This window comes from Chrysemys picta, chromosome 12, assembly GCF_011386835.1.
Source record: "Chrysemys picta bellii isolate R12L10 chromosome 12, ASM1138683v2, whole genome shotgun sequence".
Classification (NCBI taxonomy): Eukaryota; Metazoa; Chordata; order Testudines; family Emydidae; genus Chrysemys; species Chrysemys picta.
In genome coordinates this window covers 34,739,419-34,856,323 of record NC_088802.1, presented here as the reverse complement: position 1 = coordinate 34,856,323, position 116,905 = coordinate 34,739,419, and the positions used below count along the sequence as shown (strand labels likewise).

The following is a 116,905-nucleotide window of genomic DNA, read 5'->3' as shown; positions in this document are numbered from 1 at the left end:
GGGGCCCCACTGTGCTAGGCGCTGTATAAACTCACAGTAGCGACAGACCCAGGGCAGGGCAAGGGGTCGAACACACCAGCAGAGAGAACAATGTGATGGCAGCAAACAGCATGTTGGTGCCAGTTATTTTTTTGTTTTGGGTGGTTTAGTTCAGAGGGGATCAGCTATAGAATAAAAGGGCATGGGAGGAGAGGGTAAGAGTGCAGTAATGCTAAGGTGACGAGATGGGGGAAGGGAGGCACTACTTGGATGCAATTTCCCCAGAGTTGGGGGGGGCCTCCCCTGCAGTTCTGGATCCGAAGGTGCTGGAGGCAGGAGCGGATCCCATTTCACCCTCTCCCCACCAGTGCAGCACTCCTGGTGCACTTCTGCAGCTGCTCCCATAATAAGAGCCATGATTATATTCCCTGATCCTTAGTGCTCCCTGGATAATGTACAACAACCTGCCTCAGCAGCCTGCGTTACTGGCTACATCTGGCCTCTGCTATCTATAGTCTCTAGTGTGAGCTCTGTACTGCAGGGTACAGTACCACCCTCTGCCACGTGGGGGACACCTGGTCTCTGGAGAAGGCAGTTGCAGTAGGAGCAGGCTCAGTGCAAGGATTCCAGGCTAATCCAGATTAACTCCTCCAAGGCAGGCATGTAACCCCTCCCCCTCTCCCCCCCCACACTGTGGTCCTGCTTCTTTAGGCCCATCAGCAAGCAGGGGCAGTTCTGAGCTCTATGTAACCTGGCAGGGCCCTTGAGTGGAAGGGGAGATATTTCTCAGCCTTAGGGAGATGTCAACATGTGGTGTGGGTGTGGGTGTGGGTTTGAGCTGGGGGTGGGGTTCAGAGCCAGGGGTGTGACCCTAAGGTGTGGAGGTTGGGTGTGGAGGTTGAGGAGGGAAGGGAAGGGAAGTTCACAGCCTGGGCAGGGGCTGTTTTTGGAGGGGCTTCTGCTGGCTGCCTGATTTAGGTGCTGCCTAGGAAAAAGGAACCTTTCCCTTGTGTTCCTGGGAAGAACAAACAAGTATCAAAATGAAAGCTCAGCTTTGTGTAAAAATCCCCCATAGACGATAAACCCAGCACATCCCAGCTCCGCTGCGGGCCCCATCTGGCCAGCCCTGGCACCCCGCACACACACTCAGCTGCAATGATCGCCAGGGAGCAGGCTGATGCAATAACTAGACAGCAGGTTTGAGAGCACTCGTGGGGTGGTCTGCAAGCCTAGTCCTGGTCTGACCTGGATGGTGCTTGAGAATATCAGCTCCGTGCCTGCAGCTCCTCATACTCTGCCAGCAGCTTCTCCACATGGGTCCGGAGTCAGTCCTTAATATGCTGTTTTCTGCTATACTTGCTTTTATAACAGTGAAATAACAGTGCCGGTCTCCCAGGACCATGTGTTTCCCTCCAGGAGAATAATAATACGGACACCATAGCACTTCCATTAATAGCCCCAGAGCGCTTTACAAAGGAGAGGCAGGTGTCTCCATTTTACAAATGGGGAAAGTGAAGCACAGAGCAGTGAAATGACTCGCCCAAGACCTCCGCCACAGAATAGGATGCAGGTTTCCTGTCGTCTGGTTCACTATGCAGAAGACTGGGTCCATTGCTTGGTCCATTTTACTGCCCATTGGGAGTGGGCCAAGGTAGTGGATTAGACCATGTATAAAAAGCTGTGGGAGGGACACACACCAATTATTGTAGTTGTTCCCAGCTCCTGGTGTACACACCAGTGCAGGCTCAGGCTTGTGGCACTTGCTACCTTGAAGTTGAGTCTCTGGGCAGGGTACCATGCCGCATGTTGCCCACTTCCCATTTGGCTGTGCACACTATTTTCCTGATTGCAAGATGGGTGAGCTCACTCTTCATTATAGTGCAGAAGGTGCATAGCTGAATTGGAGCTTAGCTGGTACAGTGAAGTTCTCAATCTGGTGAACAGCTGCATTTACATATAAGATCAGGAACCCACTGGATAACAGAGCTATAACTTGGCTTGGCAACTCTGCTGTATAGCTTTCTCCCCGCGATGATTGGCATCATATACACACAGCATGTAAAAGGTCCTAGTACTGCAACAACAGGCTCTTATGCAAATCCTCAGAGAGGGTGGTGGTTGTGAAATGAGCTTCCTCCTTTACAGTTTGTAACATCGTCCAAAGCGAGTAGTGGAGGGACACACTGGTAGTTGTGTTTATACCCCCCCTTCGCTTCTCCCGCACCTACTCTGTCACAACCCAGCTGATCCCGTAGGAGAGGACCTGCCAACTCTGCCATTGTAAATCCAGAGATACAGGAACGGGGCGTGTGCCCTTTTTGACTCCATCAGAGTGTATAAAGAAAGCCTGAAAGGGATTTCTATAAAGAGTTTTTCTGTCTGCTTGTTTTTTAATCCCAGGAAAATCAAGTCTTTCCTTCCCTGATTTTGCAGCAAGTGTCCCTTGGAGGACACGGAGACATGGATCGGGAGCCTCGCAGCTCTTCGTGGACCAGGCCGGGGTGAGAGTCTTTTAGTTAAATGGATGTTCAAAAAACCTCAGACCAAAGAACTCCAAGCAGTCTGAGTACAAACCACTCCCCTTCACAGTTAATCCAGTCTCACTCACCTTGTGTCTATGATACCACCATCTTGCCACTTCTCCAGTTGTCCATAGAGTGCTCTAGGGAAAATGATGTTGACAAGACCTGAATTCTAATGTTAATAAAACAACTAAACAAAATCCCTTTCAGGCCCTTTTTATCCACCATAAAGAAAAAAAAAAGTTTCTTTTCATTTTGAAGGACTGAGGGCCTGATCCAATGCCTATTGAAATCAATGGTAGTCAGTCCATTGACATCAATGGGCTGTGGATTGGTCACTTATACCTTGATTGTAAACACTATGCTCTCAGCTGAAATTTAGGTTACAAAAGCTGCGGCACAGAACCAAATTTCATTTATTGTGCAAAAGTGCAAACACTCCACTAAGTCATTCAGGCCCTGATTCAGGAGTCCATCCCTGTTCAGCAAAGTACTTAAGCATGGGCTTTAAGTGATTTGCGGAATAGGGAGGGATGTAAGCCTGCAGAATAACATCTTCAGAAGCAACTGTGAGATTTAGGTGCTTAAATCCCATTTACAAAAGTCACGTTATCAATTTTACTGGTGCTGAATGGGGCCTGCTTAATTTGGAGGATGAGAAACTACAAATAGCAGGTGGGTCAAATGGAGTAGATGGATTTTTGTTAATGTTCCTTTAACTGAAAAAGAACTTTTATGTGAGCTAAAATGACTGACACTTGAAGGGAAATGTTTTCCCTTTAAGGGAAATGTTTACAGCCTGCTTGTCTTTCATGCAGCTCGGTCCCTTTGCATATTCCAGAATTATTTGTTTAGATAAGGGAAATGTTGTTTATGCAAATCACTTTCTGCAACTAAAGGTTGATTAGGGTCTTTGAGGTCTTTGTGTGGGTGGTAACTGTATTGAAGCAAGTGATCTGTCCCAGCTCATTCTGTATTGCAGAATCCTTACGAACGTATGTTATATAGAGGAGAGGCAACATTTTCAAAAGGTCCTAAGTGACATAGGAGCCTAAGTACCATTTTCAAAAGTGACTTAGGAACCTGAGTCCAATGAGACTTAGTCCAATGAGATTTAGGCTCCCAAGTGTCTAAATCACTTCTGAAAATTGGATCTAGGCTCCCGAGTCACTTAGGACCTTACCCTAGGCCTTGGCTACACTTACCAGCTAGTTCGACGGCTGGAAATCGAAGTTCTGGGTTCGACTTATCGCGTCTAGTCTGGACGCGATAAGTCGAACCCGGAAGTGCTTGCCGTCGACTGCGGTACTCCAGCTCGGCGAGAGGAGTACCGCGGAGTCGACGGGGGAGCCTGCCTGCCGAGTGTGGACCAAGGTAAGTTCGAACTAAGGTACTTCGACTTCAGCTACGTTATTCACGTAGCTGAAGTTGCGTACCTTAGTTCGAATTAGGGGGGTAGTGTAGACCAAGCCCTAGTCTTAATTACTTTCTGCCAAGCCTCAGATCTTTTACTTCCACGTCCCTCACTGTAGGGGAGCTGTTACCCTCTATGGCTGACAGTTCTGCAAATACCCACTTGTATGGGGAACAGTGCAATCCTATGGCTGTAGCCCCAGACTGGGAGATGGTGAGACTTCGAACAAGTCTCTGCATCTTAGCTTTCCTCTCAGGAAAAGTGGGCTAATGCTGTTTACTCTCCACTGTCAGGTTCTTTGCTGTCCGTGGAGCAGAAGCCTTCTACAGGTGTTTGGTATGAGCAGGATAGCTCCTGGTGGCTGGGATGGGTCACATAAAACCAGCCAAAGTTGGACATGATATGCTCACCAGGCTCAGCCTAGTTTTCCATCTTACTCAATGTCCATTCAAAGCTCACAGTGCATTTCCCCGAGTGGGGGAGTTTGAAAAAGGAAGCAGAGAGCAGCCTGCAGTGTGATTCTGGCTGTCCCCTCCCCTCACAGTCCTGTTGTTTCCAAAGGCTGCATTTGTGTCACCGGTAGAGCTGGGCAGGAAACAGCTTTCACGTCCCAAGAACATTTTTGAGATTTTAAGAAAACCCCCTTCCACGGTGAGACCTTTTGCTATTTTCACGGGGCCCTCACCTAACTGTGGGGGGAATCCCTGCTCCAATGACTTCTTCATTATATGTACAAAGCTCCAACCGAGAGATTGAGAGTTTTGAGACCCAGCCCACAATAGCCCCGTGGTTAGGGGACTCACCTGGGAGAGCGAGACCTGGCTTCAAGGTGCTGCTGCAGATCAGGCAGAGCAGGGATGTGAGCCTAGGTCTGCCATAGCCCAAGTGACTGCCCTAACCACGGGGTTATTGGCTATCAAAACGGGTCCGTTCCTGTGAAAAGTTTCAGTTTTACCATATCAGCTTTTTCTGATGAAAAAATGTTTCATAGAAAAATTCCTGAGCAGCTCTAATCATTCCCCTGTGATTCAGCTTTCTCTGGAAGACAAGGAGCTAGCCACCAGCAGCCTCCTCCTCTGAGATCTCTGCTACAGTCAAGCCGGATGGAAGATGCCACCTGGTGTGTGTCTTGTTTATAATTCTTGTCAGTGCACACTGCAGCAGACTCCCCAGCAGTGCATGTGTTATGGTATTACCTCCCTGCTCTTTCTCCACATCCTTCCTTCAGACTGAGCCCCTTGAACCAATACCCATGTTTGGTAATTTCCTCAAGCTCACATACACACAAGGAAGCAAAACACACAGGTTACAATACATATAGTATGTCGGGTTGGGAAGTTGGAGTGTATTCAGAGATCATTTTGCAATGCATACAAATGGTGTGTGATCACAATTCTTTGCAGATTCAGAACTGTTCCCTAGACATTGCCTGATTTTGATTAGAGATGGGCCTGAACTGAAACCTCAGATCCAGACCGCTCTGAATTCAGGAGTATGGGGAGGTCAGATTTGAATCCCTAGATCTGAACCTGGCCTCATGTTTTTGGTCACAGACCACACCCCAAACCAGAAAGACCCTGGGTAACAGTTTCAGTTTGGATGTGGCTTAAGATGGCAGAAATCTTCTGAGAATGAATGATGAGATTTCAGCATCACTGAATCTGTCCCCAAGTCCTGGCCTGACCCACATCTATACCTGGACAAGCCCCCCCCCTCCCCCCCACCTCCAGCCTCTAGCTAGTTTTCCTGATCTGTTTCTAAAGAGCCAAGTCAAAAAGGCAGTTACACTCTCAGGGTATGTCTACACGGCTATTAAAAACCTGCAGCTGGCCCGTGCCAGCTGACTCAGGCTTGTGGGGCTCAGCTTAAGGGGCTATTTAACTGTGGTGTAGACATGCAGGCTTGGGCTGGAGCCTGGGCTCTAGGACCCTGTGAGGTGGGAGGGTCCCAGAGTTCAGGCTGCAGTCCGAGCCAGAACAAATGTCTACAGTGCAATTAAACAGCCCCTTAGCATGAGTCCCGCGAACCTGAGTCAGTTGGCATGGGCCAGCCATGGGTGTCTAATTACAATATAGACATACGGCTGCAATGATCTCAGTGCAAGCACACCTCTGCACCCATTCCATGCAGCACTGACATCAACAAAGCTCTGCTCAGTCACAGGGATTTGCCCCCTTGGAGCACATTGCATGACCGGGGCCTTAGCTTTTGAAAACAGCCTGGTAGATGCAGGGACCTTTGTCACCAAGGTTTCAAATAAGTTTATTTGTATGCATTGTTGTTCATGCAGAATCATCACAGGATATCGCCTGTCTCTGCAGGGTTGCATGGGGCGAGATTTTTAAATCACTCCATGCTGGCCCAATCTGCTCTCATTGCAGTTTTGCCAGTGAGCACAAAGTTAGGCCAATGCTGAGCACTGGTGAAAATCTCACTCCGTGGTGGTAAACACACCAGCACCCTGTATACTCTAGAGTTTCCACTGTTATTTTCACTGGTGGAGATTTCTTGCAAATTGCCAGTGTAGACTCAGCCTTGGGGCTAGAGCGCCCCTACCGACACATCACTCCTTCAATGTTCTATGGGGTAAAGTTTTTCCCTACATGAATTGTAGCAATCATTTGCCATTGTACTGTTCTGGTGACTGTATGAACCAGAGGTGGCAGAACCCAAGGGCTCCAGAATCCCATTACATTGGCATGTCACTGGCTGGAAGTTGAAGCTAGGCAAATTCAGACTGGAAGGTACCAATTTTTAATAACAAGGGTAGTAAACCATTGGAACAATTTACCAATGGCTGAGGTGGAGTCTCCATCATTTTAAAACCAGATTGGATGTTTCTCTGAAAGATCTGCTCTAGTTCAAACAGGAATTAACTCAGGGAAGTCTTATGGCCTGTGTTATGCAGGAGGTCAGACTAGATGACCACAATGGTCTCTTCTGGCCTTAGAATCTATGACTATGAGTCACATGTGCCAGTGTAATCAATGAAGGGGGTATTTTTTTCTCTGTCCCTTTCAGCTTCTTTTGAAATTCACTGGAATCTCACACTGAAACCTGCGTCTATTTCAGCCTTCGAGTTTCTTTCGGATCTTGCCACACGAACGACCTGCGGTCGCTTTCTTAAGAAAAACCAAAACCGCAAGGAAACCCAATGCAAAATCCCTAGATACTACCCACCTTGCTAGCTGTGGTCTCCTATGACCCAGTCCCAGTGCAGAGCAACAGGAACATATTTCTTGCATGATGGCAGGGAGTGGGGCAAGTAGGACGTATGCTCCTTTCCCCCACTCCTAACGCCCCTGTTTGTAGTTGAGAGGATGGCAGCGATCTCTGAAGATTGAAGATCATAGAATCATACAATCGTAGGACTAGAAGGGACCTCAAGAGGTCATCTAGTCCAGTCCTCTGCACTCATGGCAGGACTATGTAATAACTAGACCATCCCTGAGAGGTGTTTGTCTAACCTGTTCTTAAAAACCTCCAATGACGGACATAGGGGAGGTGGCCAATTGGCTGCTCTCTGAAGACACTGGAGAGGAGATAAGAAGAAGGTCCCTGGCCCGCCACTCCAGAGAAAGGGCTTAAAGCAACCTGGGTTTGGGAAGGATTGGAACTGGGGAGCAAGAGAGGTCTGCAGAGTAGGCCTAGGCTGATACCTGATGATATTTTGAATGTGGGGGTCTGAAAGTTAAGCCTCCTGAATGTGAATATTGTCTGACTCAGAATAGTGTGGCATCTGCCTATCTCTGATCCCACAGAAATGATAACTCAGTCATGCAGAGTCTCTGTATCAGTGACATAGACAGTGGCATTGTACAATGTGGCACAGCTGGCCTCTCCAGCATGGATGTCAGCAGGTGATGGTGCATCTGCTCAGCCCTCCAGTGTGAAAATCCCTCGCCACTGAAACCCACCAAACTTCATCTCTGCACACTTTGAGGAGTGCCTGTAAAGCTCTTCAGTGTTTCTTCAATAACCTGGACTGGCCATTTATCCCCCTTCTCTTTCAATCCCTCTCCTGGACTGGGCCCATCCTGTGTTTGTACATTCAGAGCTTAGCATTTCAAGGTGGGCTAATTCTAGTGCACGTGTTTCTGTTAGGTTGTATGGCATCCAGACACTTTGACTAGGGGCAAGATTGGCAGTATGCCTACAATTAATGATGAATTGAAATATAAATTAATTATTATTATTATATGTGTCTGTAGTGGGTGAGAGGTATGAAATATGGCCACTGCAAGAACCAGACATTTGCATTTTTGGGGATTTGTGATGCTTTTATATTAATAGCCAAAGAGTTGCAGAGTCCTAAAGAAACGATTAGCCAGAGAGACCAGCGTTCTAGGATCTAGGGAGGAGAAAAAGAGATTATATAAAATGCTGAACAAGGCAGGGGATAGACAAACAGAGGGTATGTATGAGGATAGATAGATGTGTATGGGGACAGATGGATGTGTATACGAACAATTAGATAAATAGATGAGTATGAGGACAGACAGAGTGGTGTGTATGGGGATAGACAGATCTGTGTGTGGACAGACAGAGCAGTGTGTATGAGGATAGATGTGTATGAGGACGGACAGACAGAGCGGTATTTATGAGGATAGATGTGTATGGGGACAGTGAGACGGAGCAGCATGAATGGGGATAGATGTGTATGGGGACAGATAGAGCAGTGTATATGAGGATAGACAGACAGAGGGGTGTGTGTGAGGATAGATGTGTATGGGGGCAGACAGACAGACCAGTGTGTATGAGGACAGACAGCTAGAGGTGTCTGGGGACAGACAGACAGCAGTGTGTATGAGGATAGATGTATCTGGGGACAGACAGACAGACAGACAGACAGAGCAGTGTATGAGGATAGATGTGTATGGGGACAGACACACAGACCAGTGTGTATGAGGACAGACAGCTAGAGGTGTCTGGGGACAGACAGATGGAGAGGTATATATGAGGATAGAGGTGTCTGGGGACAGACAGATGGAGAGGTATATATGAGGATAGAGGTGTCTGGGGACAGATAGACAGACCAGTGTGTATGCAGATAGACAGACAGAGTGGTGTATGAGGATAGATGTGTCGGGGGACAGACAGACAGACCAGTGTGTATGATCACAGACAGCTAGCGGTGTCTGGGGACAGATAGACAGCGGTGTGGAGGACAGATGTGTCTGGGGACAGACAGACAGACCAGTGTATATGAGGACAGACAGAGCGGTGTGTATGAGGACAGACAGAGCGGTGTATGAGAATAGATGTGTCTGGGGACAGACAGATGGAGAGGTATGTATGAGGATAGATGTGTCTGGGGAAAGACAGACAGACCAGTGTGTATGAGCACAGACAGCTACGGTGTCTGGGGACAGACAGACCAGTGTGTATGAACACAGACAGCTACGGTGCCTGGGGACAGACAGACACGAGTGGTCTCTCTCCCCAGCGCTGGCTCCTTGGCGCCCCGTGCCGTGCAGTGCCGGTCCGGGCTCGGCTGCGCTCCAGGGCAGAGGCAGCCGCTCAGCCCCGCCCCTCCCGCCAGCCCGCAGCCCGCCCCCGCCCAGCCAGTCCCGGTCCCTCTCTGGTGCAGCCCAGCGGCGGCTGCGTTGCCTCGGCTCCATCCCGGCCATGGAAGCGGCTCGCTGCGGAGACCCAGCCCGGCGCCGCGGGCTGTAGCGCTGCCGCGGGACCCAGGATGGGCAGTGAGCCCCGGCGGGAGCTGCCCTGCAGGTGGGTGAGCGGCGCCTCGGAGTCCGGCTGGGGCTGGATGCCGGGGAGCGATCGGAGGCCGGCTGGTCGAGCCGGGCTGCAGGGGGGCGGCTGGGGCATTGGTGGGGCTGGCGTCCCGGCAGGACCCGGGGGAGGAGGGCCCCGAGCGGGGAGGCACCAGCTGCCCCTGCCCGGACATTTCCCCTCAGCCCGGGTGCGGATGGGTGCTGCCCACCCCACGACCCTGTTAGCACCCTGCAGCCGGGCCAAGGGCGCCCTGCGTGGGGTGGGGTCGGGTCTGACTTCCAGGCTGGGTGAGGTCCCGCCTGTTGACAGGACCGATGGGGAAAGGCCCCGGGTGGTGAGATACAGAGGTGAGTCATTTCTGAAGCTTGTTTTTCTACCCGAGCCTGGGTGGGTGTGAAAAGTTCCTGGGCTGTTTATGGGCCATCCCAGGTGTGGGACCCGCTTTGGTGGGGATGTCCCAGCTCAGCCCTGCTGGCGGGCGGGGAAATTCCAGGGGCTCTCCAGCCTGTCATTGCAGTGGCTGGATTTTTGAGCCTCTGTCTCTGCTGCCCCAGGTGGGAGAGCAAGCAGTGACCTGCTCCCCCGCTGCAGGAGGATGTTAAACAGTAGCCTGTTATGGCAGGATTGAATGCATTGGCTCTCCGAGGCACTAAACCCTGGAAATACCTGGATAGCATTTGGGACCACATGCTTTTGATCAGTCCTAATCCATGTGTGATTTGTGAGAGGGGAGCTGCCTTCCCCTCCGAAGCAGCAGGGATCAGGAGGACATGGGAGTATGCACTAACAAGGAGACAGAATGCATTAAAAACGGCGCATAGAGAATGGAAAGTGGTTCTGGACTCTGCCCAGATGGACACAGGAATAAATCATACTCCTAGGAATGTAGAGTCTAGAAGCAGACAAGACCCACCAGGTCTTTTACATCCACGTTCCTATCAGCATGGGATTGTTCCCTGTGGAGCTTCATCCAATCTAGTGTAAATCTGGACACTGTCCCTTCACCTTTCTCTGTGGCAGGAATTTAGTGCGTCTATCTCCCATCCCTAGTTAAACTTCACCACAAGGATCACTTCGCTATACAGCTGCAACTGGCTGGAGTCTGGATCCAGGCTGGTGCCTGTTTTGCTCTTGCTTGTCCTGACCACCTCCTAGAAAGGCTTAATGCAGATGTTATAGGAGGGAAAAGACTCAGTTGCTTGAACTAGCTGCAGCGTAAGAGATATACAGTCACAACCTCTCAGGCCTTACCTCCACTAGCATGTTTGTTAAAATTGCACACTATTACTAGCACTAGCTCAGCTTCACTGGCTGATTGTAGCAGTGTGCCCCACTGTCACTACCAGCAGTCATGGTGCAACAGTGTGAGATGAAAGTTGGAGTTGCCTGTGTTGCTGTGTCATGGGATCTCTCGTAGTGCTAAGCAGTGACAGTGTTATTATTCAGTAGTGAGATTTTAAATAATATGTTTGATGTATATTCTGAAAGCTTCCATTTAGGAAAATGAAAAATGCCATTTAAAAAAAATTACATTTTGGGGGGAAAAAACACTATTCCAGTCTTTCACTTTTTTATAGTAATACTGAGGTGGCTCTGAAAACTGGTGCAGAAATTTGAATACAAACAATTCCAGAGCACGAAGCAGATGTGTGAATTTCAGATCAGAGTTTGTAATGAGAAATTTGGAAGGGAGGAGAATAAAAATATAAAGGAGATTTATATTTGGCACCTTCCAAGCCACATATGATGATCTTCAGAAGTTTGAGAGTTGGGCACCCCGCCAGGGCTCAGAGCTTCTGAAGCCCCAAGCCCTGGCAGGTGCCTCCCGTGGGGCTGAAGCCCCTAGATTTCCCTCCCCACTGAGCAGAAGCCCCTAGCCCTACCATCCCCTGACGCTCCCCTCCCCTCCACCCAGGAGTGCTCAAATTACAGCCAGCTGGACAAGTATAGCTCCTGGATCTGTGCTTTACAATCCATAGGTGCCCTGCTCTTTATGACGGAGGAGAAGTGGTGTGGAAACACAACAGATCCAAGCATGCAATGCTCCATCTTGGTCCAGGTGTTCAGGCCCCTTTGTATGCCTGGCTACGCAGCCTCCATGGATTGTGCCTGTGAATTAAAGATGAAGGCAGCTGCTATCTGCGTCACTTCATGTAAACTTGATGCAGCCTTTGGGCTCCTGTTGAGATGCCAACACAGCCTGTCAGTTGGGCAAAGTTTGGACATCCCTGATGTGATGGGAGGGACAGCAAACATGTTGGAGCAGGGTCCTGAGGTTCTTAGCAGGAAACCAAAGAGAGAGGCTACATGGGAGGCAGGGAGAGAAGCAAAACGAAACTATGTTGTAGCTTCTTCTACTTATAAATAAAAATTCACGTTGTGATAAAAAGAAGAACTGAATCTAGATGAAAGCGTCAGAGGAAAATTACCACACTCTGCTCTCAGAAGATCCTGGCTTTAACAACAGCAGACGAGTGCTTGCGGCTTTGAATAAACTAGCAAACTCTGTAGCTGTAATTACACCACTGGTGTAGCTCTGCTAGTGGAAGAAACACTGTGGACACTAGCATAGACAAGACTGGGGCATCTTTGTCTTTGTGTCAGCTCAATGACAGGAGTGCTTGCAGCTTTTGTATGCTACAGCCACAGATCAAGTGGGGCTAGGTTTCAACGTCTATATTTATTTAATAAAGTGGACATTTACCTGCCCCTAATGTGTGGGGTGAATAATTTATGTCTTGGGGTTTTCCTTGTAAACTTTCAAGTGGATGCCCAGACGTGGGACGATGTGCAAGGCATATGGGGCGAGGAGACCATGGGCTGAGCCCTGCAAGAGCGTTTTCAAATGTGTGCCTGGAACAGTGTAGATTCTGTTGACTTTTAAGCTCCGCGCCTCTTTAAATGCTTCAGAGCTCTGTAGTTCCATTATCTGGAATAGGTGAGAGGATTGGATCAGGTTCCTATGGAAACAGGGGCTCCCCCACTGGCTTCGCTCCACGGGTCCGACGTTTGTTTTTCATCACTAGCTGAAACTTTGATGCACAGTTGTGTGGTTCACAGAGCTGTTTAGCTGGGGAGATTTTAGGGTTGGAAATTTCATCCTGATGGTTCTGGGAAATATTACTGCTCATTGATACACTCGCTGATCTCATGCTTTTTTTTTTCTCGCTCAAAGAAGATTCCCTCTCCCCTTCCTCAGAAGGGCCTGGAGGGTGGTGATCTTCCATTGCCAAACAGATTCCGCCAATGCCACTCTTAGCTTGATGTGTGGCTCTCCTCCCCCATCCAGGATCTGAGCAAACTCTCTTTGCAGCACTGCCATCCTTTACCAGCCCAGTGACTGAGGGGCTGGGGCTCTTAAATGTATGAAAGTGTGATGAGTTAGCTCTAGAATCACCAGGCTGCTCTACCGGCTACTTCCTGAAACCACACAGAATGACATGCACTTCACGGGTGCTGCAGGGCTGTGTGTTTTTGGTCAGCATGCTTCCGCATTGCCCGCTGAGCTGCTGCTCAGGTGAATGGGCAGTAGTTAGCAGTAGCATTCTTGCCTTGTGTACTGTGAATGCCATGCAGTAGTGAAATGCTTAAAGATACACAAGGGCTGTTGCACAGGCAACTTGGTGCCGTCATTGTGCTGTGCTGTTGCCCCCTCTGTGAGGTGTCCCAGTAGGGTGGACACGACCTTCCCTGTCCTGGTCATGGGCCTAGTTGTTAGGGAAAAATCCATTTTTTATTGTCCTTCTGGGGAGGAGGGAGGAGAGCAAATGCAGTTTCCAAACTCACTTCCCGTTATAGACACCAAAAGGGGGCTTTTGTGTTTTGATGATCTTGTCTTTGCCTGCCAATTAACCCAGCATGAGAACTTGTCTCCCTAATGATGCTTCCATGGCACTCCTCGGGTGTTTTAATTGCAAAGGTTTGAGCAGTTAGCAAGCGATGAACATGGAACGTGCGCTGTGCAGTAGCTAAAAGACACAGCTCTTTGGCAAGCCTTCATTGGGAAATAAGGACACTGGCAGGAATGCTTTGGAGATGCAATTTTCTTAATGAAAGCTACTGAATAGGCTGCCTCATGGGGAAGAACAGGCTCTTGCAGGGCGCTGCCAATTGCACCTCTGTAGTGTTAATTTTGTATTTCCTCTTCATTGTTTCTAATACCCTCTTGGAAGCTTGCAGATAAACACTTTGTTTTCCTACTAATTGTGTCCTGTTTGGCAAGCAGTGGTTATAACACATGTTTTTTTGGACTACATGAACTCCTCCTAGGTTGTTAGTCTTTGATTTCAGGCTTTGCCCTTTAAAAGGCAGCTTACATTTGCAGTAAGATGATCCCTATCATCAATATCACTGGTTTCAGGGTAGCAGCCGTGTTAGTCTGTATCCTCAAAAAGAACAGGAGTACTTGTGGCACCTTAGAGACTAACAAATTGATTAGAGCATAAGCTTTCGTGGGCTACAAGAAGTGGGTTGTAGCCCACAAAAGCTTATGCTCTAATAAATTTGTTAGTCTCTAAGGTGCCACAAGTACTCCTGTTCTTTTTGATCAATATCACCATCTCTCAATGATCTCCCCATAGAGAGTCTATAGGCAAAAGCATAGCTGAGTTTTAAAATATATTTATGAGAACTGGAGCTGGAGCTTTCCTGTTGAAATTGATGCAGTTCCCCTGTGAAAAGTGGTTTTGTAAAAAATGGGTTATCATGTTTGTGTCTTGATTGTTTCTGTGCCCAGTGTGCTCTATTTTCAAGAAAGGTGTTATCTAAATGACAGCCCTGAAATCTCTCCCAGAATCGGAAAGTTAAGCTGGGTTCTGCCTTTCATGCCTCATGACCTGTAATAAAGATTCAAATTCTTCTCTGGGACAGTTGTGCAACCTCACTGTTTGCATTGCACGCACACCTGTAACTAATTGGTTAGCTAAGCTCCAGTTACAGAGATGATCAATTTATGCACAAGAAGGAATACACTCCAGAATGGTCTTTCTCTCCCAGTTGTGCTGGTCCTGCAGGGGAACAAGGGGTAAAAGCAGAACACGTGTATTTTTGCCACTAATGTAAGCATATGTCAGTTTTTGAGTTAAATAGGGAAAATGCCAAATGTTATTTGGCCAGCTACTTATAGGTCATCCTCACTGTAGATCCACAGAGGGAAAGCTCTGTTGAAATGCTGCTGTCTGTGTAACACAGTTCTCAGCTGTCCTTGTATTAGGAAGGATGTAACTTTCTTCCAGTTTTGTGTCTTTTTTTATTTTTATTTTTTGATCAAACATGCTTCTCCCAAAGTTCTTTCTGTCTAACTGGTATCTTGATGACATTGTATGTCCCTTAACCTATTCCTTCAGTCACTGATGGTGTGTCTATTTAAACCATATCCTTGAATCAGAGGCTATGCCACAAACAAGTTCTCATCCTTTCAGGTGGCATTTCCTTTTTCTCATTGTTTCTGGCAATCTGTATAAGTGAAGCTGCACATGTGTTTCTTCACTAGCAGTGCTTTTGTGTTGCTAAACTTGGCAAATAATGGCTCAGTGTGAACTGAGGAAGACTGAGCTCCTTCATATAAGAGGCAGCATGATCCATTTGGGTAATGAAGTTGCAGTTCTTGGATTAAGATAGGACTGCAATTCTGATAGAACATATTATAGCACTATAAATCATGCCTTTTTAATACAATGAGACGGCCATCCTGCATTGGATCTGTGCAAATGGACCCCCCACAGAATGCTCTAGACATATGTGGGGCTGTCCTTGGGTCTGGCCATATAGATCCAGTTGAAAGATCAGGGCTTAAATTGCTGCTGAGACACTTGAGAGTCCATAGGAGATTCTCCACCAGGTTAGAATCATTTTAAGGTGGATCCAGTCTGGGTCGCTGTTGTGGCTGGGTGAAGGGCAAAAGACACAGTAGTCTGAAGAAACCACAGGGGCACAGTGGGGCTCCAAATAACTCATTGAACACAACATGCGGGGCCCAATTACTCAGACATACTGCAGCTCTGGCTGAGTTTTTTAAAGTAGAACATAGTGGGCTCACTAACTATTTAAAGGGTTACCGCCCTACTCCAAACTGATATCAATAAAGTACCTTTATAAAAGTTTTGTGAGTGCTGGTGGTGGTGACCTCAGGTTCTAGGCGTTTGCAAAATTAGGTAACATCTCAGTCCCTAAAATTCCTCCCCTGCAATGAACTATTGAAGGCACTGTGGCTCTCAGCAGCGTAGTATGAGCACCTTCCAATCTTTGTCTTCCCCCTCCTGCCGGATATTTAGCCTCACATCACCCCTGTGAGACAGGGAAATGCTGTTATCCCCACTGTACAGATGAGGCACTTTGGCAAAAGAGAGACTAAGGGTATCTCTATGCTGCAATCAGAGGTGTGACTGAAGCACGCGGGCATGTACCTGAGACAGCTTTGCTCTAGCTAGCTCTAATGACAATAGCAGTGAAGCTGCGGCAGCATGGGCTGTATAAGCCCATCCAGGACTCTGGGTGTGTACTCAAGCAGCTAGCTCATATTGCTGCAGCTTCGCTGCTGTTGTTGTTACTTGAGCTAGCTAGATCAAAGATAGCATGGGTATTTCTACATGTGCTGCAGTCACACCTCTGACTGCAGTGGAGACAGAACCAAAGTGACTTGGCCAGGTGACACAGGAAGTCTGTAATAGAGGAGTAGGGTTACCATATTTAGTGCCTCCAAAAGGAGGACACTTTAAAGGGGCCCCAGCCCCGCCCCCAGCCCCGCCCCAACCCCGCCCCCTCCCCAAAGTGTCCGCCCCCTCCCCTGCTTCCCGCGAACATTTGAGTCGCGGGAAGCCTGAAGCAGGTAAGGGGGTGTGTGTGTGTGTGAGGGGGTGGGGGGGGAGGAGGCGCGGCCCACCCCCGGCACCGCAGGTCCCCAGCCCATCCCCCGAGCCCCCGGCCCGGCACCCGGCCCCCCCGAGCACCGCCGGCACCCGGCCCGGCACCCGGCACACGAGCCGCCGGCCGAGCCCCCCGGCCCGGCCCGGCACCGGCCCCCCCCGAGCACCGCCGGCACCCGGCCCGGCACCCGAGCCGCCGGCCGAGCCCCCCGGCCCGGTCCGGCACCGGGCCCCCCCAGCACCGCCGGCCGAGCCCCCGGCCCGGCACCCGGCACCCGAGCCGCCGGCTGAGCCGCCCGGCCCCGGCCCCCCCCCCGGCACCGCAGGCCGAGCCGCCCGGCCCCGGGCCCCCCCGAGCACCGCCGGCCGAGCCCCCGGCCCGGCACCGCCGGCCAGGCCCCTGAGCCCCCGGCCAGATGTCCGATTTTCCCGGACATGTCCGGCTTTTTGGGATTTCCCCCTGGACGGGGATTTGGAGTCCAAAAAGCCGGACATGTCCGGGAAAATCCGGACGTATGGTAACCCTATAGAGGAGGGACTTGAACCCAGGTCTGTTAAGTCCTAGCACCCTAACCCCTGGGACATCCTTCCTCTCTTCAGGTGTGTGCTGGGATCTGCTCATCTAGATGACATTGCAGGACTGGAGCTTTGGTATATAAATAGGTTTCATTCCCTAGCTGCTCCTCGTATTATGTATTTCATTCCCTAGCTGCTTCTTGTATTATCCAAAAAAGCAGACCTGGGCTTGTATAGACTCCTTCTATTCTTGTACTCTTTTGTTCCAGAGAATGCTGAAGGTGACACACGCAGAATTCCTTGATTCTTTTGGTATTGTGGAGCCCTGGTTGATGCTGGCTTGACTGGGTGGGTAATTAGATGGATGTTGGATATTAAAACCCACCCCACCTTTAGAAATTAGGAAGACTATGCTAACCCTAGCCCATCTTCAGGTCAGAAGGTGGAGTGGCTTCATCTTCAGCTGTAGACTGTACAGATGTTGCTGTCAGATCCATAGTTGCAGTTGCATGCAATTTTGCAGGAGAAATTGGGTTTAAACCCCTTTGTCAGTCATGAAAACAAATGTGGATCAGAACCAGAATTTACTCTCAGGGTCTGTCTGTACTAGGGGAACTTTTGAAAAAATTCTCACTGTTGCTAACAGTGGCTTAGCCAAAGGTCAGTAGTGATAGGAACCCTAGCATAGATGAGGTGTCGGCTTTTGACATGGCTTTCAGTACCACTCAGTTTAACCTTGCTAGGAGCAGATCTAAATGATTGATAACAATGACAGCAGCAGTTGAAAGAGTGTCTGTGTTACCACTTAGGGCTCCCTCTCAGTGGGAAATGTTTACACAAAGGGAGTTTTAGAAACAGGGCCTTAAGGTAAAGCTTTAATTTGTTTTTTTTTTGTTTTGTTTTTTGTTTTTCCATTAAATTTCAAGCAAATCTGTTTTGTACCTTAGGAGTTTAAAAAAAACACTCAGGAACATTAGGGCTGTTTTTTTCCCCTGACCATTCTGTCCTGCAGTGTCTTTGTTTCACCACTAGAGAACTTAAGCCAACACAAACTGCATATGTAAGCTAGTTTTTAAAAATAACTAAATTGGGCAAAGTCATCACTCTATATTCATACCATGGAATTCACCAAAGAGAGGCAATGTAGAGTTGTGGGTAGAGCACTGGATTGGCACATGGGAGATATGGGTTCTATTCCCCACCCCACTATGTGGTGTTGGGCAATTCATTTAACCGTCCTCTGTTTTTTCCCCTCTGACCTCCTTATCTGTCTTGCCTTTTAGACTGTAGTCTCTTTGGGAAGGGAATGTCTCTTATTATACATATGTACAGCACCCAACACAAAGGGGCCCTGATCTCAACTGGGTCTCGATGTGCTACCATAATGCAAACAGTACAGCCAATTGGCAGGAAGGGAAATGACGTACCATGTTATCTTTTACGTGCAAAGTCTCTGGGGCTTTTAATTGTAGACAGGAGCACTTTGGAGAGAGAAATGAAGCCGGATGGCCAGTGGAGCAGTGAAATAATGGGAGGGGGATGATTACATGGTATTGCAGTATCGCTGTTTTCAGTGGTACAAACCTACATGATGGGACCACCCACATGTACCTCTCACATGTTAAAACTCTGGTTTTCCCTTAATGCTCTGTTCTGGTGGAGCTGTTGCCATGTGTCCTCTCTTCTGCCCTCTCCTTTTATCTTTCCTTTGTTGCTGCTGTGGGTATCCATGGATGACCCTTTGAAGCTGGGCAGAACTTGGGCAAGTGGCTGGGCATAGTGCCACAAGTGCAGGGAAGCAAAACTTGATCCAGGGGAGCTTGCTTTCTGAGCCTGTACCCCAGGGTAGCTGCTTCTGTGGCTGGATGTGTTGAGGCCATCATGAGAAGTAGCTTCATGGGCGGTGGGTTATAAAAGGCCAGGGAAGGCTAAGCCTTCCCTGGTGCAATCGCTGCCAGACACCTGGGCCATGGTGGCCACACCTCTTCCCCTCCCTGCTCTGCCCCTTCCCTGAGTCCCCCACTGCCTGCTTTTGCTGCCTGTCTGGTAAGTCTTCCTCTACTACACCACCCCTCCCTCCCAGAGATCACCACCGCATTTCTCCTCACCCACTTTCCCCCGTTGGGGCAGGAGGTGTGAAGAGGGATGCAGCGAGCCAATGGCAGGGGAGGGGGGTGGGCAGGTGGGAAGAGGGGTCTCATAGCAGCCAGGGGTGTGTGAGGAGGGATGAGGCAGGCGAGGAGGGACCAGGCAGGTTGGGGGTCTTGTGGCGGGACACGGCAAGTGGGGAGGGTCTGGGGTAGGGCCAAGGGCAGAAGAGGTGGGGCAGGGAGCTAGCCTTCCCCAGGGGAAGCTTCACCTGCCACCTATGAGTAGCTTGTTGGTATAGGCATATAATTCTTACCTTGCATGTGGGAGTGGTCCTGGGTTCAAATCCCCAACAAGCCTTTTCAAATGCCAGTAATTGTCCTGTGCCTTCAGGATAGGTTCTAGTTCAAACAAGAGTTATTTCAGAGAACTTCTGTTGCCTGTGTTTAAACTGGAGCTCAGGCTCGATGATTGCAGTGGTCCCTTAGCCTCTAGGGGTAGTGCTTTTGGATTTAGACTCTATGAATGGATTTGGGTCACTTTTAAACATTTTCCCAGTAGGTCTGGGGCAGGCTCAGGGTCCTGCAGTGTTCCCCATCCCCGCTGCTCTATGCTCCCCAGGTTAGGGAGTGTTGCTTTAGCAGGATAAGAAGCTAGGTATTATAAAAGTGTCCAGGTGCTTTATAACTTCCTTAACAGTTCCCTTTCCTATGCCTTGTGAATAGCAATGGAGGAGTTTCCATTGCGTGCCAGTGACGGAATGCTCAATCCCAGAAGTGGAAATGTCAAACCCCACCGCTATCTCAAGTTAAATCTTCTTCAGGCTTGATACTGAAGTTGTAGTTGAGAGTATCATACCAAGTGAAACTAAGCTTCACTGCTATGATAAAGACTGATATGTGCTAAAATAAACTCTTCCATCCTGTAGCCAAGGTGGGTTTCTTTTTTTGTAATTGATGCCAGGAATAAGTGCATTTTCTCTCTGAAAAGTGACTATGTACTGACCTTTACTTAATCGTCAAATCAGATATGTGTCTGTGTTTGGAGTCATTGCTGCTGTGAGGAAAACAAGCTGCCACCCACCACAGTTAGCCTGACATATCACACACAGCGATAGAGGAGTGAACTGGATTGTGTTCAACAGGATGGTTACCGAGTTCAGTTATACCTGTGCAACTCCGTAAAAGGCAGTGGGACTGCTCAGGTATTACTGAGAGCAATCTTTGTGAGGACAGCTGTTGCCAAGGACATATCTTATACTATGTGACTTTTTATTACCGGTGAAGATGCTTGAGAAAGGAAGAAATCAGCTTGAGACTCAGATCCTAGGCTTAACCTGGAGGACTGACAGTTAAAACATCTTTTGATTTGTAAATTGAGCACAATTGATCTAGAATTACTGTGCAATGAGAAACAAGGAGCACCATGGTGTTGTTTTTACAAAGTTACTTTTCAGAGTAGAGCTGCACTTCAGAAAGAAGAAATCCCAGCATATAGTGAGTGGTAGCTTTTAAGTAACCATAGATGAGACCTATTAGGTCTTTTCTATCTCCCACATCTAGCCCATTTTCTATCAGTGCATATTTGTTCCCTATACCACAGCAGTCTTTTCCAGTCTAGTTTTTAAATTTCTTAAGCAATAGGGCTTCCATAGTTTCCCTTAGGAGCTTATTTCAGAGACCAATAGATCTCCTCATTAAGATATTAGAAGGTTACCTGTATGCTATGAATCAATCTAAAGAGCTGAGATGTCTTTTTCTGACTGCCCTAAATTTTTGACACTTGTAACAGTTGGAAGGAATCCTCTAGTAAAGTAACGTGGGAGGGAATACCTTCTTCCTAGAAATGATATCTAGAATACAGAGCTGGTGAGAAGAATATAGGTCCATTCTGCATTTAGCTGCTTTCTGGCAAGATGCATGTTTGTTTATAAAAACAAAAACAAAAAGTGAGTGCGTCTCCCATTTGAAGACTACTCTGTGTTGCCTGTCTGGGAGATTAGCATGTGATATATCTTGATTTTTAGTAAGCTTTTGACACAGTCCCACATAACATTCTCATAAGGAAACAAGGGAATGTGGTCTAGGTAAAATTACTGTAATGTGGGAGCAAAACTAGTTGACAAAAAATTACTCAAGGAGTAGTTATCAATAGCTTGCTGTCAAACTGGGAGGGTGTATCTTGTGAGGTCCAACAGGGGTCAGTCCTGGGCTCAATATTTTCATTTCCACTTATAAAATGTATGGATGACACCAAGCTGGGAGGGGTTGCAAGCTCGTTGGAGGACAAGATTAGAATTCAAAACAGGCTGGATACATTAGAGTGTTGGTTTGAAATGAACAAGAAGAAATTCAATAAAGACAAATGCAAAGTACTACATTTAGGAAGTGCAAAGTACTACATATAGGAAGGAAAAATCAAGTCCCCATATACAAAATGGGGAATAACTGGCTTGACGGAGTAGTACTGCTGAAGAGGATCTGGAGGTTATAGTGAATCATAAATGTATTATGGTATGATGCAGTTGTGAAAAAAGCTAATGTTCTGGGGTATATTAACAGGTGTGTCATATGTAAGACATGGGAGGTAATTGTCCCTCTCTACTTGGCACTAGTGAGGGCTTAACTGGAGTACTGTGTCCAGTATTGGGCACTGTAGTGAGTTGGTGTGGCTCCCCTCCGTTGCCCTAACTGGCCGGAGCTGCCCCGAGCCCACTACGAGGAGGAGCCACCGGAGCCTGCCCGTTCCCATCATTGGGAGGAGCCATTGGAACTCACCCACACCAACCCCGAAGGCGAGACGCCACTAGGGCCCCTCTGCCCCTGCTGTTACCCGGAGGAGCTGCCCGAGTCCAATTGGCCGGACTTCCCCGAGGAGCTGCCGGACCTGCCACCCAGCCCCGGCCGAGAGGAGCCCATGCTGGTGGATTGGACTGGGCCCGGTGCCACGGACGAGGTAGGCCCTGAGGGGGAACCGACCCCGGTCAGGCTGTAGCCACGTACAAGCCGATGTCAAGTGTGTTTCGGTCAGGACACCCCACTGACCCGCAGTGGCCGCTGCTAGGGCCCTGGGCTGGGACGCAGTGGAGTGGGAGGGCCTGCGTCCCCCCCCTGCCACCCCACTCACGGGTGGCAGGCTTCCCCCTCACCCAACGCTCAGCCCCTGCACCAAAGGGCCTGAGTTCCCTAACTGTTGTACTGTTGCTCAGCCCCTGCACCAGAGGGCTTGAGCTCCCTAAACTGTGTGTCCCTCAGCCCTGTGCCAAAGGGCCGGAGCACTGACCCAGCGACCTATACCGCTGCCCCACTGGTCGTGAGTCGGTGTGGCTCCCCTCCTGCCCAGGAGGGTCGAGCCCCGGCATGAACCCTCCACAGGTACACACTTTAGGAAAGATGAGGACAAATTGAAGAGAGCCCAGAGGAGAGCAACAAAAATGATAAAAGGTTTAGAAACGCTGACCTATGAGGAAAAGTTAAAAAAACTGGGCATGTTTAGTCTTGAGAAAAGAAGACTGAGGGGGATACCTGATAACAGTCTTCAAATATGTTATGGGCTGTTATAAAGAGGATGGTGATCAATTATTCTCCATGTCCACAAAAGGTAGGAGAAGTAGTAATGGGCTTAATCTGCAGCAAAGAAGATTTTGGTTAAATATTAGGAAAAACTTTCTATCTCTAAGAGTAGTTAAGCTCTGGAATAGGCTCCGAGGGAGGCTGTGGAATCCCCGTCATTGGAGGTTTTTAAGAACAGGCTGGACAAACACCTATCAGGGATGCTCTAGGTATGCATGTTCTTTCCTCAGTGCAGGTGGATGGACTAGAGCAGGGGTTCTCAACCTTTTTTTTTCTGAGGCCCCCCCAACATGTTTTAAAAGCCCCAGGGCCTGGCAGAGGATGCTCAGGGCTTCTGCTTTGGGGTGCTGGGGTTCAGTGCTCTGATTTTTCTGCCTGAAAGCGGCTGGGGGCTGCGGACCCCCAGTTGAGAACCGCTCGACTAGATGGCCCCTCAAGGTTCCTTCCAGCCCAACATTTCTGTGCTTCTATGTGGAATAGCTTACGCGGAGGAGAGTCTCTTGGAGGAGGATTTGGTCTGGTGGGCAAGGTACGGATTTGTTGCAGTCTGTGCTGGAGATGACTTGATGGGGCAAAATTAGCAACATTATTTCTCAGCGTGATCAGAATCCTCCTTCATCGCTTTAGAGGGTCGGGAGTGGAATTCCCCCCTATCTTTCTGTACATCAAAAACAAAAATAGAGCTTGTCCTGTGACAGCGCTAATACCAAGAAAGATGTTTTAAAAATAAGCCTGGAGGAAGTGATAGTTTGCACATCTCCTTTGTAACCATTCTGCAAACAGTTCTGTCCTGGTCAGTATCACATTGTGCTGATTCCCCATAGTCCGCGTGCAGATGTGGTCACCCCATCTATAAAATTATGACTGGTGTGAAGAAAGTATAAGGAAGTGTTATTTACTCCTTCTCATAACACAAGAACTAGGGGTCAGCAAATGAAATTAATAGGCAGCAGGTTTAAAACAAACAAAAGGAAGTATTTCTTCATATAATGCAGTCAGCCTGTGGAATTCTTTGCCAGAGGATGTTGTGAAGGCCAAGACTATAACAGGGTTCAAAAGGAACTAGGTAAATTCATGAAGGATAGGTGCATCAATGGCTATTAGCCAGGATGGGCAGGGATGGTATCTCTAACCTATGTTTGCCAGAAGCTGGGAATAGGAGATAGGGAATGGATCACCTGATGATTGCGTTTTCTGTTCATCCCCTCTGGGGCACCTGGCATTGGCCACTGTTGGAAGACAGTATACTGGGCTAGATGGACCTTTGGTATGACCCAGTATGGCCATTCTTATGTTCTTGCTGCTGGCATCTAAAGCTAGACCTGCTTTCTGTGAAATCTCATCATTCATGTTGCTTAGTTAATTGTGGGGAGGTTGTCTGCTGGGAAGAAGGTGTCCCCTGATTAGTGTCTTTTAACTTCTGAAAGCCTGCAAAGTACCTCATGGTGCTTCCAGACTTCACTAGTCCCGTGGACAAGATGTTATGCATTTATGTCTGAACTCAGGTCTCTAACACGGAAGCATATAGTTATAATAGCCAAAGCACTAGTTTGAAGTCACCCAAACTCCTAGATGACACTGAAGTCTTGTTTTCCCCAGTTGCCTTATATAATTGATCCTATCAATACATATTTTTGAGGGTTCAAAAAGTAGAGTCTGAGGATGGAATATGCTTTAGTCAAACACAAATTCTTGGGGTCAGTAGAGGGGTAAGTAGGTGAAATTGAATGGTCTGTGATATACAGGAGGTCAGACTAGATGATCTAACGGTCCCTTCTGGACTTAAACTCTATGAAATCTGCCCTATTTGACATCAACACTGGACTCAGGGAGGGAGATGCACAATCCCTCATACTCTTTAATGTGGCTGTGGAAAGCAGTACAATCATTGCAGAATTCTTAGGATGGGGTGACTTTAAATGGGCTGTACCTCCTTTTTGGATATACTGGTGGCCTGGCTATTGTAAGAGAGAGAGAGAGAGAGAGATGATGTGGTACAAAGGATGACTAGAGATGTGAAGGAAGCAGCAAGAAAAATGCAACTTAGGTCAATGAAGATAAAATGTAATATATGGTTGTGAGCTGGTGAGAAAATCTTGGACAAGCTTACCTAGCTGTCAGTACTCCTCGATATCAACAAGTTAAACCATTTTAAATACCTAGGAGCATTAATTACCAATAACAATGCAGAGAATTTTCAGCTACCCACTTCTGAGAAAGACCAAGCTTCAGATAGACAAGAGACCATGATAAGGTCTGTTGTTTTTTAAGGATGGGATACCTGAGCACTTACTAAGAAGGAAGAAAAACCGCTAAATACCTTCAGAAATAAAGCGTTGAGATGAATTTTTGGTCCAGTAAGGGAGAATGATGTGTGGACAAGATCTAATAGGGAACGGTGAGAGTATAGTGGAGAACCAAGTATAGTAAATGTAGCGAAACAGCTTTAGGGGATAGGGTTAGGATGATGAAAGACCAATCAGCTAAGTTTCTCTTAGAAGGACATTCTTATGGTGTCCGACCTCATGGCCAACCAAGGAGAAAATGGAGGGATAACAGGGCCAGCCTTAGGGGTGGGCCACCCGGGCAACCCACCAGGGGCACCATGGTCAAGAGGGCGCCATGTGGCAGCACAGAAGTGCATGCTGCTGGGGTAAAATCAGAAACTGCTCCCAGCTGGCAGGGGAGCGCTGGGTGGGGTGGGGGTGGAGGGGCTCCAGATTTCTCCCTGCTTCCTCACAGCAGAGGAACATGGGGTGGCAGGGCGAGCAGTGGTGCAGATACTGCTCCCCCCAGTGTTCCTATGTGCCCCCCCTAGGGAGTTGTGAGGTGGGGATCGAGGAGCAAGACCAAGCGCTCCATGCATCAAGGTCACTTTCCCCACCTGGGCTATGCTGTGAGGCGAGCATCAGGAGCTGCTGCTCTCTGCCCTCCCCTCCTGCAACCGAGGTGGGGAAAGTGACTGGGACGCAGGGATCCCTGATGTCGCTCCTCACTCCCCGCTCCCTCACAGCCCTTAGGCGGGCGCGGAGGAGCAGCACTGGAGAGGGTGAACGAGCAACAATGCCAGCTGCTCCGTGCATCCAGGTTAGTTTCCCCAAGTGGGCACAGGGGGGTCAAGGGCAAAGGGGGCACAGTGCACGGGTTGGAGCACAGGAGGGGGTAGAGGTTAGGGGTGCAGGGGCACAGTGTAGGGGTTAGGGGTTTGGGGGGGCAGGGATTGGGGTGAATGGGGACAGTGCGCGGATTAGGGGCACAGGTGGGAGGGGGTTGGGGTGCAGGTGGGGAGTGCAGGAATTAGGGGTGAAGGGGCAGAGTGCAGTGGTTAGGGGCACAGGAAGGGAGTGTAGGGAGCATAGTGTAGAGGTTAGGGTGAAGGAGGGGGCAGGGATTAGGGGCAAAGGGGGCACAGTGCCGGGGTTAGGAATGCAGGAGGGGTGACCAGAGTTAGGAGTGCAGTAGGGGGGCACAGGGGTTGGAGAGCCTGGGAAGTCCACGGGGGCCAGGGACAATGGGGGGGCATCACACCAATGGGGGCACCAAAATACAAGTTCACCCAGGACACCATTTTCCCTAAGGCCGGGCCTGAGGGTTAATACTGAGCAAGTCCTAATAGCTGTAATGTAAATTATTATCACTGGGGAAAACATGCCTTGACAGAGAGAGGTGGGGACAAATTGTGAGAGCAGCAAAGACCTCCTTGGCCTACAGTGCCAGGGGGCAAGTGATGCATATTGCTAGATTTCTGAAAATGATTTTTTAAAAAGATCTGTGTGAATTTAACTCTTTGTATTCCCATAAAACTGCTCTCATTTTATCTGCAGCGAATTCGAACGTATCTGTGCAATAATTAGAGAGATTTATGCCACACTCTGTAGATGGTTGTGATAACATCACGTAAGTTCCTGTGTTTCACAACCTGCTCTATCAATTGACTCTGTTGGTAAGCTCCACCCATCAGTGTGATCTCTGCATCTGTAGTAACTTGCCAAGTTGGAGTAGGGGGAGGAGATCAAAGGAAGGCAAAGCTGAATTGACCGGTGTAAACATGTGATTGGGGTGGGTGGGCAGGGGGCTGGGGAGGTTGGGCCCAGTAAAACTGTAACTGCCCTGCGTTTGGGTGTTAGTTATGAATGGTGGAAAGGGCTGTAAGAGCTGTTGTGCTGTTCTAAGGGGTGTGAGTGAGCGTGCCTGAAACCAAAAGCAGAAGTCTAGAGTGGGAAACTGTCTCAGGGGGGCCAAAGGGGGGAAGTCACAGACCATACACAGCTCCCCACCCCTGCTCATGTTAAATGCCTTCCTGGTGAGTTCACTGCTTGATTTTCCCCTTCTCCTCCCACCATTGGCACACACCATGAGAGGGAAAACCTGTCCCTGGTGACTAGCGCCCTGCCAGGACCCATGCCTACACATTGCTGGCCTAGCATGTTACAAGTACAAGGATCTTCTAGACAGCACCAGTTATCCCTTCATCCGCTGCTCCCACCGTGTGGTTCTGTCACGCACCAATTCCCCATCAATTTAATATTGGGTACCCCGATGGTACCTGGCAACTGGGCATCTGGTGCCAGGCAACCAGTGAGAAGCACTGAGCCCACAAAGGGCTGGGCTTTTTTAGCATCCCCCTTTCCCCAGGGACATTCTCACGCATCCTTCCCTTGAGAGGAGAGATCCTCAACCTCTTGTGGCATTTCCTCTCCTCTCTCCTGTTTGTCCCCATGTGGGTGTGTTGGAGGGAGACGTTGTTTTGAGGGAGGGGGGAATGTCTCTATCAGACAGTTGTGGCTGGCTGGCATTTGGGTCTCAGGACAGTGAGGGTTGGGCTCAGTTTAATCTGTAGCTAGGAGCCCTCTGCTGAGAATAAAGATCCTGCAGCTCCAGCTCCCCTCCTCCAAAATGTGGGGTTCTAGCCCCATTCCCTCCTTAACACATGTAGGGTTCCAGCCCCACTTCCCCTGCCCTCCAGCCCCTCTTGGCCCCTTCCAATTTCTTCCTCCAAAATGAAAAATATACCCTGGTAGCCCAAAGGCTCTGTCTGCAAGGAGGGCACCAGGACCCCCGGAGCAGTTCTGCAGGTAAGAAACCGCATAGTGAGGTGCCAGCACCACTACCCAGCTCTGCTACACAGACTGTTCACTTTGGAAAGGCTTGTGCTACTGTGATAGCACCTCTTGCATCAGCTGTGCCATGCAGCTATGCAAGGCACCAGGGGCCAGTCTCTGCTCTTTGGTATCTGGGGCGAACCCAGAGCTATTCCATGGAAGTAAAATCCCTTTGTTTTTAAAGCCAGGGGGTTACCCCAGAATTACCTGGTGTAACTGAGAACAGAGTCTGGCCCCAGAACTGGAGTAGGATGCACTTTTCTTCTGACCCCTCCAGTTCAGTAGCTCCATTGCAAACAGAAATCTTTCTCTCTGACTTTCAGTTCAGTCCTTAGTGAGGTCATCCTGTCCCATTTCTGAAGGGACTAAAAGCCCTAGAGCAAACCTCAGTGGCTACTGAGTCTAATCAACAGAATTATAATGCGAATGTTTCTGTTCATTTTATACTAGTGGTTTTACTCTGAAATAACTAAAATGGTGCTGTGGTCACATTTTGCTAACTTTTGGTGCAACCTCACCTGCCTGTCTCTAAACTTTCCCACCAAGAAGCGATGTAAGCTGTTCTGTGAGGTCAGGGTTATAGTCTTAATAGCTCGGAGAGCTACTTAAAACAAGAGCAAAGAAGAACCCTGTTGCCTGTACAACTCTTGGGGAACTGAGTGAATTAGAGGGTTGGGGTATATTGAGCCTCTCTTTTTGATTCAGACCTTACTTGTCATTGGCAATCTTACTGGTAGCCTCAATAGAGGTGTTAAGGATCGAATTAAAGATTGGACTATCTTTCTTTTCTTGAGGGGCTGGGCTGGGGGCTCAGTAGCAACAGAGTGGTGTAACTCCATTGAGTTATACTGATTTACATCCATTGAAGATATGGGGCGAAATTCTGGTCTCATTGAAGTCTACAGGAGTTTTGCCATTGAGTTCAGTGGAGCTAGGATTTCACCTATGGCCTGGTGTCTCAAGGGCATACATCTATGATGGGGTCCATGGGGAGATGAAGTCTGTGCTGCCTGTTGTGTATCTGTTGGACTTTGTCAACCAGGATTGTCAATCCAGAACCTTTCATCAGCCCTAAAGTCATATTTAATTTGGAATTTACTCACTCTTTGGTTTTGGCTACACTGTCAATCATCTAATATAAGTTGTCCATGAAATGTCTGTTAAAAAAAAATTGACTCTGGGTGATTATGAAGTACACATTCTTTATGATGAAAGTGGGAACAAGCTTGGTTTTTTTTATGGTAGGAATCTGCATGTTGTACGCGTCTTACTACCTGCCCGGTTCTTCGATTTATAGACTGCTCTTCATTACAGTAGCTGGATGCGTCTTTACAAAGTTTACACCTCATTTGCCCAAAAGTGAAGGTACAGTGGATACCCTTGGAGAACTCTAGCTGCTGTGGCCACCTACAGAAAGGTTGACTTCTGTTGTCATTTTTCCAAATCAAACTTTGCAGACACACCAAGTTAAAGCAAAACCAGATGAATCTATCTTGCACACTTGTATCATAATGTCTGAGCTCCTCCCAATCTTTAATGTGTTTTATCCTCACAACACCTCTCTGAAGTAGAGAAGTGCTGTTATTTCCATTTTGCAGATCCAGAATTGAAGCACTGAGAGACTAAGGGCAGAATCCATGAAGGGACTTAGGTGATACAATCCTGGGCATTGCAGCACCTAACTTTTAGGTACCTAGAAAATCATAGGAACAACACTGCGATCCACCAAGCTGAGTTAGGTGCCTAGGCTCCCTATAGGATGAACAGGGAGAGATAGGAGCCTAAGCAATCCACAAGATCCAGCATGCTGGGCAGGGAGCTGCCTAAGCTAGCCAATAAGACATGCTGACAAGAGGAGCCCCACCTAGGCCCTGCTCCTCTCTTGGAAATAGGTGCCTAAGTCTGGGCTACCGGAAAATGCCTATCTCTGCTTGTGATTCATATTGGATCACTGTTGGAGAAGTGGAGGAAGAGGGATGTCCGGTGGCCTAAATTGTGGTCAGGGCCTAAACCAAATGGGGCTGCAGGAGGAGAAGGAAGATTTCTCTTATAACCTTTAGCCGAGTGGATAGGGCACTCACCCAGGATGTGGGAGACCCCCCCCCCATTCAAGTCCCCCCGACTGAAGGAGGGAGAAGGGATTTGAACAGGGACCTCTCAATTGAGTGCTCCAGACACTAGGCTATAATCATTCCAACTCTTTTTCTGGCCTCAGTAATATTTAAGTATGCCATTGTTAATTAAAATGGAACAACTTCAATAGGAGTGCTTGAGGGAGCCTCACATCAGAATTATCCTGTGGCCTCGTGGCTGGGGCACTCACCTGAGAGGTGGCAGATCCCTGATTAAATCCCTTCTCCCCTTCAGGTGCCGGGGAGACTTGAACCTGGGGTCTCCCCCAGCCTGGTTAGTACCCTGTCCACTAGGCTAAAGGCTATAAGGGAGGGCCTCCCCAGCTATTTTGCGTGTACTCGCCTGAGGGGCTCGATCTGGTAGGCATACTCACAGGCTACCTGCTGGACGGGGCCTCCACATGCAACTTAGGCAGCCGAATGCCTATCTATCTGAGTTTGTGAACTGCTGTGGGGCTTAGTTGGGAGACAGATGCTCAGGTGCCTAGAGGCAGGCTGCAGGGTTAGGCGGCAGCTGAGAGGAGTTTTGTGCTTTGCAGTGTTGCCTAAAAATGGGACTTAAGTACCTTCATGGATCCCACCCTAAGTGATTTGCCAGAGGTCCCAGAGAAAGCATGTAACAGAGCAGGAAATTGAACCTGGGTCTCTCAAGACCTAGGGTGACTCCCTGAGCATTGGACCATCTTTGACCTTTACCCCCTAAATATCTTGCATAAGAGCCTTACACTTGGCTATGCTCTGGCTGTGATGGAATGGCAGGTGCCCTTATGTAGCTGTACCACCAGTCCTGGAGTATTCGGAACAGATGTTAACAGCTTCCCAGCCAATCTTAACTGCACTCGTGGGGCATTGGGTGACAGAATACAGTGCATAGTGTATATTAGATAACTGGCTCCCAGAACATTCAAGGCTTTAAAGATTTTTCACCAGCACCTTGAATGGTGCCCGGAAATGAACAGGAAGCCTTTGCAGAGACTTTAGCATAGATGGTGAGACTCCAGGGGCATTCATGAGTCCAAAAGGAGATGAAAGCTGTAAACCACTGTGGTAAAAGGTGTATGTAATGCCCACAATAGATGATGTAGATGCAGCCGTGACCCTTTAAACTGACCTCCTACCAACAAGCAGTACTCCTTAAACTATCTGGGTTGAGCTGTAAAGAGTTCACTTTCGTCTGGATCCTTATCTTGGTCAGACACTGAGTGTGTAGTGACACCAGAGTCTGGGTAGCTGAAAAAGATGCATAAAGCTGGTCGTCAGCATATGGGTGACCATGCAGTCTACAGTTATTTATCGTCTCCCGTAATGGCTTCATGTACACATTGAACAGAGGGGAGGCCACAAAATGGAACCCTGCAGAACCTCAAGTTGGGGACTGCTTGGGGAGGAAAGAGCCCACTGGGGAGTCTCTCAGTCCATCTTGGAAGATCCATCTTGTCTAGTGGGAACAAATGTTTCAAAACAGGCTCCTCAGAATATCAGACAAAGGTGTAACAGGATCCAATGGCTGGAAGTTAAGGCTAGACCATTTCAGACTGGAACTAAGGCGTAAATTTTTAACGTTGAGTGGAATTAACCACTGGAATAATTTACCAAGGGCTGGGGTGGATTCTCCACAGGGCCAGCTCTAGGCACCAGCGCTCCAAGCATGTGCTTGGGGTGGCACTTTCCAAGGGGCAGCACTCCGGCTCCTTTTTTGTTGTTGTTGTTGCTTGGGGCACAAAAAGCTGGGAGCCGGCCCTGAGCAGAGGTGAACTGCGGCGGTGGGGGGTGCGGGGAGGGCCGCAGGAAGTAACCCTGGGGAGGGCAGAGGAACTGCTCCCCCCAACTCACCTCCGCTCCACTGCCGCCTGCTCCCCCGAGCGCGCCACTGCTCCCCCGAGCGCGCCACTGCTCCCCCGAGCGCGCCACTGCTCCGCTTCTCCCCCCTCCCTCCCAGGCTTGCCGCGTGAATCAGCTGTTTTGCGGGAAGCCTGGGAGGGAGGGGGGAGAAGCGGAGCGGTGGCGGCGTGCTCAGAGGAGCAGGTGGAGCGGAGGTGAGCTGCGGCAGTGGGGGGCACGGGGAGGGCCACAGGAAGTAATCCTGGGGGGGGACAGAGGAACCGTTCCACCCCCCCAGCTCACCTCCACCTCCTCCCCCGAGCGCGCCGCTGCTCCGCTTCTCTCCCCTCCCTCCCAGGCAAGCCTGGGAGGGAGGGAGGGATAGGAGGGGAAAAGCAGGAACACGCACAGGGGAGGAGGCGGGGACGGGGATTTGGGGAAGGGGTTGGAATGAGGCAGAGAAGGGGCAGGGGGGAGGGCGGCACCGGAAATTTTTTTTGCTTGGGGCGGCAAAAAACTTGGAGCTGGCCCTGATTCTCCACCACCGGCAATTTTAAAATCCAGATGGGATTTTTTCTAAAAGAGCTGCTCTAGAATGATTATGGGGGAGTTCTATGGCCTGTGTCATACAGGAGGTCAGACTAGACGATCACTTGGCCTTGGAATCTCTGAATCTGTTTATGAATCAAAAGCTAATAAAAGCTGCGCGTATCATTACCTTTGTCTAGGGTTACCATACGTCCGGATTTACCCGGACATGTCCGGCTTTTTGGGCTCCAAATCCCCGTCCGGGGGGAAATCCCCAAAAGCCGGACATGTCCGGGAAGATCAGGACATGCGGGCGGCGGTGCTGGGCCGGAGGCGCCCAGCGCCGGCGGGGCCGAGCGCCGGCGCTGCCGGGGGCTGGCGGGGCAGAGTGCCGGCGCTGCCGGGGAGCCGGGGGCACCGAGCGCCGGCCGGCGCTGCCGGGGGACCGGGGGCCGGCGGGGCAGAGTGCCGGCGCTTTTGGGGAGCCGGGGGCACCGAGCGCCGGCCAGCGCTGCCGGGAGACCGGGGGCCGGCGGGGCAGAGTGCCGGCGCTGCCGGGGGCGCCCAGCGCCGGCGGGGCCGAGCGCCGGCGCTGCCGGGGGCTGGCGGGGCAGAGTGCCGGCGCTGCCGGGGAGCCGGGGGCACCGAGCGCCGGCGCTGCCGGGGGCCGGCGGGGCAGAGCGCCGGCCAGCGCTGCCGGGGGACCGGGGGCCGGCGGGGCAGAGTGCCGGCGCTTTTGGGGAGCCGGGGGCACCGAGCGCCGGCCAGCGCTGCCGGGAGACCGGGGGCCGGCGGGGCAGAGTGCCGGCGCTGCCGGGGGCGCCCAGCGCCGGCGGGGCCGAGCGCCGGCGCTGCCGGGGGCTGGCGGGGCAGAGTGCCGGCGCTGCCGGGGAGCCGGGGGCACCGAGCGCCGGCGCTGCCGGGGGCCGGCGGGGCAGAGCGCCGGCCAGCGCTGCCGGGGGACCGGGGCCGGCGGGGCAGAGTGCCGGCGCTGCCGGGGACCGGGAGCACCGAGCGCCGGCGCTGCTGGGGGGCCGGCGGGGCCGAGCGCCGGCCGGTGCTGCCGGGGCCAGGGGGTGCTCGGCTGGGGGTCCGGGGGGTGCTGAACGGGCCGGGGGGGCCAGCGGGGCTGGGGGGTGCTGAGCGGGCCGGGGGGGCCAGGGGGTGCTCGGCCGGGGTCCGGGCCAGGGGGTGCTGAGCGGGCTGGGGGGCCGGGGTGCTGAGCGGGCCGGGGGGCCGGCGGGGCTGGGGGATGCTCGGCCGGGGGTCCGGGGGCCGGCGGGGCCAGGGGGTGCTCGGCCGGGGGCCGGCCCAGGCTGGAAACGCGGGGGGGGCAGCCTGGGCCGCTCCTCCTCCCCCCACACCCCCCCTTACCTGCTTCAGGCTTCCCGCGAATCAAATGTTCGCGGGAAACAGGGGAGGGGGCGTAGTAGGGGTGGGGACTTTGGGGAAGGGGCGGAGTTGGGGCGTGGGCGGGGCTGGGGGTGGGGCCGGGGTCCGGTGGAGTGTCCTCCTTTTGGAGGCTCGAAATATGGTAACCCTACCTTTGTCTGCTGTTGGTAGCTCATAAGCAGTTATTGATATCACTGCTATCTACCCTCCATACCCATAACCGATACTGATATGGGTCAAGAAAATGACTCATAAACTTTACCCAAAGGAGGGAGTTTAAAGACAGGGCATTGGCATCATGACAAGGTCATTAAAGATGGCTTCTTGAGCAAGGGTCTTATTGTAGCTTATGTAAGTGTGACTGGCCTTCACAGGGACACACTTATCAGTCATAGACACCTAATATCTCCACTGTCCTTAATCAGCCATGAAGAACTGGCGGGGCTGGGGGTGGGGCCCCAGGGGGTCAGATGCACACTTTCAATCCTGAGAGACTACATGTATCAGTCGTCAGAGTATGTGGAGCATTGCAACTGAAATACAGATTAATACTTATACATAACACTAGCAATTTCGTGTACAGGCACAGAAGCCTTTGGATGTTAACAAGACCATTTTGGCCTTTTCCTTTAACAGCCCTCAGATCCGCAATTAGATTTGTTTCAGAAGTGCCAGATGATTGTTCTGAAAAGCTGGAAGTGTATTTCCAGTGATAATGGAGGTGAAGCGGACTGTGTTCTTACCATGTTCCTTGAATTTGCCCTCCATGAGGAATCTGGACATCCCAAACTCAGCAATAAAACCTTTGTTCCACACCATGTATTCTGTGCAGGTGGCAGGGACAGAAAATAAGTGTGCTGCGGGGAGGTGAGAGGTCTGCCTGACTTAAGGAATTTTTTATGACAAAACACACCTGCCTTTCTAGCATCTTCAGTCCAAGGGCAGATTCTCACACTTCCCAATTATGCAGTAGACTAAACAGGGTGTGAATTACAGGCATAGGTCTTTGGCCTTTGCTTGCTAATTAATACACTGTAGTTCCCACACTGAAGAGTCATAGGGTGATTAGGAAATATTACCTCTAAAAATATTTAGACATGTTAATCTGGTGATGAGGTTACAACAGTAAATTCGAAGCAGGGAATATTTTATGAATCAAACCTGACACACAGCTCTGCTATAAAAAGGTTTCTACTGATGGTTTCTTCTTGACGAATCCCCTTGGCAGGTTGGAGAGCAAGAAATTTTCCCTAGTAGGTACAGGGAATCTACCCATCTGACTCTTTTGGACCTAAGCAACTATGGTTGTGACAAAAGCCTTCTCAGTGTAACTGAGGCAGTGATACCTGCCTGAGTCTGCAGACAGCCTGAAACAGCAGTGAGACCTGAACTCTCTGAGGCACTGCAAATCCTGGCCTCAGTGCATAGGCTGAGCAGAAGGGCTGCGCCCTAGGGAATTCCTCTGGGTATGGAGATGGAAGGAGTCTTTTCTTTAGGACACTTTATGGCAGCCAATCTGCAACTGCTACTCTGATGTCAAGGTTGGAATAGCCTCTGCCGGGAAGGTGGTGGATCCCTTGTCCCCAATCCCCACTGCATTGCAACATGCAGGGAGCCGAGGGGAATCTGGATTTCTCTTAGTGCAAGGAGGGGGCATCTTTTTACTTCTTGGCTGTCCAAATCGTGCCCTCTCTCTGTACGGTGCAACCACACTGGTTCTACAAGGGTGGGGAGTATCAATGGCTGTGGAGGAGGGATGGCATTTGTGGACATGGGGTGTTGGCTGTGAATCCTCCCACCCCCTGTGTCTGTATCAGTTTCATTCTCCAAGCTTCTGCCAACCTTTGACAGGCTCCCCTGCCCCCCCCCTTAAATCCTGCAGACCCTTTGGTAGTGAGTTGGATAATTCTCTTGGTGAGTAACTGCTGGGTGATTTGCCTTTTGATAATGTGGTTATTTCTTGGCTCTGAATAACTTGTGTGTGGTTTATTTTTCTCTCGAATACTCACACACGCACTCTCTCTACGTTTCCTGGTACTGTACAGACTAGACCAAAGTCCTTCGCTGTTAGTGACCACACAGATCAGCTGCATAGTGCGAAGGGATAACATGCGTGCATCTCAGCAGTGGGAGGGTGGTGAAGTCATAGCCCAGAATAGGAAGCTGCATCAGAACTTCCTTCTGAATCCAGAGTGCTTCCCCTTTGGGGTGATCATACGAGAAGGTGAAGTAAGAGGATCCCTTCAGAAAATGCAGAAGTGTAGGATGCTGGTGGAAACCATCTTTAGCTAATGGAAGCTTCCTCTTCAGGCTCCAAAGCATTTGGGCCTTGGTACATGTATTCATGAGGATGGATTCAGCCACACAGCTTGTGGCTTCCTCTTCAGACAGGAAATCTATTGGTATAAAATGAAAGAGGCTGACAGGAACTGGCTGTTTTCTCTGAAGAGTCTCTTTCCATAGTGCTGTTGGGAATTATTGGGGAAAGCTCACCTGCCACTTAACTGTGTCCTGAATTGAAGTCTAGTCTGCTGTAGAGTGTAAACTCTTCAAGTTTATTCTGGACCCAAAATGGCAGCTCAGGTTGTGTTCACTGTTTCTCTTCTCCCTCGTCAAAGGGGAAGGAGCGAATTGGCAGACTGCTATTGCGCTATTTAGGATGTCAACAATTTGTTCATCATTGTTGCAACTGGGGAAAAGGCTGACATGTCGGGTTTTTTTTGTTGGAGTTTTCTTTGATGTAATTTGATTACTCAACTCTACATTTTCTGAGCAGCAGATTAAAAACAACACAGGGAAGTCGCATATGCAAATACATCTCTGAGGCCAGCACATTCCAGATATGTGAGTGACATACCCAAAGTCACACAACTGGTCGTTGTCAAAACCAAGATTAGAACTTGGGTTTACTGATTCTGTAAGGTTTTTGTATGTTTTCCCACCCCAGCGCAAATGGGGCTGATGTGGTGCATAAGGTTCATAGAAATGTAGAGCTGGAAGGGACCTCAAGAAGTCATCAATTCCAGCCTCTTGCACTGAGGCAGGACCAAGTAAGCCTAGACCATCACTCACAAGTGTTTGGCCAACCTGTCCTTAAAACCTCCAGTGACAGGGATTCCACAACCTCCCTTGGAAGCCTGGTCCAGAGTTAAATTACTCTTATTGTTAGAAAGTTTTTCCTACTATCTCATCTAAGGCTTTGTCTACAATAGCATTTTTGTCGGTCGGGGTGTGAAACCCACTCTCCCGCTCCCCCTGCTGGAAACAAATTTCACTGACAAAAGCGCCGATGTGGACAGTGCTATGTCGGTGGGAGAGTGTCATGTAGTATCATGCTTTGCCCTTATCTTTATTGAATTTCATCTTGTTGAATTCAGACCAGTTCTCCAATTTGTCAAAGTCACTTTGTATCCTGTCCTCCAAAGTGCTTGCAACCCCTGCCAGCTTTGTGTCATCATCAAATTTTATAAGCATGCTCTCCACCCCATTATCCCAGTCATTAATGAAAATATTGTCTAGAACCAGACCCAGAAAAGACCCTTGTGGGACCCCACTAGACATACCCTCCCAGTTTGGTAGTGAACAATAGATAACTAGTCATTAAGTACAGTCTTTCAACAGTTGTGCACCCACCTTATAGTAATTTCATCTAGACCACATTTCCCTAGTTTCATTATGAGAATGTCATGTGGGACTGTGTCAAAAGCCTTACTAAAATCAAGATATCACATCATTTGCTTCCCCCTATCTGCTAGGCTGCTAAGCCTGTCAAAGAAACAAATTAGGTTGGTCTGGCATGATTTGTTCTTGATAAATCCATGCAGGTTATTCCTGATAACCCTATTATCCTCTAGGTGCTTACAAATTGATAATTAATAATTTGGTCCAGTATCTTTCCAGGTATTGAAGGTAGGCTGACTGGACTATAATTCCCTGGGTCCTCTTTGTTCCCCTTTTTAAAGACAGGTACTATGTTTGCCCTTCTCCAGTCATCTGGAACCTCACCCATCCTCCATGAGTTCTCAAAGATAATTGCTAATAATTCCGAGATTGCTTCAGCTAGTTCCTTATGTACCCTATGATGAATTTCATCAGGCCCTGACGACTTGAATACATCTAACTTATCTAAATATTCTTTAACCTGTTCTTTCCCTATTTTGGCTTCATTCCTTTCCCCTTGTTGTTTTTAATTGTGTTTAGTATCAGTCACCACTAACCTTTTTAATGAAGACTGACGCAAAATAGGTATTAAACACCTCAGCCTTCTTATGCCATCAGTCATTAGCTCTCCTTCCCTGCAAAGGAGGGACCTCCACTTTCCTTCATCTTTCTCTTGCTCCTAATGTATTTAAAGAGCCTTGTCTTATTGCCTTTTATGTCCCTTGCTAGGTGTAACTCATTTTGTACCTTACGTTTTCTGCCTTTGTCCCTACATGCTTGGGCTACTAGTTTGTACTTCTCCTTAGCAATGTGGCCATGTTTCCTCCTGTTGTAGGATTCCTTTTTATTTTCAGGTCATTAAAGAGCTCCTGATGGAGCCATATTGGCCTCTCACTAGTCTTCCTGTATTTCCTTTCCATCAGGATAGTTGGTAGTTCTGCATTTAATATTGTCTCCTTGAGAAACTGCCAGCTCTCCTGAACATCTTTATCTCTTTGATTTCCTTCCCATGGGACCTTACCTGCCAGCTCTCTGAGGCCGTTGAAGCCTGCTTTATTTGAAGTCCATTATCCTTATTCTGCGTCTCACTCCTTCCTTTCCTTAGAATCATGAAATGTATCTTCATCCAAACTGCCTTCCATCTTCAGATTCACAACCAATTCCTGACCGTTGGCCAGAATCAAGTCTAAAATGGCTGTTCCCCTGGTTACTTCCTCCACCTTCAGAACCCAAGGGTTGGCCCCAACTTTTTGTTATGGGAAAATTGAGACACAGATGCAGTAAATACTTTCCCTCAGGGTGAGACTGAGGATTGGATTTGGCCTTGGAGTCCGGAGATCCAGGTTTGATAGTGACTTGTTGTGTGACCCTGGATAAGCCCTTTAAACCTCTCTCAGCTTCCATGTCCCCATGGTACAGGTGGGGACGATGATGCTTACCTGCCCGGCAGCACCCTGTGTGCAAACATCGTCTTTAGAGTACCAAGGATTAAATTTAAGAGCCTTCTCTTTTGTTATATTAAGTACCTCTTGCAGCTTGGAGGAAGAGAGCATGTTCCTGCCTAATCATCAGTCACCCCTTTTTGTGTCCTGGTTCTGTCACCATCCACAGAGCCGGGAGGGGTGTGACATGTTATGGGTGTGTACAAAGGGGAAGAGAGACCTGGAGGGCCTGGGGAGGAGGAAGGGTTTCCTAGAATTAGCAGGTGCAGTCACAAAGGAGCTTTTAGCTAGGCAGGGTGGTGTGGGAAACAGGAGATCCTGGTTCTATTCGCAGCTCTGCCACTGTCCTGTTTTGAGGCCTTGGGCAAGTCACTTCCCCACTCTGTGTGTCTGTTTCCTCTTTCAACCTTCATCTTGCTCTATTGTGACTGTAAGCACTTTGGGGTAGGGAGTCTCTCGCTGTGACCAGGTTTATACTGAAAATTTTTGCTGGCCCATCTATGCTGGTTGGGGATGTGATGAGCAGCAGCTCCATTGCAGTTCCAGACTCCTGTGTTATACTGGCAAAATTGCACTTTTGCTGGTATAGTTTATTTCACTTGAGGGAGCTGAAATAAGCGATACCACTATCAACTGTGTCCCCAGTAGCAGCGGTTGGCCAGTATAGTGTACTGGCATAGTTATACCAGCAAAGTCTTCCAAGCAAGTCTTCCAAGTACTGGCCCTGCCTCTATGTCTGTACACTGCCTCGCACAATGGGGCCCTGATCTTGGCTGGAACCTCCAGAGGCTGCTGTAATCCATATAATAGTAATAGATTTCAAGGTATCGAATCTCTCACTGCTGAAGAGTCTCAGCTCAGTCGATGTTAAAACACTCTCGATTGGAGCTGATCCAGAAGAATTTTCAACTTGATTTTTCCAAGTTCCTAACTTCAAAGCCATTTGTTTACTTTTCTTTAGTCACTTGTCTTGTAGATTTCACTGAGGTTTAAATACCAAGCCAAGATCTCAGGCTACAGCTCCTGAAGCTCACTGTCTGTGATACACTCCAATGTGGTACTGTTGTATGAACTAACAAACTATCTTTTGTGACAAAGTTCCTCCTCTATCTTGGTGGGTCCTGCGCTTATTGGCAGATTTTCTTGCCTCAGAGATTCACCATGTGGGTTGGGGAACAGCCCAGAGACCTTCCCCTCTGGAAGAACCCACAGTCCAGGTCAATTGGGAGGTTTGGGGGGAACCCGGGCCCACCCTCTATTCCGGGTTCCAGCCCAGGGCCCTGTGGACTGCAGCTGTCTATAATGCCTCCTGTAACAGCTGCATGACAGCCACAACTCCCTGGGCTACTTCCCCATGGCCTCCTCCAAACACCTTCCTTATTCTCACCACAGGACCTTCCTCCTGGTGTCTGATAACGCTTGTGCTCCTTAGTCCTCCAGCAGCACACCCTCTCACTCTCAGCTCCTTGCACCTCTTGCTCCCAGTTCCTCACACTCGCACCACAAACTGAAATGAGTTCCTTTTTAAACCCAGGTGCCCTGATTAGCCTGCCTTAATTGATTCTAGAAGCTTCTTCTTAATTGGCTCCAGGTGTCCTAATTAGCCTGCCTGCCTTAACTGGTTCTAGCAGGTTCCTGATTACTCTAGTGCAGCCCCTGCTCTGGTCACTCAGGGAACAGAAAACTACTCATCCAGTGACCAGTATATTTGCCCTCTACCAGAATCCTGTACCCCACTGGTCTGGGTCTGTCACATATCCCTTCCCCCTGCTCAACACCAAGGGGTTGGGCAGCTTGGGACGCCAGACAGTGCACACGTGACAAGCCATCGGCATTGCCATGACGGCTCCCTGCTCTGTGTTGCACACGGAACTGGAAAGGTTGGAGGGATAAGAACCATCTGGTCACCCTTGTGTTCTTCTCCTTGTTCCGCTGCATCCATTGAAGAGGGGCATGGTCGGTCGCAAGGACAAATCTGCGCCCGAGCAGGTAGTAGCGCAATGTTTCCATGGCCCATTTTACAGCAAGGCATTCTCCCTCCACCACTGCATATTTTTGTTCCCTTGGAAGGAGTTTCCTACTGAGGTATAGAATTGGGTGTTCCTCCTCCCCGATCATCTGTGATAGAACGGCCCCCAACCCTACTTCCGATGCATCCGTCTGCAGGATAAACTCCTTGGTGAAATCAGGGGCTATCAGTACGGGGTTACTGCAGAGGGCAGTCCGTAGGTCTGTGAATGCTTCCTCTGCTGCGTCAGACCATCTCACCAGATCAGGTCCACGGGCTTTCACTAGGTCTGTTAGGGGGCTTGCCCTTGTGGCAAAGTGGGGGATAAATCGTCGGTAATACCCCACCACACCTAGGAATGCCCGGACTTGTTTCTTGCGACTTGGTCGGGACCAATTTTGGATGGCCTCTAACTTGTTCACTTGGGGTTTTACCAGACCTTTTCCCACAATGTAGCCAAGATATTTGGCCTCTGTAAACCCTACAGCGCACTTGGCAGGGTTTGCTGTAAGGCCAGCTCGCCTGAAGGTATCGAGGACTGCCTCCACCTTCTCCAGGTGGGTTTCCCAGTCTGGGGTATGAATGACCACATCGTCCAAGTAGGCAGCAGCATAACTGTTATGCGGGAGTAATAGCTTGTCCATGAGGCGCTGGAAGGTAGCTGGGGCCCCATGTAGTCCAAAAGGGAGGACAGTATATTGAAAAAGACCCTCTGGTGTAGAGAACGCAGTCTTTTCCTTTGCGTCTTCTGCAAGGGAAATCTGCCAGTACCCCTTTATCAAGTCTAGGGTAGTCAAGTATCGGTCATTACCCAGACGGTCCACTAGCTCATCTATGCGAGGTATGGGATACAATGCGTCGAACTGGGATACTTCGTTTAGTCGCCGGAAGTCGTTGCAAAATCTTGTGGTGCCATCAGGTTTGGGCACCAGCACGATTGGGCTGGACCACTGACTGTGGGATTCTTTGATGATCCCCAACTCCAGCATTTTTTTTACTTTTGCTTTTATTTCCTCCCTTTTTGCCGCTGGCACCCGATAGGGCCTCATTGTTACTCTGGCCCCAGAGTTCGTGACGATGTGGTGATATGTCTCGGTTGTTCGACCCGGTTTTGTCGAGAACACATCTTGATTTCCGGAAGATCATCTCAGACACCTCGTTCTTCTGGTCTGGTGTTAAATCAGGAGACACTCTCACCTGTTTGGAAGGCTTGTTTTCCTGGGTTAGGTCTTTTTGGACCGTTGTGCATGCCTCTTGTGCATGCCAGGGTTTCAGAAGGTTAACGTGATAAATCTGTTCTTGTTTTCTGCGTCCTGGCTGCTGCACCTTGTAGGTTACTTCCCCCACGGGTTCAACCACCTCATAGGGCCCCTGCCATTGGGCCAGAAGCTTGCTTTCTGCCGTGGGTACCAACACCATAACCCGATCCCCTGGTTGGAACTGTCGCACTTTTGCCTGGCGATTGTAATGGGTTCGCTGGGCCTCCTGTGCCTTCTCCAAATGTTCCCGTACAATAGGGGTAACCCGGGCTATCTGGTCTCGCATCTGCATTACATGCTCTATTATATTTCTCCCCTCATTGGGTTCCTCTTCCCAGATCTCTTTGGCGATATCTAGTATGCCACGGGGGTGACGCCCGTATAATAACTCGAAGGTGACACCCGTATAATAACTGTTGAGGCCTGTGGTACCTCCCAGATAGCGAACATAAAGTAGGGTAGTAGGGTGTCCCAATCCTTCCCGTCCCAACTTACCACCTTCCTTATCATAGCCTTGAGGGTTCGGTTAAACCTTTCTACCAACCCATCAGTCTGCGGATGGTAGACCGAAGTTCTCAGGGTATGTATATGGAGCAGCATACAGAGGTCCTTCATTAGCTTCGACATAAATGGGGTTCCTTGGTCGGTTAATATCTCCTTCGGTAGCCCCATTTGGGCAAAGATCACCACCAGCTCTTTGCCTATAGTTTTAGAGGCCGTGTTCCGCAGGGGGACAGCTTCTGGGTAGCGAGTAGCATAGTCCAAAACAACAAGTATATATTGGTGGCCCCAAGCTGTCTTCTCCAAGGGTCCCACTAGGTCCATGGCTATTCGCTCGAAGGGGACCTCTATGATGGGAAGGGGTACTAAAGGTGCCCTCAAGTGGGGACTGGGACTGTGCAGCTGACACTCCGGGCAGGAGGCACAGTACCTCCACACTTCTTCAAGTACTCCGGGCCAGAAGAACCGTCGTAGGACGTGTGCCAGGTCTTCTTTACCCCCAAATGCCCCCCAAAAAGATGACTATGAGCCAGACTTAATACAGCGTTCTGGTGTTTTTGAGGTACTAGGATCTGCTGTACCTTCTGCCCCTGTACTGGTGCAACACGGTATAAGAGATCCTTCTTCATTATGAAGTAGGGTCCTGGTCCCTGGGTTTTTCCTTCCACGGGGACCCCATCTATTTCAGTCACTTCCTTCCTAATGTTGTCATACCTTGGGTCTTCTGCCTGGTCCCGTCCAAAATTTCCTTTCCTGGGGCTAATCTGCCCAAGATCTAGGGGCCCAGTCTCTGTTGCCTTTACTGGTTCAGAAGCATTAGGGTGGGGGTCAGACTCAGGTGCTTCTCCCTCCTGCGTGGCCTCCTTTTCAGCTGCGTGGGCCCGCCTACCTACAAGAGCGACCCTCTGGCTTTGGGTCAGTATTTGGGTTCCCAAGGCCTTAGCTGCCCTTCTTTCCCTTTTTGTCTTTCTACCCTGTCTGGGAGTGGAGAACAAATCTGGGGATATTTCAGAGAAGATTGGGGGTTGACAGTCTGCTGTGGATGCCTCACCAATTTTAGGGTCCCCATCTTTCTCCAATCCCCCTACTGGGAGTAAGTTTCCAAACCCTGGGAAGTCCCTCCCTATGAGCACCGGGTATGGGAGTTTAGGGACTACACCTGCTGCTACCTCAGTAGTGTTCCCTTGGATCTTGATTTTTACTGGGATGGTGGGGTAGTAACTAACTGTCCCATGAACACATGTTATCCCTGTACGTTTAGCCTGCAGCAGCTGACTACGCTTCACGAGCTTCCCTGAGATAAGCGTGATAGTACTCCCCGAATCAAACAGTGCTGTGGTCCCTACCCCATTTAGTTTCACTGGTCTGGTATACATATGTGGGGTTAATGAGACCCCCCCCCCGCAAGGTGGATTAGGGAGCATGGATCTGCCCAGTTCCCCAGGTTACACTGCATAGGCTCCTCAGCATTAGGACACTGTGCAGCTATGTGATCCCACTCCCCGCAGGCATAACATCTGTATGGAGCCCTAGGCATTCCCCGGTCTCTTGGTTTGGGCAGTCTAACATCACAATCCTCTTCTCCCTCAGTGCTCCGACTCTTTGTGGCCTCTGATGGGCCTTCAGCCTCTCTCTTTTTCCACCTGGGCCCTCCTGGTGGCCCAGTCAGCACCAAGCCCTAAAGTTTGTGTGCTAGTTTAACCCGGGGTGCCTCTTCCTTAACTGGTCGGGTCAGCTCCTCGCTGTCCTTCGCCTCTCTACCAGGGCGACAACCTCATCGTAGGTGGAGGGTTCGTTCTGGCTTACCCAGGCATGAATGTCTGGTGGTAGTCCCCTCATGTATCGGTCGATGACCAGAACCGCTAGTATCTCTTCCGGACTCCGGGACTCTGTTTGCAACCACTTTCGTGCGAGATGGATGAGGTCATACAATTGGGACCGCGGGGTTTTGTCTTCCTGATATCTCCAACCGTGATACTGGTGGGCCCGCACTGCTGTCGTTTCCCCAGATCTGGCCAGGATCTCTGCTTTCAGCTGGGGGTAGTCTGCCGCAGCCTCTTCAGGCAGATCATGGTAGGCCTTCTGGGCCTCCCCACACAGGAATGGGGCAAGGATGCCAGACCACTGATCTCGAGGCCAGACCTCCTGTAGGGCTGTCCTCTCAAAGGCCAGAAGGTATGCCTCTACATCATCCTCCCATGTCATTTTCTGCAGCCAATGGCTGGCCCGAATGAGCTGCGTCCCATTATGGCCGTGATTCAGCTCTGTAAGGGACTTTACCTGGCTTACCAGTTCCCGCAACGTAGCTCGGTCTTGAGCAGCCTGGTCCATCAGCAGGCGATTAGTCTTGTGCTGCAGCCGCTCTGCCTCCTGTTGGGCGGCTGCCTGGACACGGCCCACCCTCTACTCTGGGTTCTAGCCCAGGGCCCTGTGGACTGCAGCTGTCTATAGTGCCTCCTGTAACAGCTGCATGAGAGCCACAACTCCCTGGGCTACTTCCCCATGGCCTCCTCCAAACACCTTCCTTATTCTCACCACAGAACCTTCCTCCTGGTGTCTGATAACGCTTGTGCTCCTTAGTCCTCCAGCAGCACACCCTCTCACTCTCAGCTCCTTGCACCTCTTGCTCCCAGTTCCTCACACTCGCACCACAAACTGAAATGAGCTCCTTTTTAAACCCAGGTGCCCTGATTAGCCTGCCTTAATTGATTCTAGAAGCTTCTTCTTAATTGGCTCCAGATGTCCTAATTAGCCTGCCTGCCTTAACTGGTTCTAGCAGGTTCCTGATTACTCTAGTGCAGCCCCTGCTCTGGTCACTCAGGGAACAGAAAACTACTCATCCAGTGACCAGTATATTTGCCCTCTACCAGACTCCTGTACCCCACTGGTCTGGGTCTGTCACACTTTTCACTTGAATTAGGGACTTCATTCCGCTGTGTTTGTAAAGTTCAGCCTAATATTACCATGTCCCGTCTCTTGAGGGCTTGACTTCCCAGCCTTATTGTTGTGTTAATGATAATGTTTTGTGTGGCTCACAGACTGAGTTCCTGTGGAGGATGATGAGGGGTTGCAATGTGGCAGAGTAAAGATCGGTCTCTGTCTATCTAGGTACTTATATGGGCCCTATCACTATAGTATCTGAGCATCTAACAAACACTGAATTTAGTCTCATATGCTCCCAAGGGAAGTATCTTTGACATTAATGTTCAGAGGAGGAGTCGGGGCCAAGGGAAGTAAGTAACTCACCCAAGGTCATACAGGTAGTCAGTGGCAGAGCTAGACTTAAACCCAGATCTTCTGAGTCCTAGCCCAGAGCCATAACCACCCCACCATCTTTTCCCTTGAAGGAGGTATTGTAACCATAATGCTGCATTCCAGTATTTTCAAACTTTAAGAGCATTTGTGAATTTCCTGCCTTTGGTATGTTCCACTCCATGCATCTGACGAAGTGGGTTTTAGCCTATGAAAGCTTATGCCCAAATAAATGTGTTAGCCTCTAAGGTGCCACAAGGATCCTCGTTGTTTTTGCTGCTACAGACTAACATGGCTACCACTCTGAAACCTGCCTTTGGCAGGCTTTCTTTAACCAACAACTTTCTGTACAAAATTAGGATCTTAATGCTACTTTTAAAACAAGTCCTTTTTTCCCATCACAGTTCGCATTTTGTTAGATCCCCAACCACAAGCAAAATGCAGCTGAACTGGGGTGCTGTGTACAGCATTATTGGGGTGCTGTCTATGATCTTACCACTTCTGCCCACTTTAGCACAGCTTTATGTAAGAGATAAGCAGATTTATGTGCTTGTGTTTTGAAAACACTAATCTGTTTTGTTTTTTCTAATTTTTTTGCTGTTCCTGCATGCTCTGTGCCAGGTTCCTAGCTCCCTTGTCTGGAGTAGAGACCAGCCCATTGCCACAGCTAAATCTTTTATTTATCTATTTGGCAATAGTGGGCAAAATAACTAGCAAACTAATTAAACTTTTCATTGCTCGTGAATTAGATTTAGCAAGTGGAAATGCGAAATCTCCAGGGGCCAAATCCTCAGCTGTTCTAAATTGGGATAGCTCTGTGGACTTCAGGGGACCTGCTCTGTTTTACACCAGCTCAGGATCTGACCTTAGATAGCTTTGCATAGCATAGCTTTGCTTTCTTGGTTGATCTGAGCTCTTTTGTGTATTTGAGTGTTTAACCTAATTACGCTACTTTAAAGCTTCAGTCATTGGTGTGTACTGCTTCTGAGGTACCCCTGACAGGATGTCTTGGTTAAAACAAGTGGTTCTTGTGGGTTAGAAAAAAACCCTCTATGAAATATAGTTTGTTTGTCTTTTTTAAAAGACGCTTTCAACGTATGCACCCTGCTCCTTTTAAAGTCAAAGAAGGGTCTTTATTCTCACTAAAAACAAGATGGTGTAAGAAAAAATAACTCTTCTCATCTGCTGCTTTGCAAACCTTAACTATCAGAGCCTCCTAGCACCCCTGGGAGGCATGTAGGGCATTACCATTTCACAGAGGAATAAACTGAGGCACAGACACATCACCTTAGGTTGTGCAGTGACTCACTCGCAGAGTCAGAAGTAGAAGCTAGGAGTCTTGATTTTCAATTCCCCCTTCTAGCCACTAGGCAACACTGTCTTGCTGTAGTTATGATATCTGGATAGTACACTAGGTTGTTGGGGAGACAGTGTTAGGGTTTTTGCTGGCTTTATCTGTCTCGCTCTGTCTTAGGTACTTATCTGGCCCCCATTACCATAGTCTTGGAACACCTCAGCTTTTAATGTTTATTTTCCCAACACCCCTGAGAGCTATTGAAACCCTGTTATTATCATTACTCCCACCCATTTTCCCAGATGGTAAACTGAGGCACGGAGACTCAGTGATTTGCCACTGACTTCTTGGGTGACCTTGAGCTGAGCGGTGAATTAAACTACCTCTTCGGAGTCCCAGCCTAGAGCCCAAACCATTGGACTGTGCTTCCTCTTTGATGTGCCACCAAGTCCAGTCGATCTGCTGAGTGTGTGTGTATGTGTCTTACAACTTAACACTTTGGAGGATGAAATGAGAGAGCTGCTGTTCCATATGGTTGCCCAGGATTTCTCTGTAAGGGTTACATCTAAGCGCAGGCTAGATTCGCAAGGCGCTGTGCGTTGCCTTTGGACAAGTGGGCAGGCAGGTCATGGTATTCAACCCAGATCATTTTTGCACTATCTGAACTTGATTGCCGTGTTTAACCCGGGAGTGGAATTTCCTTATAATGGCTGGTTGGTAATTGATCACAATAACAGGCAGAGCCTTTTCTTGCAGCTGAGTGGAGAGGTTAGTTAGGGGTGAAAGAGCAGTAGGAAGCCGAAGGACATATGCAGTAGAGGGCCTTTGTAACAGGGAGGGGTGTGACACATGGTGAGCATGTTGTGTAGCCTTATAGGGGTTCTTGGGTAAGGTGACACCCACCTGTGCTATTCTTCTGGAAAGCGTGCAGTGTTCCACTAACTTAGATAAGTCAGGCCAGATCCTGGGGCTGGTCTGCAGCCATTTGATTCCCCGACCTGCTAGTCTGGTTCTACCAAGGAGCAGCTTAGAGCAGCCTTGGGACTATGCTAAATTGTGCCAGCAGGAATGGCCCCCATGGGTCTGGAGAGCAAAGGAGCTCTTGTCCATGCCCCCTTTTCCAGGATTGTCTCTCCTGTGCCAGGGGCTGCAAGGTTGGGGATTGCATAGGCCTGGTTCTGTGCCACTAAAGGACTCCTCTATGCAGGGGGACTCCTTAGCTAGCCATTTACAGGAGCTTTAAATCTGCTCTGCACTATTGGATTGGCTGAAAGGGGCTGAGGATCAAGCCTATAGGCTGAAATCCGAGACACCCTTAAAGGAGCCTGATTTTCACAGGGTTGGGGCTCAGCACCCATAATCTCTCAACCCTTTTGGAAACTCTTAGAGATAGACCCTAAAATGTGGCCTGGCCTGCTGTTGGGCCAACCAGTCAGGATCTTCCAAGGAAATGACGACTCTGATCATGTCCCCAAGGCTCTGTACGCAGCTTTGCCACTGCAGCAGATGAGAGAATTAGGGTAGTTGCTGTATGCAAGATTATTTATCAATAGTCCCTCTGCCTCTCCCCCCCCCCCCCAAAAAAAATCCTGTAGTCACATTGTTCCTGCTGCTGACTCATTTTGAGGCATGTTTCTCTCTTCTCTGGCTGATACCAAGAACAATACCTTTGGTGATTAGAGGATAGTTAAATTTGTACTCGTTAAGGATGACAGATGGGGAAATTCTCCCAGCTGGTACAGTTACTGGAATGAGTTTTGCAGATGAATGGTTAGAAACTTACAAAAGATGTGGCAAAAGAAATTTACATGTAGCATAACATTTGTCCTCTCAGAAAATGAAAGATCAGTTTTCTGCCCTAAGAGTAAATTGCTGTTTGATGCAAACTCTAGGTTCTAAGGAGTTTCTTTGCTAAAAGGATTGGGGATTGTAGTAGTTAATCTCATGCAATCTCATGGTTATTTGAAAAGTAGGGCGTGGTGCACATGAACAACCTCAGGGTGGCTAGCTTTGTCAATTTCATTGAATTTTGTGATATTTGGTGTCTTTCTGGTAGCTCCAGCTCTTATCAGCCACATGAATATGTGAGAATCTGACTTTTTTTTCTTTTTAATGGACCTTGAGATTCTAACCTTCCTGGTTTCAGAGAAAAGTTGGAAAATGTGACCCCTGACCCTTCAAACACCGGAAGACAAATCAAAAGAGTAAATGTTGTTGTTTGGCTTAAAATCTTGTTGGGAGGGGGGAGAGGAGGAAGGCCTTACTTGAGGTTTTTGAATGCTTGGAATTGGTAACACGGCAGGGTCATTCTCTGAGTCTCCTTGATGTTGTGTTACAACAAGACACGGTGGTGCTGGGATGCAGCACCTGAGCTATTTAGCTTCTTTTGAGCACCCAAAAGTGTGTCTAGGCGTGTCACTGAAATAAGAAACAGTCTCTACTCCAAAGAGTGACTAGCTGAATTCAGACATGACCCGAGGAGTGAGGGTCATAGATCAATAAAATACGAGGAGGAGGAGGGGTAAGAGGAAGAACAAGAACCCCAAATTATGGTTTTATACCCTTATTGAAGCAGGAAGAATAGCCCAACAGGGCGCTAGCCTGGGACGTGATAGCCCCAGGCTCAATTCCTCGCTCTACCACAGACTCCCTGAGTGACCTGGGGCAGTTCCCTATCTATAAACTGGGGATACTAGCACTCCCTGCCTTTCTACAAGGATAAATATATTAAAGACTGAGAGGTGCTCAGATAATACAGTCTTAAAAAACGTCCAGTGATGGAGAATCCACCACTTTCCTATGTAAATGGTTCCAATGGCTAATTACCGTCACTATTGAAAATGTGCACCTTATTCCTGTCTGAATTTATCTAACCTCATCTTCCAGCCATTGGTCCTGTTTGTCTGCTAAATTGAAGAGCCCTCTCTTATCGAATACAGGGGAGAGCCCAGAGACACAGGGCCTTGAAAACAAGGGTGAGGAGCTGAAACATGGCTGCAGAAGAGCGACAGTACTGAGGCGATATCGGTGTGTAGCCCCCAATGATTCTCAGGGTCTGGCACCCAACTGTAAGTGCTCAGAGTCCTGCTCCTCTTCAGCAAGCTCATGTGAGAGACAGCTGGCGCGTAACTTAGCCACATCTGTGTTTGTGGCGTGGTGTTTGTGGAAAGGTTTGCTTTTTCAGCAACTGGGTTATTTCTCTTGACGTGAAGGGCGGGCTCAGTCTGTAGCCCTTATTTGACCACCCTGGAAAGGATTCTAAATGGTAGTCTGTCTGTCTGTCAGGGTATGGATTGGGTGGTGAGGGGGATGGGACCATGCACAAGAAAGACCTGGGGAAGAACACGAGTGAGCCTTGACCATAAGCATGTCTGTGGGAGTGAATAAAGGAGAAACCCTGCTGAACTGGATCTAACAGGGTGCTTCCAGCTTTCTTCAAACTGCTGGCTGTGCTCTAGGGGTAAGGCCTTTGGCACGGCAGACCTGACTGTGGAGATCCTGCCCCGAGGTGCCAATCAGGGTGTTTGCCTGTGCTCCTGCCTCCAGAGGGAAGGTCCCAATGACGGGCCGCCACAAATGGAACAAACAAAGGGCTTTTTGCCAGCAGCATCTTGCTGCAGCCTCTGCACTTGGCTGAAGTAACTGTAGTTTCCACCATTTCAGATCTGCCAAATTAGACACCAGAACTGGTTTGCATGTGTTGTTAGCAGTGCATCACCTGACAGCGCTGCAGTGTTAAACTGAGAGCCTGCTGCAATGGAAGCTCTTGAGACAACAACAGAAGCATGTGATGGGCAAGAACAATAATAGCTGGCTGTTACAGAGCACTTGTCATTAGTAGAGCTCACGGTGCATCACTCTCTCTAGTGCATTTCTCTTCGCAGCACCCCTGTGTTGTTATCCACATTTCACATGATAGCTGCAGTTGTAAGGATGGGTTGCTTTCCAATAATGGGGTTGAAAAATCCTACAAACTCAGACATATGACCGCTGAACTGGCCCGTCCCCAGTGAGAGCCTCTTGCCTCATTGCTGCTTTAGGGTCATGTTCATCCCTGGTGTAACTTCATGGACTTTTAGTGGAGGCACAACAGAGGTGAATGTGTCCCTTCAAATCCAGACAGTCCAGAGCAGCTGTTGTGTGGTTTTTTTTAATGTGTTGGAGCAGACACCAGTATGGTATTATGGCTTTTAGTTTTGATCTGAACCTGGTTTGTTTGAATGTCAAGGCTTCAGTTCTTTTATTAGTGAAGAGAAGTTAAAAGCCCAAATGCATAACCTCTTCACCCTCCTCCATGCAAACCATGTATCACCATCACAACAATTCAATTTTTGGAACAAAGACAGAGAAAAGAGACAAAGCTAAAAACAGGAACTACTAGATAAACACTACTATGGGCTCTCTGCTTGTGAGACTAGCTTTTTCCTGCCCTGAGACATCTGTCGAGGTAGCAGTAGCTCTCTTGGGACCTTGCGGAGTTCTGATCTGCAGGTCGTCTGGTGTTCATTCTTGTAGTTACATCTTTCCCTCTAGCCATAAAGCCAGGTGGTTAAATGACTGAAAAGTTCTTCCATTCATGAGAAGTTTTAGGAGCATTATCTTAAGTATAGGCTTAAATATAACCCTTCAGCCTGTGTACAGGAGATGGTTAGGGTGCTAGTGGGGGACACCAGAGACCCAGGTCAGTTCCCTGCTCCTCTGCAGGCTTTCTATGTGACCTTGAGCAAATCAATTAATCTCTTGTTGCCTCAGTTCCCCATCTGTACAATTGGGATACTGCCCTACCTTGAAGGGATGCGACGAGGATAAATTCATTAAAGGCTGTGAGGCTCGCAGGTACTACAGGCATGGAGCGCCAGGTAAATACCAGAGACAGACATTCAGTTGTGATGTCTTGAATCCACTGTTACAAAAGAATTCTATGAAGTCTTCAGGCTCATGAGCCTGGTTTCTTTGTTAAGAGGAAGATAGGAAGATTTAAAAAAACAGTCCTGAGAAGAAAGAAACTTAAGAAACTAAATAGGAAAAAAAAAAAGGACAACCATTATTATTTGTGTTACAGTAATGGCTAGAGACCCCAACCAAGATCGGGGTGCAGTGGCGGCTAGGCACAGTACAAACAAAATGTGAGACCGTCGCTGCCCCAAAGAATTTACAAACTAAACAGAGAAAGGAAATATCCCCAGTTTACAGACGGGGGACTTGAGGCACAAAGGGCCTGATGTCAGAGGTATTTAGGCACCTAGTGGGATTTTCAAAAGCACGTAGGGACCAAAACACCCATTGATTTCATTGCATCTTTAAGTGCCTAAATACCTTTAAAAATCTGGCCCAGAGGCTAGAGTAAAAATTTCAAAAGTGCATGTAGTGTACATACCCATGTAGCCCCTCGGCATGGGTATAAGTAGCAGTGTAGACAGTAAGACATGGTTTAAGTAAGTAAAGACACGCATGAAGGATGTGGGTATGAACCTGAGTACACACCCTACATGGCTCTCCACTCACCCAAGCTCTGCCTGTGTTTACACCGCTGTTATTAACAGTGTAGTGTCCCACTGCCTCTACACTACTGGAGCCTTTCCCTGCCTCAGGAATAGTCTCCGGCAGTGGGGAAAGGCTGGGGCTCCCTGCTGCTGGAGACTCTCGCAGTCTCCCCTTTGCCAGAGCCTTTCACTGACACTGTAGCTATACAGCACAGTGTGGATGCAGTGTGCTTTCACTGTGGCGTGTAGCTGCACATATGCTACACGGCTCCGCCAGTTGTGTGTAGGGTAGACGTAGACTGAGTCTTATTGAAAGTCAATGAGATTTAGGCTCCTGCGTCACTTAGGTGCTTTTGAAAATATTACTCTATGTTATTTGCCCACGACACTGATTTGAGGCTCTCATAGCAGTGCAGTGTGGACGCTCCAGCACAAGCTTGAAAAGAATGGGCTGCTGGCACAGGTCCCACAGAGCCGGATTTACTATGCAATGTGGACATACCCGCAGGGAGCCCGTAGCAGAGCTGGGAACTGAACTCAGTCTCTATGTTTTATTACCCACCCTGTCTAATCTCACACAGGGAAACTGGCAAAGTCAGCCACTGAACCTAGATCTTCTGGGTCCCTGGAAGCCACGTCAACTTCTTGGATATTTGATGTTGATAAGTATGTCTAGTTTTGGTTTTGCAAGTTTGTGGTCCCTCCAGTGCACGAACCCTAGCATTAAGCGACTGCTGCTGATGCAATTAATCTCCAGGGTGGAATTAGGGAAATCCTGTTAAATAATTCCTATTTTCAGCAGTGTGAAAGGCTTGGAGAGAGGAATTTATGTGGCGATGACATTTCTTAAGCAGCTCTCAGCTTTCTGTTGGCTTTCTCTTTTGATCCCCTTATCTGTAGGCACTTAGTGAAAGCTAAGCAGAAGAAGCTGTACCAGAGGAATTGGAGGAATAAACCACACATGACTAACACATTAAAAAGGGCCAGCACTTTGGTATCCAGAGCTGGAAAATTAGTCACCCAGGTTCACTGGTGTGTGTTTTTTAAATATTTATCTCCAGCAGCTGGTAACGCTTCAGGAAGTTGCTCTTTCTTCTTATTTCTGCTTAATAGGGAATATTTGCACTATAATGTTCTGGCTCTTTTGCAGGTCAGTGCACTTGGCCAACCTTCTCTTTCATGATCACAATACATGCCCCTCCTTTGGAAGGGGACCGTTGACTTTTACTTCCTGGATACCTAGTGCTGAGCGCCAATACATCCATAATATTGAGTTTGAGACAAATCATAGTCCCTCCCGTGCCTTGTTCTTATGCTGCAGTAATCCACATGGTGGTGCAACTTTCTGCCTTTACATTTCTACAGCATATTTCATCTAGATGGGTAGCAAAGCACTCTGCAGATTGATGTAGAATATTCTGCGGGACTTGACTGTGGCCAGAAAAGTAATATGAAGTAGTAAAATCTAAGACACCACTAGCTAAAAAGACATCCCATTGTCAGTGTACATGACAAACTGGAGAAGAGCAGAAGCATGGGTCTTCATTTTGGATAATAGAAAGCAAGCATTATTGCAGGGTTATTCCATACTGGGCATGTGTGTGTGCGCTTTGTCCAGTTCAATCTTAAATGTCCCCAGGGTTGGGACTTGGATTGCTTCCTTGCGGAGTATAATCACTAGCTGAAGAGCCGTTGCTGTTGGAAAGTTTTGCTTGTATTCTAAATGATTCATTTCTTTAAGTTCTGCCCCATTATCCCCATATATATCTATACCTACGTCCCCTCACCCTGAACTACGTAATTTCTTTCCATATTTGGAATGGGATTCTTGTAGATGGCCACCCATGTTCCATATTCTTAGGTGTTGCTTAACCAAGTCGTACATCCTTGGCTCACTAAGGCCTGAGAGATGCTCAGCAGCCTCAATGCTCAACTGAAGTTAAGATATTATAGGCTTCATGCTCCATTTAGGAAGAAAGCATGAGTGAGTGGCACCTGCTGGCCTAATTGGGATGGAGATAGCGACCTGCTCTTAAAGTCTCCTATGGCCCTTGAAGTAGGGTGACCAGATGTCCCGATTTTATAGGGACAGTCCCGCTTTTGGGGTCTTTTTCTTATATAGGCTCCTATTACCCCCATCCCCTGTCCTGATTTTTCACACTTGCTGTCTGGTCACCCTACCTTGAAGTATGAAGTAGACTAGTAGTAGGGAGCTGTGTGATGCAGTGTGGTCTTGTGGCTAAGGCACTAGACTCTGGCTCAGGGCAGCTGGGTTCAATTCTTGGCTCTACCACAGAGTCCCTGTGTGACCGTGGCCAAGTCTATTAATCTCTCCGTGCCTCATGTTCCCCATCTGTAAAATGGGGATAATGATCCTTCCTTTTTGTGTCTCATCCACTTGGATCTTAACCTCTTTGGGGTAGGGGACTGTCTCTTACTATATGTATGTACAGCATACATAGGGACCTCCTCTTGGTTGGGGATCTATAGGCACTACCCTGTTCAAATAATCATATCATTCTCGATGTACAGATAGGAAAAGTGGAGCAGAGATGGTCACACAGTGAGGGCCCAGTACTGCTCCCACTGACTTCAGCAGGAGATGGGTGAAGTCCTGAAGAAGACCCAGGAGCTATTGATTTTCAGATTTAGGCCCATGCTTCCTCTCTGTGGTCTGTGCTATTATTAGGGTTGCCAATTTTGGTTGGATGTATTCTTGGAGATTTCATCACATGACATAATCTTTCATTAAAGATTAATCTTTAATTCCTGGAGACTCCAGGCCAATCCTGGAGGTTTGGCAACCCTAGCTATTATAAACAGATCAACTGGGCCCACACAGCCACTTGTGCACTTGGTTTTTACATGATGAATCAAAGCAAGTTCATACTTCTTATTTCTAGAGGACGGTCACATGAGGCCTAGCCATTGGTCTGTGAACACTGCGATCTCACTCCCAGGCTGTGTTAAGGGCTCGGTTTGTGACTGAGGCAACCCTTCCCCCTTTGGCTGTGGGGAAAGACCCTCTGATTCTGTGTCAGATGCTGGTTTCCCCTCTGAGGCCAGTGGTGATTCTCAGATCAGTGATGAAATTTGAGTACCCCATGTCACCGGGGGACTTGGCTTCCAACAGTCTGAGTGGAGAGAGTTGCTCCCAGTCACATGCTTGGGCTTATATGCTTTTGTCTTCCAACAGCCCCGCTGTGCGATCAGCTCACTTCCTACCCCAGTAGGCCAGGAACCGGTGACCCAATAAGGAAATAATGTTTACAGCCTGGCTGTTTGGATGGTTCACTTGCTTTTTGCGAGCGGATGTTTGTCAAACCTGTTGCCTTCTGGATCCTTTGATATGCCACCTTTGCAGGGTTTGAACGAACTTCTTATCTTATTCATCTCCCTGCCCTTTGATGCTCTGTGCGTACTTGAGCATAAACACAGATGATGACTGTGCCTGAGCTATGAAGATCATAAGAAATTGTGGGTTTCTCCCTGCTGTGCCCCGAATCCCACAAGAAACATTCTACGGCTGCTCAGTCTTTCTGCTCCGGGACTCCACCCTTTGACCCTGGTACTTAGGAATTGTGTGCACAGGAGTAGGAGGAGACCCTAGAAGCTGGGATGCTAAGAATGGCAGAAACTAGGACTTCCTCTGTGATCTAAGGAAATACGTGGATTTCATAGAAGGAGTAAGTGCCACCTGTGCGGGGCTGGCTGCTTGAAGCACACATGTACACGCACACATGGGTGCTCTCCTTGCTTTCTAGACCTGTGCTCATTCACAAGGACTGTGCTTATTCCCAAGAGGCCCACTAGAACTCGTCAGAGTCAGAAGAATCCAGGGTTGAGGTCAATACAGGCTTCAATCAAGGGAGGCTATAGGGTTTTGTGCCTCTCAAGGAGTGATCACTGGCAATAGCTCCTACTGGGACATGACCTGAGTGAGCTGAGCTCATGACACCTTCCTGTGGACGGCTTGGTTTCTGATCCCTGCAGGCTGGCGTGTGATGCGAGAGATGTGCCAATGCAATCACTTGCTTCTCCGCTGGTGCCGAGCTTCCAAATCTCTTTGTGGGAGGGGACTGGGGTGGAGAGGATGCTTTGCATTGCTACTTCAGCTTTTGTATCACTTGGAGTGATTGATCTGCTTGGACCTTTGTTCTGGTGAAATTGGTTTATTTCTGCACCTGATCCCTGATTCAGAGTGAAATGGGGAAGGCGGAGAGATGAGATGTTGTCAAAGGAAAAAAAACGAATTCACTGTAGGTTCTAAATGACATGTGCATGGGCCTGGGAAACCATTAGATGTGATCTGGATGCTTTTAAGTCCAAATTAAGTGATTGCTGCTGCAGTTCTTCTCCCACCCAGCACACCTACATGGATTCCTCTGTATCCATGGTTTGGTTTAGTTTAGTTTCCATCCTTTGACTCAGATGAACTGAGCCCTTCCTCTCTCACTTGCGTTAAGGTGAGGGCTGGGTGAGAAGTGACAGCACTGGAGGAGCCGAGTCCATGAATGAGACACAGGGCAGAGTAGCGTTTGTAATCATGCCAGCACTTAGCTCCCCGCCCATCGGACTTCCCAGGGAAAGCGAGTGTGTTTGCAAACCAGGCCTCTGGGCTGAGTGTTTTTTTTTCCATTTCCTACTTTGGCATTGCAGCCAGCAGCCTCTGAACTAGCAGGGCAGGAAGAGCTACTGTCTTTCCTTGAATGTGCCCTGGGGGCTTTCTTGTTTGACCCGGATGCTTGGATTAAAGACCTTGTTCCATGCCGTGGGTTTCCCCTCCACTGAAGGAGATGATTGCAGGCACTCAGTGGGCCAGTTGCTTTTTGCACGTGTGTCTTGGGGAGCTGTCGCTGGGATTGGATGTAATGGAAGGGGAAATCTCAGATTGTGATACAGCTGTCTGGGTTTCTTCTCTTGGCGTTTTGGTGGAAATGGAAGAGAAAGAGTATTCATATAGCCAGGATGCATAGGGCTGTGCCCTCTCCAGATGTCTCGCTGGAGTGATCTTATTTGAAGAAGTGTGGGGTGGGGAATTGCCCCTTGTGGGACAGAAGTCTCTGTAGCCTGAGCCAAAGCAGCTGTGCTAACGGGTGCAGCTCCATTCGCTGCAGTGGAGTTGTACCCATTCACATCAGCTGAGGATCTGACCCTTAGGCTTGATTCCCTTCTTGTTTACACTTGTCCAGTGGAGCAACTCCTGACACCCCCCCCCCTTCCTCAGTGGAGGAGCTGAATCTGGCCCTATGTTTGTAGGACATGCTGTACATATTAGACACCTCTGAGTCAGAATAGGCTCTTTTCCTATTGTAAAGCCCACATGCATTTCAGATACATAGCATTCATGTAGGGTCTGTTTTGAACTGCTAGAGTGAGATTTCCACAGCCTAAGCCTCCTTTCCATCCTTCCAATTCTGGGCTGCTCCAGGGACCAATGAGGCCTCTGGCATAACTTACACAGTCCTAGGGGAGTGCCCAAGTTATGGCAGTCTGTCCCGACTTCCTCTGGGCAATGGTGCCACGAGAATGCCGACAGTGTTATGCATTGTAACTCTGCCCTGTCCTATACGCTGGGGCCTGAGGCAGCAGCCTGGTAGGGCTGCATGAATTGCCCTTACCCAAAGCCTATGGCAGGGGGAATTCTCCCTTCACTGACCCTTTGAAATTGCCACAGTATAAAAGGGCTGTAGCAAAGGGGTGAAGCCCTCACCTAATGTTTAACCTGCGCATTCCCACCTGACTATTTCTGCAGTGCTTTCTGGCCTGGCTAATAGAGATGAAACCCTCTGCTAATAACTGAAAGATGGCCTCAAATTGCATGGTTCAGATCTAGAACTGGGTAGGAAATTGTTTTACTATCCCATGAGAATTTTCAAGATTTTGAGAATTTATCTGCCCTGCACCTGGGACAAAAAGTCGAAATCTCAGATTCTGTTTTGTGACCAGCCAGTCCAAAAAAAAAAAAAAAAAAATTTGGAATGGGTCAAAAAGTTTTCTTTCAATTTTGGCCTTTTAAAAAAATTAAACTTTTTGTTACTATAAATTAACTAACATTTTGAAACAAAAAGTCGTTTTGGACCAAAGCTCACAGTTCTTTGGTTCAAAAAGGTTGATTTCCTCCCCCCCCCCCCCCCCCCCAAACTGGGAAACTTGTCAGATCTGACTCTTTCCTGCCAACCATTTTGGTGTCGACTAATCAATATTTGTCCTCTCATTCTCAATCACTTCCCCTTGATCAGTAAGAAGCTGTGTCATTAATGAATCTAGTTGTGCGGTGCCACTCATGGGTGGGGAAGAGAGAGGCTGGTTCTTCTTTGTAGCATGTATACCAGTAGAAGTCTGTCCTATCTGATCAGCTATCAGTATGTACTATGGTGATGAGTTGCACTAGAAATCTCTGTCTAGTGAGATTATCTGTCTCCTTTCAGAAGACCCAGGCTTCAGAGGGGTAGCCATGTTAGTCTGTATCAGCAAAAACAACAAGGAGTCCTTGTGGCACCTTAGAGACTAACAAATTTATTTGGGCATAAGCTTTCGTGGGCTAAAACCAGGGCTGCCCAGATGGGGGGGCAAGTGGGGCAATTTGCCCCAGGTCCCTGGGCCCCACAGGGGCCCCGCAAGCCCTGGCCCAGCGGCGGTCTGGGTCTTCGGCAGCATTTCAGCGGCAGGGGGGCCCTTCAGTGCTGCCAAAGACGCGGAGCGACTGAAGGGCCCCCCGCCGCCAAAATGCCGTCGAAGACCCAGACCGCCGCCGTGTGAGTACAAGCGCCACAGCTCCCCTGCTTTGTCCCAGGCCCCCTGAATCCTCTGGGCGGCCCTGGCTAAAACCCACTTCATCAGATGCATGGAGTGGAAAATACAGTAGAGAGGTATACACAGCACATGAAAAGATGGGAGTTGCCTTACCAAGTGAGGGGTCAGTGCTAACGAACCAGTTCAATTAAGGTGGAACTGGGCTATTCTCAACAGTTGACAAGAAGGGAAGAAAAATCACTTTTGTAGTGCTAATGAGTTCAATATAATCAATCTCCCTGGACACTCAATAACAGACTTAAAAGTGGCAATTCTTCAACAAAAAAACTTCAAAAAGAGACTCCAATGAGAAACTGCAGAACTGGAATTAATTTGCAAACTGGACACCATAAAATTAGGCCTGAATAAAGCCTGGGAGTGGATGGGTCATTAGAAAAACTAATTTTCCCCCTGCTGATACTCACACCTTCTTGTCAACTGTTTGAAATGGGCCACCTTGATTACTGCCCCAGTGGGTGGGCTTGTACAGCCTGGGTCACTGTGGCTTCACTGCTCCAGTCAGGGCCGTCTCTAACTTTTTTGCCGCCCCAAGCAGCAAAAAAAAGCGCCGCCCCGCCGAGCCCCCCCACGCCGAGCGCCATGCCCCACGCTGAGCACCGCGTGCCGTCGGAACGCCCCCCGCTGAGCGCTGCGCTGCCGGAGCGCCCCCCCCCCCGGCGGAATGCCGCACCGCGCTGCCCCCTGCCACCCCAAGATTGGCCGCCCCTTACCAGGTGCCGCCTCAAGCATGTGCTTGGTTGCCTGGTGCCTGGAGCCGGCCCTGGCTCCAGTACCTGAGCTAAGTAGAAGAAGGCTAGCTCGGATACATCTACCTCCCCCTGCAGTGTAGGCAGACCCTTAGCAAGGCCGCTTGGAAAGTTTGACTTGCACTTTCCAGTATTGTCCCCTGTAACGAAATTTTGCACAAGTTGTGGATCTGTTTTGGGGGGGATGATGTGAGGGGGAATGAAATGTGGCTAGTTCACAATTCTGGACATATTCCAAAGTCCTTTTTACATTAAATTTTCAACAGACTTTGTTGAATATGACGAGCCTTGGAGACGCGTGTGGTCACCATATACACATTAGGAAACAGACAGATGCATCTGTACTTTGTGGTTTGAAAATTACGGTAACAACTTTCCCTTCAGGTCCCAACGTCAGCTTCCTATTTCAAAATCCAGGGGCATAAGGGAAGGAATTCTGCCGTTCTGGGACAGTGCGTTGCAGGTGGATCAAGCGTTCTCAATGGGCAAGAGACATTTCCTAGTCTTTCTTTGTTGAACACTAGACTAATATTAGCCTTTCTTCAGATGATCCAGATGTGTTCTCGAACAAGCTGACATATAGGATTTTTGTGCCCTGTGGCAATGTGCCGGGTGATACATGAGTCATTGCCTTCTTAGTCACCGCTTTCCTTTTGACGCTTGCCACGAGTCATGAGTGAAATGCCAAGCAGATCGGAAGATGAGCACATACTCTCTGTCTGTTCACTTAAGACACTTTGTGGCAGAATCTCTTCTCCCTACACTGCCATAGCAGAGTCAGTCGGTGGGAGCGTACATGCTCGCTGACAGGAAACCAACCCAGTCCATGGCAGAGTCTGGTGCCAACATGCCGAAGAAGCTCTTCACTTCCCAGTAAAGCAGAGTGCTTTCACCTGCCATGCCTGTGCGTCAGTACCACTTTTCCCTCGAAGGACCCACGTGTGGATTCTCTGAAGTGTGTATGAGGTAGGAATAGGGGCTTGATTCTCTGACTTGCCAAGTTCATTTTGCCCTGCTTAGGAGCCCAAGGCAGCTAGAGGCCTCCATTAGAGACTTTCCCCTGTGCGGGGCAATCTCCACCAGCATATAGCTGATGGTGAGGCTAGGCCAGCTCTGCCATGCCAGAACCCTCCTCCCTGCCCACTGACGTGAGGGAGGTAGTGGGTGGGCAGGGAGGCACAGGGTGGAGCACAGCCCTGTTACACTGGATTCGCCACTGAATGTAAGCTGTCCACCGTGGCTGTGAATTGAGCCATGATCGCCGGGTTCTGCTTGGATACATTGGAGAATCAAGTCAAGAGGAATGCTGGGATGCCCCAGACTCAAGTTCAACAGTTCGAGGCTCTTCTAGGATCCTAGTGTGTGTAGAGAATGAATAGGAGGCTGCTCCTGCCATCCAGAGGCAAAGGCTGCACTGGCTAAACCTTCCTCCCAGGAGAGATGGATTTTAGATTTTTTTTTTTTTAATCAAGAGGCAAGGAAGCTCTGAGACTGCACTGAGGCCTCCGGCTAGAGAGGGGAAGGTGCACACCCAGCAGTAGCCATCTGGATGTTCAGCTCTGATTGCAGAGGAGGTGGCCTTAACGCAGTAGTCTCTTCATTATTTGTAATAGGAGGAGACTACTGCGTCTCCTCCTATGATCACTGCCATGATGCTTAACTGAAAGGCTAGTTTTCTTACCACCAGTTGTGTCACCCACCACTCCCTTGAATTGGGTGTAATGCTGTAAGAGGGAGGATGCCACGTCACGTGCGACTCATCGTGTGTTGGCCTGCCTAGTGGGTTTGATCCCTAAGTAGTAGGGGTGGAAGGGTATTTTCCATACAGTGAAATCAATGGTGAAATGTGCGTGCAATCTGCTATTTCAACATGACTGTGACCATCCTGTATGACGAGATACTCTATCCTAGAGCCCAGATTCCATGACCGTGTGTGTCCTGTGTTACTCCAATAGCCTCTTGGCCTTTGCCTTAAATTGGCCAGTCAGCAGCAGGGAGTGGCTGGAGAAGGAGCAGACCCAGCTCCCCTTTGCAGTCCCACAGGTTATTTAAGGCTAGAACTATGATTTGAGCAGAGGCACTGTAGGATGAATCCATAGCCACCAACAATGTCCATCACGGTCACCATTTAAATTACACGCCTGCACTATGGGGTGGAAAGCACTCGGAACCATCTGCTCCCTTTACCATTTAAGCCACGAGACTTCCTTAGCTGTCAATTATGTTAAGGCTCTTTGCCAGCCTGTAGCCACTAGACTTCATCATCATTGCAAACGCATGAGCCAGTCTTGCTCTCTCCAGCGGAGGGTAGTTGTGAGAAAATGCACGCGCACATACTGCAGTTCTGGAGGACCTTACGTCCCCTGGTCACGGCAAAGAGACCCTGCAGCTTCTCTTGATTGAGTTGACAATGTCTCTCGCTTTGCTGACAGTTGGGAAGGTAGGGAAGACAGGCGATTGGCAAAGAAGGTTACAAGGTAGTGTGCCACAACAGTAGCAATGATAGTAGCTGAAAAGGTCGGGAAGAGACTCTTAACTGGGTGAAATTTTAAAGCAGATGTCCTTGCTTGTCAAGACTTCAGGGAGTTCTTTTGTGTTCTCTGCTCAGCAGAGTGCTCCTGGGTACGGCCTGGTGATGTTAACTCTTCTTTCTCTCTCTCTCTCTCTCTCTCTCTCTCCATTTAGGAGATGAACTAAAATGCAGCACACAACTTGCACAGAGGACAGGATCCATCATGCACTGGAAAGATGTCTGCATGGGCTGAGCAGAAGTACAGCCTCCTCCACCACATGGACCGGTAGGTGACCCAATATTCATATGCTTCCTGACGGCCCCGGATATCCTCACCAAACCTTGTGGCATAAATGTCCTGGGATTCTTCCTGCTCTTTCGGTTGATATTTGTACATCTCGTCCTTTGTCTGGTAACATTCTGACCAAGCAGCGGGAAGGTAATGTGTCTAGGAACTACCATCCCATTCCTCTAGTGACTTTGGGGCTCAGAATCACCTTTCCTTCAATACATGAGTTAGAGATGGGTCCGCTCTACTTACCCACTTGTGCCTTCCCAAGTCCTTCACCTAGCTGGAAAGATGTGCCAAGATGTTGAGAGATTCATGTTAAGTTTAAGGCAGTGAGTAGAAGTACCATGGTGTATGCAAACTGGTCAGAGCACTGGCTGAAAAGGGTAGGAACCTCCATTCACCACAAGGGATGACGCCTGTTCTTTGACTAGCTGGTTGGTCTTGCTTTGGGGCAAACGCAGCTCAAACTTGTATTTGTGGGGGTGGGGTGTTCACTGCAGTTTTGGGACAAGGGGGACAATGAAACATGGTGGATGGCATTTTCCAAAGGACCCAGTGCTGGCCTAGCTCTGTCCCATTAAAGTCAATGGTAAAGTTCCCATAGACTGCAGTGGGAGCAGAGTTAGCTCAGCACTGACTGTTCTGGCAGTCCCATCTAGCATTCAGTGCCGGGTGTGTGTGACAACATTCAGTTAACTGCAGGAGTGGGTGTTCTGTTAACCAGAGATTAAACGGTTCCATGGAACTGCAGTTACATCGTCTCATTAAAATATTCCCCCTCCCATGTCTGTCGTTTAGTCACGTCAGGCAGCATCACTGAAGACATGGAGACTGTGTATGGAGTAAGGTATTACTCTGTGAGAGTAAGCACGTCAGAAACTGGCACTGAATTTCTGTCTTGTTACTGGTAGCTCTGTGCTTTACTCGCCAGTCACTGCAGTTCAGGGACTGTCTGTCTTTGCTACCCTTATTTTCAGGGTTTTATAACTTGGATATCAGTAACTCTGGATCGAGATCTTAGAGCTAGGTTTCAGCCTGGGATAACTACATCCATTCCTTATCAAACTTCTTCCCGTTCCCCTGAGATGACCAAAGTATACAGCCCTTTTTCAGCCAGCTGGGCCAGCCATCTTTAAATCAGGGAATGGAAAAAGAAGGGGTGTGTCCCAGTTTTGGGTGTGCTGTGTTGGTGTATGCAACTGTCACGGGTTGTTTTCAGTACCCCGGCACCTTTATGTTTCTAGATGTGTGCTTGTCTGCAGCTGCTGTTTTGTAAGGCAGAGATGATGCAGCATGCTCTCAGGGAGTTGAATGTTGCATGTTTTTGTAGAGACTTTAGATTCATAGGTTTCTAAGACCAGATGGACCGTAATGATTATCTAGTCTGACCTCCTGCAAAACCCAGGCCAAAAATGCTCACTCTGAAACTTTGGCATCAAGCCCATATCTTCAGTTTGAGCTATATCATATCTTTTAGAAATGTATCTAATTTTGAATTAAAGACTTCAAGTGATGGAGAAACCATAGGTAAATTGGTTAATGACACTTGTGTTTAAAAAAAAAGTGTCTAATTTCTAATCTGAATTTGTCTAGCTTAATCTTCTGGCTATTAGATCTTGTCAAGCCTTTATCTCCTAGATTAAAGATCAGTCTGTCAGAAATCTCTTCCCACATAGATACTTGTAAGCTCTGATCAAGTCACCTTTTAACCTTCTCTTGGATAAACTAAATAGATTGAGCTGCTTTAATCTCACAATGGAAAGCAGGTTTTCCCGACCTTGAATCATTCTTGTACAGGTTGAACCTATACCCCCATAGTCCAGCACCCTTGGGACATGACTGGTGCCGAACCAGAGAATTTGCCGAACCATGGGAGGTCAATGCAGAGTGCCAACAGGTCTCCATAGGTGCAGGAAGTAGGTTATGGGGGCTGCGGCAGCACCCCCAGGCTTTGAACCCAGCGTGGCCTCCTGCTTGGGGGCCCCGCTGCTGGTCCCCCCACCCCCGGGAGGCTCTGATGCCAGCCCCAGGTCCCAGCTGCTGGCCCCTCGCCTGGGATCCTAGCCACTGGCCCCAGGTCCTCCGCCTTCCTCCTGGAGCTTGAATGCTGTGAATCAGCTGTTCACGGAGCTCCGGAAGCGCTGGGAGGGAGGAGGAGGAGTTGGTAAGTGCGGGGCTGCCAGCACAAGAGAGGCGTGGGGAAAGGAGGGCAGAAGTGGGAGCTTGCCGCCGGTGGATGCTCTGCACCCAGTAATTTTTCCCCGTGGGTGCTTCAGCCCCAGAGCACCCATGGAGTCGGCGCCTATGCCGGGCCATGGATGTTGCCAGACCAGGGACTGCTGGATTAGAGAGGTTCAACCTGTAACTCTTTTCTGAACAATTTCCAATTTTTCAGCATTCCTTCTTAAGTTTGGACACAAGAACTGGGCATAGCATGAAGTAGTGATCTTGATAATGTTGTATATAGAGGTAATATCACCTCCCTACTTCTATTCAATATTCCCTTGCTTATATATCTAGTGATCGCTTGCAACCTCTTAGCTACAGCATCATGCTGTTAGCTTATGTTCAAATGATTATTTACCATGGCCGCTAAGTCATTTAATGTCACTAAATTCCAGGATATAGACCCTCAGCTTATAAATGCGGCCTACATTCTTTGTTCCTGGTTGTATGGCCTTGTATTTGGCTGTATCTATTAAAACACGTTGTTCAAATGATCCTGCCTTGCCAAGCAATCCAGGTTGCTCTGTATAACTGATCTGTCCCCATCATTATTTACCACTCTACCAATTTTTGTGCCCTCAGCAAATTTTACTAGTATTGATTTTATATTTTCTTCCGATTCACAAATAAAGACATTGAACTTAATTGGGCCAAGAACAGACCCCTGTGGGACCCCCTTAGAAACACCCCCGTTCGATGATGATTCCCCATTTAAAATTACTTTTTGAGATCTATCAGTTAAACGGTTTTTAATCCATTTAATTTGGGCTGCATTTTTATCAGAATGTCACACGGGTCTAAAACATCATCCAGAAGTATAAATCTATGATGTCCACAGTTACCTTTACCAGCCAAACTTGTGATCCCATTAAAAAAAAACCAATTTGACAAGTCTTATTTCCATAAAACTATGTTGAGTGGCATTTAATTTTATTACCATTCCTTAATTCTTTACCAATTTGCATCCCATATCAGTTTTTCCATGATTTTGGTGAGCATTAGTATCTGACTAGCTGGCCTATAGTTACCTGGATCCTCCTGATTACCTTTTTAAAATATTGACACAACATTTGCTTTTTTTCCAGTCCTCTGGAACTTCCCCAGTGTTCCAAGATTTGTTAAAAATTACTATTAATGGTTTCAAAGGCTCGTCAGCCAATTCTTTTGCTACTCCTGAGTGCAACTTCTCTGGTCCTGCCGATTTAAAAAAAAAATTAACTTTAACATCCTCAACTCTTTCACATCCTCTCTAGTTACTGATGGAATAGAAAGCATTTCATTTTCACTGTGGTATATGAATTCACCATCCTGCTTCTTTCCAAATACAGAACAGAAATATTTATTGAACCACTTCTGCTTTTTCTGCATCATGAGTGACAATTTTACCATCTGGTCTAGTATCAAACCTATACAATTGCAAGAAGTTTGTTTAGATCAAAGAAAAAAGCCCATTGAAATATTTGCCTTGTGGGGAGAAGTGGGAGGTGTACCTAGAACTCAATGGAACAAAAATCAAGGGAGGGGACTAGGACACATTTTAGGGATATGAACCCTGACAATGAGTACAGTCTTCAAAAGCACCTAAGTCCCATTTTCCAAAGTGACTTAGACGCTTGGGAGCCTAAGTCCTATTGACTTTCTTGATTTTTTTTCAGTGGGACTTACACATTTTGAAAATTTTGCCCAATGTTCCTTTAACTTACAAGACTTTAAAGAGTCACTCACACGGGCAAATTATTACAGTGAATTGATTTAGTCACAGTGAGACATCAAGTGCACAATGGAAACAAACTGAAAAAATAGACAAATGTTTTTCACTCTGGCAACCTGTGTCTGTTCTACTGATCCTGGGTGTCACTTGTACCAGCTGGCTCAGAGTCATGTGGCAAGTTTGGTTTATTATTTTTTTTGAAGTTGACAGTTGTCCCTTTTAACAAGAAGCAAAGGGGAAGCGTTAACCACAGCTGCAGAATTCAGGAGGTAGCAGCCGCTGGAGGAGGCGTGCTGATGCCAAGTATTGCAGTGTAATTCTGAGAAAAGAAACCTTCAAGCCTCATCCTTCCTAGCCACCTCCCCCCCTCCCCCGGCCCTGATATTGGCCTGGCTGTTGCTCGATTCGAGGTGTGATGTTGTAATCTTTGTTGACACTGGAGATCAAAGCAGAAACATTTCAAGGTGCTATTCTGCACATGCCTATGTAGTGATTCAGGCGCCAGTCCAAACTCAGTGTTTGTAATATTTAATTGTATTACCCTAGCACCTAGGAGCCCCGGTCGTGGACTGGGACTCGGTTGTGCTAGGTGCTGTACAAACAAACCAAAAATGATGGTCTCTGCCCCAAAGAGCTGCTGGTGAGTCTCTGTTTCCTGTAATAAAGTGAGATTTCTCTGGGACTGGCTGTTCAGTCACAAGTTGTTGGACTTTCTTGTTAATTTCTTTGCTGCAAAAAACAGCTCGGCCTATCCTGACATGGTGTTGGAGGCAGCATGGTCTGCTGGTTGGAGCATGGGACAGAGAGTGAGGATTGCTGTGATCTAATCCCACTTCTGCCACTGACTTGCTGTCCTTCAGCAAGTGGCTGATGACTTTGGCTTTTTTCAGAGATTCTGAGCTTGCGAACTACCATGGGACTCAGGAGCGCTCAGCACTTCTGAAGACAAGGCTGTTATCTGATCTGTCTCTGTTTTCTCATATGCAGAGGGAAGATGATACTGATTTATTTACCTGCCTACTAAACTTGCAAGGGTCTTGTGAGGATTAATTAATGTCTGTGAAGTACCGGTAACTTATACGTGTAGCGCACTTTAGAAGTGTCTGGTGGTGATAACCTTTCAAGTCAAGCACCAGTGCTCTGACTGGGCCAATGTAGTTTTCGTGCTCTGGTTCTGAGCCTCTGATTTAGAAATCGTGAATGCAGCTCCCTGTGTGATGTTCCCATTTCACAGACCAGGAAAATTAGCCTGAAAAGTTGACTTGCCCAGTACCCCGTGAGGTTGGTGGGAATGGACCTTGGGAGTTCCTGGATGCCACCATGACCTGATGCTACTTTAATTTTGTAAGGAAGCATTTAGGATGCAATAAAGCAGCAGAAGAGGCTAAGATTTGTCAATGATCTTTTCTCCCTGCAGTGCCTGCAGCCTGTAGCAGATTATCTCCACTGGAGACAGTCCTAACTGCTATGGCATCTGAATTCTCTGGATTTGAGAATAAAATCAGAAAGAGACGCTTTGTAATGGACAGCTCTGGATAGAACCCTGCTGCTGCTCTGTGTTTGTCCCAGCATAGTGTGTCCAAGGAGGGAACAGAGTTACTGGGATACTCTTCCAGGCCTCACCACCTTCTTGCCTGTATTAATTCTTTGTGTATGCCGGAGTGACTGCACTGCAATGCTCCAACTCCGTGTGCATGGGTGATGTCACCCTTTAATGACCTGCCCATAGACAGGCTATAGGACATTCCACCATTATTCCAACTTCCCTGTTTTGGGATCTTCTATAGTTTAGGTGGCAGAGATGTGTGGTTTTGGAGCAGAAGGACTAGTCCTAGGTCACTATGTGAGCTTATATATAGCGTCTGTTCTCTGCAGTGCGTTCATCGCTCCTCCACTGAGGTCAGCCCAGAATCAATGTGCTGTAGAACAATGTAAATGGGCTCTCATTGCTTCAGATTGCACAAAGTCAGCTGTCATCCAACTGAGAGAAATAGTCAGTCAGCCCACCTGCATGCCTCAGAAGAAGGAACGTTTTCCTTTAGGATATTAAACAGGTTTTGTATTTAACTTTCCAGTGCCCTCAGCTGGCAAGTGCCTGACCCTGAGCTAGGTAGGCCCTGCCTCGCTAATGGGCTTAGGTTGGTAAGGATGGGAATTTTCACTCTACCAACTCACATTGCCCGGGCTGGTCTTCACCTGAGAACAGCGCTTCATTAAGAATGACTGACTGATTGCAGACATGTATCACCGGCACGCCTCATTTCTAGGGATGTCCCTCATTACAAACCCAAAGTTCAGTACACACCGTGCACATCTGGCCTCCTTCACTTATTATGTTGAGAATTATTTACATCTGAAATCAAGGCTGTCTTTAGGCCGATTCTCCCGATTCCCAGGAATCGGACCCCGCACCCACACCTAAGAGGGCCCCGCACCTTAGGCGGTTTTTAATTTTTTTTACTCACCCAGCGGAGGTCCGGGACTTCGGCGACACTTCGGCAGGGGGGTCCTTCATTCACTCCGGGTCTTTGGCGGCATTTCGGCAGCAGGGGGTCCTTCAATGCTGAGGAAGCCCCGGAGCGAGTGAAGAACCCCCCGCTGCCGAAGTGCCGCCAAAGACTCGGACCACCGCCGGGTATTCGAATTGGGCCCCGCAGTTCCTAAAGCCGGCCCTGTCTGAAATGAAGAACCATGGTGTAAAAGTCAGTTAGATACCCTAAAAGGACGGGTCCCAGAGCATTGTCAGTTTCCTGCATGAATAATTTCTGTGCCCTTCACTAGGGTCTTTGTCATGCATTTGGACCGCAGCAGGCTGAAATTCAAAGATTTTTAAGGCCAGAGGGGACCATTAGATCAGCTAATCCAACCTCCTTTATAACACAGGCTATAGAATTTCACTCAGCTACCTCTGTATTGAGCCCAATAACCGTGAATTAAGGTGTGATTATAGCATTCGCCACTGGCTGTAAAACATTGTCACTGATAAATTTCTATTCATGCATTTGTGGCTTTGTTGGGAAAATCAGACTTTCAGGTTTGGTCTCCCACCTAAGATGATTTGCTCCTCTTGGTATATTTCCAGTTGGGTTCCGCAGAGATCAGTTCTTGGCCTTATGCTGTTTAACATTTTTATCAGTGACCTGATAAAATCATTCCGATAAAGTTTGCAAATGACACACAAACTGTGGGAGTGGTAAATAATGACGAGGACAGGTCACTGATACAGAATGATCTGGATCGCTTGGTAAATTGGGCGTAAGCAAACAATATGCATTTTAATACGGCTAAATGTAAATGTCTCCATCTAGGAACAAAGAATAGAGGCCATGTTTACAGGATGGGGGACTCTATCCTCAAGCAGGGACGCTGAAAAAGATTTGGAGGTTGTGGTGGATAATCAGCTGAACATGAACTCCCAGTGTGATGCTGAGGCCAAAAGAGCTAATGCAATTCTGGGATGCATAAACAGGGGAATCTTGAGTTGTAATAGAGCGGTTTTTACCTTTCTATTTGGCACTGGTGTGACCACTGCTGGAATACTGTGTCCAGTTTTGGTACCCACAATTCAAGAAGGATGTTGATAAATCGGAGAGGGTTCAGAGAAGAACCATAAGAATAATTATAGGTTTAGAAAACCTGCCTTATAGTGTGAGAGACTTAAGGAACTCAATCTGTTTAGCTTAACGAAGAGAAGGTGGAAGGGTGACTTGATCACAATCTATAAGTAGCTATATGGGGAACAAACGTTTAAAAATGGCTCCTTAATCTAGCAGAGGAAGGTATAACACAATCCAATGGCTGGAAGTTGAAGCTAGGCAAATCGAGACTGGAAATAAGGCATAATTTTTTAACAGTGAGAGTAATTAACCATAGGAAGTATTTACCAAGGGTCATGGTGGATTCTCCATCACTGACCATTTTTAAATCAAGATTGGAGGGTTTTTCTAAAAACTCTGCTCTAGGAATTATTTTGGGGGCAGGTCTCTGACCTGTGCTATACAGGAGGTCAGACTAGAGCAGGAGTAGGTAACCTATGGCACGGGTGCTGAAGGCGGCACGTGAGCTGATTTTCAGTGGCACTCACACTGCCCGGGTCCTGGCCACCGGTCTGGGGGGCTCTGCATTTTAATGTAATTTTAAATGAAGCTTCATAAACATTTTAAAAAACTTATTTACTTTACATACAACAATAGTTTAGTTATATATTATAGACTTATAGAAAGAGACCTTCTAAAAACATTAAAATGTATGACTGGCACGCGAAACCTTAAATGAGAGTGAATAAATGAAGACTCGGCACACCACTTCTGAAAGGTTGCCGACCCCTGGATTAGATGATCACAATGGTCCTTTCTCGCCTTGGAATCTATGACTGGAGTGGCCTCTGCTTTTAGGTCCAGAGCCCCCAAGTTCAATCCCCAAAGAAAACCCTTGGGACTTGTTTTGTTACACCAGGAAAGGCAAAAAGCTGACTGAGAAGAGTGGGCCATAATGGGGGGATGTGAGGGCAAGAATTCAGCCTTAGCTTTAGCCAACAAGTTCATTAATTATGTGGCGATGGTGCAATGGTCACATGTGCTGTGTGCTTGTGGCCTTACTTTAAAGGCTTGTTCACAAGAATTGCAGAAAGGGGCTGCTATTGGCATGACTGGGATGTGTTGGCTACATGTTACAGCGGATACATCTCAAATTACAGGACACTGAATTGTTTTATGCTGTATTTCATAAAAATACCCTCTTGTCGCAGCAGAGCTGAGGTGTGCTCCACTCTCCCTTCTCGGCAGACTGCATTGCACCCCTCAATGACACCTGCAGAAGGAAGGGGAGTTTGTGACTAAATGTCCTGTTTGCTTTAAAGGTAGCCTATGATCTTCTGACCAGTCCTCATAGGCAGCATGCTCATGTCTAAATGTAGCCGTAGGGTGGGGTGACAGGGTTAGGGATCCAGGACTCTCCAGCACTCAAGTCAAGGTCCTGGATACTCATGATGCAAAGCTGGTGTGGAAGTAACATGGTGATGGTGGTCGGAGTCCAGAATTCCTGCAGAGGCCTGGAACCCTGAATCCATGGTGATCACTGCTAGCACAGTACTGCTTCACTGGGTCACGTGTTCCTGGCTTCCCGTGTCTGTGGATTTCAGAGCCAGAATGCTTTCGCTTCAATATATTTTTAACAGGGACACAGCACTGCCCTGGCTTACCGAACTCTGGTAACTGAAGGCTGCGGATGTCCCATGGAGTTATGGTGGCCTAAGCTCTGCAGCAGCTGTCCCCTCTGCCTGAGTCATCTGCATTCCTGCTGTAACAAGGAAACTTTGATTATCCAATCCCTGTATCAAACAGGTTCCACTCTATCTCATGGGGTGGGATTTAAATATTGCTTTGCTGCATCATCGGGGGTTGGCCCTACGTTCTGGGAGACCCTGTGATTACAAGAGTGGCCCATGTGATCTCAAACCAGCTCTGCATCTGTGATACTTGCCTTAGCCCCCACCCTCATCCCTCACTTTCCCTGTTGTCCATTTTCTAAGAGCTTGTCCTCTCTCTCTCTTTGGAAGGAATCCAGCCCCCTGTCCCCCATCTCATTCAGTCCAGCATAAAGCAGCCAGACAGCACTGTGACTTCCTTCTCTCTTGCTAGTGATGAGAGGAAGGAAAGAGCATGCACCTTGTTGGGCTATTTGTACTTGTGGCTGTGCTTGTACAGGAAATGGAGTTCTCTTCATCCGGCAATTTACCGAGGTGTATTTCAGTCCCCGCCACTTTTGCAAATTCCACTTTGTTGCCTTGGACTTTTCCCTTCTCCACAGTGAGGCAGCTGGTCTCGAAGGCATCTGTTCTAAACAGCCTGATTTGCTTTAGCAATAGGCAAAGCCGCCTGACCCCCGCTGCCCAAATCAGTCTAGCCGAAGGCAGGGGTGGTTTGCATCCAGATCAGTCGAGATCATGCCCAGCCCTTGCCCCGACCTGTCCCCTGATCCTAACATCCTTCTTGCTTTGCCAAAATCAGCCAGGTTCCCAGCAGCTCTGGGCCCCTGTGTTGGGACAGCTAATTTCTTGAAAATCTTTTGTGTCCTGGGACTTTCCCAGGAAGGTACTGCAGTCTAGGGTGACGCTGACAGAGGAAACCCCACTGTGTGAAAGATTTGATTACAGCGACTTACCAAAGCCCAGCAAAGAGAGTAGTGAAGTTCAGGAAATGTGTACTTCAAATCACATTGGCTTCTGAGACAAAAGCCGGTCAGAGGTACTGTTGAATGAAAAACTGAAACATTGTTGAATTAACTATTGAGTTGCTAGCCATGCCTCCTATAGTACGCAGATCAGATCATAAACAATACCACATTAAGAGCACTAATGTTGTAAGCAAACCAGGCAGAAGTCGGGAAATGTCAAAGGTAAGGTTACAAGGTTTATCTTCGTAGTGGGTAGGGCTTTTGCCCTGAAATCCGATGTTGTTTCTGCAGCCCCTTGCCTGATTCAGTGCTCTCTGAATGAGGCAGCTGTTCGGTATTTATTTGTCAATCACCTCTTAGATCAGAAGAGGGAAGTTGCGCATGCTGTCAATCTCTCTGTCAGCCTTAAAGCAGATCTAAATGGATTGGAGCTGATCAGAAAGTTGGGGTTTTGCAAAATGCTTTTTCTTGACCCAGTCTTCCCCCCGCCCCTAAATCTTGAGCCTTCACAGTATGGTGTCCTGCCCACCCAAAAGATGAAGCAACCTCCCTGAAATGCGCAGCCTGGGGTATCTTATCACTGTTCTCACATGGAATTTGTGCCTAAAAGCAGGACAAACCTGTCTGGCGCCTGCAGTTATGGAACTTCACTGACATAAGCATAACTGGGATACTGTATATTATAATCAAGTATCAGGGGGTAGCCATGTTACTCTGTATCCACAAAAACAACAAGGAAGAAGTGAGGTTTTTTACCCACGAAAGCTTATCCCCAAATAAATCTGTTAGTCTTTAAGGTGCCACCAGACTCCTTGTTGTATATTATAATGTGATTGTGCAGTCACATTAGTTAATGCATAATTGTCTTCCTGACTGGATATGCAGAACAACTCTCTTCCAGAATCAGTTTCTTTCTTTCTTTCTTTCTTTCTTTCTTTCTTTCTTTCTTTCTTTCTTTCTTTCTTTCTTTCTTTCTTTCTTTAATGTGTTTAACCACTAAAGGCTGTGAAGAAAACCTTCAAAATGTGACCCATGGGTAATGATGTAGTGCTGCCTGTGCAAATCTTCTGAAACAATAGAGCTAAGAGGTGGGAACTGCCCCAATAATCTCAGTTTAGGGACGTTAACTCTGAAGGCTAATGTTGGCATTAATGAAAGATAATGTTGGCATTTCAAGTATTTCACTGTAGATCATTTTATTAAAAAGGTTAAGCTAATATATTTGTCTGCCAGTTGTTGGAAGTGGCAGCAGATATTGCAGTGGGGAGCAATGTGACGACTGGTTGCTATTCAGCTTTGTTGGGGGTGGAAAACAAGGAATTCAGACCCTCCCCCCTCCAAATTTGGAGTACCCTCTACCCGGAAAGGGGAGGGAAAGAGGAGCTGCATCTACCTCTACAATACCAAGAAACTTCCATCCTTCCCCCCGCATTACCCAGCAACCTCTACAAAGCAGTCCAGTGTGTTCAGTGCAAAAATCTGCAGCCGCTGACAATCTAGAGGCAATGTCCAACAGAACTTGATTGCAAATTAAATTAGTATTGAGGGAGAAAGGGGTATTGGAGACTTAGCAAAGCAGTAAGGAGGAGAGGGCTTAGTGGAGCAAACGGTGGCATAATTCAGGGGTTTCTGCCACATAGGTTCCTACTGCATAATGTGCTGCATAGGACTTTGACTGTAACTTCATTGACAGCCAGACAGTCAGAATCCAGTAACACCCAGCATGCCAGTCTAAAACCTTCTTGTGCTGTCACATGTCACTTAGTGCATAAACCACTATCCCTGTCTATCCTGGGCTGCTCTTTGCTTGTCCTCCACGTTGTTAAGTCCCTGAAGTTTTTCCTCTCTGTCCGACACCGGGATTCTCTCAGGGCTTGTTTTCACGGGCGGGTAGAAATGGATCTCTTGGGGATCGATTTATCGCGTCTCGTTGGGACGCGATAATCAATCCCCGAATTGACGCACGTACTCCACCAGCCCAGGCAGGAGTAAGTGTCGTCGACGGGGGAGCCGCGGCGGTCGATTTGCCGCCGTCCTCACAGCGGGGTAAGTCGGATCAGATACGCCGAATTCAGTTACGCTTTTCGCGTAGCTGAATTTGCGTATCTTAAATCGACCCCCCCCGCCTTAGTGTAGACCTAGCCTCAGTCGGCCTGTTTTGCACATTCCCTATCCAATGGCAGACGCTCTAGCTTCATTCTTAACATGAGATATTTCCATCTTTTCTGGGTAACTTTAGAGATAAGGAGTTGTTGAACACTCTGATGGATCTCGACATTTGTTATAAATTCATTCAAGTGAATACCTAGTATTTGTATTTAATACCTAAGGCATTTGCTTTCTAAGGCATTGAGATGTCGGTATCTTTGGGAGGATTTCTAGCTTGCACATCTGTATATTAAGATGGCAGCGACATTGGAGTTGAAGATTTGTAGTTTCGTCTTTAAGTGGTAGATTTGTGATTACCAAATCTTGTTTAAACTGGTGAAGTGCCAGGTTGTGACATTATTTCTTCCTGGACATTCCCACTGGCTTGCATATTACTGCCAAAACATGTGAACTCTTACCTTCCTTTGCCTTCTAATGTAACCCGGGAGTTGGGAGTTGCTGGGGTTCTCATTAGATTTAAATCCGTCTTCCTTGCGCTGCTGGGCATTCTTTGCTTACATATTGGTGGAGCTGTCATTTAGAAGAGCTATGTCGCCAGCAAAACCTAAATTTTCGAACATACTGTAGTTAAACCACATGAGGCTTGTATTGTATTCATCCATGCCTCTCGTCATGAAGTTAGTGGCAATGACAAACAGGAGAGGAGAGAGAATGCATCCTTGTTCGACACCAGTGTTTATATTGAACCATTTATTCAAGCTCTTCTCATAATTAAGACAAGAGGGTCTGGTTTGGGCATCTAGACTAGTTCCGAAACAACAGGCTATTGAAGCATTATGATCGAGCTTTTCAAATTAAAATTAATAAGAACTGGACACCCTTTGGTGGCTTTGAAAATCTCAGCCTCTGAGTCCTGTAGCAACTTGCAAAGGTTTTAGTTAGAACAATGACTGTGGGGGCTCTTTTATTCTGCACACCTGTTCTCTTGCTGTGTTCAGAATCCTGCTGCTGACGTTAGAGCCCATAATACGGTTTACTGCCGTTTACATTTTAAAGCCAGTGCAGCTATTGGGGAGGGAGCTGCAGTTTTGTTTGGTTTGCACATTATTTACACAATTGTTAATTCAGTTCCTATGGTAGCATCTTTCCTTCTAGGGGCAGACATGCATAGCTTAACCAGAGTAATAATATACCACAGCTGGGTCAAGGTGCCTGGCAATGATGCATGACATAGAAAGAACCAGACTTGACCCAGACTTGCAGGGTGAGCTGGCAGTAGGGTGACCAGATGTCCCGATTTTATAGGGACAGTCCTGATTTTTGGGTCTTTTTCTTATATAGGCTCCTATTAGCCCCCACCCCCTGTCCCAATTTTTCACATTTGCTGTTTGGTAACCCTAGCTGGCAGTTAAGAAAAAATATCTTTTTCTTGCCAGCTGATCATACTTGATCCAGAGTCTCAGAGATCCAGTAAATAAGGAGCCCGACCGTACCCCTTTTCAGAATAACTTTTCAGAGCAAGACTGCACTTTGAAATTCCACGAGTGTTTCTCAGTGAAATAGCTTTGCTAGTAACAACAGCTCCACTGTCAGTGGCCCAGGTAGCGAAGCCAACTGAATCTTAATGTTTGATGGTACAAGCAGGAGTGGGGAGGACTGTCAATGAAAGGGTTCACGCAGGCTGTTCTAGTGTATGGTGTTTCCGTTCCCCAGGCGGCTTTGCTCTATGGGGCTGTGTAAATGATTCACCCGTCCTTGTAGGTCACAGGGCAGGCATCCTGCAGTAGTTCTCGTGCAGCAGTTTTGCTGCACCAGTCGCTTTCTTTGGAATCATCTTTGCTTGGCTGAAATGCAAAACCAGCCGAGCCAACAAGTGAATCTCTTAGGAGTGCAGGAGGGGATCAGGGGCTATCTTAGCACAGAGCATTTCCTCAGCAACCGCCTGGGAGGAGTTGGGGACTGGGTGACCACCTGATTGGTTGCTGACACAGGAATAACTAAGGAACTGGGAAATGCACTGTGCCGTTGTCAGCGCTAGGGCTGTGAATTGATAACGAAGGAAGCAAGTGTCAGGAGATGTATTCTACTGGTGATGCAGTTTCAATTGGTCTGGATAGAGGCTTTTTTATCCTCCCTCTATGACCTTTCTCCGCTCCCTCAGCATCTCATAAATCTCCTTCAGAAATCATTTAATACAAGGGCAGAAATAAGTTGTGTACAGGCCTCTGTGAAGGTAGTTATCTGAGACCTGAGATGGCTTTCTAGGTCTCTTGGGTAAGATTAGTGGCGGTATCCATGTATTGGAGGCATTCTCTGTCTGAGGACTTTATCCTCAGCTCGCTCTCCGGGTTTTTTCTCTCTCTAACGTCTCTGCTCTCCTACCTGCTAGCTGCATGGGTGGGAAGGTGAGTGGTGATAATGGTGTGAGACTTGGAATTGAGGGATATTAAATACCTGGGTGGCCACAACAGGAGTTACTTGCCTCATGCCCTTCGTACCACGTACATACCATTGCAATCAGGCCAAGTTCAAGTCCTTCAAGGTGCTCAGGGGCCAGGGCCCGGAGCATTTAAAAGAGCCTAAAGCTTCTGGATGAGGAGTGTGGGTGACACCGCCGCTGCTCTGGTACAATGGAGCTCTCTACCGCAAAGGTAAAGCTCATCTGTGCAGGAGATGGAGATTTTGCGGGGCCGGTCCCAGGCTGTGGAACAGACTCGCCCAGGAACTGTGGACCATCCGAAACCTCCCAACCGTCCGCTCCAAGTGCCAGGTGCACTTCTCTGACTTGCCTTCCCTGATACCACCACAGAGTAGCGTGGACACTGCCAAAACAATTCCCAATGAATCTCACGTGACAGACATTAGTCACGTCACTTGATGGTGAGTGGAAGGTACTCAGATACTGTGTCAATGAGGGCAGGATAAGAACCTTGTAGAACAGAATAGAATGAACACGATGGGTTTCTAGCTCTCACTGACACTAAGTGCTAGCCCCGTACTCCATGTGTTAGCGGTTCCTTCTGCGCACCCCCACTGCCACCTCTGGTGCATTTGAAATGTGGTTTTCCTTTCTCTCTCTGATAGCTGGGCTGTGTCTGAACTGCTGGAGCCTGCAGGAGCTGGTCAGCCGAGATGCAGGAAACTACCTCATCCTCCTGGAGAAAATCCTGCAGAAAACCAAAGAGGTAAGGCCCTGCCAGCGAGAATGAAGGATGCCCCAGCAGGGAGGAGGCTGAGGGCTTCTGCGAAGGGGGCAATGAGTGCTTTGTTGTCATTAAGGTGGAGACTGGCAGGGGTTCCTGCTCTGAAGTCTGTAAAGAAGTCCCTTCCCCCAGGTACTTTATAATTTGGATGCATGCATGAAGGGTTTTAGGCTAGGGTTATCTGAAATGCTAGGGTAACCCACTGGCGAGTATGTTACAAGAGTCCCTCTGTGCCCAGTCTGCAAGGGATCTGAGTCTGTTACAGGCCACACAAGGGAGCCCTGGCTCTGTAGCTCCAGATGTAGCAGCTGGTGCTTTTAGAGCTGGATGGCCCAGGTTCAAGGTGGGGGCTGTTGTACTAGCATTGGGACTATTGCACTAGCATGGTGCTCCCTGCCATCACTTTGGAACCTGATCCAAATCCCACTGAAATCAATGGAAACATTCCAGTTGGATTTGCTTAGGTTTTGGGAAAGGCACTTTACTTATATCTTGTATACTCTTCCCCCACACTTTGTCTTTTTGTCTTTAACAGTAAGATCCTCAAAACAGGGACTGTGTGTGTGTGTGTGTGTGTGTGTGTGTGTGTGAGAGAGAGAGAGTGCACACGCGCATGCATGTATAGCACCTAACACAATGGGGGCCCTGAGCCTGACTGGAGTCTTTGGGCACTATTGTGATATCGATGATAATCTCAGTGAGCACTTGAAGTCTAGGAATTTGAGGGCATTTGCATCATTTCTAGAACTAGTTCTTTCCCGTACTATAGTCCTGTTGGTGCTAGGTTATTTCACAGAAATGAGAGGCGACTGTGTTAGTGAAACCCCTTCCAAACCAGGTTGAGTGCACTTACCTTCTTCCTTAGACAAGAGGCTGGGCCCAGATCCTCACAGGTATCCAGGTGCCTAACTCCCCTTGAAGTTAGGTGCCTAAATCCCTTTGAGAACCTGGACCTTAGGGCTTTCAGCATAGTGCCTAGAGGGACAGAAGCAAACAGTGTTAGAACCATGTTCACAGATCCCTCCCTGCCTTTAGTAGGAACAAGTTGGTAGCATGGCTTGAGACTGGAGCTGGGTGGTTGATGCTGAAAAAAAAAAAAAAAAGAACCAAAGGTTCTGATAAATCCCTTTGAAGACCTTTGTGTCCTTCTTGTGGTGTTTCTCCGTGAATGTTCTCCCAAACAGTCGCTGGTAGGAAAGTTCCTGGAAACGGGGAATTTTAAGTGAATGTCGGAAAACGTTTGCAGAATATGAACGTTGAATTTCTAATAAATCCTGGCACCTGGTTCTAAGAATTATGCACATGCAGCCAGGCAATGGAAACATACCATGTGACTTGTGCCCAATCAGAATTAACCAACACAGCTTGAATTTCAAATATCGCACACGAGTGGTGAGGCCTTAGTAAGGCGCGTGTGAGCAAGCTCCAGGTGACTGTGGAGATGAAGGCGGAATGAAAACTGAAATATGACTAAGTGCTCTCGGGCCTGGTGCGCCTCGGTCCCTCCTGTTCTCTCTGTGTGTCACGGAATAGTCTAGTCTCTGGTAAGATTTTGGTCTGATTTCAGTTGTTGGGCCTAGTGTGCGGGTGCATGTGGTGTTGATGGCCTGCAGTATACAGGAGATCGGAGTAGGTGGTCTGGTCATCCCACCTGGCCTGAAACTCTATGACTACACTAAGAATTACTGGCAGGAACTGGCAAATAATTCAAACAACAAATTCAATCACATCATAAGCTGTTTACAGAGGCAGATGCTTGTCAAATAAATTAATCCACCTGAGCTGAGAGGTTTGCCCCATCTCTACGTGTGGACTGCACAGAGTGCATAATGCCACATGTGCTACCAAATGCCAAGCAGCATCGCGTCCCTCCAGCAAGGTCAGTCACAGTAGCACGAGCAGGGTGTCAGTGCTTGGGAAGAATGGAACCTGTAGCTCAAACTGACCCCTTTCCCATGAGCCCTCACAGCTAAGTTTCCGTGGAGGAAGGAAGCCTTTGAGCAGGAGGAAGTCAGAGCGTTCTGCCCAGTGAAAGAGAAGCTGGTGTCTGGCCTGCAGTCTTGCTGATCAGTTGGCCGTGTTCTCTCTCTCAGCACCGGAGACACCCAACTCTGCGTGCGGACCCCCAAATGTGAATCTGATTTGCCGTGAGTTGGCCCCATTCCGGCTTGCCCCACTCTAGTCAGCGTGCAAAGGTGTCCGCCTCTGTGCCCAAAACTATTTGAATTTTGCAGTTTTTAGCAGATGTCGTAATAGCACATGACTGAGCATGAGCGCCTGGAGATAGTCGAGCTGGCTTGATGTCAGACCTCTGGAGAGCAGCTTCTGGCATATGGGAACTGCAGAGAAAAGGGATGTGGTAGTGCACTGGGAAAAAGAGCAAGCCTGAACATCTGCACTTTGAATAGCATCACAAGACACAAGGAGAGGTTTCCTACTTCCTGAAGTGCTGCTATGTGCATGATTTCCAGTCCCACAATAGCAACCCCCCTCCTATGCACTTGGGGAGCAGCTGAGATTCCAGTCTCATTCTCCATTGTGTGCTGGCCATTGTGCAGGGGGAAGCCGGGGAAGGGAGATCCCAGCCATACGGTTCCAGGAGTCCTGGACATGCATGTTTCTAGGGGCAGGGCTGCAGTTGGTTTGGTGCGCTAGGATTTATGGGGCTTGGCTTCCTGAGACCCTCCCCTGTTGCAAGCTTTTCTTTTTTAGCCTGTCCAATTCAGAATGAATTGATGGCTTCCTGCTATTTTAATGGAAGCTTTGCCTGGGCTATTCTGGTTTGCTTTGCAACCAAAAATACATTTGGAACTTAGGGACTGAGCAAATGCTAGCAGCTGTAGTAAGCAGCAGGCTGCTAGGGTTTGCTATGTCCAGCTAAGTATGGTAAGTGAAGGATCAGAGGTGCTGAACTGTTAACCTTCAACAAGTCCATCTTCTGATGTGAGGCCATCAGCTCTCCCAAGTTAAGGAGCCTCAAGACTTGGATGGGAGACATTAGCCTGGCAGGAGGTGGTGCTAGGGACTCTGGAGTTCAAGCGAGCAAATAATTCACATTGCAGTGTTGCCAACCCTCACAATTTTATCATGAGTCTGGCAATATTTGATGTTTTTCTTACAGCCCCAGCTCCTAGACGCATGTGAGTACGTGAGAATCTCAGCTTTCATTTTTGTAACAAGTTTCTAGCCTTTCTAGTTAAGGAGAAAATCTTGAAAACGTGACCCAAATGTACCTACCCTAAAGACTCAAACCAAAAGAACTAAAATGAACCAAAAATGTCTTTTTTTTTTTTTTAGGCCTAATTCATGATTTTTAAATGGTTGGGGTTGGCAATATGGCAACTAATAAGTTGATTATTTTTAATCTTTACTCTTTTTCCCCCTTTTCTCCAATTGTTCAGGAACACCTCATGCTATTCCTGTATGGATTCATAATTATTGGTGAATTTCCTCTGTGAAAAATTCTTAGTCTGCAGATTGCCCATAATTGGTTTTGTTACAGACTTCCACAGTGTTGCCTAATGACATAAGTCAGCTGGTGTTGTTTCTGTTATCTGGTTGCATGATTTACATTCAATGCACAGCACACATTGCAACAAGTGTGAATAAAGTTTCCTCACACGGAAAATGTAAAGGGTCACAAACTTGGCTGAATATAAATTCCCTTTTGAATTTGAATAGTTGCAAAAATATTTTCCATTATTCACTCATGTGGTGCTCATTCCTCCCAGGGGAAATCTAGGATTGACTGGCACCAGCTAATGTACATTTTTAAACATGACTATCTTTGTCCTCGCTGGGCGCTAAATAGCATTTAACAGAGTGTTAATTTAAAGATTGCAGTTAACACATTTTCTAATGTTCCTCACTTTCCTGGAGTAGACAAAGATGGGATATGCTGTGCCAATGGTCTAGTCTGTACTTACAAAGCTAGGTTGATATAGCTGCATTGGTTAGGGATGTAAAAAAATCCATGCTCCTGACCAGCATAGGTACGGCAACCTAATCCCTAGTGTAGACGTGGTGTAGTTAAGCCAACCTAAGGCCAGGTCTACACTACAGACATATATCAGTATAACCATATCACTCAGGGGTGTGAAAAGTCCTGTTACACCTGTGCAGTGCCTGTTGAAGTCAATGGGAATCTTAGCATTGTTGTCGTTGGGTGGGGTGCTGGACAGGAGCAATTCTTGCAACTGGATGGTTTCCTACAAAGCTTCCTTCCATCTCCTGATAGCTTTTGGGTATTTCTGTAACCAAGTAGCACAGCTGATCCTCCTCTTCTCGTGTGTATTTCCTGCAGGTCCAAGAGACGTGCAACTATGACCTCCTCACTCCATTGGCTCTGCTCTTCTATTCTGCAGCTCTGTGTGTAAGTCCTAAAGTTTTTAACTGATTGTAACTTCAGCTTCAGGGACAGGCTGAGGATTGGAGCACTGCCCTAGCTGAAAGCAGAATAATGTTGTTATGTAAGACATAAGAACTGCCATACTGGGTCCATCTAGCCCAGTTTCCTGCATCCGACATTGGCCAGTCCCAGGTTTTCAGGGGAGTGTACAGAACAGGTCAGTTTTGGATAGATCCACTCCGGCTTCTTCTCCCAGCTCTGGCAGTCAGAGGTTTAGGGTTGCCCTGAGCATGGGGTTCCATCTCTGACCATCGTGGCTAATAGCCATTGGTGGACCTATCCTCCAGGAACTTATCTAATTCTTTTTATAACCCAGTTATACTTTTGGGATATCCTCACCTGAAGTACTGTCCTCTGCCCTGGTCTTCTCATCTGGAAAAAGATCTAGCAGAAGTGGAAAGGGATCAGAAACAAGCAATCAAATAGCATAAGTCGGAGAAACTGAGAAGTTTGGGTCCATTTATGTTTAGAGAGGGGACAAATGAGAGGGGACGTGATAGAAGTGTACAAAATAACATGTGTATAGAAGGTGAATCTGCCCCATTTGCTCTTTCTCAGAATAAATCAAACCAAGGGAACTTCTAATGAAACCCAAAGGCAACACATTTAAAACAGATAAAAAGAAATACTTTTTTTCCCACACAACATATAATTATCCTGTGCAGTTCATTGCTCCAAGAGCTCATGGAGGCCAAGAACTAAGAGGATTCATAAAAGGGTTAGGCATCTGAAAGGATGAGAACATCCATGCTTGCTAAGAATATGTTCTCTTTAGTAAGAGAGAAACTCTCCTGCTTTGGAGCATAAGCCACTAACTGATGGCGCTTAGGAAGAAACAACCCCAACAGGCAGGTTATTATGTAGTTGTCCAGAGAAGGGTTTCTTGAACCTTCCTCGGAAGCATCCAGTGCTAGCTACAGTCAAGGAGTGGACTGTACGACCTCTGGTCTGATCTAGACTGAGAGTTTTTTTTATTATCCTCCCAGCGCCAGCCCACATACCTGCTTTCCCATGATGCTAATGGCCGCTGAAACCTCCTCCTCTTTTACTTGGGCTATCGAGCAGCTCAGTTTGGGAGCCTAGTTTGGGACCTGGGAGGATCTGAATCTGTCTAAGTGGTGTCGGGGGGCAAGGCTGAAGAGGAAGGACAGGCCTCCATGACTGTGTCCTTGGCCCGCCTTGGATTGTAATCCTCATGCTATTTCTGTTTCCCCTATAGACTCCTCACTTCCCACCAGACTCTGACCTGCTTCTGAAGGCCATTAGCACCTACCACACCTTCCTTACCTGGCCTATGCCCTACTGCAACATCTACCGGGAGCTACTGACCTTCATCAGCGATGAACTCAAGACCCCAGGTAGGAATCCAAACGGTCCATCGTTTTACAGATCCCTCTGACCCGTAGTCTTTGTGGTGTTGGGTGCAGCTAACTTAGCGTCAGAGGGGCTGAGTGAAGTATTTTGACTGTTCTTCATGCCAAACCAGAAATGCTCACCACAGTGGCCAGGTATGCACAATGTTCTCTCTGAAATTCTCCCAGTGTTGCTCTCATACACACACGTTGCATTTAAATAAGTCATGCAAAGCTCAGGACCAGCAGCCATGCAGCAAACTGTGGGTCCATTTGCTACCATCTGCTCTGTGTTTTTCAATACACTTGTAAATGGGCTTTTGTCATCTGGGAGGAGCGGGCTGAGACCGCTGAACTCATTTCGCTGATGCCCTAACACAGATTGGAAGCCAACTCTCCTCCAGAGGTAAAAAGCTGAATTGACACAGTTATGTCTCCAGGGGCATGTGTTTAGCATTAATGCTGTCATGTAGAGGAACCGTATTGCATGGCACCGGACATGTCTCCATGAATGTTAAATTCAGATGGACATGCTGATCTTGGTGGATTAACGAAGCGGATGAGCATTTCCACTACAGCCTCTTTGTTCTGGGGGTATCTTTTGCATGGCAAACCAGCTCTGGTTGCTCCCTGCAGCTATTCCAGCTAGCCCTGAACTTTGCTTTGAGAAGGAAAGTGACTCAGCGGCACAATTTGGTTATAACAGTGAATCCATTCTTTCCCATCAAGGTGGCGTTAGTCTTTGAGTGTGCTGCTTTGTAAAAAATTTTCATACAGTTCCCTGGAACTCCCAGCCACTGCTTTGTGGCTGAGGTGCTGTCTCTGTGTAATTGGACTTTGGGCTCAGCTGTAGCCGAGACCTGCAGCATGCAATCGTATCTGTCTTTATGCAATAGAATCATCTTAATTAGACTATGCTTGTGGATGGCCTATTGATTCCAATTTAGCAGCTATTCCAATTAAAAGAAGAGGTCATTTAAAAAGAGTCTTACGCATTAGGATGGGACGCAGAGAATCATTTTTCTTCAGTACTGTATTAGAACAGATTGTAGCATTTCACACCCATTTGACATCTGTTTAATTGCCACGTCACCCCTTGGCACCGTTTGATTGCTGATGCAGGATTAGATGAGCTCCAAGCAGAGTTAGGGGACATGCTGTTGAAAACCTGTGTTGGCAACGCTCAGGCCATGTCTACACTAGAGCCCTTACAGTGGCACAGCTGTCCCGATGCAGCTGTGCCGCTGTAAGATTTCCCGTGTAGCCACTCTATGCTGACGGGAGAGAGCTCTTCCGTCGACATAAGTAAACCACCCCCAACGAGCGGTGGTAGCGATGTCATCAGGAGAAGCTCTCCCACTAACATAGTTCTGTGCACACTACCACTTAGGTCGCTCAGGGGGGTGTTTTTTCACATCCCTGAGCGACATACGTTTTGCCGACATAAGTGGTAGTGTGGACATGGTAGTCTGCACAGCAAAGTTTTACTGGCATAGCAATGAATAAATCACTCCCAGCGTAGCTATGCTGGCAAAACTCCCAGTATAGAGAAGACAGAAGAGTGCATCTGTCGGTTTAGCTAATGTTGTTTGGGGAAGCGGTATAGCTATTGTCGGCAGAAGAACTCCTTCTGTTTGCCTCTGCTGCATCTCCACTTGTTGTCTCTGCCATCCTAGGTTTACTGGCAAAGGTTCTGTAGTGTAGATGAGCCCTGAGGCACCCATCGTTGCTAACACCCTATGTACTAGCTCAGACAGGGCCAAGAGGAGGCCCCGTACTTCAGAGCTGAAGCTCTCTGGGAGGGCAGTGGGGAAATAATTTCTGCTGGTGATAGTGACTGGCAACAACTGCAGGCTAATTATCAGCAAATTATCAGTATCAGCAAAGATTCTTCAGCCAGTGCCAAGGGGTTAAGTAGAGATTAACCAGGTGTTAAGTGGGGGTGAAATTTGAGGTACCAGAAATGGGGGTGGATAGAAGATGCTTTCGAGGGAAGCAAAAGGATAAAAAAAAAATCTTTGTAACTGCCATCTAAACCACATCCCAGCTCAGAGCTGCCCTGGGGCCCTATGATGTTAAGAATAGTGCACTGATTGTATTAAGTGAGGTGGCAAATGAGGCCCAGCCAGCAAGGGGGTCTGGATACGTTTCACCGGTTGGAGCTCTCAGGCCCTCCTAAACAGGGTTCCCAGTGAAGCAGCCCAGTGGCTGGGGTTGGCCCTGGTCTACACTACAGAGTCAGGTCGATACAAGGCAGCTTATGTCCGTTTACCTTAAATGGGCAACCAGCTCCAGTGGGTTCAGCCCCTCCTGGGTACCGCTGTGATGGTAAACCTGGCCAAGCATCCCCCACCTTTCCAAGGGGTCTCAGACCCTGCCCTCTCATCTGGCTGGGCCTGGTCTCTGGAACAGCAAAGCCACATAGAGCTGGGCTGCAATTCTGCAATGTCAGAACCAGGGATGATTCAGAACTGGGTCCCATTTTATCCAGACCCCTAAAGTGAGGGCGAGCAGGTGGGAAATTGCTCTAGATTTGGCCAGAGAGAGACTGTGAAGGTCCCCAAAGAAAGCTGCCTGGCTCTGGCATTCTCATCTTGATCAATCCGCCTAGGCCCCCTCTGCTGTGCACATCTCTGTGGCCATGGTGTTTCCCACACTGCCTATAATGAGAACCAAAGCCAACAGAGCAGGCTGCACTGGCCAGGAGACCTGCTGGTCCCCATAATGGGCACTGCTCCCATGAAAGCAAGTGATTGAGGACTCCAGAGGGATAAAAGGAAAAAGCACGAGGCCATACAGTGACAGCTGGGGAACGGCACCAGCAAAACAGGGAAGTCTTCTGTAACTCAGTGCAGGCTGTTGGCCAGTTCCTGTTTGCTGCGGCGTGACGCTCGGTTGCATGGGAGCAGTGATGGGATGCATTGCTCAATGCTAAATTTCTGGCAAGGTAGGAAACTGCAGTATTCTCCAGGGGGCAGTGTGCTTTGGGAATGCCTTTTTCTGATTGACAGCCGGGCTGGGCTACATGCTCCTGTCCGGAGATGGTGTATTCTGACCCGGTTAACGGCAGGACAAGTTTCAGTATGCTGTCACGAAAGCTGCGGTGTTGGGATGGAGATTATGCTGATTTCATAGGGCTGCCTTTGCATGGGGAGTGTGTAGGGGAACAAAGACGTGCAGGAAGGCAGGGCTTAGTGATAACCTCCTCCTCGAAATGACCAGTTCTGTTTTAAAATGTCAGTTTGACGTGCCCTCCCCCACCAGTCGCTTCCTTCATATTCTGGGCTCTGGAGTTAACCCTTCAAAGCCTGCCTCTTCCCCGCCGCCAGATGGATGAAAGCTGCCGAGTGGTGTGTGCAGTATCCAGAGGGTTAATGTTTCCCCCTCTGAACTGTGCGGTGCCCACCGGGAAACTGGGTTTGCTGTGATGACAAATCTAGTTTCTTTCATTCACGGGGGTCTCTCCTGCAACCTGGACCGGCAGGCGTGGGGGACATGGTGCCAGTGAGAGGCAGACTGCAGAGTGAGGTTCAGACTGGGACGTTTGTCCTGCAGACCTGACCCCCAGGCTGGGGGAGGCGATGTTGGGGTGGCTTATGTTCCTACTGCTATGGCAGCTCCATGCACTCGTGCAGCCGCGGGATCATAGGGGAATGTGGCAGTGCAATATGGAACAGGAGAAGGTGGTTGGAAATCAGTCCCAGTCCTGATAAAAAGTCTCCCATCTGAACCAGGTTTGGGTGCACTTTGTCCTCTGGACAACTTTGTGCTGAAACCAGGAAAGGAATTATGTCTACACAACAGATGGGAACCGTCCAGTATCTGTAGTGTGGATGGGCTCTAGAAGTACCGTGTGGCTGGCCTGGTGATGCTATTGATGATGCTCTCCCTGAACTTCTGTGGAATCTCCCAGCCTCATCTCTGTGGTCCGTTTATCGCTGTGACACCAGTTCAGGAAGCCTGTTTTATACACAACTGCAACCTCCTGGGAGATCCCCAGGAGCCTTCAGTGCATCCTGCTCTCATCATTACACCACTGATGCCCAAGAATAACTTGGCTGGGGGCTTGGAGCCAAATTGCTCTTTACACCCTACAAGAAGGCAGATGGTTCGACAGCCATGGAAACAGATAAAGCACAGGGCAGTGCCGATGTGCCCCGATCGTGAGCTGGAAGGACCGCCTTCAGGGACCAGAGCCTCGTTCTCTCTCCATGGCACGTCCGATCCATGGCCTTTCCACTTCCAGTTTGCACCAGTAACAGTGATGGCTTTGTGGAGATGAAACTTGTCCATTGGAAATCCAATCAAGACTTTATAGACTCATTCTGTTTGCCAGGCACTTCCGGAGCTGTTTGTGGTACAGTATCACCAGATACTGTCCAAATGCTTCAGCTTTCCTGGGAATCTTATGAGGTCAAAGCCAAGAGGTAAAGATTAACCAAGACAAAGCCGCTGTCGATATTTGCCAAGAGTTCAATAAACTTCGGTATTGTCTGAGAGCCTGGGTCGGTGTGGATTGTTCTGCAAAGCACGATCATTGAATGAATTGATGAACAAAACATCAGCTTGGATCGCACAGGCCGCCCCAGGAAATTGCATGGGAAGGCACCACTCAATCAGGGGACGCTGCTGCAGGGGCTTTATGAGGCCCATGTCTGGTAGCTGCTTGGTGTCCTGGCTGAAATGGATTTGGTAGGTCTCAGCCCACTTCCCAGGAGCCACAAATCCAGATCGACAAAGCTGTCGGCACACTTGAGACTCATTGAGGGTGGCCGGGCATGCCACATGGACTGAGTGCCCATCTGGTGCTCCTGGTTCAGGGGGGAAGCTGTGTGGGGGAGGGGAAGCTTGCACGACTGCTGCCTGCATGGCAACTTGTTCTATAGACAAATAAAAAGCCTATGCCCAGGGCTGAGAACGCAGGCGGGTAGGTGCTGAATTTGCACATACAACCTGAGAAGATTTTAGAAGTCATGTTGGGGAAGGGGGGAATGGGATGCAGGTAAGAGAGAGAATTTTGTCCCCTCTCCTGCCCCCAAGCACCTGGGACCCCTAGTTCCTAAAGCACGTTACAGACGCTGAATGAAATAAATGAGAAAAAATCATTGCAAAGTCTTCTCCGTCTAGTGAGGCCTCGTGGATGTCCTGGGGAAGCGAGTGGAAGCTGCGAGTGGTTGCTGGTTGCAGTTCAACAGTGTGAATCTTAGTGGTGTAGGAAAACTTTCCCTGCTTATTTTCCCCCATGACTGGTCCTATTAAGCCAATGGGATTGCCTCACTGGAATGGACAACGGCCTGCCCGCAGCAGTGACCCATGTCAGAAGCGTCAGAGACAGAACTGTACCCTGGTGTAAAGCCTCTTATTTTATCCTAGTTCCCTGCTGCTGATCAGCTGGTGTCCTGAAGCCTGGAGATCAAGAGCTCGTCTCCTTTAATTCTCCCTCGCCTGACTGTGGAGGTTGCTTTTGGGAGTCATGTGGCCAAGTCCCTCCATGGCACTTCAGAGAACAGTGATTCCCACTGACCTTGGTACCTGACTGTTCTCCACAAGCCTAGAGACTGTTCTTGACACTGATATGCAGAGCTGCTCAGCACTGCTGGGCCAAACGTGGCTTCTCGTGGACTGGTGCAGGCTAGAGCATAGACCGTGCAATGGGGTGAGATTGGTCAACTGCATGGTCATGTGATCCTGATGGCCTCGGCAGCCACCCGGCTGAGACCACACATCTTACGCCTTAGCAGTGACTCACCTTCCTGGTCCCCGTCTGCTCAGCTGAAGGGGATCCTGGGGCACTGTAAATGAAGATTGTACAGAACAGTAGAAAACGTAGCGCAGGGCATGGTCTGGCACCGGCAGAGGGATGCGACCTACTGGGTTTTCTCTGTTGTGTGCCCCAGCTCTCCATCACATTCCCTTGCTTTCTCTCGTTAGCTGAACGTAGTTTAGACTTACCTTCAAATCTCCCTGGAGTTGCTCCAGCTTCATAGCTATCTGCTCCCGGCTCTTCTGCTTGCCAACCTGCCTTTCAGATTTTGTGTCCTCATCTTTTCCCAACATGCCCTTGCACTCTGCTCCTATGATTTCTCCCTCGGCCTCCTGCTTGCCACCTCCGTCTCTCCTGTCTCATACTCACCTCACACCCAGCCCACTGCTCTGACTGCCATACGCCTCACACTTCTCCTCCCTGCTCTGTGTGAGCTCCCCAACCTGCTCCATGCTTACGGTTGACCTTGTCTCCATCTCCTTTGGTTTCTATCCCATCAGTCCAGCCTCTTGCCCATATTCATCCTTGTCTGGTCCTGACCACCCCTCCATTCCCTCTCCATAGCTCTTGCACAGTTGAAGTAGGGCCGGTAACTCACCGCCAGCATGACATCTCCTATCACTTCGCCATAGGCTTTGTTCCCACCCCACACCTACCCAGGTACGATCGGTTCCACCTGGAGAGTTGGGTGAGCCTCTGAATGCAAGTTACCTCTCAGGCCTTGTCTAGATGAGGACTGAAGATGTGAAGTTAGCGTATAGTAGCTAATGCATTTTAAAAGATCAGGCGCCCTCCTGGTCTTTACCTCGGCCAGTTCAGCAAATGTTAAAAAGACACACTTGATGCCAGCAGTTTACTGGCTTCTCTTGCTCCCGTGTGATCCAAGTTGCTGCCGTCAGTGAATTGCTTTTCTCTTTCCCCACAGGGATTTCGTACCAAAGGCTGGTGAGGGCGGAGCAGGGACTGTCCATGAAGAGCTGCCAGAGCTCCACCATGTGAGTGCTGCTGTGGGGAGATGGAGGGGATCGATGGGGGTGGCTCAATGTGGTCTAGTAGCAGGTCTCCCTGGAACCACCACTGCTCTTTCCCAAGTGCTCATAATCAAGGGGCAGATGCCGAGCTAGGGCAAGTGGCCCCTAGAACGTCACCCTAGATGCAGCTGCGGCTGGGCAGGGTTCAGGGGGAGAAGGGGCAGTGGAGAACAACGCCGAACTAATGGTCAAGGCATTTGGATAAAGTGGAAATCATAGCATTCCCGTAGCGGCCGTCCTGGGCCCTCTCCAGGTCCCGTGTATGTGTATTTGTTTGCTGACGCCCCATGGTGGGAAATGCGTGGCCTTGATGAGAACAGGATGGGGAAAAGAAGGGGCTGATCCGTGCCTCTCGCCCAGAGAATGCTTGGTCTGATTTCCATGCGTTGGAGAGCAGAGAAGATCCAAGGTGACGTGCATTAGCCCGAAGGGATGTGGGGCAAAGGTCAAAGGGAGGGGAACAGCTTCGCCCCATCCTGGGCAGGAAGTTTGACAGGGTTCATGCTTGATCAATAAAAGCGCCGTCTCTTGACAAATAAACAAGCCAGCACATAGCCAGGAGTATGTGACTGAGACAGGGAAGGAAGGGGCGGGGCTTATCTGGGCCTTCAATCCCTTCCTCCCCGCGCTATCACCCTCATCTGTAAATATGAAAGTGTGAACACAGAGCTGATCTCTCCCTAACTTGCTATTAGCAACAGCCGCTGGCTCATGTGCCCTTACTGTGCGCATTTTTTATTACGGGCTTGTCGGCATGCAAGTTGTACTGCTTTAAATATACCCGTGTGGTTAAAATGGTACAGCAGCATGCTTCCCAGTAAGGATGCAGTGATAAAAGCATAAAGGTGCTTTCTACCAGGCTAGCTATCCCTGTATGGGAAAGGGACTAAGCTATACGGGTATTTGGTGCGTTAATACCAGTGTAACCACATTCACACTAGCAGTTGTACCAGTATAACTGTGTAGGTTAAAAAAAAAAAATCATACCCCCTAACCCACATATTTCTACCAGTACAAAATCTGTGTATAGACCAGGCCTGGGCGTTATACAAAGCCTGTGCCCATTGCCTGAGGCTGTGGGTCTATTGAGGCCCCGATCCTGCAAACCCTGCAGCATGTGCTCAGCTTTCAGCAAGTCCTGTTGAGTACATCGGGACTGCCCACCTGCTTAAAGTTAATCACCTGCTTAAGCACTTTGCTGGACCAGGGCCTTAGCAATTAAAATGCAATTAGAGGCTGCTGTTAGTATGGAGAAGGAACTCCATTGCCATGCTTAAGGAGTGCCTCTGTTCGTCACCGCTCTGCCTCAGGCTGTGTGCTGTGTCCTGAAGGTTAACAACCTCTGCTTCTGGTGTAATAGCCGGGAGCCCAGTTCCAAGAGCAGGGGCCTTCCTCTGAGACCATCCACCCCAGGTGTTTAAATCTAGGGACTCTTAGTTTGAGCACCTTGGTCAATCTCTGCATCAGCAACTGCACATTAGGAGAAAGACGGGTCTTGTATGGTCTATACCCTCTCATGCCATGGATACGTTTAATCACACCTGGAAGCTACCAAGCATCTGGTGCATCTGTCAAGATCTCATGTGGGCCTGGTAGCCAACCCCATTAACCAAGATGCTCTCCCAAGGGCAAGTTTTGTTTTCCTTCTCTTACTCCATTGCCCTTTCTGTTCTTCCCCAATTGTGTGTGATCTGTCTCATTCAGACTGCAGGCTGTTTGGGGGAGGGACCTGGTGTCTGTCTGATGAAAGGGCCGTAGCGCTGTGTGCAATCACAATGGTCTAGATTTGGGCCACTGTCAACATACACTTCCTGCTCTGTGCTCAGCCTGTGCTTTGGTAAAACAGCTTGTGGCCTGGCACAGTTGGCAGCTTGTGCTGATGGGACGCCCAGGGACCCGAGTGCTGGGGCCCATCTGCCAAGCACTGGCAGGGCAAAGCTGGTCTGTAGATGCCATTGCTGACAGTGCATAAGGGTGCAGAGAGGGAGAGCTCGGCAGTGCTGTGTGTGTACAGTAAACTGGGATAATGAGGTGAAGGGCTTCTCTCAGGCTCCATGTTCCTGTAATGTGGAAGGATTTCACCATCTGGTGAGTGGAATAGTTTGGAATTGATCAAATCCAACACAAAGCTCCCAAGTTCCTCTGCTCCCCAGGTCTTGCTAACAGTGCAACTATTATTTATTATATCTATTCCCATGTCAGGGTCCAGTTTGCAGGGGGCTGTTTAATTAACCCTGGAGCTGCAGTGAGTTGATTTTTATCTTACGCTGACTAACCACCATCCCATGTTGCCCTTAGCACGGTTCTACTACTCAACCCCTCTGAGGTTCAGAGCGAATACCTGTCTGTTGCCAAGAAGATGAGCACCATGGAGCACACCCAGCACAGCACCTTCGTCATGCTAATTGGACATATCTACCAGGCCACTTTTGGGACCAAGTGCGATATGGGCAGCTTACAGAACATCCTGAAGGTAGAGTGAGTCCTGCGTTCTGCATGGAGGCCTTTAAACAAGAGCAATTCTATACTCGGCACACAGGGTGATTTTTCTTTGCGCTGTTAAGCAGTGGTCTCCATCCCAGAGATGGCTGCATTTCCATGCTGACCCTTGTGCAATTCACGGACCAGTTTGGTTGCACAGTGCTTCTGGGGATGCTGCATGAATGTAAATTGTCTTGTGAGTTGCCAGGGGGAGGTGAGATCTCGCAGCAGTTCAATTCAGAAGGTAGAAACAACCATTCATTCCCATTATTTTACAATGAAACAATGGGAAACGGTGATGAATAGAGCTAGTTGAGTTGTCAATCAAAATTTAAAACAAAACAAAACGTGATTTCAACAAGGATTTCTCAAGGAAAAAAATGTGTTATCATACTTTCTTTTGTTTAATTAAATTTAGAATGAAACTTTTAAAAGTACTTTTTGAAACTTTTTTGTGGTGCGGGGGGGGGGGGGGGGAGTCCCACTTTTTTCTCACTAGTTTACTTCTTTGCCCTGCCCTGCCCTGCCTTTTCATTTTTTTAACCCACTGGAAAAAACGGGGGCAGAAGGCAGAGGAGGAGGGAGGGAAGAGAAGAGACCTAAAATTCAAAGTGAACAAAAATTCCCATTTTATTTTTTTAAAATAGTTTAAATTTCCCCCCCAAACAAAAAAAAATTATTTATTTGAATGAAATTAAAACATTCCCCCCCCCCAAATATTCATGGGGGTTGGGGGGAGAAGGGGGATTCACTTAGCTCTGGCCAGGAGTCTTTCTAGAAGAAGTGGGTTATGCTTCATGGAGAGAGATCCACATGTTGACAAGCTGTCTCTGAATCTCTGTGCTCTCTTTAGTCCAAGACCTTAGAAGAGCTCTCAGAGATCCATTCTCACACCACAGAAGCTCAGGAGCTGGCAGCTGTTACCAGCGACCCTGTCGCAGCCAGGGAACAGCTGCAGTCCATGCTGCAGGACATTGGGGCTGAAGCAGGCTTTCCTAAGATCACAGGTATGAGAGTGAGGGGGGTTGTTCTAATTTATACAGTGTTCTACTTTTCTTTCTCTAGCCTGGTCTGTCATATACGTTAGCTGCTCTATTTTGAGAGATAAGGAGTGAATGCTATGAAGCATGAAATCCTTGGACTACGTTTCAAAAGTAGAACAAAAAATCTGCTCTGGCTCACTCCCTCATGATGAGCTGGTCTTTGGGGTTTTTTTCTTGCTTGTTTCTTTTTCTGCACCAGAATCTCAGCTTTTATTAAAAAAAAAAAAAAAGTCTCTAACCCTTATGGTTAGGAAGAAAACTTTCAAAACACAAACCGATTGTAACAATGACCGCTGCCTGGGTCTGCAGACAGCCTGAAATTATAGCTCTGAGAGCTCTGAACTGCCCCATTCATCTCAGAGTATCAACACTCATGCCTAGCAAGGATTGCTTTAAACATCGATGTTGTGAACTTTTTCACTGCTGCTGAAAGCACTCTCACAAGGAGAATGCCTAGCTGTATGGTGAAGGTCTGCGTGATCGGCTGTGAGCGATGGCTCATTGTGGTGTCATGATGGAGTGTGGCATGGATTGTGGGCGGAGTTTGGGAGTTCCATTCCAACCTGATCTCTGGACCCAACAAGGCAGAGGGGCGGAATGGAGCACAAAGCATCTTAGCCCCGTTGAGGGCGGACAGAGTCCAAGGAGCCCTCCAGCTGAGCTTGGCAGAGGCTGTTTTGTTTAACACTTGCATTGTCTGTGGTGAGAAGCTTCTCACGTTGCTGTCCTACATGGGTGGAGCTCACTTTGTGGGAGGAGCTAGTGAGAATTCACTACTTTCTTTCCTCCACACATTCATCCCTGGCTGTTAGGATGAATGGCTGGTGGCATCACTTGCTGGAGAGGAGTGTGGGGGCGGGGCTCACAAGTGGAAGAGGGGCCTTGATGTTGGGACTTTTCACTTTAGTTGACGCTTGCTTGCGCTGACTTAAACTGGCCCTGAATGAATTTAGGCTGGACATAAAAGACAGTTTCTAACCATCAGAGGAGAGAGGTTCTGTAATGGCCCTTCCAATAGGAGGGGAGGCGAACAATCTGAATGGTTTTGAGATGGAGCTAGATAAATGTATGAATGGGATTATGAGATGGAGGGGCCTGCAATAGCAGGGGACTGGACTCAGTCATGCAGGAGGTGCCTTCTCACTCTATGTTCCTAACTTGCCACTTGCTCTTCTCTCTTCTCAGGGGTGGCCCCGTTGCGTAAACTCCACACTGTCCCCATCCCCGTTGCTCGATGCTACTCTTACAGCTGGGACAAGGATAATTTCGGTAAGGCTAAAACTCACCCACAGCAGATTGCCAGCTTGGCTGAGGAAGAACTCCCCTGGCCCCTAGGGCGCAGGCGTGCAAAGAGAGCTGTATTGTGGGGAGTTTGACTTCCTCAGAAGCACGGGGCCAGTGGCAGAGGCAGAATCCTAGACCAGAGAGGTTCTTGAGGCCCGATCTTGCAAACACACGTGCTTAATTTGAAATGTGTTGAAGTCATTGGTGCTCCTCGCAGGATTAAAGTTAAGCATGTATGTGGGTGTTTACAGGACTGAGGCCTGGCTCTGTGCTGATCTGGTACCTTTCTGTGTTCCTAGAATGTAGATAATGTCAAGAGAAATAATGGCCCTTGATATTGAAAATGTACATTACTGGAACCTACTCAGTACTTCGATGGGACGTTCTCTGGGGCAGGGGCTGCCTTTCGGTTCTGTCTCTGTACAGCGCCCAGTACAATGGGGACCTGGTCCTAGGTACTGCCACTATACAGACAATTAATAATAATGCAACTGTAATAGGGTGGTGTGCCCCTTTAAGGGTCAGGGAGCCGGTGGCCAGCCAGCCCTGGCTCCTTATCAGACACAGCTGGGGAGAGGTCAGTGATTGCCATAAAGGGCTGAAAGGGCTCAGTTGAGGAGGGGGGCTGCAGGAAGAAAGTTGGCTCCTAGCAGGTCCTGGAGCAGTGGGGAGAGACACAAGGGGAAAGGCCCCTGGGTCCCTGCTGCCTGCTTGGGTCTGGGAAATAACTCTGTGTTACTTGGCGAGTTTTGTGTTCAAATGAATAAACCACACCACAGAGCAAGGGTCTGAAAGAGACTTGGGGCGCTGCCTCGGCCCTTCCAGGGCTGGGCAGACGGGCCAGCTGTCCTACAGCAACTTTGCCAAATTGTAGTGGCCCGCTTGGGGGCAAGTTTAGCTCCCTTGGCGGAAGGCCACACCGGAGCTGGAGGTGCGAGTCACAGTTTGAGGACTGTGCTAAAAACAGACGTTCAACCACCACAGCAGGAGGGCTAGCCCCGCTGAGTCGGTGCCTATAGTCTAGGATGGTGTGACGGTGCGGGACTCACTGCTGCGCTGCCTCCTGCTGGTGGTCTCAGGGAATTAGCTCTCCAGCCTTCAGAGCGCCCTCTGCAGGCCGGTGTCCCGCTGCCACTGGCCCCCGTGTCCCTCCTGGACATGGTCGGGGGCTGCCCCCTGGCAATACCCCCACTAGTCTCTGTGGGTCTCCCCTCTCTGGGAACCCCCAACCCTCTAATCCCCACCTTGCCTCAGTCTGGGCTACTGCCAGTCATCACCAAGCCCCTGCTCCCTGGAGCAGACTGCAGTGTAAAAGCCACTCATCATAGGCAAGGGGGTTCGGACCTGCTGCCTTCCTCTGCCTCCCAGTACCTCTATGGGCTTGGACCAAGCCCTGCAGCCTTGGGAGTTGCCAGCCTAGAGCTCCCCTGCTCCTCTGGCCTTTCCCCAGCCCTGCTTCACTCCCAGTACCCTTTCTGCAGACAGCCAGGCCCTGCTCTCTCCCAGCCTGGAAAGAGACTTCTTTTAGGCCTCTGGCTCACAGCTTTTTTATACAGGCCAGCTGTAGCCTGATTGGGGCATGGCCCAGCTGCGGCTGCTTCCCCAATCAGCCATCCCCAGGCACAGCCCTCTCCAGGGCTGCTTTTAACCCCTTTTATTTTAGGAGCGGGGTAGCCACCCCACTACAGATGGGCACATACTCGGGGTGACTAGCCCCTCGCACTGCAGTGGCCATGCTCTGTTTTTAGCACACTAGCTCAATGAAAGCTAGTGTGGGTATGTCTACCTGAGCTGGGAATTTCACCTCCAGCTCCGGTGTGGGGCGTACCCTTTGGGCACCAAAATACTGGAGTTTTCCATTGTCCTCAGGGTAGGGTCAGGTGAGCAGGGCTTTTTTGTGCCTAGCCTGGTAATGTCCTGTCCCCTCCCCTCCCCCCCACGGCAATTTTGCAAGCGAAGCTGCTACTTCTCTTTTACTCCCAGTCTTTGCTTATGGCAAATCTCTGTGTTTCTGTGCAGGCTGTGCAGTCAATGCCAGCAGGCCCCAATAAGCTACATCGATTCTGTCGCTCTGGAAAATTGTTGGCCCACTTTCTCCTCCCCTGGGCTTGTCTGTTTCATTCTTCTCACTGAGTACATTTTTGTCAGGGAGCCAGTCACCTTTAGGTGGCATTATCGCTTTCCGACCTGGCTGGTTAAATACATTTTTTAATGGGGTGTGGCCATAAGTAGAAGAACAAGCTAACAATCCAAGTTGAAAGGAAGCGAAACAAATGTTAGTTTACTTTTGTGTTTGAAAACAAATGAAACAAAAACTTCCATTTGAAAGAAAACAGACTTTTGTTTCAAACTTTTTTTGCATAACAAATTTTATTGAAATCAAACAGTTTTCATTAAAGTGTTTAGATTTTGACAAAACTGCTTCCCCCCGCCCCCCACCAAAAACACTTTTTTGATCAAAAAACATTGACAACCTCTGGCAAGATGACTTCTGGGCACAAGTGCATTTGGTATTAGTGTGGGACAGCCTCAGAAAGGAAGTGATGGAAGTTCCACCACTGGGGTCATATGAGGCTGGACAAAGTACTGGAGAAAACACTGTAGAGCACCATTCTTCACTGGCCCTAGGGTGGATGGACTGGGAGGCCCGATATACCCCTCCCATCTTGTGTTGTTTAGGATTCTGTGCTGACTCTGATTCTTTCAGATATCCTCAGAGACATACTCGACAAGGAGTGCGATGTTCTCAAGCCGGTGCTCTTGGAGGATGAGGAGGAAGAGGAGACGGAAACTGATGGCTGTTCTCCACAAAGAGACTCGCTCCTTTCCTCCATTTCAGCGGTTTCCAAGGACTCTGTGTACTCAGATTTATCAGAGGAGGCGTCAAAGCATTCGCGGATGTCTCTCTTCACCACTTCCAAGGACTCCATTTCGGAGCTGTCGGTGGTCTCCAGAAGGTCCTTGAAGTCCTTTGTGTCTAGCCTCAAGGACTGCATGGACAGTGGCTATGCCGAAGACAGCGACGAGAGCTCTCTCGATCTGGTGGTGAGGCCAGACCTGAAAGAGGAGACAACACTTCACAAGCAGAGGCAGAGACTGACCAGCAAAATCTACAAGCTGTTCAAGAGCAAAAGCCAGTTGGTCTTGCGGAGAGACGTAAAGGACTATCTCGACACTGGTTCGCTCTCCCTGCCTCTGCGCCGGGCCGAGAGCCTGTGCAACCCGGAGGCCAAGCACCGCATCCCAGCACGCTCCCGGAGGGCTCTTTCCTTGCCCCAGCACGTGCTGAGTCAGCGGCTCCCACAGTGCCATGCAGCGCAGAACGTGTGCATCCAGCGCAGGCCCTTCCTGAGCTACGACGAGGACACCAAGGTCTCCACGCTGCGTGTCGTGGTCTTCGGGTCGGACCGCATCTCAGGGAAAGTGGCCCGGGCATACAGGAACCTTAGGTGAGTGGGACGGTGCCAGAGGAACCTAGCTCCCATTCCTCGTGCATATTTACCCAGCCCTCCCACTACACATCACCTTACGGAGTCCAAGGGCCAGAGCCTCCACTGGTGTCAATGGATGTAGCTCTGTTAATGTCCATGAAAGGTGGTCCCAGATCCCCTGGTTGTGCCCCGGTGCAGACTGTGCTGTGAGGCAATGATGGGGGATTGGGGTCCCATTGTTAGCTTCCAGGACTGAGGCCCGGTGATGTACCCTTCACCACACTCAGTGCTGTCCCTTCATGGTGCACGTGGCAGTGCCTTGTGCTGTGGTGTTGTGCAGATCCCCTTGTGTGATGCACTGTGCGAACATCCGACAGAAGGACGGTCCCTGCCTCAGAGAGCTTATAAGCTAAGTAAAAAGTGTTGGGCCGCTCCTGTGCTGTTTCCCTCACCGTGCACACGATTGTTTGTGTGTGGGCAGGATCGCGTGCGTGCCTTATGTACCTGACACTAGCCACACCTCATTCGTGCTGACACAATGGCCTCTCTCCCTCCCCCTGTTCTAGACTACAAGAAATCGATTGCCCATTACTGACAAGGTACTTCAAGCTGCAGTTCTTCTACATCCCAGTGAAGAGGAGCTGCCTTACCTCATCTGCACCACTGACACATCCGCCTCCTTCTCCAGGAGATCCTCACCTGAGAGCCTCAGGGCAAATGGTACGTGCTGTGCCTGCCGTCGGACCAGCTCCTAGCGTAGAGACTTGCCTGCATCGCACAAGCAGCGCCACACTTGGCCCTCACTGAGTCCCCTCATGGCTGGCTCAGCAGAGGCCAAGTACTGAATAGGCCAAGGGTTGTCCTGTCCCTGTCTGTTCTGTAGGCAGCCTGCCCTCTCGATGGCCATTAGTGCAATACCTTCTGCCGGCTCAAAATTCACTTGCAGTAAGAAAAATAAATGAAATAAACCTGTCCAGGAGGGTATGTCTACACTACAACTGGACGCCGGTGGTTGGCTCGTGTCCGCTGACTTGGGCTTGGGCTACAGGGCTGTTTAACTGCAATGTGGAAGTTCAGGCCTGAGCTCTGGGACCATCCCGCCTCCCAAGGTCCCAGAACCTGGGTTCCAACCTGAGCCTGAATGTCTACACCACAGTTAGACAGCCACATAGCCTGAGCCCTGCGCACCTGAGTCAGTTGACGTGGGCCAGCTGCAGGTGTTTATTTGCAGTGTAGACATCCCCTGAGTGACTCTATCTGTTTGGTTTCAGGAGTCCAGCTCAGCTGGGGCACAAAGCAGCACCAACGATATCTCCCACTACATTGGGATGTTGGACCCATGGTACGAGCGCAACGTTTTCGGGCTGATTAACTTGCCCACGGACGTCCTGTGTCAGGTATGTCCGGGAGCTCAGGAGGAAGTGAGTTTGGCTTTGGGTCCTTACCCCACTGCCCCTTTCCATGTGTTGACATGGAGCGAGGGGGGGTGTCTCTCCCCTTCATTTGGAGTATCCACCATCAGCTGCTAGTGTTGGACCAGCTGGGCCAATGGTCTGCTCCAGGATGGGTCTAGTTTTGAGCTGTCCTGCGAGATCCAGGTTGGGAGCCAGCTTGAGGGTCTCCTGGGGGTGAACGTTGCCTGCCTCTGGGGAGCGGCTGGTTCCAGCCTGACCCACCCTGTTGCTCTGCCTCTTCTGTGAGTCTGTTCACAGGACAATGCACTGGAGGCCAGCATCCCCATCACCCCTGCTGTGCATTAGGAGACTAACTGGCCAATAGGGAGACATTGGGGGAAACTCCAGGGCGCAAATTGTGTTCTCGCTGTTACGCCCCACATTGGTCACCCTCTGGGCAACAGTCTCAGCAGAGCGGCCGAGGAGGCTGACCCGGTCCCAGCAAGATGGGGTGGAGGTATGTCTGTGAGGGAACTCGCCTGGCCCGCTGCACCTGTTCAAAGGGTTTTAGTCTCCAGGGCTGCGACTCCAGCACCTTTCCCCAGCACCCACGGCCCCCCCAGCCCTGTGCTGAACAGCAGGTGCAGAGCGGGTTTTCATTTCACCTCCTTGTGCCTATGCCAGCAATCTGCCAAACCCGAGGTGGAGCCTACAGAGGAGTCCAGGGAGCAGCTACCCATCTTGGCTGACATGGTGCTTTACTACTGCCGGTTCGCTACTCGCCCGGTGCTGCTGCAGCTCTACCAAACAGAGGTACGCAGGACTGGGCCTTTCCATCCCACCTTGCACTGGGGTTTGTGAGCACTTCTGTCTCTGCATAGATCAACTAAGGACTCCAGTATCAACCTCTACGAGGCAAAGGTCTCTTCAGGACTGATACGACCATGGTGCTCAAGGGTTCAGCCAGTTCCTCCCCGCACCTGCCTATTGTGGGCCGGTGAGGCTGTGCTTCCAGGGGCATGCACAGGAATTTAAATTTGAATGCTTTTGGAGGGGCACGTTAAACACACACAAATGAAAGGTTTGCGTGACCCCCCCCCACCACCATCATTTCTCGGGATGCCTCTGGCAGGGATGCCCAGCAGAGATTACGTGGCAGCAGCTCCCCCTGCAGGAGGCACTCTCCATGTCCCTCCAACCCTGACAAGGAGGAAGCAGCCAGGCAGCTGGCTGCAGGGTCCTTCCCCCCACCCCTACAGCTGCAGCCTGCTGCTTCTCCTTCCCTGCTGTTGGAGTCCCAGTGCTGTTGCCTGCTCTGCAGATGCCCACTGAGGTGAGTCAGGGGCTGGAGGCAGAGGCAACACATGGGACTCCAACAGCAGGGAAGCAGAAGCAGCAGGCTGCAGCTATAGGGGTGGGGGGAGGAGGAGCTCAGCCAGCAGCCGCCCTGTTGCTTCCTCCCTCCCGGGCTTCAGGAACACACAGAGATTTGGGGGGGGCAGCGGTGCCCCTGCTTGCCCCTCCTTGTGCGTGCCTCTGTGTGCTTCCATTAGTCACATCCATCTCCTTCTGCTTTATCACCATGGTAGAGCCTGGTATGCAATTGCCCCTTCCTGCATTAGCTAATGGCTCATGATGGACTGATGCCCCTGCTGATCCTCCCTGGGGATGGTTGAAGTATAGTTCAGATCACACCATAAAGTCTCCAACCTCCCCACTCTGCTCTCTCCTGATTCCCTGGTCCCTAAGAGAGATTGGGTGTCCCATGGACAACTTCTCAGCTAACTTGTCTTCCTTTCCCCTTATACGTGTAGCGCTCACCAGTGCTAACAATTACACACATGCTTTGCTTTCTGAAATCCCTGCCAGGAGCCTGTTCCCCAAAGCCTGCTCTGTCTGGCATGCAGAGATTGAGAGGAAGGTTCTTGTCATCCTGGTGCTCTGATAACCAGGTGATGGGCGTGGGATGAATACGTAGGTAGTAATGGTAGCAGGCATTTCTCAGAGTAGGAATGCTGCTGTCGGGTTGCTGTGACATGCACTGCTAGGATTTTCTAGCTTGAGGGGTTCTCTCTCCTTGCACTGCTTTATTTGAAGGCATTGTGCTATTAGGAATATGCCCGTCTCGCTCATTGTGCAGCGCATTCATAGCACATCTCTCTCTTCTCCCCTTCCCCCAACAGCTAACCTTCATTGGTGGTGAGAAGAAGACTGAGGTCTTCATTCACTCCCTCGAACTGGGCCACTCGGCTGCCACACGGGCCATCAGGGCGTCGGGTAGGTATCAGATCTGGACACACATGTTTCCTTGCTTTCCTAAAGCCTCATGCTTCACAGGTTCTGTAGTGATACAATAGCAGGTTTAGAAATCTGGGCACAAATAGATTTGATGGTGAACGCTTAATAACCAGCTCCTTAGGGGAGCTAGAAAAACCCAGATGAACTGCACAGAAAAATCAGATTCACATTTAGGTTGGATTGCAGATGGCTGGGGAGAGTGTTGCTCCAATAAACTCTGCGGTCAGTGAGCTGGGATATAGAAAGCAATTTTTACAAACCTGGAAACTAAAGCATCATGAAACCTACATTTTCCCTTCTGTAACAGTCTTTACGATTTCTGCTTCTCAAAGACGTTTTTTGTTACTTTTCCCTTGATCCAAAGTTAATTTATTTTAGCATAGCTAAAAACAGGTCCTTTCCCCTTCACTGGGTCCTGGCACAGTACAGTGTCTTGGAAGCCAGCATTTACTTTTTCTTCCTTTTTTTTTTGGCCTTTACTCACAGTTTCTCTTTCTCTCTTGATACTTCAGTTATTAAATCTCTTGGTTATACTCTTGTAAGCCTTAATTAGGCAAAGGAAAGAAACAGATAGATTCATAGATCTTTTAAAACAGGAAATATTTTTTAGTAGAAAACAGCTACAACCACATACACACAAGCAGGCATCCACACAGCTTCAGTTCCAATTTTGTCTCACTTGTTTACCAGAGACCACGTTCTGTTTGGAGCTCTGTGCAGCACACAGAGACTCTAGCAAACACATTATTAATTTGTTTTTTCTTTTGACACTGATTCCTTTTCTGTGCCCTAACTTCCTCTTACTATCTCCAAGCAGAACTTACAAAGTGCTCTCCATTTAACTAGTTGGCCATATCCCCATAACTATGGACTTAACCCATAGTTAAGTTATGCTTCAATAGTGAAACCCATCAACCATTTTCATCTTTAAACAGTTAGGGCATGATTTTGAACTGGGTTTTGATGATGCAGTTTTGCACCCACCCTTTTGCACCTGCAATAATTTTGTCTGGAAAAAGCATCAGTGAACTTCAGGCACAAAATGTAAAGCCCAATTTATGATGGGTACAGATATGCAACAACAACAAAAAAGGAAGCCCAGCTGGTAAACCAGCCCTTTACAGCTTTGTATTTTCCCCAAGACCCAACACTTACCCAACAGCTCCTGCCAATTTAATTTATTTTTTTTCATTCAGTGGTGAGGTCTCCAGCTACTTATTGTGATTCATGCTGAAAATCCCCCATTAGCTTATTCACGTGAGGCTGCTTTTAAGCAAACTATAATTTTCCTTTTTGCTCCTCTGTCACATTCCAATAAAAGAAGTGGGAGGCGTTTGATACAATGTAATAGGTTAACACTGATCCCCTTTACGTTGCTTGGCTATCATGGGTATACTGAACAGCATATTTTGATAAAGAAATGATTTCTGGAAGTGGGAATGGGTGTCTGGCCTGGGATGGAATAGTAGAGCCCCATAAGACCAGGGTTCGAGTCCTGAGGATGGTCTGAAGTAAAGTATTTGGTGGTGTTAGCTCTGTCCTTAATGGGCAGCAGTCTTTATCAGCCAAATCACCACACGCAACAGGAGGGGTGACTGGTCTTTCCTCTGAACTTGTTCGCCCATCTGTAGTGATGCCCCATTCTGCTTTGTAGCAAGCCGACATACTCTAAGGCCACTTGTTCTGCGGTCACCATGACTTGAGAGAGAGCGAGAAGCTGAACTCCTCAGAAACGGGGCAGCTTTTCCTAAGGGGAGAGGGACTGGTGTGAACATGTATTGAAGGGTGGGGAGAGAAAAGGCTGTTGTGTGACTTTAGCTTCTGTTTGTATTACAAAGGTCCAGGCAGCAAAAGGCTGGGAATAGACGGCGACAGAGAAGCAATCCCTCTAACACTACAAATCGTCCATAGCAAGGTAACTGGGTGGTAGTCCCATGGGGACAGAGGCTTCAGGAACTTCTTCAGCATTGTGTAAACCTCCACTGAGTCAGAGATTTTAGTAGGGTATATGAAGAAAATCTCTTTAAGTGGAGAGAGAAATAAACACAACTGAGAGAGATACAATGGGCATGCTTAGTCTGAAGAAGAGAAAGCTGAGGGGGAACCTGATAACAGTCTTCAAAGGGATGTTCTAAAGACAACAAAGAGAAAGTGATCAAATGTTCTCCATGTCCACCAAGGGCAGGACAAGACATGATTGGTGTCGTTTACAGCAAGGGCGATTTAGGTTAGATATTAACCTAAAGCACTGGAGCAGGTTCCCTAGGGAGGCTGTGGAATCCTCGTCATTGGAGGTTTTTAAGAACAGGTTGGACAAACACCTGTCTGGGATGGTCTAGCTTTGGTCCTGCCTCAGCATTGGAGGATGGACGAGATGACCTCTTGAGGTCCCTTCCAGCCCTACATTTCTGTGATTAGGAGAGTGTGTTAATATCAGTTGATGGGGGATGGGGGAGAATATCTTGTGATTCAGGGTGGAAGCTGATCTTTCCTCTCTGCAGGGTAGGGAAGGAATCCCTCATACTATATTGCCAAACAACCAGGTGCATCATGGGGGGGGGTTTGCCTTCAGGTATAGGTTGTGCATGGAGAAGGAGATCTGACAGGCTGTCATGTCTGGGAACCTCGTTACAACATGAATATGTTTTGAAGTGTAGACAGGACTTTAAACTTAATATTGAGCTGTGGTACAGCCCTGGAGAGTCTGTGCTGGAGAGTCACATATTCTTCCACTTGCAATGCAGAGAGGTTCTTTATGGCCATGTTGCCTGATAAGGGGGATTCTTTGAGTTAATTGATTCTCCCTGTTGGGGCAACCCTGGGTTTAGCAGGCCAATGCTCAAACCACTGAGCTATCTCTCCCCCACCACTCATCTCCTCCATGTGTTTGTTTCTGGAACATGAAGGGAACCTCATCTGAGACCAAAAGAAACCAAAATGAGGTGATGTGTGAGGCTCTGAATTTCTGAAGGATAGTGGCAATTTGCACTCTTCTGGCACTTGACAAACCCTAACAGTGTTTGCTGCATTTCAGTAGATCCAGCAAATTACTTTGACCTGTGCTTGACATTAAGCCCATGAGTTGGCTTCAATGATCTAGTCTGGTGCTTACAGTTAAATGTGGACTTAAATGCCTTGCTGGATCACAGCCTAAATGAGCTGAAACCACTTTGACTCCCTGTCCTTTACTTTCTGCTTCATTTATTGGCATAACCAATGGTGGTCTCCAAGTGAGCAGGAAGTGTGGTAGGCCCTATATAAATACTGGCTCTTATTTCATGCTGGTGGATTTCCTTACTAAAGTAGTAAAAATCCTGAGAACAATCTCCACCTGCTTATACCAATCTTGTCGTTGCCGATTCAGCGCCCTGTTTGGCTATCGAGCTTTAAGCTACTATTGGAATGAATGGGCAGCTTGGGCATCAGGTAGTTTGAGTGCACAGCAAGTACATTTAACTGCTGCTAAAGGTACCAGGACCATCCAGCTCAGTGTAGGTCCAGTTCTGAGCTATATCAGCAAGAAGGTCAGAGATGAGCAGAGCAGTATCCGGGTGGAATGTGACCCGTCTCTCTGACTTTTGCCTCGTCTCTGTAGACAGCAATCAGTGGAAGGAGCCGCTGGAATAATGTTGAAAAGGTCTGCACCTCCGTCAACCTCAGCAAGGCCTGTAAAAAGTACGAAGAGCTAGGTGAGTGCTGGTGCCCTTAAACCTTTACGTGGGGCAGTGGGAGAGGATGGAAAGTGGACAGCGGTGGTGCTTCTGGCATGGTGAAGAGAGTGTGTGTGTGTGTGTGTGTGTGTGTGTGTGAGAGAGAGAGAGGCAGGAGAAGATATTAGAGATGCCCTATGTGCTTCGGGGCAAAACAAGCCATACCATCCTCAGGTCCCCTCCACCCTTAAGGCCGTCTTCAGGGATGAAAGGGCACTGCACTCTGTTCATTCCACTGAGCCTTCCCCCAAAGGGTGCCATATGTGGCTCCGAGATATGAATGTCTCTCCATTAGGAACTGGATTGAGACCAACAACTCCTCTCATTCAGGCAGCGGAACAGCCATCAGAGGGTGGCGACCTTCAGTCTGTGCTGACCCGATCTGGGATGAAATGGGTCACAGAGGTGAAAGCTTCTGTGTCCCATTAACAAACCTCAGAGCCAGGGCTTAAATATTGTTTCCAAAACTATTCTGCATGGTGGACAGGTGCACATGGGATAAACATACCGCACGCCTAGGACAGGCAACAAAGGCCAGGAATGGGATGGTGCATAGGATCGGGGCATAGATTTTCCTAAGCAGGTTTTTTTTCTGCATGTTTTGTTGGTTGAAATGTTGTGCTGAGAATAGTTACATTTGTCCCTTAGTAAGAGCCCTGGATTCAGACCCTCTGCCTGGCTGGCAGGAAGAGCCTGTGGAAACCTGGGGAGAGGTTGCAGGCCTGTTGGCTAAAGCACTTGACCCAAAGCTCTGCCTGGCCCTGGAATAACTTTGTATAGGGTCCTTGGAATGAACTAGACCTCTGCTGTGTCCAGAGGGAGGCCCAGGGCCGGCTAAGGGACTACCGGGCGGAGATGTTCCAGGGGTGAAATCTGCCTAGTAGCCACCTCCTCGCCATCCCTGCCTCGCTCAAACTAAGGGACCTGACCCATATCTGAGAAGGAGCAATTCAGTGACACAGTCCAGAGCCTGCCACACTGCCTGTCACTCAGGTGGGCTGCCAGAGGGGAAAATGGGACCATCATGGGAACTGCCAGATTAGCAGAGGGGCGTGGTGTCCCTGAATGCGTAGTCGTTTGTGACCTTCCTGTGCAGACTAACATTCCTCCCCTTCATGGCAGCAGCCCTACAGCAATGGGGGGGGGCCTGGGCCCATTTCACTTTACTTCTGGGTGTCCCAGCTCACATCTCAGCCCACCGCTGTGGCTGGTATGGCCAGGCCCATTCCAAGGAGAACGTGCTCTTGGTGTTGCCGTTCGGTTCCTCTTGTGCGGCTGTTCATCCCAGCCCACTTAAGGGACGGCCAACCTCCTAGCAGCCTTGGTGCTGTGTTGCTGAACTGCTCCTCCGATATGGGTCAGGTCCCTTCAGGCCAAGGCTCAGACTCCATGTTACTGAAGCAGCTTTTTTGCCCTGGGAACATGAAAGTGTTGCTGATGCAGGGGGGGAAAATATAGACCACACCAAGCTTGGGATCTGCCCCACTGGTTATGGCAGCTAAATAGGGGGTTGAGCAGTATCGCTTCCACAAGAGCCGTAGCGGACACTCGCTATGTCAGGACCATTGGACAGCCTGTCCTGTTCAGTGCAGGGTACGAAATGTAACGTACTGGGGACTATAACACTCAGCTCTGTCCTGTTTTCAAAGCCAGACGGAACGGTAAGTCCATCTGTACCTTACGCTGACAGTAGCTAGCCTGTAAAACTCACTGCCAGAGGATGCTGAAGCCAGAGTTTAGCAGGATTCAAACTGTATCGGACCGGGATCTCGCCAATAAATAATATGAATAGTAACCTCATGGCTATAGAAGCAACAGCCTGCTGTCTGGGGTTAGGGAGAACTTCCCCTGTGGAAGTTTGCATAATATTCTCCACTCCAGAATTTCTTGTGCCATCCTTTGAAGCACCTGGCACTAGCCACTGTTGAAGGCAGCTCGTTGGACTCGGACCAGTAGTCTGACCTAGTCTAGCAATTCCCATTAGGCAGAGCTGTGCTCTGGTTCACCAAAGATGGAGGTGGGGCTTGGTCCAATCAACCCAGAGCTTTGGGAGGTGTTTGAAATCCAGAGCTCCTCTGATCTTTTGCCAAGAGCTGGGCTCGTGACCCTGGGTGAACCCAGCCTGAGATTTGGGGTTGTACCAAACATGAGTCCTGGTGGGTTTGCCCTTGTTTGGGGTTTCTTCGCCAAAGATGACCAGAGCAGGAATTGGCTGCGGTAGAGAGGTGGCCATTGGAGGCTGCACAGCACCTAAGTAGAAGCACCAAAGAAAATAATGCTCTTGTAGGTGCAATGTAAGAACCAGAGAGACGTGTGCTTAGGCTTTTATCTGTCTGTCCTGCCGTCCTTAGCAGCTGAGGCTCCCCAGTAGTGTTAATAACTGAACTCCCAGTAGGCCAGTGCTCTCATTTCCTCGCTGCTCCCCCACGGCAGTTGGGTCTGTGTGTTTGTTTTGTTGGTTAAATTTCTTCCTTTCTTTAGACCCCCGGTAGTACAACGTGCCCTGAGCCACCATGTTAAATGTTTCAGCACTGTAGCCTTGCTTGAACGCAGAGCTGCTTCAGCAGATTCACTTGAGAAGATCGTGTATTATTCTGTTTCACTAAAATGCTCCATGTGATGCGCCTGGCACATGTAAATTTGCTATAGAGGCAGCAATTGGGACCAACCATTCAGATGGAGCAATAGCCAATGAACTGGCGCTTCTCGGAGCCTCTCCATCTAAAACTCTCCCATCAGCTCTGACACCTCCCTCTCTCCCCCTGGAAAAGCTGAAGCGTTGCTATCACTTATTTTTTGTTCACCACCACCACGTAACAGGCTGCAAATATTACAAAGCTGTATATTTCTGTTCTATTTCTGGAGCTTAACTTGCTCATCTGCCTGCAAGCTGAGTGGTGTCTTTCTGCAGGCTATGAGATGTCTAGGGAGAGCTTTTCCCATCGCACTTGAATTCCCTACATGCCACAGAAATCTGGGATTATCTTTCACATTCACTGCTCTGGCCACAGGATGTCACTGCAGCTCCAGACACCAGCTGCTCACAAAATAGCTGAAAGGTGTCAGGCCTTTAGTGAAGACATGAAAGTTTTTAGGTCACTTGGCCTACACCAGCTATGGAGGGAGCGAGAATTTGTTCCAGCCAATGTTGCAATTGTCTCTTTTGTAGATCCAATTTTTTTTAGCCCTTAATGAAGTTAATTGGTTTTCGGGGTAATGTTTGTAAAGCTGGATCATGTTTGAGGCTGGATAATGCTAAGTATTTCTGCCTGCTTTTCTGGTTTTCTCTCTCTGTCTGTCTGGGGGGAGGGGGGAGGGAAGGAAGGCTGGAAGGAATGGAAGGAACATCTGTTTGATTTAGCTCAGGCTGTATAGCTGGAGGCTGTTGTAGGTGGCAGCAGAGCAATCTCTTGTTTTGTGCCCTTTATTCAAAGATAGCTAATTAACTCTGTAGAGCTGGGATTTGGGATCTTGTGGCTCACAACAGTCCTGGAATGCTGTGGTGTCTAGCTGGGGATTTCCAATACAAACAAACAATAATAATAATACTAAGCTCCTGTAATAATCTCCCTTTCCAACAGTCAGGTGGCATTTTAAGGCTCCATGGTTGTATGGAGACCCCTGGACTGGCCCATTCAAAGGGGTTATCAGACTGAGGGTAGCCCTCCGACTATCTGGTATGGGCTAACTTCTACACTGCTTTGAGTTGCAGGTGTATTTTGGATATTGTCCTCGTGCAATATCCATCCTGACAGCATGAGGGATCCTTGTTAGAGATACTTGGTGGAGAATGGGGTCAAGAGATCCCTTCTTGACTCTCTCCCCCCCACCCCCATCCCTTCAGAGACTCTGAACTTTGCTACCTGCCACTGGCCAAGCAAAGCTGGAGGCGTGGCAGTTCTGTGCCTTGGGTGCCAGAGAGACCATTTCAATTAAAATTCAAATCCTTTCGAATAACCCAAGCAAACCCCCCTCTCCTGTGTTCCAGACTCGAAAACGGAGTGTCTGACTTTAACCATAACCGAGGTCGTCAAGAGGCAAAACTCCAAGTCAAAGAAAAGCTTCAATCAGGTAAGTTGGATTTGCCATATTTGTATCCTCATCTAGGCTGGCAAGGAGGGAGTAACTGTGGCTCATTCGCTGTTGGGGGAGGAGAAGGTTTGAGAGCTTCGGAGAGGCCAGTAACTTGCACCCGGATCCCATCACAGTTGCCATCTCCATGAACTCTGGAGCCCTCACTTCCAGATTGGCAGAAAGGCCCTGCATGTGCCTAGCCATGGCCTGTATTTGCTGTGCCAAGCAAGCCTGTGCAGCCGCAGCTGAGTCTCGTGGCTTAGGGAGTCCTGCTTGTGGTAGCACCAGTACAATGAGAACTAGGATGCCAGGTAGCAGAGGGAAAACCCCAGGCAAAGCTGCAGCTGGAAGAGTTCCCTGTTGTGTACCCAGGGCCGTATCAGCACCTGGAAGTCAGGCTGGCATGTGCGTCCTGCCAGCACAGCAGGTGTTCAGGGAGCAATGCACTGCTGGCTCCGGCCAGCACTGGTACCTGAGCTTGTCGGGAAGCTGTAGGGAATAACTGCTCCGTGTGATGGCTGACGACTTGGTCTGTGAGCAGTCGTGTGTTGGGGGCCTGGGATTTGGTGCTGTCTCTGGCAGATGTGGCCTGAACACCTCATAGCTTCTGTGGAAGTCCATGGAAGCTATCGAGTGTTCAGCACATTTGAGAACAGATCACATACGCACGTGCCTAAAGACCGAGGGGCCTTATTATGGGGCCCCTTCTCAAAAAATCTTGGCCACTGTATTTTAAACCGATCAGTTACTTTAACGGCCTGGAAGGGAGCATCTGAGCCCTCTCTGCCTCTAGCACCCAAATCCAGCTGTGTAAATAGATAGCTGTGTAAATCTCGCTTTCAGAGCGTGTTCCAAGGCTGGGTAAGTTCCTCTGTGTTAGCGTGTGAGGCCAGCAGTTTAAATCCCAGAAGAGGCCATTGCTCGTAACTGGGGACTCTAGAGCTAAGAGAACGAGCTGCTACAGCTTGAGCTAAAGGACGACGTCCCCAAGCAGGCAGCTTAACAGACTTGTATCCTCAGTGGACTGGACGCCCCCCGCAGTGATGGGTTACACCAACATGGACACCCAGTCTAGTGTGTTATTTTAGAGTAAGGAAGACAAATGTCTCCATGCGTACGTGAAAGTCCAGGGTGAGTCTCTTACCCCGTGAAATCCTCCCTCTTGAATTGCCTCATAGCCCTGCCCCTCCGGGGCCAAGCCCTGACATTAAGGCCATGTCTACATTTGGAGCTGGGGCTGTGAGTCCCAACTTGCATAGACGTACTCGGGTTAGCTCTCATTGTGGTGCAGCTGGGGTAGCAGGGGCCAAAGTGAGCAATGGCTCGGGTTAGCCACCGCAGTGCATACCTACTGGTTTCAGGCGGGTTTGTGTTTGGCACAGCGAGCCCGTGACACGCTGCTGCCTGAGCTACCGCGGCTACACCACTAGCTCGAGGAGAGCTAGCCCGTGTATATCTAGGCAAACTCTGAGTGTAGACATACCCTAGAAGACGCAACATACAGTGAATGGGATCCTGGCCCCTGGCTGCACATGCCACAAGGCCAAGCTGTGCCGGCTGGAGAGCATTCCAAGCCTGACTCGTGGTGTTTCTCTCTGTCTCTCGCAGCAGATCAGTGTGTCCCAGATAAAAGCAGACAAGGTCCAGATCATTGGGGTCAACTGTTCCTTTGCCGTGTGCCTGGATCAGGATGAGCAGAAAATCCTGCAGAGCGTCACAAGGTAGGAAATGGCCAGCATGTCTCTCTGCGGCTGTGGCCAGCCTTCCTCTGGGGACATGTGCTGTTGGTAAGGTGCCCCCAACGAGTCATGTGAGCCCTGAGGAGACTAACCCCCAGGCCTCCCAGACCCAAATGTGCTGCTTACACTTCTGAACCTGGGTGGACTGTCTGTGGCCAACGCTCCAGTAAACGTGCATTCAAGGGGCTAGGTGACCTAAATGAGGCTCTGCACTGCATAGCTGCAGATCATGAGCCCTGGCAGGAGCCATGGTGTCATTCAGATCACGACAGCCATGTGCAGACGTGGGTACAACTAATATAGCCAAGAGGAGCAGAACCTCAGTCCTCTGTCCCAGGATGGATTCAGCACCAAGGCGCCCTGCCGTAACCAACAGGTCTCAGTCCTTATGCTGCCCCTCTCCAATTCTGCTCCAGGCTGGAAACACTGGGAGACTGAACTTTTACCAAGAGGTTGAAGGTTTGAAATAAGATCTCCAGTTCCTAACATTCAGTCACCCACCTAGGGGTACAATGCAGTCAAGGATCTCCAAGCAGAAAAAGATCTTCCAGCAGGACTAATCAGTCAACCAGGGGAATTCAAGGCACAATAAATACTGTGACTAGTGACTGTGCTGAGCATATAAACTGAGCAGACAGCTTCCAAACCTTGCATGGATTCTGCCCTGGTATTGGGATACCCATCCCAGATAGTCCACATGACCTTCAGTGGGGAGGTTGTGGGGGGGAAGGGGAAAAGACAAATGCCTGTCTGTCCATGAGTATAGCCTAGGGCAGGGGTCAGCAACCTTTCAGAAGTGGTGTGCCGAGTCTTCATTTATTCACTCTAATTTAAGGTTTTGTGTGCCAGTAATACATTTTAATGTTTTTAGAAGGTCTCTTTCTATAAGTCTATAATATATAACTAAACTATTGTTGTAAACAAGGTTTTTAAAATGTTTAGGAAGCTTCATTTAAAATTAAATTAAAATGCAGAGCACCCCGGATCGATGGCCAGGACCCAGGCAGTGAGAGTGCCACTGAAAATCAGCTCGTTCCATAGGTTGCCTACCCCTGGCCTAGGGTATCATCTCCAGTGGAGTATTTCTCCTCCTCAGAGAGGACCAAGCTGTATTACCAAGGATGAGATCAGATGACATGACACAGAGCAATGCATTTTCACTTGAGCTCAATACGGGGTAACTGGGTGAAATTCTCTGGGCTGTGTTAGGCAGGAGGTCAGCCTAGATGATTGAGTGGAATCTATGAACATTTAAATCGACTGTAAGCAGTGTTGTAGCCATGTCAGTCCCAGGATATTAGAGAGACAAGGTGATTGAGATAATATCTTTTACTGCACCAATTTCTGTTGCTGAGAGACAAGCTTTGAGCTATTCAAAGCTCTTCCTCAACTACTTATGCCCCAGCTCTTCTCTTAATTCCTTTGTTGCTGCAAGATCCAAAGGCAATCGTTTAAAACTTTGATACAGAGAATGCAAAAGAAAAAGTGTTCCACACTTAAATTCAGGAAATGCAAAAGTTTTGTGTTGTATTTTTTTTTAGGGTGTACATTTTCAGAAGTGCCTGTTGATTTTGGATGCCTCTGCTTCTGGGTCCCCAGTCTGAACAACCTTAAAGGGGTTGGTTGGGCAGGTGCTCAGCACTTCTGCCAATCAGGCCCCTCTCTGAGGGTGCATGTGGTCCCTGTAACTTGAGTTCCATGGCATACATTCTTATTGCACTCCCAGCCTGTCCCAGCTGTGATTTCCATTGCTCATTTTATCTGCAGGTGCGAGGTCTCCGCGTGCTACAAACCCAGGGATGGTGAACCCTGCACACTGAGGACATCCCCTTTGGATCACCTCCCCCAAGACCAGCCTGAGTTTTGTTCTCTTCTGTGCTTGCCCATTGCCACCTTCAGCGGAGCACTGCCATAGAAGAACCAGCAAGGCCAGGGTAACCTCCCAGGCCCCATGCCGCCTCAGACCAGACATGCCTCTAGCCAATCCTGATAGTTGCAAAAGCAGCCCCTGGAAGAGGAAATGTATTGCACTCCCTTGGGTCAGGGAACTAGAGCTTCCTGCACCCAACCATCTTGCAACATGAAGCATTAGTACAATGGATGAGCTACCCCTGGCATGTGTTTAGCATGCCCTTGGGAAATGGAGGGGTCACTTCAAAGCTCTGGTAGCTGTCACAGTTCATGGCCTCTGGGAGGGAAGTGGGTTCCTTGTCATCTCCAGATGGCGCTGCCGTTATCGGGGTGGGGCAAGGAGAGGAGTGCCACTTTCCTAATCAGCTGTACTTGGAGTGAACTTGCAACCAGTGTAGATACTGGAGAGGCTGTGATAGACGGTTTTGGGGACACACAAAGATAACGAATCTCCTTAAACAGCTGGAGAGTTTCAAACTAACCTCCAGACAATGTCCTGATGATGCTTCACCCAAAGCAAATTTGAAGATCTCTGTTAATGTTCCAAATTCTTTGGAGTCAGGGGACAAGTTTACTCTGAATTATTTTGGGCTTATTTGTCCTACAGACACAAAGATGAGGGCTGCATTTAAGGCAAGGAGGAGTTGAATGCGGCTTGCAGACCATGGCTTGGGTGCCAGTGATCTAGTGCAATAGACAATTTCTGGGCATACATTGGTCTATGCACCGTGTTACAGTTACTGTAAAGCTAGGTCACCAGAGTGATCAACCTCTGTGTCCTGCTAAGTCTCTGAAAGCACAAATTCTAGGGGAGACACAAGCTCCCTTGTTCAGTTAATGCTCCCGTGGCCAGCTTACCTGCACTGAATGCTGGGTTAGAAACGCCCCGGAGAAGTGAATGTATAGTGCCAATGGAATTGCACTCACAGTTCGGGGGGAGGCAAGTACTGGGGAGGCCACAGTATTGAGGGGGGTCACGTTTAAATATACCAGAGAGACAGCTTTCTGCAGAAGGCCCTGGAGCCTAAAACACTAGGGACACAGCTTTTATAGGTTGCTGAGCCCCCTGGGAGAACCCCTCTCTCCAGCAGGAGACAGTTAACTCCCTTCTTTCTTGTTAAAAGGCTCTAGGTGCAAGGTGCCAGGAAGATGCAATGGCTGTGGGTGCAATCTGACCACAGAAGCAATGGGAGGTGGAACAGCCTTGTTCGCTACTCTTCACCGCAAAGCTATTTATTAGTGTTGATTGGCTTACTGCCCTGTTACTAACACGCCAAAGCACGCATGCTTCTGCTGCCTCTCAGGGGTGCAGGCAGTTCCAAACACCAGGGTGGGCTCAGTCACCAGCTAAAACGCCCTTTTACCAGTCCAGAAGGGGATCACTGCACCTTATCCTGTCACAACAGTGTAATCTGTGATCTTGGCATCCATGGCTAAGTAGATCTCGCCCCATTAACATTGTAAACACTGATGCTTTCACGGGCCACACAAAAATATTGGAGAGCAGAATTTCTCTGTGATAAAAACAAGCACAAAACTCTAGGAATATATAACCCCATTAAGGATTTTGGGCCTGCAATGCTTTTTTTTAAATGATAGAAACTCATTTCAGGTTGAACTGTATATATGTTGGACATCAGCAAGTTTGTCTGTCTGTGATCATTTGTAAAATATTGTTCAAAGAACTTTTTAAGAAAACTGTAAAATATTAAATGTTGATTTATTTCAAGAGCAATGTGAGTGCAGAGTTTGTGTACTCAATAAAACATGGTGCATGCCAAGCAATTCCTGATCCTGAAAGGGGAATGATGTGAGGTATTAGGGGGAGGGATCGCTCAGTGGTTTGAGCACTGGCCTGCTAAACCCAGGGTTGTGAATTCAATCCTTGAGGGGACTGCTTAGGGATCTGGGGCAAAATGAGTACTTGGTCCTGCTAGTGAAGGCAGGGGGATGGACTCGATGACCTTTCAGGGTCCCTTCCAGTTCTATGAGATAGGTATATCTCCATATTTAAAAAAAAAAAAAAAAAAAAGGAAGATGAGGAAAAAAAAGAAAGAAACAAAAAATAAATACAAACCAAAATGGAACACTTTGGGTCGACTTTTTTTTTTTTAAACAAAATGAAAAAATCTTGTTTCATTTCTAACTTTCCATGGAAAATACTTGCCATTTGTCAGCCTGGACTAATTCTGATCGTCTAAGCACAGTTACATTGCTTGGGGGTTTAGGAACATTTGCCATTAAAAGGACTAAGGTGAGGTCTACACTAGAAAGATCCTGTATAGCTACACCAGCAAACCCTCCTATTGTAAGTGCAGCTTATACCAGCAAGGGTGTGCTTTTTGCCAGTATAGTTTATGCCAGTTCCTATGCCAGGATAAAAAGAACATTTATAGTGCTATAACTACATCTACACTAGAAACTTCTGCCCTTACAGTAATGTATCAAAAAGATACATATATCACACTCCTAACCCACCAAAGTTTCTGTTGCAGACTTGGCCTGAATTCCCTGCACTTCTTCGAAAATTTCAACTTCTCAGTTTCTGCTGCTTAGTGGAACTGAAGCCCATAAACTTCCTCAAAATTGTGCCATGGCTGAGTCATCCATTCCTTTTCTTTCAGCCTGTTCA

General features: G+C 48.6%; 1 protein-coding gene across 4 annotated transcripts; it reads left to right on the top strand.

Moving 5' to 3' along the window:
- Positions 1-9,486: 9,486 nt before the first annotated feature.
- Positions 9,487-116,008, top strand: PIK3R5 (phosphoinositide-3-kinase regulatory subunit 5). Of its 4 annotated transcripts, XM_065563336.1 has the most exons (20): positions 9,488-9,645; positions 62,812-62,924; positions 78,235-78,335; positions 82,657-82,725; positions 83,981-84,119; positions 90,803-90,872; positions 93,207-93,381; positions 94,243-94,396; positions 95,618-95,701; positions 98,424-99,165; positions 99,714-99,867; positions 100,419-100,544; positions 101,226-101,354; positions 102,725-102,818; positions 104,678-104,754; positions 106,435-106,528; positions 110,538-110,620; positions 112,232-112,344; positions 114,130-114,296; positions 115,398-116,008. In XM_065563336.1, exons 2-19 carry the CDS (start codon positions 62,825-62,827, stop codon positions 114,275-114,277), a joined length of 2,652 nt encoding a protein of 883 aa, XP_065419408.1. In that variant the 5' UTR covers positions 9,488-9,645; positions 62,812-62,824; the 3' UTR covers positions 114,278-114,296; positions 115,398-116,008. The 4 variants fall into 4 exon arrangements, with proteins under 4 accessions (XP_005309920.2, XP_065419408.1, XP_065419407.1 ...); XM_005309863.4 differs by having other exon boundaries at positions 9,487-9,645; positions 114,130-116,008; XM_065563335.1 differs by lacking the exon at positions 9,488-9,645 and adding an exon at positions 18,987-19,076 and having other exon boundaries at positions 114,130-116,008.
- The last annotated feature ends 897 nt before the right edge of the window (positions 116,009-116,905 follow it).

What these genes read in the sequence shown, in the direction of transcription:
- PIK3R5 (XM_005309863.4), top strand. Translation starts at nt 62,825, where the DNA reads ATGCAGCACACAACTTGCACAGAGGACAGGATCCATCATGCACTGGAA. An exon ending in TGCAGCTCTACCAAACAGAG is followed by an intron (nt 101,355 to 102,724) that starts GTACGCAGGACT and finishes TTCCCCCAACAG; the next exon opens with CTAACCTTCATTGGTGGTGA. An exon ending in ATCCTGCAGAGCGTCACAAG is followed by an intron (nt 112,345 to 114,129) that starts GTAGGAAATGGC and finishes TTTTATCTGCAG; the next exon opens with GTGCGAGGTCTCCGCGTGCT.